Below are 144,179 nucleotides of genomic sequence, written 5' to 3' on the forward strand. Positions count from 1 at the left end.
TTTCCTTTTTTATTTTCATTTATTTACTTATTTATTTATTTTGTTGGTTTTCGTAGCATTATTATTGTCCAAATGATAGTCTTACAGAAACAGCCAATGTTGTGCAATTTTGTGTGCATGTAACAGTTTTCGGCCATGTTAATGCTATTAAATTCAAAATATCCCATCACATTTTTTTTCCTGGTCATTTTCTGTAAATTTTAAAGTGAAACGTTATTTTTTTAAGGTTGGATTATAAATGTATCCCCCTCAATTAACGATAATACAATATTTAGGTAAACAGTTTAGAAATGCCGCTTGTCATTGGAATTACCCAGTGTGATATTTATAGTGCCGATACACAAAGAGAGAGAGAGAGAGAGAGAGAGACACGCACCATCCACCCTACTTGTGAGAGGTTTATTAAAAAAAAATATGGTCGAAATACTGTTGATTAAAACTTTTATTTTGTTTAAATTTTATATATTTGTTTTTTAGGTCACCTGAGTTACCCAGGTTACCTATTGCTATTGGTCTGCGTCCATCGTCCGTTCACAATTGAACATTTTAAACTTCTTTCATAACTACCCTTCCAATTCTTTTCAAATTTGGTATGAAACATCTTTGGAACAAAGGGGACATGAATTATATTTTTCAGGGTTTTTGCAGCTACGGGACCCTAAGGGCTTGGCAAAAAAAAAATTGATCAGTTTTCTAAAACCTTTTTACGCGCGCATCAAATCAATTATTGCGCACAATAATCGATTTGATATGCGCATTAATTCAATTGAGGAGAGCAGTAATTGAATAGATTCGCGCATTGTTCTCATCAAGTCAATTGAGCACATCAATTTAGTGGAATTATTGCTCGCAACATTTAATTTGGAGCTCAGTGTAAATGATTCGAAGATATCTCTAAATTTTGTTTAAAGGGAAAGGCAACCCTGACCACATAGTTGCTTTTATGAATAAAGTATCACTTACTGATATCGTAATTGACAGTCTTTAACTACAAAAATCCTTGCTTAACAATTAAATCAATATTAATCTATCATGTATTTTAAATTACCCGCCGCTAAGAGAGTGGCCATTGGAGTTTAATTTATGACGTCACACCGTCTATTCCGGTTTATTTCATGAGCAGCACTGTGAACATGACAAGTCACGAACAGTTAAGTTTGGAGCCTTATAGATTTGAGCCCGTTCTTTCGCAAGAAGAAATTGAGAAAAGAAAACGTTCAGTCGAGTCGCAGACCAGGCAAACGGTACACGTTCTTCATACAAATGTCTCGAACTTCAACTTGTCATTACGCAAATGATGGATCCACAGTTTACGTAGTCTTTTCTTTTCAAACGACTTGGTTGAGTTGGGAATTTCAAAAAATAACCTTTTTTCACACTCCCCTCTGCATTAGTGTAATTAACTGCTTGCCAGGAAGGCATCAACCTATTTATTCGTAAGATCTACCACATGCACATCTTTGATCTCCCAGGTGCTTGGGTTCAGCCCCCCCCCCCCCCCTTCCGAAGAATTTAATTAATTTTTTGTTGAAAAATATTTCTAATGCATGTTAACAACGTCTTTCATACCCATAAAGTCCAAAATAATTCAAAATAAGCCCTTTAAAAAAAACCAACCCTAGCCACTGGTTATTATAAGTTCTGTTATAATAACCAGTGAGGGTATATATTTTTAAAGAGCTTATTTTGGACTTTATGGTAGTATGCAAGACGTTGTTGACATGCATTAGAAATATTTTCAAGAAAAAATAATTAAATCAACTCATGTAGCTAATTATTCGGGGGGGGGGGGGGGGGGGGGGGCTGAACCCAAGCAACTGTGGATGATCTTAGAATCTCATCAAAACCGGAACAGACGGTGTGACGTCAAAATTATTGATTTTTGTAGTCTTGAATACAAAAGTGTTACACATCATGGCATCCTCTATAAATCGCGGGAATTTCAATTTTTGATGTTTTCAAATTAGTACTGAAGCATATCTAAGCCATATATCAACAGAATTGTATGACAAATCTTTATCATATGATTAATCCTATCATTTATCATGTAAAAATCTTTTGGGTTGCCTATCCCTTTAAGGAATTGATGTGCGCATCAATTCTATTGAAGGGAGGAACAATTCAATTAAAGAGATCATTAATTCAATTATGGAGATATCTCCAATTACATATGGTTCTCTCTCTCAGAATTATTGCGCGCATCAATTGAATTAATGATATCATAAATCCAATTGAAGAGAACAATAATTCAATTATTGCGCACATTGATTGAATTGATGCGCACTACAGTTCATTGCAGAGATCAATAATTCAATTACTGCGTTCATTAATTGAATGGATGCGCGTATTGAATTATTGTTTTCTTCAATTGAATTGTAGCACGCATCAATTCAATTTTGATATCATCAATTCATTTGAAGAGAGCAACAATTCAATTCAGTTATAGCGCTCATCAATTCAGCAGAATAATTGATAATATCATCAATTCAATTTATGCGCACAATAATTCAGAATTAAAGATATCATTAATTATTTGAATTGTTGTGCGCATCAAATGAATTGATTATGTCTTCAAGTAAATAAATATATCTTCAATTATTTGAGTTTATATTATTTTGGCGATCCATATACTTGGAGCAGTCAAAATTAGTATAGAAAGAACAGCTTAATTATTGGTGTGAAACACATCAGAAAATATTCGATCAAATAAAAGATTGTATTTGAAAACAAACTTGGGGATATGCGAAATGCTGACTTTAAACGGAAATGTGGACACCTCTGTAACATCAACTTATTTGTTAGTAGCGTGCCGCAGTTTGGAGTTTTATCATACGCAGAACACGACATCGCGTATCGAATTAGCAGGGAGACATAAACACCAGATATACATGTATGCAGATAAGAATTAAATATTATTACATAAATATGGGAAGTTGACAATGGAGAAACTCCAATCCTGTTGTCATAAAACTGAGTTGTTAGTGTACCATTAACATCCAATAAAAAACTTTCACGTTCAGTAAAACTTCCAAATATGAATATGACATGGAAGACTGGTGTCTTTTATATTTCTTTCACTAGGATAAATCAAATCGACACATGCATGAAAATGAATATTGTTAATAGATAAAACGTCGATATATCTAAATATCAAGTTACACGATTTCTTCTCATTTAAAGGTCTTTGTATAAATTCTACCTCATAAGAATACAAAAACATAGCTGATAAACGAGCGCAATATGTACCAATCAGAATTCCAACACTGTTGGAAGACCTGGTCCCCAAAGACTGCATAGATATTGTCAATGAGGAACTCCAGCATCTTTCTAATATCAATTTCAAAGCACTTGTCCGAAGAATCAGAATGAAACATGTATTGCGTTCCTTTCGATAATTAGTCACTCATATAACGACACCATCAGCTGTATGTGACGCGACATATTTAAAAACCAAAACATGGTGCCCGAGGCCGTAGCAGTAAGAATTCTATATTGTACCAACGCCCACCATAACAAGGGACCTCCAGTTCTAGGGTCATATATGAATAACCAGTGACTTTCACTTCTATTGCCGGACGCTTTCCGGAAGAACAATCACTACATATGACAATATGCTTAAACATTTACCAATACAACCTGTCATGGGTAAAATGCTGTATGACATGGTTCACACCAATTGAACCTGTTCATTACATACTGATTTTGACCACGGTTCACTCCGTTTACCCGATCGAGTTATAGGGCTCACGGCGGGTCTAACAGGTTGACAAGGGATGCTTATTCCTCCTCGGCACCCTGATCCCAGCTATGGTATATCCAGGGATCCGTGTTTGCCCTACCGTTAAATTGTATTCTTAGATTGGTCAGTATTTGTTATCTTCACGTTTTCATATTAAACATCTCGAGTTTGATGCGGCCCTCGAAAATCGAACTTAGGACCTCCATATTGCAAAGCAAGCGTCCAAACCACTGGGCTACAGCGACCCGTGGCTATTGTTAAGACCGAAAAACATATCACTTTGAATCATAGTGAGAATGTATTTTACTCCTGGACATCCGTGAAACGAATTCAGTGAAGAGTTATACTGAGCACGAGTGCTGATGCGTTAAATATATCAGTGTAAGTAGTTCTCAGATGTAGCACCCCGTGAATACACCACCCCCAACTCCATTTCGAGAGAATAAGAAAGTTTGTAAAATAGCAGGTAACTTACATAACGATTCGCTTGCCATGATAAAATGTTTAGAGTTTATGCAACAGTGTGTAACCTACACGTATTCACAGGAACTGGTAACTTTGTTTGATAATAGTAGGGGTCTATACCATACCACCCTCTAATAAAAACACAAGGAATGAAACGAGTTTTTTTAAACTCAAAACTTCGATCCAAAATAGCTATAACAGTATGCTTTTATCGTCACCCACCTCAAAGTTCTTTCTGATCCAGTAATTTCAATATTTCTGCCATTTATCCACCATAAAAATAAATTTAAATAATTCTGAATGACGCATAAAACAGTTTGCGACTACGTTTTGTGTCATTCCTTGATTTATCCTGATGACCACGAACAACTTCGTACATTTATGTTTGATAAAACTGTATCACAATATTTAAAGAGATCTATTATTTTTCAATATTAAAGTATAACATCTGAAATTAAAGGGCAGATACATATTCTTTGTAGACTTTGAAAATGGTGACATATATCAAGCAGGACATTCTCGAAATCAAGAACAATGCTGTTCTTTGCTTGTATTTTTCCTGGCTGCTCCACCCTCTATAAATGAATACTACACGTATGAGCCTGCCAGTGAAGCATGCTCATATTCACATTATATTTTGTTTAGTTTCATATTCTACTGAAGGTAGCGAGATCTCAGTTTTCAGAAAGTACAATTCATGTACAATAGTTCTGAAGTTGCTCTAACAAACTTTCCTTTATTCAACCACAACATGCGGATACAGTTATAACATCAACAGAGAACTTTGCTGTCTCTGATCCCGCCAGCCAGATTAATAATCGGAAGTTCATAGCAGGTGTTTAAAATCATTAAATCCCGGACGCGTGAAAAGACTACCCTACCTTAATTTTTACGATACTAATTTTAAAAAAACCACCCAACTTCTGTCATGTAATATAGGGGTAATTACTGATTGCGAAACTACAATGTATATTTATGAAACTGCTAGTAAATATAAGGAAAAAAAACACATTTTTTAAAATTGTATTTCTTCAAACATTAACAAGTTCCCCGGCCTGCTACTACAACAGAGACTGCAATAGATGTTTCAGGTTTTTCACCATTTTGCGACGTTCCTGAAAAGAAAAAAAAAGTTAGTGTAAAATGTTGATTAAGTGCACAACTTCATCAGTTACAAGGTACTTAATTAAGGCGAGAAAAAACTGCAATGACAGCGCATTCATTCAGAACCACTGATATATATTTGATATGTCATTCACATTTTCATATCATTCATCTTATTTTTCACAGTCAATGACAAAGAGCAATGAACTTCGTTAATGAAATTTTCTGCTTCACTACTGTGAATATTTGATGCAACGAAATGATATGAGACTATCTGATCATACTTTAGATAACTGTACATTTTTGAAAGATGCACTCTACATACATGTATATATAGACTTCCGTGTGTAATCCAGAACAAAAACAATACAACACAAACCACAATACACACACCATATACATAAATAATGCACAAAATAAGATAAAATGCATATACACAAACATTTATAAATAATATAGTGATATTGAAACGGTATACATGTATCTATATAATTTGGATATAAGTGCAAGGGTTGTTATTAAGCGACTTGGACTGCCTTCAAGATCCTACGCTAGCTGCTACAAAATAGTAAGTCCTGCATAAAGATACATGTACATGTATTGAAAATATTGCTCACTCCACCGCTTGATGAAATTTCAAACCTAAGCATAAAAATAAAAACTAGTTAATAATAAAGACTATTTAGAAGCGGGAATGTATGAAGAAATCAATAGCAAATATCAAAGTGAAGCCACTATGGATTTGGTATAGTGTACCTATACCTACCATATCATTATTGACTACTCGCTCCTCCCACCCCCACCCCACTATCCACCAAGTCGACCAGGGCTATGTAGATTAGCGTTCAATTTCGTACAGCTAACCAGCCTTATTGGATCTTGATGGCAGTCCAGATTGAAAAGCGATATAGTTACATTATCATAGATCATTATTGGTATGACTGTCGTAGTTAAAAAAAGAAAAGATGATCATGTAAATCATCGATAAACAAAGAAAGCGGATTCCAAAACGCATCTTATTAATTCTTCGTTTATATATTGATTGAGTATTAAGTACAATGTACATGTATATCTATAGTGTAGAATTTTACACTTAGTGCTGATTGCAGTATGTACACTTCAAATTTACTGATCTCGACACGCCTTCTATGTATACATATAGTGTATATTGTATGGAATTTTACACTTCGTGCTGATTGCAGTACATGTATGTACACATCAAATTTACTCATCTCGACACGCCTTCTATGTATATATTGTATAGAATTTTACACTTAGTGCTGATTGCAGTATGTACACTTCAAATTTACTCATCTCGACACGCCTTCTATGTATATATTGTACATGTATAGAATTTTACACTTCGTGCTGATTGCAGCATGTACACATCAAATTTACTGACCTCGACACGCCTTCTATGTATATATTGTATAGAATTTTACACTTAGTGCTCATTGCAGTATGTACACATCAAATTTACTGACCTCGACACGCCTTCTATGTATATATTGTATAGAATTTTACACTTCGTGCTGATTGCAGTATGTACACATCAAATTTACTCATCTCGACACGCCTTCTATGTATATATTGTATAGAATTTTACACTTAGCGCTGATTGCAGTATGTACACATCAAATTTACTCATCTCGACACGCCTTCTATGTATATATTGTATAGAATTTTACACTTAGTGCTGATTACAGTATGTCCACATCAAATTTACTCATCTCGACACGCCTTCTATGCATGTGTGTAGTTTACAGTTGCTACATTGTACATAACAGCACAGTAATCTACACGCATGACATTTTAATGTGCTTCGTGAAACGTATGCTGATGTAACTTTAAATAGTGACCCGGTTGAAAAACGACCCCAGGGGTAATTTTTCAACGGATGTTTGATAAATTTTCAATGGTTGAAAATTGACCCAGACCGTTAATTAACGACCTTTCCAAGCTTGAAATTTTGATCCTTCTTAAAAATTACTCTTAGAGATCATTTCTGGTGGAGTCAACAGCATTGAAAAATAACCCTCAATTTTCAAAATGTTTCCTGTACAGTTCACATCTCGGACAAGTGGCAGGGTCATATATTAACATTGAAAAATGACCCCAAATATACACAATGTTTCTCTCAGTCATGTAGTAGGGGTGATATTTCAACATTAAAAGAATGGCATTTTTCAACAGGGTCATTATCTACTGTTACACCGGCGTGATGCATTGCAGTTTATGACCTCATGTATTTTCAAAACTTTTTTTTTTTGTATTTACAGTATACAATGTACTTTCTGTTGAAATTCCAAGTCAATCGACGTAGTATATCTATCTAGATTCATATACGCATTGATCACGAGGAAATTGATATCATTACAATTTGTAGGTATCTGAGGAAAACACATTGGAAATGCAAGTATATAAGAAATGCATTTCATTTTTGAAAATACAATAGGGTATGAACTACATGTACATGCTTCACGCCAGTATAAGTGTTGCAATTTATGCCAAAATGTTTTATAAAACTGAAATTTATTTCTTCTACATATGTACGATCTGGATTTTTGTATAATTGTATGCTATATCAAAAGTGTTTAAGGTCTAATCGGCATATATACTTTAGAAAAGTGTGTGTGTTTTCGTGCTGGGTGCTGCACCCCAAGCTACAACCCTGCCTTTGTTTTGGTAGCATACGTGCCAAGTGCTATAATCTTGATTTTTTAAGTGCCAAATACTAATTCTTTATTACAATACATGCTACGAGTGCTAAAATTACGATTTTTATATGTGCTAAGTGCTACAATTCTTATTTTCTTGCTGGTTCATACATACCATGTATTCTGAGACCTTAATATTCAAAATACAAATAACTACAATAACATCACTATAACAACATGTACAGCCGGGGCCGGTCTGGGGAAAGCAATTAAATACCTGATCATACGACTCCTTAAAAAGCATCGACAAAGAACGTATCACTGAAAATGTTACTTGTAATACACCATACACACACACATATATATATTGGTACTGCTTGTCTCCGAAACTACCTGATACCAGTCAAATGTCGACCACCAGTGCATGGTATCGGCAAGTTGAGACTTGGAATATAAATCTCCGTTATTTCACTATAATGGACCTCGGACAGAGCTAATTTTGTTTGTTTATGAATAAAAACAAGTAATGACAATAAGAATAGGCAGGATTCAAAAGGTTTCCGTGTGTGATATTCTTTGATTAGTATTGTAAACATCTAAACAAATCGCACATTACGCACAGTACTGTGAAATGAAACATATTTATGGGGTCAAACTATCAAAGTTTTTGTCAGACGGATAAGCCAACAAATTCAAATCCCAAACCAAAAGAGAGCGAATTGCCATGATTAAGAACAACAGTCATCATGGACGAAATCAAAAACAATTTTCTCTCTCAAAACAACAGAGATTTTACCCCATGGATTTTAAATTATAGGGTTCTTTGCAGAATTGATTTTGTAAATTTAATAACATTTGAACGGTTTGAATAAATTTGATATCTTACATCTCGCTCATCCTTAACCTTGTTGTACTCATTGTTGTATACTCTGTGACCTTTGCCCTGTGATACGTGATGTGGAATATCTTTCGATCCATGCAAAAGTAACCGAGCCGACTTTATTGTTCCTCTGTTACCGGATCCTTTCTGCAAAATAAAGATAGTGGATTAATCTATAGGACATTAATCTAAATGTTATGATGTTTGTGTGTTTTGTTTTTGGCTTTTTAAGTGATCCAGATAATTGTACTATATATGGGAAGATTTCGTCCTTCTTTTTACATGCCCATTTCGTTTTCTCAATCTGTATAGGCAAATTCAAAATTAGTCATTACTTTTAAGTGGCGAATTTAAAACGGTACCAAAATCGTTTTTAGTGTGTCTTGGCAAAAATGATGTGGGATAAACTTCCTCGATACACAGTCTCGAAGTTAAAGTATGTGATCGCGATCATGTCATGAAGGCAGAAAAAAATATTCTCCTATGTGTAATCCGCCTGATTATCGAGATACTGGTACATGTACATGTATATGGTTATATATAATCTAATTTACAAAATTATCTTTCATGAAAAATAACAGACTACCCTCTGCAGTTGCGGTAACCTAGTAGTTAGGGCGCTTGCTTCGAAACCTGCACGTCCCGGTTTCGATTCTCCTGCTCGGCGATAGCGTCAAATCTGAGGCATTTAACATAGGTACTGACTAATCCTTCCCCAGGCGTCCGTGATTGGTGGTGAAAGGCCTTAAAACGGAGGTCCCATGCCAACGTAGGCATTGGCGCAATAAAAAAAAATGTTTTATTTGTTAAACACTAATGCCCCCATATGGCAGCAAACTGATTCTGGTACCCCAAAAGGTCTTGTCAAAATGAATCACATATGAACTACATGCACGAAAGCCCTATCACTAATCATTCAATAGTTATGGCCTAGGTTAAAGTTTTGCAAAAGCGGGTCAAACTATAAGGTCAAGAGGTCTTATATTTTGATACCAAAAGAACGGTTTTGTGACATGGAAATCGTGTACATTTAATCCATTCAAAAGTTATGGCCAAGGTTAAAGTTTTTGCGGACAAACAGACAAATAGACAGATCAATATCTATATATCCCAAATCTCCGATTACGGGGGATAAAAACCTCCCTGCTGTATCCTTGAGCGAAATGTATATACTTGTATCTAAGTCAAAATCTATGGCACTTAGCTTACAGCTGGTGACACCCACTTTCAAATGCTACGAACACAACAAACAAGTCTCACCATGTCTCTAACTTTAACCTTCCAGGTCCCCGCTGGGTTCTCGCCCCAGGAGTGCACTGACATAAATTTCCACTTGTGGAACCCGTCGCTTGACGCATCCAATGGCCTTTCCTGAAGCATCATAGTTTCAATCCCTTTGAAATTTAAGAAATTGTATCTTTATTAATAAATGCATGATAAATTGTGAACTAGATTTGGTAATGATTTACATATTTGAACGTTGGTAATGAAAAATGTACAAGTAGAACACACCCTAAGCTCATAAAATAAACCAATGTGTGATATAGGTAAGCGTTATTTAGTTAATTACTGAATTCAAATTAAAAGTAAAAAATAAAGCAGAAAAACCATTTTCCAACAATTTTAACAATTCCGTAGGTCACGGAGTTCTTCACACGCGGACAGACGCGCTAAAAAACGAATCTAACTAGATGAAGCAAAATGTGTCTTCATATATAATGGCAAATGATAAGCAGTGTATTTCAATAGAAATTAAACAGAATTATTATAATATAAATATAGGTGTATACAGTCGGTCTACCTTATTCAGTAGCACGCCCTATTCCCTTGTTTGAAGCATTGTTATAATGCTTTCCCTCATTAAATATCGCTGAGTTTTAAGGATTAGAACTTTAACTAGATCATATTACTATTCCCTAAATATCAGTTAATTTCTTGAGTTGTTTTCCATTAACCGTACTCTGCTACATTTGTATGTTTAAAAATACGCATGTACTCACCCATCGCTGATGTAAGATTGATGGCTAAATCCCCACGTTTTGAGTACTCCATATCTAATTCAATTTGCACATGTTCTAGGAAGTTAACCTCATTGCTTTGACCTCTGCATCCCGTTGTTCGAAGTTCTATTTCTAATTCTTGTCCACTGTGGATTGATCTGTGAAACAAAATTTTAGCATGACCTTTTATTTATACATGTATAATAACAGAACGACGAAATGAAGGGACAAGATTTGAAGAACTCTTAATGTAGCTTGGGTTGAGGAAGTGGGAATGAGTTGCCCACAACGCTAACTTTTCTTGACTTCTGAGTCTAGTGTAATTTTCCCTCGCTTTAGCAAAACTGGGGAATAGATCATTTGGGTTTGTCTGATTGACAGCCTGTGTGTCTGTTAAACACCTTGATATCGAGGAATCTCGAGTACCATTTGAGTTTTTGCAATGAAACTTCATATAAAGAGTCTTATCATAAAAGGTTTTTGGGGGCCAAAAGTCATTTTCAGTAGCTGACATGGTAAGTAAAGCCTAATTGTTCCTGGATGACACATGTCTCTGAAAAAACTGTTGGCAGTGAAACGTCTCATGAAAAGTCTATCACAAAAGGATAACACAGTGGTAATTTTAAGGCCAAAAGGTCAAAGATCAGGGTCAAAAGCTCACATAAATAACACATTAATTTAAAATAATACCTCTTATATTGCTGTAAACCTTTACAAGACCTTTTATTCAATGCTCCCCAGCTTAAAAAACAGAACTCGAATATGTAATTTACATTTAGGCTAAATAGAGAGGATATAAATTTACTGATATTTACTTGTTTATTTCGTAATGGCCGTTTGAATATGTTACACAAATTAGAATAGATACTCCGGTAGACTTACTGTGGAAAGTTCTTTAAACTTGTCTGTGTTCCCACTTCACAGATGACTTTTTCAGGAACTGTAACCCAGCCTTGAGACACCTCAACCATGGCTTTGGCATTGAGAAGCCCAAATCCAAACGCATTGTTGACCCAGAAACCAGCACCGTTTTTCCTCCAGCCTGCATTATCCTTTAGAGCGGAATATTCCGCTGTCCATGTGATGAGATGTTGCATATCTCGCCATGTTAAATTAGGACTGAAACATACCGTAACTCTGATGTTACTAAGGCCATGCGTTTGTGAAACAAAAATACTTTCTTCGATTTCTTACAACTTGTACACATTTTAAAATGATTCTTTTTTTTTAGTTCACCAAAGAAAAAATAACATAAGTGCTTCTGCTTTTTAGTGTAATAACTTCAAATCACAGTTGCAATTAAATCACGTGACTTAAAATTGTGAGTTACAAGAAAATTTGCTTAAATAAATAAAGTAATGAAATCTTTGATTAAACTTTTGAAAAAAATATGTTTGCCTCTTAGGTAAATTCAATCTCACAATACACATAATTTGCATGTATCTATAATGATGTTAATTTTTGAGTCGCTTTGAACAAACAAAAAGTACATATCAAAGCCTTGAATCCCTTGTTTTGACCCCTTTACATACATGTAGTATACTACATATACTTGTACCTATGGGGAATTAACTTCTCGTATTTATAGGTCCATGTGATGGTTCTTTAATGTGCCAGTGCCAGCCGCGATATTGTACAGGACCCCGTTTATAAGATCATACTTGACAGACCCGTGATTCTCAATTCTAAATGCCGAGCGTTTGGCGAAGAACAATCACTATCTGTGATGACGTCTTAGGTTTGACAATGGCCACCAAAGCACGAGCGGGACTCGAACTCACGACCCCCGGTTACGAAGCGAACGCGCTACCAATGAGCTACCGCGACAGATGGATTGAAGAAGGTGGAATTCCAGGCATTGTTCTTAGGGAGACTTTACAAAAATCAAAAGTACTGAATAGCGATAAGCTATGAACTCTGGCATTTACATGACATATACATGTAGACGTTAACAAGGTGTAATACTGGTATTTTTACAAACAGCTCTAAATGTACAAATCATATATTACAAACGAAATGAATACTGTATATTGTAAGTTTCTGCTGATACAGTGGGGTTTTTTGGAGTCCGCTTTCTGTAAGGTTGTGTGTGGTCGGTTATACAGATTCATCAGCTACATTGTAGCAATATGGTTAACGGTATTAGCTTCAAGACTGATTGACATTAAGGTTGCTCATTACACCAAGACTTTTCATGACATTATGTCACAAGATGGTGGCTTAAATGTTTTGTGAAATTACATGTATTTGTATCAATCGACTTGTTTGTTTATCATTGTAGCACTCTGGTTAGTGACCCGCAGACATCTGGAGTTCAAATCCGCCAGAGTCTTTTGTTCATATATATATTGAAAAATAGGGTTGTTTTTTTGAAAATCATGTTTTTTATACAAAGATGCATATTTTCTGTCTTTTTCATATATGTATTTATTACATACATGTATCATTACATCGTTCATAATCAAATAATTTTCGTGTGCATTGATTTGAGAAACTCTTCCAAGTTGAAGTGAATCACCTTAATGTAAGACATCATGTTGGACTGCCTCACTGTCTGATATTTCATCGGGATATAGCAGACAGTTAGACTCGTTTTAAGTTCAGCTCGTAGGTGGCGGTTATCCGGAAAAGCGAAATTAATTGGCCAAGTGGTGTTGGAAAAGTTGAAAACAATTGAAAAAAAAAATCCCGCCAACGACATGCAGACAAACTATATAGTGGTTTAAATATTTTACGTACTTAGCTTCGAGAACTAGAGCAAATATTCCTGCAGCTAGGGGTGCAGCGGCAGACGTTCCCGTGTGCTGAGTTGTGCATCTTCCATGTAAATCTGCACTTGCCTGTCAATAAGAAATTTTCTTTTTTGGTTTCTTTACATGTAATTCTATCTTACAACTACACTCAGTTGATTAAGAAACAATGATCGCGTTTTTGTGTATGTTGTAGAATAACCTCCGAGGTCGAGAAATGTCGTTTGTCGAGGCTTTTATATTTCAAACAACATTTCGAGACCAAGGAGGTTATCTTGCAACATACACGAAAACAAGAACTTTATTTCTATTCTACTATGGCTCAGAAATATACAGCCGATCGTTTTCCTATATAGCTACGAATTAGGTTACTGTGACGTCATGGAAGTTTACGAAACGGCCTACATTGTGTTCTGCAGACGAAAAGGTGAGATGGTAGGGGTATTCTAAATCTATTTTGAAGACAGTTATTTCAAATATTTAGTTTAATGTTAACGGATTATATCAATTGCTTGGAATACAGTTGAAGAAAAAACTTGTCTGTGTATCGCCATGTTTACTTGTGTATCGCTCTCGGAATGCAGACGATTGGTTTATACTGAATGACAAATGTTCTTCAGTCATTTATGAAATTGTTTTACAACATACATGTATATTGATTGATTTTTATGATTATGAAATTGAATTATCAGTCATCGACTTCATTGTTGCATTAGCTAAACTCGAAGTGCAGGCGAGATGTGTTTAAATTTTCTCATTATCAGTTAATACGTATGAAGATATACCGTAGAATAATGACCGCGGCATTCCTTTGATCTTTGCGATAACCGTGGTATAATTATACTTCCTTCGCATTCAACAGACAGAATTCCAAAATCTAATAAACATTTGGTAAGATTTTTATTTGAAAAAAGATTATATATGATAATAATACTATGTATATAAACTAATAATTTGAATGCATGCAGATACATGTAGTTGTGGGGAATCAAATCATGAACTTTATAGAAACACAAAAGTGCATAACGCTCAGTTTGTGAAATCAAAAGACTATGAGTACTGGTGTAGCCCGGGTTTGCTGTCATATCAAATGAAAAGTTTGAAAAAAGAATTCCAATTTCAAATGAGTTCATTACGGACTGTTTGTGAAACACCAATCCGAACAAAGGCTCCAAGACTAGTATCAAATTTCTGACAAAGCGAGTGTAACCAGTGTCTTTTAGAAATATAAATATTGTTAACGTACACTGTGCATGTAGTTCTAAGTGAAGAGGTTGTTTGAAGGAACTTTGTTACAATGAAATAAAATGAAAGTATTTGCGTTTATAGTAGAAATTCACCCAAAAGGAGTACTAACTTGATATGCCCTAAGAGAAGGCAGCTTTTCAAAACAAAACTGTACATGTAAAATAGTATGGAATTCACTTATTTATTATCAATTTTTTTTATACAAGAAAAACTTTCAGCTTCGAAATTTTAATATTTAGAGATATCGGTATTTTATTATATGGCAAAGCTAAAACCAATTCTGTTTCAATGTCAGATTGTACGTGTGAAATACCACTAACAACTAGTGCAAAAAGCTGAATAATTCACAAGCGCGCCGTCTTCCTACTCCTCAATTCTTCTTTGAATTCTGATATTACTCTCATAAAATGACTCCTCTTATTGTATTGAAAAATATTTCTCGTTATTGTTAATTTCTAAGAATATTAAAATTGAAACACTCTTGGTGGTGTTAAACATGTATATTGCGTTTGTTTAAAACGCAGAAATGTATATTTAATCTTGTGTTGATCAATAATTTATCTGGTGTTAAAATAATTAATTTCAACAATCTACTTCTTAATTAAGGATTTAATGTGGTAAATAAACTGCATGTACAGACGAAACGAGGAGTAGAGGTAAATGAAAACCGATCTGGTGATTTAGTTTGTTTCTATTTTATGTATTCCAGTAACTGAGACGTACTATTCTCTGGTCGTTGTAAGCACCACTAGAGTATGCTGATGCAATTGTTGACGCACATTTCTCTGCATACCAGGGAGTGTGGAGGTGCTGTGACGCGCTGTTGATAGAGATCGTATAGATACTTCCTGTGTACCCATCACAGTCACAGTTGTCTCCCAGGCGACCTCCATTACCGGAGGCCCAGGCGTATATCACTCCCTTTCCTCCTCGCCCCTAATTAGAAAAAAAAACCAAACCAACACTATAGAATACATGTACTTTGATTAACAATTCAAAATAACACCCTGGCAGAAATGGAGATTCCACGATATTTGCAAGTTAGTTAACGGTTTTTTACCAACACGAGTTCCTTGGCTTTCTTTTTATGAATACAAAATACGGGATTTTTACCGAGTGTCGTTTACACCCCAAACGTTTTTTGTGAGGAAAGATACTGACAGAATGTACAGAAATATGAAAAAATAACTACAACTGGCTGAAACACACTAAAACGAATAGATCTGAAAATACAAGGTACCCAGGTTGCAATGCTGAACATCATCTCCAAACAAATTAGTAAAAACTAAATAAACAGCCTCCGAGAAAATATCTGGACAAAATGCATCTACGGACGAAGGTACAGACGGAATGAAACCAATATACCCCACCCGGTTTCGTTTGTAAAACAAGATAGGATATGGGTATCCCCATATCCATAACATATATACATTGTCAAAGGTAGAATGACCTCATAATAATGTTTAAACAAAGAAGGCCGCGAGCGTAGGGATATGAATTTTTATTTTTCTTGTCTAAGAAAAAGATCGGCTTTTCGATTCGTTTTACCTTTAATCTGATTATTTTCATGTAATACATATTCATCGATAATCCAAACATGTGTTATAACACCGCACCTGCTAATTATGAATGGGACTTTTTCCAGCGCAATATTTTGTACGACTCGGGCTTGAATAGATAGTGTGTACTGATTGAATATATCAAAAATTAAAATTAAAAACTACAGAATGGATTGCAGGTAAGTTTGACAACAGACAACAGCGATCTGAGGATGACAGGTGCTAAGAAAGAGGGCTTGGGAGTGATGGCGGAGGTCTGTAATCTCGGAACGCTCTTGCATCATTTGAATTCGTTATCTATGGACCATATATACAGCGCTTTGTCTGTTTTTGATTACAATGGGGACTTGTTTATCCCTTACCTCTTTGATTCCCTTTTCAAAAGCCTTCATGGCAAGCTGACCTGGACCTTCTACCGTTTTCCCATCATCGTTCGGCCCCCAGGAGGCGCTGTATACGTCAACGTAAGTATGGTTGAAAGCAATGGCGGATGCCTCCAAATGGTCTGTGACGCGACCATCCAACATTCGGACTCCTGTAATGGACGAAAAAAAAGTCCAAATAATTCATAAGTAAACTACGATCGGCAAACACCTTACTATTACGTTAATGTCTGTCAGCGAGAAATTGTATTGAATTACATCATTTCATCAAGTCCATATCTACCCTATACTTAGATTGTATTGATTGATCGTATCTTGCTTAACGTCTCGCTCGAGAAGACCGGTGAGGGGCTTCAAATTTAGGCCTATGCTCGGCGCTTATGGCCATTGAGGGTTTTTTTAGCGTGCCACACTACTGTGACACGGGTCATCTGTTTTTAAGGTCATCTCCGAGGACCTGTGACATTCACATCTGATGCCGAGCGTTTGGCGATGGAACTGTCATTACCTGTTTTAACGACTTCGGTCTGTCGCGGCCGGGATTCGAACCCCGGCCTTCCGCATGCTGGGCGAACGTTCTAACCTCTCGGCCACCGCGGCGGTCCCAATACTTAGAGATGCTTATTAGGTGTTTTTTTATGCAGCAGTAACAATGATTTCATAGCTACATGTGATGCTGAAACCCCTTAATAAATATCCAATTAATGATTACCTCCAATCCTTGAGTTGTATGCAACACCAACTCCACATTTGCTGTTATTTGCTACCATGGCAATTTCACCAGCACATCTAGTACCGTGTCTTCAAAATCAAAATGTGCAAAACATATTTTTAAAGAATTGTTGTACATGTATTCTGAAGTCATTTAAGGTAGTCAATGTATAATGACCATATTTCATATCTAGTAAATGGATGGTGTGATTTTTGTAATCGTGGTATCATTTTCATGGGTTCATCAAATAAAAATAATCCATCATAGAGATTTTCAAAATTTTGTTTACTGCTTGATTTATTTCACCTAGAATTTAGCATTGAAATCTATGAGAAGAGCATGTTTTATCAAAACATTTTTATAAGAAATGATATTTTCATACAAAGTTCCATACATCTTCTCTATATGAAATAAAATTAATCATTTACCACATACATTTTTAGAAAATTAGATATTTCTTATTTTTACAAAGGGCAAAAGTCTCAAGTGCAAAAAGGCCAGCTTCTAATCATTTACCAGCCATGTGAATTTCATCTACTTCATCATCATCATTATTTAACAATAAACATTTTTATTATATAGCTAATAAATAGTATATGATAAAATCTGCATAAAATCTAGAGAATGTTAGTGTTCAATATCCTGAGAATTTATTGAACACTAACTTTGCATTACGTAAATCGTGTGCGCCCGAAACATTCCGAGTATGAGCGTTCAATATTGACCTTACCGTAACGACGTAAACAAGCCAAATTGGCAGACGACGGTCCTCCGAATCTCTAACAGTATCACAGGGGTGGGGAATTCTTAGACTTAAAAGTGGGTTTACTGTGGGGTTTTTTGGTCCTCCCCCCATAAAAAGCCACTCAGCGGGCTGTTGTAGCTTTTGTTTTCACTTCAAAGCCAATCAACTCTGATAAAACAATATATATGGTAAAATAAAGTATTTTTACTCCAGCATCATATTTTATTCTAAAAGTATATTTGCGCATGCCGAAAAGAAACTTCATGATTATCATGTCAGATTTTATAAACAGAATATGAATAGTTGGGTAATTTCTTATAGTACATATACATATTCTGTGCATGACATAAGAGTATTACACCTGGAGCTGTGTATGATGAAATCAATAAGATATTACATGAATTTATGAAAGAAAGAAAATAAGACAGCCATGTATATTTAGCATAGTATTTTTTAGATGCGACTTTTACAAGCACATTAATGTGTTACATTATTGGTACTACAAGTCCACAACATTTACGAATTGATTATCAATTTTTCAAATTTATATTTTAAAAAAATTCAAAACAACGAGAGTTTGAGGAAAACCAGTTACCAACAATTCTCCAATCGGAACTCCTCGGACCTTTCCGGCAAGCAAGAAAAACACAGAAAAGGCCCGAGAAATTGAAATGATTTCAGACGACATTTATTGTCGGGTCAAAGGTCAGAGTGAAAAAAAATCACGAGTGTGACGACACGAGGAAGATATTGTCCGGACATGATATCAATCAGCAGTAAGCCACCCCTACGGTGAGGGCTGGCAAAGGAAACTGCGCATGTACTATTTTCTACCCGAGATCAACGTGTAAAAAATAAAGACGTGTTTGTCATCAAAGTACAACTAACCTGATGGTTTATTCTTTTACATTTTACAATGGTAAGCCGACAGCAAAGCACTAATTGTATGTCTAATGTAAATTTAACAGGCAGTGCATGATCGTCACTCATGTTTAATTATCCGATTTATGGTTACAATTTTTAGATTCCTTATTTCTTGCTGAAAACTGACGGTTAGATTACATTAATTTGTGTTTAAATCCTGAATTGCTTCCGTTTCTCTTGAAATGTCATGACTGAACTTTTTTGTGTTTTGTTAAACTGAATTCCCAATAACGACTTTTTAACATTTTAAAAGTATTTGCAAGATTTGGAAAAGAAGAAATAACCACATGATTTGATCCCCATTTCAAGATTTTAAAAACACTTTCTGGTAAGAAACTAAATCAAATATGATACCAGTCATAACTTAAACCAAATACTAATTACAGATGGGTCAGAAATAGTACAACTAGTTTACTGGTATTTTTCTTTCTTTTTTTACACAATCGATGCTGTAAATTGTTTTAGTTTCAATTTCTTTTACACTAACACGAATTAACAATTTGTGTTACTAAACAAGGAATTCATGGATACCTTAATTTATTTATTTTTTACGTGAAAACAAAGATAAAAGTGTTCATCTTACTAGCATTTGGTGCAACTAGTTAGTCTTTATTGTATTAGTATTGTGCTATACCATGTGAATAGATAAAAGGTACATGCATGAGGACCATGGACCTTAACAGTCAGGAGCGTGAACTTGTGCCCAATACTTTTTTCCCTTAAAAATATCTGACAATAAAATATTTTCAATTCAAAGGTGACCTGAGTATGCACATTATTTACTCTTTAGAAATCATTGTGTTAGCTGTGAGCGTTGTCTGCTTCTCTATTGTCATATACTGCTCAATAACAGAAACGCATGGTACAATTTCATATTCATTATAAGACCTGAGAAATACTTAATAATTGATTTATTGATAACTCAAAAATAATGTAAACGCTGGATTAATAATCAAAGTATCATAGCCACTAATGATAATTACAGTCATTCACAGTTCAAGGTCACCCAAGTTCAATATCTAGTGCCCCCTCCCCCCAATGACTGCCTGACAACGCCTTCCCATGGACGTAATTACGATCCTAAAAACTGTCAAGGGATATTGTTTCACTCTAGCTACAGAGCTTGGGCCAGTTGTTACATAGTCTGAGGTTGTCTTTGGCGGATGCGTCTACCCAGTTCATCCTATGCATGTCCGATTGAGTTGAAATCTGGAGATTTGGATGGCCAAGAAAGAAACTGGATATTGTGTCTGCAGAACATCAATTGTTAGATGAGCAGTATGTGGTCTGATGTTGTCATATTGGAAATACTGCTCCGAGATGCTGCATTATTGGAACCATGTGTAGCTGTATTACTTAATCAATATACCGTTGAGCCGTCAAAGTACCCTGTATGTGAATCAATGCTGTCCTGCCTGTATATGATATTGCTGCCCACATCATAATACTACCCCCCTCCAAACCGGACAGCCTCCTGGATGCAATTTTGCGCAAAACGTTCATTTTGGCACCTATACACTCCGAGTCTTCCATCAGGCCTCTGCAGGAAAGAAATTGAGATTCATCGCTGAACCAAACTGTCCACCAGCGTTGCCGCGACAATACTCTACGAGTCTGAGACCAATAAAACGGTTCCGGTAATGTTGCGGGGTCAGAACACTGCCTCAGACAAGTCTGTGCGCTCTAATCCCAGCATTCCGTAGTCGATTGCGAACAGACTAATCTGATATTCTGCGAATCCCAGGAATGGCAGATCTGTAGATGACGCTGTTGTGAATTGTTGAAGATGACGTAATCGGATGAAGCAATCCTATGCTGCTGATGGCACGCGTTGTCTACCTGCTCTATGATGACCGCTTGTCATGCTGCTGATATCTGCTACAAAGGCGAGATATGATGCTTTGTGCAACATTGAAATCTCTTGCAAAGGCTATTTGTGACATACCTGCTTCCAGTCGTTCAATTGTGTTGTTGCGTTGAGCATCATTTAGGCGCGGCATTTCTCAAAATGCGGTTGCTTTAATGACAACGCAAACATCTAGAACACGTGCATTCAGAGAGTTACAGAGACCGATTTTAGGATTTGATGAAAACATGTTTTATGGTCTTCCAATTCTATACAATACCTATCCAGGAAACAATAGCGTTAGATGTAACAAGGAATGATCAGGCGATTCATTCTAGACCCCAAAAATGAATGAAAATATTATTTGAAAAGATTCAGCAAAAAATAACTACCATGCGTTTCTTTATTTACTTTTATCAGTTTACTTTGTACTAGATGATAGATATATTGGTATATCTTTCATACACAATTCTTTTATAGGAGATTTAGTTTTATCGCAACTAAATGCGAGTTTCTATTTGAGTTCTGAAAGCCTTTTAGTAGAAAATCAAGTGCTCACAAAGATGCACATAGTTTGCGTACTTGATATACAGGAATAAAGAGGACATTTTGAAAAGATGTCAATGTATTAATATTATTATCCTAAACCAGAACTTACTCCTTAACCATGGTATATGAACTTCATATTTGTGGTAGACAGTCAGTTGCTCATTATGATAATGCGAAGATTTTCTGCTGAATGTCCAGAAATGCAGATGTAATGTATTTTCAATATATAATCGGCTTTTCCTCAACCTGTGCCTCAATCCAGATTCCATGAACTTCAGAAGTTTTATAACCGAAGAGGGCTCATTGCATCTCAATATTATAATGATATAGTTTGATAAAGACAATTTTTGATCAAAATGCAGCTTTCTTCATTGCGAAAGGCTAAGATAACGAACAGTGATCAATCTCTAACTCCTGTAAGGAATAAAAGATAGAAAGCTGGGCAAACACGGACCCCTGGATATACCAGAGGTGGGATCGGGTGCCTAGGAGGAGCAAGCATTCCCTGTCCATCGGTCACATCCGCCCTATATCTTGATCAGGTAAACGGAGTTATCCGTATTCAAAATCAGTGTGCCAAGAATGGCCTAACAATCAGTATGAAACACGTCATACTGCATTTAACCCAATGATAGGTTGTATTGGCAAACTAGATCGTTATAACGACCATAGACTTTGCGAAATGCTGGCTTTAAACGAGATTGTTGAAACCCCTGCACCATCAATTTGTTTTTCAGTAGTATATGATTAACCTAGTCTTACCTGGGGCTTGAACACAGGGCAAATGAATTTTTGCAAAATTCAAAGAGGGCTCATTATAATCATCCAAACAGTTTACTTGTTTGATGTCCAGGAGTAAATAAGATTTTCTAAAACGTACTGCATGTTCAACATATGATCAACTAAGCCCCTCATAAATTACACACTGCTCAGTATAATCATACAAACAGTTTATCTGCTTAATGTCCAGCAGTGAAGAAGATTGTTCCTTTGCAATATATGACCAATAAAAGGTGAAGATAACAAACAGTAATGAAACTCCTATAATCAATACAAAATAGATAGTTGGGTAAAGACGGACCCCTGGACACACCAGAGGTGGGGTGATGTGCCTAGGAGGAGTAAGCATCTCCTGTCGACCGGTCACACCCACCGTGAGCCCTATATATTTACCAGGCAAACGGAGTTATCCGTAGTCAAAACCAGTGTGCAAAGAACGGCCTAACAACCGGTATGACACGTCAAACAGAATTTTACCTAATGAAAGGTTGTATTGGCAAACTAAATCGTTATAATGACCATAGACTTTGTGAAATGTTGGCTTTAAACGAGACTGTTGTAATCTAGCTCCTCCTGGTACCTGAACCCTGGGGTCACCCGAACCCTGGGGTCATCTGAACCCTGGGGTCACCTGAACCCTGTGGTCATGAATTTCTCAGTTTTGATAGATGCCTCAACGTTCATTAAGGGGAAAATATTTTGCCTTCTTGAAGTCCAGAAGTAAAGAAAACTTTCTAAGATATAATGCATTTTCAATATAAGCCGAACTTAGCTCCACCCTGGGTCATCACATTTTCCTCCTTGATGCCCAAATATAAAGAACTATATATATATATATATATATATACACACACACACACAGAGAGATTTAGTAAAGAAACCATTGCTCATTATAATTATATCAATTTTTTGACTGCTTAATGTTCAGAATTAACGAAAAATACATTAATTTTAATGGTTTTGTCCACATCCATCAGGCTGCAGGGAGGCAAGACCATCAAGTTCACAATTTTTGTTCCCATTGACCTATATATGTTATATACCAAAATTGGTTTAGTCGTTCCAGTGAAGCTGAAAGTGTTCAAAAGTCTACGACCAACGGATGTCTATCGACACACGAAAACAGATCAACGGAGTGACCTAACAAAGTCATTTGCAATAACCCGATATAAAACATTCTTAGAAGATAAATTTCAATTAATCTAAAATTCCGTGTTTATCTGTTTTCATTTCTTTTTCCTTTCATTTATTTTTTCAGGGAGGTGCGTTTCCAATTTGTGGTAAAATCTAAGCTTGTGGGAATGTACTTACTTGTTTTCGTCGGAAGGATCATATCGAGGTTGTGGGTCGTGATCCTCATCGTTCAAATCGTAACTTGCGTATGGGTCCTGAAATGTGACGACTAACATTTACTAATGTAACATACATTATTTTTCTCTTGTTATTTTTTAAAATTTAAAACGATGATTATTTAAAAGAATATTATACAACATAAGTGGTTAAATAGTCAATATCATGAATGCTGGTTCAAGGTTGACACACCACTGTATTTCAAATTTTGCATACAGTACAAATTCACAAAATGACAAATTGTCATGTTTTAAAGAACATGAGAGTTTAAGGTAGCTCACTACACTAAAGCTTATACTCTGTATGACACCACGTCACAAGATGGCGATTTAAATGTTTTGTGAAATTATTTGTATCGATCAACCGCAGATCTCGAGTTCAGATCCCTCAGAGTCTTTTATTCTTATGTGTTGAAATAATTTTTTTGAAAATCATGTTTTTATCCAAATTTGTATATTTTTTTGCCTTTTTGGCATATTTACTTATTGTATATCATCATATCTTTTATAATTAAATCAATTCGTACTTATTTGAGAAACTATTTCTGGGTGTAGTGAGCAACCTTAAAATGATGGAACTTCTCGCCTAATTGTGGGTAATAGTATTTAGATAAGAACGACCACTGGTATACTTGAAAGCTTAGTGAAAACAATCGTACAGTCTACGTACACAATCACAAAGAACACGTAAACATTATGCAAATATTTGTCATAGGCAGCTGTCCAGAGTCAAACAGGTAAACAAGACCTGGCTTTGCTTTTGGTGCACGCTGTTTGTCTTTTCTTGGCATGCATAAATCGTTATTGTGGAGTCCACTTCTTAAGCTTACATTTTATAAAAAATATTCATATCAATGATTTTAAAATCCTTGCAAAATACCTGATATAAAAAAGATTTTAAAAAAGAGTAATGTGAATTGCTCAGCTCATTCCATTATGTAATGAATACAAGTGCTCTTACAAAAACAGATTTAATAATGATAATAAATTTAATTTGTAAAGCGTAAAATCCATATTGCTCTAAACGCTATTTGAATAACAATAAAATAAGTAAAAAGTGAAATAAGTTGTATAAGAACAAATGACTAGAAGGTGAAGATAAGGAGTCCGTTATGGTTGTACAACATAGTAATCTAGACTTAGAGTTCATCTGCACAGGCTAGTTGTAATGAATTGCAAACAGAGGAGTCTTTAGTTTGGATTTAAAGATACAGAGACTAACAGCAGTTCTGATATCATATGGTAGAGCATTCCACAGTTTAGGACCAGCCGCACTAAAAGCTCGAGTTTGAATCACAGATGAAGTGGTAAGTAGGCTCTGATCACTGGACCGCAGAGTTCTGGAGGGAACATAGGGTGTTATGAGTTCCCGCAGATAGGATGGAGCCATGTTGTTGACTATTTTGTACACTAACTCCAATGTCTTGAAGATAACTCTTTGCTGAACTGGCAGTCAATGGAGGGAGCGTAGTACTGTTGTAATGCTGTCATATCTGTTGGTGCCTGAGATGATTCTGGCTGCAGCGTTTTGGATGGATTGGAGCTGCTAGATCTGCTTTGATGGTAAGCCGTAGTAGAGAGAGTTACAGTAGTCCAGCTTTGTTGTTATGAAGGCATGGACAACACATTCCAGCGATTCGCTGTCCAGATAAGGTGGATGAAGGCACTTCTGCACACTGATGATATATGTGCCTCCATGGTCATGTGACAATCAATGGTTACACCAACGCCCTTAACCTTAGTAACAGGAGTGATAGAGTCGTCTCCTACTTGCAGTGATGGTATGTGCAGCTTAGAGGCCATTTGTTTAGAGGATATCACTAGCACCTCAGTCTTGTCTGTGTTGATCTTGAGGTGATGCTGAGGTTTGAACTGATCTCAAGCAAGACTCCATCTGACTGATTACAAGAGCGGTCTGTTGGACTTTAAAGCTGATATACAGTTCATTATCGTCAGCATACATGTGGTACAAGACATTGTTCTTTCCGAGAAGACTCCCCAGGAATGCTGTGTAGATGTTGAACAGAACGGGCCCGAGGACCGATCCCTGAGGGACACCGCAGACCAACTCAGTGGCACCAGACTTCGCTCTCTTCACTTTGACAATCTGGGTCCGATTGGTAAGATTGGACGCGAACCACATGAGCAGAGTGTCCTTAAATCCAAGCTCCTTGAGTATTTGCAGCAAGCGTGAATGATCTACAGTGTCAAAGGCAGCCGAGGGGCCTCCGTGGCCGAGTGGTTAGAGCATCCCGCTCAAAATCACACGGCCTCTCACCTCTGCCGGCGCGGGTTCGAATCCCTCTCGCGCCTGTAAGTGAGAAAGTTTCCCAGTTTACTTTCGGAAGGTCGGTGGTCTCTTCCCAGTTACATTGTATCTGGGTTCTCTCGTCCACCAATAAAAACTGGGCGCTACCAGATAACTGAAAAACTGTTGAGTGTGGCGAAAAACATCAATCAATCAATCAAAGGCAGCCGATAGGTCCAATTGCACTAGCAAGACAGCCTTCTGCTCTCCGATAGCACAAACCACATCGTTGGAAGTGCCGTTTCAGTGCTATGCCCTTGACGGTAAGCACTTTGGAATGGCCCCAATAGATTGTTCTCATTGAGGTAGGTACATGTCATGATGTGTATGTATCTGTGCTGCTACAACCTTCTCAATCAACTTAGATAGATATGCAAGGTTAGACTGGTCGGTAGTTCTTTGGTATGTCAGGGTACAGTGAAGCATTTTTCAGAAGTGGTGTCACAATAGCTCCTTTGAAAGATTTTGGGAAGGAACCACTCTCAAGTGACTTATTTATTATTATAATATAGGACGGCATACGTCCCTCGTTAATACATCCTATTCGTGACTGGTTTTCTTTTTACTCATATAGAGAAATATGAAGTGCATCAAATTTAGAGCTATGCATGGCGCTCAAGGTTGTACCAGTGACACAATGCCTCTCGTGACGCTTTAGTTAGTTTAGCTTAGAAATTGTGTTGTTTTTGTAGATTCCACATGTAATTAATTTCTTTGTCCGGAGGAAAACTTGTTATTTTTAGGGTTCATGTCTATGAGTAATTTTCGTGTTTTATAAAATTTCTCCTTTACCTTGTACATGTACCTACTTTAGAGGTCCGACACTTTTGGAGTGTTCTTATGTTTTATATTTTGCTCTCACTTTACACCTGCTTTAGCGATCCCTGCTTAAAGGCCGTTACAAGCGCCGAGCAAAGACCTAAAGTTCGCAGTCCTTCACCGGCAATGGTGACGTCTCCATATGAGCGAAAGATTCTCGAGCATACATACAACCCACCCACCAACTTGTTTTACCGCATTATTTCATACTCAATGGTTAGCCTTTGAACACAAGTTGAGTTACCCTGGACTACACCACATACAAAATGTACTTCATACAGATCTTAAACATGGGTAAAATGTTATACACCATGTGAATAACAATCTCATATTAAGACCCGTTGAAGTCGTAAAATGAATGAAATTGTCCTGTTTACCAATTTAAATGCATCTCATCTTCACCGTGCTGTACTTAATTGCATTTAAAAGGATTATGCCGCGGACTATGATATCAAATCAGTTAAAAATGTACGCGCCTGAAGTTTGTGCAATAACTTGCACAAGTTTTATAAATTTCGTTGTGTTTATTAGAACTTCGTTTTATCATCAAAGATAAATTCTATTCTCCTCACTGTATGATTTCCTATGGTGGCATATTTCTACCATCACTTGATTTGATCAGATTATGTCGACTTTTCAAATCTTTTTGTCGACTTGTCAGATGATAATGCTATTTGACAGATAATTATGTCTCCTACAATATCATTTTGGCCAGCAAGAATTCACACGAAAAGTTGTAAAACAAAATAATGTTGATTAATTGATTATTTATTTAACGTCCCGTGGAGAATTTTTCACTCATACTGAGACGTCACCGCTCTAGGTGAAATAACCTAAGCTTAGCATTCAGAGCCCTAGCACTGAGGTTTTATTTTTAAAACGTGCCAACGCTTGCCGCGACGCGGGACCTGATTTTAAGGTTACATCCAAAAGACCTGCGATTTTGACTTCTAAATGCCGAGTGTTTGGCAAAGGAGCAATTTACGTCTTAGGTTTGACGTGGCCAAGGCACGAACGGGGATGGAACTCACGACCTAACAGCTTTGAAGCAAATGCTTCATCACTGAGCTACCGCGACCTGTTAAAGCAATGCTAACAAAGAGACAATATGATTATACTTACATAGTTTGCAGCAATATCTGTGTGATTCTTTTCAAGACCTGTAGAGACAATATCACAGAAAAATATCAAATGCACAACAAAGTTTACTCTGGAGACACACGTAGTACATAAAAGTTTAAATTTTATTTGTTACGACGATTAACAAACAAGTTCTACAACTTATATTAATGCTTCTCGTCGGCTCAGAGTTTGGCGTGAAGATGTCATTGATGTGGGAGGAAACCCACGTGTGCCCGAGTGGGCGATCACACTACCCTCTCACATACAACCTCTGCCGATCCCGAGGATGGAGGTCGGGTCGCACCGGTGAGAAGCGAATGAGTTAACCACTACGCTACCCGGACACCCTAGACAGTCAGTATGAAAAGGGCTAGGGAATGATGACAAGACATTTTTATAGAAACTTGATAAGATCCCTTACAATCACGTAGCTTAATCTCACTGCCAGTCTGACTGAATTTTAGTGAAATCGTCTTTTACCGTTATCTGTCGATATATAATTACAGGAGATGACGAACACAGAGGTCATACCTTGGATGGATCCCTGTTTATGTACTTTGTTATATTTGGATTAAAACAAGAGGACCATGATTCACATCGCTCACCCGAATCACATTTGATCCCCTATTGTGGTCCCATCCTACCCCCGGGGGCCATGATTTTAACAAACTTGAATCTGCATTATGTCAGGAAGCGTTCGTGTAAATTTCAACTTTTCTGGCCAAGTGGTTTTTGAGTAGATTTTTATATGACCAACCCTTTTTTGCATTTTCGTGATTATTTCCCCTTTGATGGGGACATGGCTCTTCATTTGAACAAACTTGAATCCCCTTCATCCAAAGATGCTTTGTATGACGTTTGATTGAAATTGGTCCAGCGGTTATGGAGAAGATCGAAATGTGAAATGTTTACGGACGACGGAGAAAATGTGATCAGAAAAGCTCACTTGACCCTTCGGCTAAGGTGAGTTCAAAAGGATGTTGGAACTTGACAATTTTTGTATGTTCTAATGTCACAAATTGTACGTTTATGTTAATCCTTTAGAGAATTATTAAAATTTAAATATTTTTTTTCCTTCTAATTTCCTCCTTATGTAAACTTTGAACAAATTTCTACAATATACAATTAGTGTACAGTACGATCCTTGTATGTTAATTTGATGAATGCCTTTGTGATTCTTGAGAGAGAAAAACTTCCTTGATCTTCTAAGCTTATATGTGAACAAATAAAAAACTTATTTTAAGTGTCCCAAATGTGAAATAATTTGTATATTTTATAAGACAAATTAATTCGTAACCGGGAGGTCGTGAATCCCATTCCTGCCATGGCCGTGTCAAACCAGAGTAAACATAGATAGTGATTGCTCCTACCCCAAAATCTAGGCATCTAGAAGTAAGATCTAGAATCACAGATATGACCTTAAAAACGGAGGTCCCCTGTCGCGACAGGTGTTGGCACGTTAAAGAACCCACAGTGCTACGGCCCTGAACCCTAAGCATTGGTCTAAATTAGTGGTACTTCACCTATCAATATGAGTAAAATATTCTCAAAGAGACGTAAAACAATCAATTAACATAGCCTTTATTAGAGGATTTAATAGTTTAAGGTGGCTCACTATACATTGAAAAAGTTTATCAAATCAGCACGAAATGATTTAATCATGAAGGTCATCTGATGTTAGTTTTGAAACAAGATGAAAGTCTCCACGGCTTACAGATGACCCCATTTTCAGTCATAAAGTAAAATTGAACAATAAACAAGCAGCAAATAGTTTCTGAATTATATCTTTTACATACATGTACATGAACCTGTGGAAAAATTCGCAATACCAGCTTTTTTTTCTCTTGGCACAAGTGTGATTAATTTCCCATTATAAGACGAATAACAGTTTTCATGTTTGGCGTTATTTTTTCTAAACAGCATCACTTGATCTCCAAAAATGTAAAACCACCATCAGTAAATTTATTCATTGCCGTTCATTTTCAAAGATAAAACGTAGAACTTTGAGGAAAGTTTACTGTAAATAACAGTAATATTGCTACATAAATATGGGAAATTCACGATGGAGAAGCTGAAATCATCTGGTTTGTCATAAAGTTGAGTTGTTAGTTTGCCGTTAATATCTACTCTCAATAAAACATCTAAGTATGAAGCAGACGTGGACGACTCTGTGGTATCTTTTATTTCGAGTTCACGGGGATATATCGATTGGACATATGAATGAAATTTATTATTGTTAATAGATAAAACGTCATCAATATATCTAAATGTCGACTTGAAGGCCACAGCAAGAGATTTTTTTTTCTCACGTAGAAGTTTTTGAATAAAGTCTGCTTCATATGAATATAGAAACAGGTCAGCTAACAAAGGAGCACAATTCGTGCCCGTGGAAATTCCAACAGACTGTTGGAAGACCTGATCACCAAAAACCACAAAGATATTGTCGAAGAGTAACTCTAGCATATTTTTTTTTTATCTCAACTTGTGCGTGGAATCTGAGTGGTGTTTAACAAAATAATTTTTTGAATGACTGATCAGTAGATATGAATATATCCGTTTTCCATTTTTGTTGAGGAAGCAACTGTCTATGATGTCAAAAAGTCTAGTCTTTAATTTATCGTGAGGAATGGTAGTGTGAAGTGTTGAAAAGTCATACGTTTTGATGTTGTTTTGAGAAAAAGCGACTCTCGTCCAACCAATACACAAAGAGGATAGGATTGAACGTTGGCGAGCTTGACGCCATTACATACAAAGGTATAAACAATTGTGATACTGAATTCAAAATAATTTGCTCTCAAAATATTTAAAGGAGTAATTTTGGTATTGCAATACTTTTTTCCACATGTATAAATCATGTGATTAAGGAATAGAATCTTGCAAGAACAATTTTCTTACATTTTAAAAAGCACAGATTCAATTTAGATATCATATCATCCGTTGCAGACTTCTACACATGTAGGACATTTGTTTTCATGCAATTAAGACACAAACGAATAAGAAGATTTAGATCTATGGCAATAGTACTTACATTGTACCAATTAGGCTTTATCAGATCACACAATACATTGACATTCATGTTTACAATGATTTTACACTAACAAAATGAACATAACGTTCATTTCTTACCGTCATCCAAAACGCAGACGACAACACCCTTTCCCGTAATCCCTTTCGCCCAAACTGGAACCACATGCAAATCGAGTTTCGGAAGACTGAGATCGGTACGAGTGTCATGCTGTAATAATTTGGCAAAATTCCATTTAATAAGTCAATCCACGAAAGCCAGATATTTTTAAAAATAAAAATGTCAAAATATTTTTAAAAAACACCACTTGTCAAGTGTTCCAATACGGTTTTTCCCCACTGTATATTTAGTTTTGCCAGAATGGTAATATCAGATTTAACACAAGTTATGCGCATTTATATGGTAATTAGAAATAACGCGCTTCAGGAAGGGTGCACGTGTAAAGCATCGCAGTTCATATCCTCATGTATTTTTAAAATGAAATTGATTTCTTCTAATAAACTATTTACATTCTTCTTTCAATTCTGTTGGAATTCCCAGCTGTTAAATCAAGATTCATACGCGCATTATTCACAACTGAAATGAATAATTCATGAGGAAATGACTATCATTACAATTTGTAAAGATATCATAGGTAAAAATATTGGAAATATATATCATTGGAATTCAGACAACCAATTCGATTCGATTGAGTTTATTTCGCTCAAACCATGAAATAGTATATGATGTTCACAATATAAACAAATAATCCATATAAAAAGTGCACCAAATGCTGTACGGCTACCAGCAACAAACGGCGGAATATTTAAAATTTGTCCCATGTAACACAGATGCCCATTTGTTACATAGGTATACATCAAAAGTCTTAACAATTGAAGAAAGTTTATAATCGGTTTCTACCTCAAGGCTAAGTTTCTGTGAATGAAATTTAATTAACTTACCAAATACCACTCCTTGTTCCATAAAGGATCGCTGAAATCTAAACTCTTATATGCCCTCGCTTCCACGTCAGAGGTGACGATACCTCTTTTATTTCGAATTCTTTCCACTTGTTGATCCGACCATTTCACCTAAAACAATTAATATATATTCAGATTATGAACTTCTAACAGCAAATAATGACTCAATTCTAAAGTGACAATTTATATACATGTCTTTGAAAAACTTTTGAAAAAAATTAAGATAATGAAAATAACTTGATAATGTTTTCTACTGTCAAACAAAGCAAGTTTTGTTAGAAAACAACCGAAACGGGCTAGAGGATTAAAACTGACGAGGAACTTCGATACAGTTATGTGTCACATCCAAGCGAAGAATTTCCCAATGGTTTATGAGAAGTACGACGAAACAAAATAATTCATTACTGTACAAATCATCGGTAAATGTAAATACTACGAAAATATTAAAACGGTCAACATACATGTATAATATAAAGACGTTAATTTTAGAGAATGTCATTAACAAAAATATAACATTCAATAACGTTGTTATGTTCAGTTTATGACGTTTGACGACTCAATTAGTTTTCTCGTTAACTACCAAACTAACGGTCTTTCAAGGCACAGATATATGACTATGTCATGTTCCGAAATACACGGGTGTCTTTCATATTATACAATAAATATATTATGCAAGTTGAACACTACTTATGTGTCATAAAGTGTTCTCGAGCTCATTGTGACATCAAGACTTCAAAATTCTACATGCATATATTGGCGAATAAATAGTTACTATGACTTATGTTAGAAGTCTAAGGTTTGACGCGGGATCTCGAATCGTATCCGGGTTCTCCTGGTTGCGAAGCGATTGACCTAACCTCTAGGATGCCGTGACTGGTACCTTTCAATATCAAAATACACGTTTATCTCTAATCTTATCCATTACATACACTATAAAGATGGAAATATCGCGTCCAAAATTTGTTCACATACAAATGGAAAAGTACAATGATTATGATCAACTTTTTCATTATCAATCACAGCTGAAATCACATTTAATCGTTAATCAACATATTTTTGTTCGCCGTTTATATTATCTACTCGCTTCAAAAGTGCGAGCGACACACTTGTTTGCGTGGTCGGCATTGTTTACAGATTTTATATTGCATTTTATAAAACTTGTTGAATTGTAACAGATGTTTTTGGGAGGAGGTGGGGAATGGATTGACCAGAAAGCTACAGATCTACCTGTTATTTAAAAATAAAAGATAAACTATATGATTACAGCTCTCACTGCGCACTATTCGGATGTTAAATCATGAATGGGAAAAAAAAACCCGTATTTACTGTCAAATTATGATATTTCTTCAATAAAATCAAAATGTTACTGCATATAACAAGAGTACAGCCAACGATACATAATACGCCCGTGAAAAGCTAATATAGAGTGTTTTTCTTACACCATGATTTGTAGAACTTGGCTTCAAGTAGTATCAGCAATCATTAGGGTGTGACATTCTTAGTTTGCATCATAAAAACAGACAATACATATACTCTTTATATAATATTTTTACTTAGCGTACGATATATGTGTATCACGTTTAATGGTCCTAGTCCCAGCGGTTTGGTCTGTATCCTGTTACTACGACCTTGACCTTTGATCTTGAGAAACAATAGTGATCCTCCACTTGGCATAAAGTGTATGTGTACCAAGTTTGACGGTCCTAGACCCAACAGTTCGGTCTGTATACTGCCTACAAGCTAAGGTTTCCCTACTAAATGATACTGCGGCCTTGTCCTTAAAGAATTACAGACATCTTCCTCTCATCATGGTGATCAAATGTACCAAGTTGTAATATCCTGGAGATTAAGGTTCGGTTTGTATCCTGCCTACAAGGTTTTCCTATTAAGTGATACTACGACCTTGACCTTTGACCTCTAACCTTGAAAAACACTAAGCATCTTCTTTTTATCATGGTGATCAAATGTACCAAGATGCAATATCCTGGAGCTTACGGTTCAGCTTATATTCTGCCTAAAAGGTTTTCCTACTAAGTAATACTACGACAATAGGCATCTTCCTCTCATCATGGTGATCAAATATACCAAGTTGGAACATCCTGGAGCTTACAGTTCAGTTTGTATCCTGCCCACAAGGTTTTTTTACTATGTGATACTACGACCTTGACCTTTGATCTTGATAAAACAATAAGCATCTTCCTCTCATCATAGTGATCAAATGTACCAAGTTGTAAAACCCTACAGCTTACGGTTCGGTCAGTATCCTGTCCACAAGGTACAGACAGACGGACGACGCCATACCATAATACTTTTCGAATAAGAATACGTCTTATGATACATGTACGTGTTATGAGATTGATCATTGTTCGTTATCTTCACCTTTTATGTTGCCCATTGGTGTTGAATGAAAATGTTTCCAGCATTTTAAAAAATAAACTTAAGCATTTAGAAAAAACTGCACTGTTTCTTGAGAACCCTGGCGTTGTTCTCTTTCATTTTGAGCCATTTATATGCTAAAGTTACATTTTTAGGGACATGATAAATATTTTGATATATGATATATTATAGTAATAGCATATTGACCAAGTTTGTTGCGATGAAAATATCTATGGTATTGTTCTGAATAATCAAATACTGAGGACATATTCTAACCCGGATCCTCACGGGACTAACTCCTGGATATAAAGCAACTGAACTATGTACATAGTTAAAAACAAGAAATGTTTGTAAAAATATACCCCCCCCCAAATGGTGCAAAATTGAAAAGGGTTATACACATACATCATTTAATTGATAGTAGTGCCAAACCAGTTCAAAATATTGAGCAAAAAATATTTTCCTATGGTCAGAGTGGATTGACCATGTGACCTAAAACTTAATAGGGATAATATTCTCCTTATGCTGTATCAGTGTACCAAATTTGGTATAAAATGAAGCAAATGATTCTTGAAATATAGGAGACAATATATTACTATGTCCAGTTTATAACCTTGACCTTTGACCTCAAAATCGATAGGGGTCATCTACTTTTTAAGATGTACCAGTGTACCAAGTTTGATGTCTGTCAAGCAAAGGGTTCTCAAGATATTAAGCTGACAATATATTCCTATGTCCAGTTTGACCCTTGACCATGTGACCTCAAAGTCAAGAGGGGTCATCTTCTCCTGAAGCTGTACCAGTGTACCATGTTTGATGCCTGTCAAGCATAGGGTTCTCATGACATTGACCGGACAGTATATCCCTATGTCCAGTCTGGCCTTTGACCATGTGAACTGAAAATCAGTAGGGGTCACCTTCTCCTGAAGAAGTACCAGTGAACCAAGTTTGATATCTGTCAAGCAAAGGGTTCTCTAGACATTGAGTGGTCAGTATATTCCTATGTCTAGTTTTACCTTTGATCATGTGACCTCAAAATCAATAGGGGTCATCTACTCTTAACAATGTATTGGTGTTTGTCAAGGAAAGGTTTCTCACTTTTGACCGGAAAATCAATAGGGTTCCTCTTCTACTCATAACCAACCCACATATGAAATATCATTACGATCAAGTGAATGTTTCTCAAGATATTGCGCGGACATGTGGTCTACCAACCAACAGATACAAAGCAATATGCCCTTCTTCTTTGAAGGGGGGTATGATAAGGAGTGAAACCATCCAGGGCCCCTGGGTCAATGACGGTGATGTTTAGCGGGAATCTATGATTTGTATCTTGAAAATGCACTATAAATCAAAATCCGTCGTCTAATGTTCTGGCCTGGAATTTTCTGGACATCTAGCACAACGACTGGATGCATAATTAACATCCAAAAGTTTACTATCGTTAATTATAGTGCCAACGTATTCTATAGTAAATCAAAGATTGATCCCCACAACAAACCAAAGTACATGTATCATACTGTTTACTATAAAGTTAACCAGTCTTAAAGCGTTCACTGGAGTGAATCACAGAATAAAGATTTTAATGCAGAAAATCAAAGTTTTTCATTAATGTTAAAGTATTTACTCTGCTATGATATATTCATCAAAATGTCATTTCATGAAACTTATTCAAAAATTTTCACTAATGGAAGTCAACGTATCAATGTTTCTTTCCGCAGTTAATTAGAGTACATTGTATGTCTAAATTCACAGAATATTTTCTCTTACATTTCTTTTGAAATTGACACTGCTTTCATCATACATTGAATACATGTTTACTGCAAACTAGTTCGATCCGGTTTTCTAGTACCACCTGTCTGCAAAATCATTACCAAATATGGATGTCATCAAGGTCAAAGGGTGCCTTCGCTGTTCCGTTTAACGCCAATGGGTCAACCACATGATATTTTAGTGCTTAATTCTAGTTTATATTTTTATTTTGAAATACATATAAATATAAACAATAAAATGTCTTTCTTTGTTGTTTCATTGGGTGATGAAAGTAGCAATCATTGCATAAAAAAATTGCATAACCCGCGTAAGTGGGTTATGCATTTTTTCTGCAATGCTAACTAACCTCATCACCCGATGAAACAATAAAGAAAGCATTTTATTATTTAAATATTTTTTTTTACTCCGACAGGGGATGCTTACTTCTCCTAGGTACCTGATCCCACCTCTGGTATGTCCAGGGACCCGCATTTGCCCTACTATGAATTTTGTATTCTTTTTGGGAGTTATGAGGTTGCTCATTGTTCGGTATCTTCACCTTTTCACTATAATAACTTTAGTATAGAAAGTTTTGATAAAGTAGATCAAAATATCAAAGTTTTTGCTTTCGCAAGCTACAGTTAACAATGAAAAATTATAGTAGTTAAGCGTTGGTTGTTTGTTTACAAAATTTTTGAATTAAATGAATGGCGTGTAATTCTGCTAAAATAGAGGTAAAGTTATATTTTGTGGGTTTATTATCAATAAAGTTCTGAGTGAAGGTACGGTTTCTTTTGCTCCAAAGTAACAATGTTAAAAACTCGAATATAGTCTTTACAATATGACTTTACATTTTGTGTTAAGAATCTTTGTTGCAATGATAAAAATAAGATCTTGCGGATTTTTAAAAAAAAAAAATCGATGCTCATTTTCCACGGCACTAAAATAGAAAATTGTGAAAGTTTGATTAAGCACGTCTGACCGAGTATCATTGTGTTAGAAACTTAAAGTACATTCTAGTGTAAGTACTAAGTCAAGGCAATTAACGACTGTCAAAAGAATACGGGTGAAAACACTGTTGCTCATAGCAGTAAATTTATACGGAATCTATGGAGCGTGTAATTGAACAATTTGTTTTGTATTCAGCATCCGTTTGATTACTCCAGTGCATCATGTGCAATGAATCTCGACATCACGAACACACGTGGCTCGTAATATTAATCTTCCTCTTTCTCTTTGATTTCGCCCACCTCTGCATATGTTGTTCGGTGAGTTTTGAGGGGTTTACATACGAGTACTAGAGAAAGACATTGTGTGGACACTTTTTGGGAATGACAAAATTTACAATCACTGTAGCTAGCTTTCGCCTACTTGGGAGATTAGCGCTACACAATAGCTCAATACAAAATCCCACGTGTCAAAATGTGATTGGTTGATGCTTTCTGCGGGACAGTTAGAAGTAATGAAATATCCGGTATCATCGAAGACCGCGACATTTTGTGACAGAAATCAATTACAAGTTGTATTTGTATTCAAAAGCAACAAGAAAATATCCGGTGTATGGGCCCAAATCAATTGATTTAAATACCAGAGATGAGAAATATTAAGTCAGTGGACACTACTACCGAAGTCAATAATACAAAATGACTCTGTATGATGTCTTTATGTGAAATGGTATTCTCTTTGTGTTGCAAGAGTTCAATTGATAACCTTTATTACTATTCTATTGCGACATTAGGTCATTAGACATCAGTTATTGTGTACGTACTGCGTAGTTGCCTGTTCATTAAAACATATATACTCACAGTGACACATATAACCGAGAAAGTATCCGTCTCTTGCTGTGACCTTGACATAGTGAAATGTTTTCGAAGGGATGTTTAACAAATAAACAAAACAACAATGAGGCTTTAACAACCATAATAGAGCGGATCGTTTGATTCCCCATAGAGTTTTCCCTGTGTGTTCGCCATGCACAACTGACGGCGCATGCAGTGGTAGATATAATGAAAGACCCGACTTTCACTAATTTACAGTAACAACTGGTATGGTACGTTAAACAGAGGGATATAAAATAATTCTCCTCAGCTTCCAATCATCAGGAGCGGGGGGTTAACAATTACCCATAAACTTTATCAATTCAAGAGAGAGTTAATGGTTCATTAATGTGAAATGAGTTTTGAACTGGGAATTATTTGTGTCTCAGTGTAAAATTCATTATCTCGTGTTCTTGGCACAATTCACATATTTGAGGCAATGAATATACCCCGATCTTTGCAAAATGCTCTTTTATTTGACATATTAAAACCCAGAAGCTGGTCCCACTCTGGATCCGTCGCTGTGGACTAATCCGAGAAGTGAGAATCCCTAACATGCAAGTGTACCCTCTGTAAATAGTAGTCTAGTTAAAGAAAACAGGTGGCATATCCTAAAAAAGTCTAGTAAGAACATGTTTTTATACTAAAGTATTTTATAGTACACTAGATGTATATCATAAAATGTGTATAACGCATCCTCATAAAAAATATTTGGTTATGACGAGTGTGGCCATATAAAAAAGATGACCAATTATTAAGTTTTTCTACCTTTATGCTTTATTAACAAATGCTATCTAACTCACTAAATTTGTTATACAATTAATTCATTTTCCCCCATATGGTAGGGTTACCCCACCATGCAAAGCATGAGTCGACTGTAAATACATTTATTAAGCTAGGTTAAATGTTTGTATAAAAGTTTACAACACGTTTTACAATTTTGTACTTTTGGCAATGGCAGAGGTGTTAGTGAGCAGCGACACCGATGGGTAGGGAATGGGAAGAACACGCTAGCCTATGTCTATACCCCCCCCCCCCCTCCCGCTCTCTTGTAGTAAAACGTCTTTAACGCATATGCAGGGGTGTGGCTAGGACTGTTTCAATGTGTAGGCACGTGTGATGAAACTGAAGGTTTCACCGATGTGCGAAGCGCTGAGGGAGTAGGTACAGGAGGGGGTAGCCCCCTCTCGCTGGGGGTGGGGGTCGCGGGTTACCCCCGATTGATTAAATATTGTCCCTCTCGAGAATATTTCACTCATATGGAGGCGTCACCACTGCCGGTGAAGGGCTGCAAAATTTAGGCCTATGCTCGGGGCTTATGGCCATTGAGCAGGGAGGGATCTTTATCGTGCCACACCTACTGTGACACGGTACCTATAGTTTTTGCAGTCTCATCCGAAGGTTCAAACCCCATTAGTCGCCTCTTACGACAAGCAAGGGGTATTGAGGACCTATTCTAACCCGGATCCCCACAGGATACCCCAAGAAAAGTTTGAAATATTAGGACTCGTTTGCACTACTCTGAGCATCAAAATGATTGCAGTAGACATTAAATATTGCACAACTTTTGGAAAATTTAAACTGTTAAGTGCAAGAGCGAGTCATTGTGATCACCAAAGTTTAGAAAAAAATATATAAACATGTAGAATACATTATAAAAAGAAAAGGCCCGGCAGAATAATTTTATATCCGATTTCAAATACTAGAAATATATATGTTTACTTTGCAAACATTTATGGACAAAAATGTGTTTTGAAAATAAAGGAAAAAAATGTGTAGGCACGTGCCTACTTGAGCCTAACGAAGCTACGCCCCTGATATGTACACCAATCGTATATAAGCGAGATCTTCTGGCACTAATGCTATACATGTATATCTAATCTATATAACTATTGGTACATGTATCTTATTTAGATTGACAATGAGATGACCTTTCAATTCCATTCAAATACAGATTCTCTGATAGCCTTTTATCATTTCATATATTACGAAATAAAGCCTCTTACTGGGGTCATATTTTCATTGGTTCTGTTTCAATCGCCCCCCCCCCCCCCCCCCCCCCCCCCCGTATCTCTTCGGGCTCAACACTAATCGGCGAGATACAGTATGTACGAACGTTCATTTTACATCAGTCGATCCCAAATGAGGCAAGTCTTTTATACACACCGGGCTCGTTCGCTTTAAATGGTGTGATACATAAATGTACATGTATATTATAGCAGTTGTAGAAATATAATCAAGTTCAAGTTCAATTACCTTATGAATATCTAATTCGATTGAAAGCAACTTCGATTTTTAAAGAAAGGCTATTTTTGGCGAAAATTCTTGAGAAAATTATTTTATCTTTTTTCAATGTTATTTTCGGGTGGGGGTGAAAACCTCTTATTCATTGGATAGGCTCATAAAATTGTTTCTTAAGGTGACAGCCCATCTTCACAAGTCAAGGGTTATTGAATAACCCTTGACTTGTGAAGATGGTGACAGCCAGAATAAAGTAATATTATTTGAAAGGAATGAAATCACAATTCAAGTCTTTTTCAGCACATATATGATGTTTTGTGTGAACAACATACTGTCACAATCGGAAGGGGGGGGGGGGGGGGGCTGTGTCAGAAAATGACAAAGCCGGGAATGTATTTTTCATGAAAAGTTATAATCAATTTGAAATACATAATTATGCATTAGTATGACGTATTTGAAATGGTGGATTCTGAGGATGACTTCCCGTTTTCTCTGTAACTTCTGCTTCCCTTATTCATAACGAACCTTTTGATTTTACAAAATGCTGACCTCATACATGTAACATCTATACGATATTTTCCGTTCCGCGTTTTAGCAATACCCATCACAATAAGTATTACATGCATCCTTTGATTTAGGAAATATCTGTAACACCCCTCCACCTCGACGACATTTTTACTTTTAAAAAAAGTTCTGTTCACAGTTTTTGAGACACTTGAGTATTTGGAAACAAGATTACGTAGCCTTCTTATCAGTTTAATTTGTTTGTTAGTTATTTTACGTTCAATTGGAGAGTAAAAAAATATATAGAGTGCTGTAGGCGAAGTGCCACATATTTTGACCTATGCATAACGCTCAAGACTACAACAATGAGGATTCTTTATCATGTTAACGCGTACCGTTTATAAGGTCATATCAGAAAGACCCGTGACTTCACTTCATGACGAAAGATCAGCCTGTATTGATAATAAACGTCTTGAGTTTGACGAGCGCCGTGATGAAGAATCGACCTCGGGAACTCCCGGTTTCGAAGCGAGAGCCTTAACCGTTAGGCTGCCGCGACCTTTTCAACAATAAATCACCATCGACATAATTCTTACAAATATTGTCAACAAGATTTCTACGTAGATGCACTACAATGACCCATTGGATGGGGACGTTATATGTAAATGTAGGTCCTGTGTCAAGAGTGCAACCCCTTGGCACGCATAACGTCGCTATGGCGTTCGATAAATGGGCAGGTTCATTAGGGGTCGCCACAGAGACTCCATTAATGGTCCGTTCAATTTCTTTACCGTTACCCTCGAAATAGAGTGGAAATATTGCTGGCTTGTCGTTAAACAACATGATGTTGTACTACAGTGACTGCAGACTGCTACTTCCATCATCTCCTTTGGCAGACAGGTACCCCAGTGAGTTTACTTTCTATTACACTCGCTCGTTCAACTTACAAAATGTATTTGGTGATTTCGACTCAGACTAACAGCCAACTTTTAAATAGGTAGATGTTACTGTTATATACTTATAACAATTTTCATTAACAATTCTTAATTAAGGAGAAACAGTATACTCGTCCAACAGACAATTAACACTGGTCCCTTAGTATTTATCCGTTTAATTATCCTATACTACCCCCTCATCCAGTTGATGCCTTGAGGACAGTAGCTGTAGCATTAGTGCAGAAAAAGGAATACTCACGCGACCATCCTTTTCTAGACGTCTGGTGTGGTGGTGAGCCCCACGCTTGGATCTAATCGGCACATCGCGATGACGTAACAAGTAGTGGTCCTCAAATGGCTTTATCTGGAAAAGCAAGGACTTGTGATATTAAAGTCTCGAAATACGAGAAAAGTTGTTAGTTCACTACGCGATATTTTGTGATTACTAATATTTTTCTATATACATGTATATCAGGTAACGCATACATTCTTCGTTGGCAGTATAACCTTACCATGCATAGGTGGTTCTTTCCGATAACAGGAATAAATAAATGCATAAATATCTGTTGTTTTTCAAATCATTTATATGGAATAACGTTAACCAATTGCTGGCTACACAGGATAAAGCATTTCACAGCATACTGCAAGTAGGACAGTTTACTGGATCGTTCCCAAGACTATATAATGATTGAAAGGACGATGGATAAACAGGTCCAATCTGGCTGCTTTAATTGGAAGGATTTAAAAAAAAATACAATAGATAATAATCAAATATCTACTATATTGACGCTGTTTCAAAACAAGTATATTGGTTTTGAGTGAAGACATGTATACCGGTTTCAGAAATATACATGTATACATATGCCATTTCATTGTTTATACAGATTTGATCGTTTGTTCAAATCTATTGATTTTTAGCTTCAAAAACGTATTGTTCGCATGTTCTATATATTCTTATTTACATTTCCAATGTTTTCGCCTTTGATATATTTACAAACTGCAGTTGTAAACAATGCGCAAATGAATCTTGATAAATAATTTTAATATGGTACATGTAAGTCTGTTTTAACGATTTCGACAAAAAATGAATGAGTTTTTTAAAGCACTAACATGCTTCATGAAGTATGCTGGCTTGAAGCGTTATAGTTCATTCCTTAATGAAATTTATTTCTTATGTATCTTACGTTTGACTTTTTTCTCCCAAAGAACGCATTATTTAAACATTAATGTAAATTCGGAAAGTCGGATAATCCTTGAAATCCATCATCTTGTGACGTACTTATGCCATTAATTAAGATGGACTAGTCTAGTTTAGAGGCAAGTGCACAATGTGATTTCAGATTTTGATTATCCAAGGGATCCCTTTCCTTGCCTCCATATTCCTTTCATGGACTCTTCAAAGATTAAGTTGTTATATATCTTTGTTATGATCCTATTTGATGTACAATTTAGAACTTTCCGGTAAGTTCAATTGTTCTCAAAGGCCTATGTGGGTTTTGTGTTTTATTACATTGTTTCAGTTTTAAAATGTCCCCAAAAATCAAAGGAATGTTTCCAAATTGTGTTCAAGAAACAAGAATCATTGAGGAATATTAGAATAGTTCTTGGTCGGTTAAAAAGATCATTTGTTCCACGAAGGGAATTCTAAAACACTGATGCTAAAAGGAGTAACAATTTGATAGCCTCTGAAGCAAAAGAAGATATTTATAAATATATGTAGCAGTCTAGTTATTCTGGGTTTAATGTTATCCTAAAAGACCATTTTTTTGTTTATGTCGGTCCAAAGCTCTACAGACTATAAAGTTCTGATCTTATTCCATGATAGCACCAATGTTGAATTTCAACGAAAGATGTTGTATTCTAAGGGTTGTCCTTTTTATGCTTTTCCAAAAGACGACGGTGTCCGGTTAGAAAGAAAAAGAGATGTGTATTGTTAACAAACAAAAGATATTGGGCAGGATTGTTTTTGGAAATGAAGAGGATGAAGAAACATGCCGAGTTTGATAAATGTAAGAGATAAAGAATGGTAGTAAGGCTACCCATTTATCACATCAATTACATTATCACATCAGATTGGCACAAAAATTAAATCTTGTCATGCTTTGTTCGTTCAATGCTGACTATGCCTCGTTGCTTTGATCTTCTACATTAGAAGAAAAAATTTCTGCTGTGACCTTCAACTCGACCTATAGATATATCAAAGATGCTTTATCTATTAGGAATTAACAATAATCTTCATTCATATGTCGATTCGATATATTCCAATGAACTCGAAATAACAATCTTCCACATCTGCTTCATACTTAGATATTTTATTGAACACAGATGTTAACAGCAAACAAACAGTTCAGCTTTATGACGACTGGATGCCTTCAACTTCTCCATCGTCAACTTTCCATATTCATGAAGCAATATTCCATTATCACCTGCATATGGTGTTTATGTCTCTCAACTGACTCGATACGCAAGAGCTTGTTTTGCGTATGATCAGTTTTTAAATCTAATCAAGGCAGGATACTGACAAATAAGTTATTTTAAAGGGGGTTTCAACTGTCTTGTTTAAAGTCAGCATTTCGCAAATTTTATGGTCGTTATAACTATCTAATTTACCAATACAACCTGTCATTAGGTCAAATGCTGTCTGACATTTTTCATACCAATTGTTAGACCATACTTTACACACTTACTTTAACTACAGAATATACGACTCACGGCATGTGTGACCGGTCAACAGGGGATGCTTACTACCATGTACCTGACCCCGTCGTTGGTATGTCCAAGGGTCCGTATTTTGCCCTAGTCTTAACTTAATATTCTTTGAGATTAACCTTTTCATGAGTTGATACTCCTTTGTCCAGAGATGATGTCAACCTTTTCCTGGCTTTTAAGCTCCAAAAGGTAAGCTCAACATGTATCTTTTCTATAGAATCATGAAAAAAACAACCCACCAACAATACAATCCATGAAGAGCACATACATGCAAAGTGAAGATAACGAACAGTGATCAATCTCATAACTCCTACAAGCAATACAAAATAGATAGTTGGGCAAACACGGACCCCTGGACACACCAGAGGTGGGATCAGGTGCCTAGGAGGAGTAAGCATCCCCTGTTGACCGGTCACACCCGCCGTGAGCCCCATATCCTGATCAGGTAAACGGAGTTATCCGCAGTCAAATCAGTGTGCCAAGAACGGCTTAACAATCGGTATGAAACACGTCAGACAGCATTTGACCCAATGTGTATAACTCAATCATTTATTTCCTTTTTAATTCTGGTATTGAGTTTTGACGTCATCTTACTATTTACGCAAATGACTTAATTACGATTTATATATTTAAAAGTAAAAAGAATTTAAAATCTCAATGTAATTTAACCTGTCCAACCCATTTAATTCTTCATTATGATTAAAAAAACAACAACAAATATTTGGTGTCCGAAACAAAAAGTCCTCTTGTTAACGATTTGATGATAGAATGCTGGTGACTTTCAACCTATTTTTCTCCCATAAAGTACGGTGGGTATACTTCCACCATGTTGCATCGATATCCCTGTATATTTCAAAACATAATCAATGAACAAAACATCATGTATATATATATGTTTGATATATGTCATATCTAATAACAATTAATATTCCTCAAATTGATAAAGTTAAGAACTGAAATAAGACAAACTAGAGTACCATGACTCTGGGCAGTCGTTTCAAATTCTTTCAAAAAGCGTTGGTGTTTGGAGATAAGAGTATCACTTTATAGCTATGAATAGTCAACATATCGTATAATTTACAATCAGTACAGAAACGTAAAGGAAATTGGATTCAAATCAAATTCAAAGAAACGAGGACCAAGATTAGAAACCGAGATGACAAAATGAAATTCCATATCAAGTATGCAGCTAGATCTGAGAAAGGATGACAAATGGTTGAAAAGTAACCGACGCTTTAAATTTATAGCTATAAATCGCGACAAGATAAAAAGAACTTACACACAACACGTTTGCAGGGCGGGGAATCGTGTTTCATTAGAAATTCGCCACAAAAGTCAGCGTGGCCTTTCCTATTCGACATGCAATTAATGTTACCCTTTATATTGTATTTGACCAAACACATGTAAAGTTTTGCTTTATACATGTAAAAAAAAAAAAAAAAAAAATCTGAACATTCAAAAGTTAAACCTACAAAATACCGATTTTATTTTCAATGTTTCGAAATGAATAGATATAGGTGAATTTTAAATAAAAATTCTGTACTGCAGCAAAACTAATCTAGAGAGGCTAAATTTTGAAATTATTTAGAAAACCAAACCATGATTAATGATTTCTGCGACGATGTAACTTTATCTTGTCATCAATGATTTTTTTGCGTCTCCTTTAGAATAAATCGTGATATGAAGTCTGTTCTGTTGTCGGAAATTAAATTCCAGGGTACACAAAAGGTACTGTTTCGATAGATACTTAGTATCAATATTTTTCGTAATTCTACACAAACAACCCCCCCCCCCCCCCCCCATTAAAATCAACTTGAAAGCACACTGCGAACAACTAATTGCAAGACCGACTTAATATAAAAAGAGCTCATTAAAGCCCTTTAGATCTATATGATGGGTCATCATTGTTTTCACCAATGCATTCTGTCGCGTAGAATTTTTTCCAGATCTTGCCACCTTTGTCGAATAGACATGAAATTCTTGTTATATGCCCATGGTAACATGAATTATTTGATTTTATATACATGTAGATAAAGTTCCATAAATTCATGGGAAGACATTATTTCGTCTTCAGGCTATCTAACTCGAAGATTGGGGAGAGAAAGAGCACATTATTAAAAAAATCCAACATTTCCATGAAGTAAACAAACAGGCCTACAGAAAGGCATACATTTTGGTTACAATGAAGTTGAACTCCTATAAAATTTTGATTAATGATATAGTTCTTTGTGAATGAGAATCATCAGAAAATATTCGCTCTTTGTACAAGATCACCTGGCATTTAGTATATTTTCATGCTTAAATTATTGAAATCCTAAATCATATTTGAAAAACAATGAACTGCGGACTTTACTTGGATCTATTAAAGGTTCAGATTATATATGACTTTTCGACTTTCGTATTTCTCAGTTTATGAAGATATTGAAATATTGTAATTAGTTTTAGCTGTTGACAAGAAGCAGGGTGTTCAGAGATTTTGGTGTAAGAATGACATTATAAGTCTTTTAAGTTACACGTAGCACAACCTCTATCAATGAGTAGCGCTCTATAAAGCTACATATTGTACGTTCCGGAACACTCCTTTTCTACTATTTTTTCCCATTCTATATATGTACTTTAGTAGGTATGCAGGTTTACGCAAACTGTCCACTGGTAGTAAATGCATGCATGTACATTGATCCCGTATTTGGTGATTTAAAAAGAACCCCGCAATAGTTTGTACTTCAGCGGCCCTATTTCATTCTAAGAGTAACAGGTAAAATGACGCAATTTCATATCTTGCTATTTTCAGCGAAAATATTATTCAATTTTGCTTGAGAAACATGGAGAATGGGTTTACATACATCGTTCACTGACATAACGTGTAAAATGATGATGTAAAGGGATGGTATCTGATCACACCTGCGCTCTATTATTGTAAAACAAAATGAGAGTGCTATTTTGAAAGTTTGAAAAATTTTGCGAAATAATTCACTTTCTGACGTCATAGAAATGAAGCCACAATCCACAAATGCTATCGCCACCTGTACATTTTTTACATAAATCGATTGACATATATTACTGCAAATCTTTAAACATTTGAATCATTTAAACTTCTAATGTTTTACAAGGGCATATAGAATAGTAATGTATGGGAATCATTTCAGAGATTTACACGCGAGATTAGGCTTCAAAGAGGTGAAGGGGAGGTGGAATAAAACTTTGAGTACTGACAATTGATTACCTATAATTAGCACTAAAGCTGGTCATTTAGGTTTTGCTCGAACATGAGTATGATGTCAGCTCAAGTGCGTTAAATTTTTCTCTGTTATGACGAGATGCGATTTAGAGACATTACTGGAATAGTAGAATAAATGCAAGCTTACGTGCTATTTTCGTTGGTGTAAACTTGATCAAACTACGACTAAACAATAAATGGATACTGCAGCGTTTATAATTGTTCCGGCTAATGTGGATATTTAATATCAAGTCCAACAATTCAGAGAACATCTGCTGTATAATATTTCGTTTCACTGCACCATGTTTACTTTTTCATTGTAAACACAGGGGCGCCCATTAAAAGAAAGTAACTAGTACACACTTTCACTATCCACCAACAAGTAATCAACGATTTATTTTTTGTATAAAAGTAACACGATAAATAAATATAATTTACGTCCTCTCGTTGAAATATATGCATTGCAGACAGTATTTTCTCGACAGGTGTTTCTAAAATGAACCTTTGTACATTTAAACATATTTGTCCATATGACAATCGATATACATTTGTATAAAACTTAAAAGCACCTGCATTGTACAGGCAGTGCTGTCACAATGTGAAAAAAAATCACAAAATTACATGTAATCAACGTGTAAAATCAAATCAGATATAAATCACTATTTTTGCTGAATACTACAACAAAATTCATACATACGTGTTTAACCCTACATATATGCATGTACTCTGCCGGTTCGCATTTTCGTTTTAAAAAAACATTTTTATTCAGAAGAAGCATTTCTCGATAGATCCTTCTCTTTAATAATCTGAGTTACTACATGTACAAATTAAAGTAACACCTTAAAACATGTGAAGATTAATTACTAAAAAGGAATTTCTTGATATATTTACTTTAAACTGAACTTCATTAGTTTAGAAAATTGAAAGCTTCCACCTCGTTTCCCCAATGACAGGAAAAATACATTAAAAGCAGCTCTCTTTGTCAAAACACAATTCTGTATGCTCCTGTGATCAGACTTTGATATTCCTTTAAAATCTTTGTTCCTAATTAGAAAGATGTTGCTAAAAGACCAAATAAATCAATCAGAACGTTATCAGGATTAGTGCGGTCCAAATACTTCACGGTAATTCTAATCTACTTCCACGTCACGTAATTTCATTTTGTTAACTCTTCATCCTTTGATAGTTGTACGAGTTTTAGTTAAGTAAACAGAAGTACTCGCAGGGACTGGCTAACGTTTGGAAAACATTCCATACAGAGATAAAGCAATGAAATTGTCACTTAGCATGTTTTTAATCATATTCCAAAGGTCCCGAGAATCATTAAGCTTAAAATAACACGTGTATACATTTCATCAGTCTAACAGGATGGAAGTTTGGGGACAACACCCAACAAATGAATTAGAGAGTTTCACTCCGGGGGGGAGGGGGGTTAAAAAAAGGTATCAATTGTCAAGAAAAACACTGTATCTATGATGGTATATTACGAATTGGGGCGGAAACCATTACATAGGAACAGAATACAGAATGCTGAACTACTGGTTAAAATTAAAACAAAGTGATAATTGTATATAAGTAAAGTATATCAAGAAATGTTGGGTGTACGCGAGTTGAATACTTTTCCTTGTTGGTTGTCATATATAAGAGTTGATCAATACCTTAGGTTTTGGATACATATGGGATTGTAAAGAACATTTTAATGAAACCCAGTTTCTATTGGAGGGGAAACAAAGATTAAATATGTTCATATATGAAGCTCATTGATATTTTGAAACTTCATCCAAACGTAATCTGGACAAGTCTTTGAATGATAGTTTCAAACTACAACTTTATCTAACAATATCAATATCAGAAATATATGTACACTATATCCGTAAATATCGTTTATTTTCTCATCAGCTAGAAACTGAGCGTGGAAGATTTTATAACATTCCAAGAAATGAAAGACTTTGTAAATTATGTTCTTTATCACAGCTTGAAGATGAGTTTCATTTTATTCTGATCTGCCCATTTTATGATGAAATACGGAAAATGTACATAAAAGAAATATCACAATAAAAACCCCTCTGCCTTCAGACTTGTTCAGCTGTTGTCAACGGAAAATGTTGAATGAGTTATGTAAATTTGGAAAATAATTTTTAGAAATGTTCAAAATTAGGAGATCTCCTCACTATTATTATTGTACATCATTTATCATGTACTAGAGCTTATATAACATGTATTATTGACGCTTTCATATAATAGAAAATTGTAATAATATTACTGGTCCGCATAGTCTTCTTTATCATGTGACAGTCATGCTTTATATGATAAACATATTATTGTACAAATTATTTTAAGTACATGTATACTTTAAACCTACGAACTGTATGGGTTTTGGTAATAAACGATACAATAATTTACATGAGGTGGTATCAGGGTTAACAAGATTTGGAAGCCCCAATAGCTTTCAATGACCATCAATCTGAACATGATCGTCATGACCTTTAAGATAACGACGTTGTCTCAAAGCCACACCGAACTGTCTTATCAAAGGAAAGTCTATTGTACAAATACATGTCAGGATATTATACTAGTAAATCTGCGTTACTCTTCTTCGTTTAAAAGGGGTAGATTTCTGGTATTTTATAAAATCTATCAAGACTAATAATGGGGTACATAGTCTGTCCAGAATGTTCCTAACAAAAGAGGAGGGTTTGAACTATACATTCAAAAAGGCATTCGGAAATTTATTCTTATTTCTGAAATAAGCACAACTCGCATTACTCTACCAGTGTTTCATTTCCTCATTATCTCTCTCAGTTTTGAACAGCAACCCCCTTTAGTTTAGATTCGTATTTTATTTCGTTCGAAGATGGTTCTGGTATTAATTAGCAGTCGTTATATTGTACTTCATTAGTTGAAATAAACATGTAAAAGCTTTGGACCGCAAGCAGCAATAATGATTTTCTGAAAAATGGCTGGTAAACACTGTTAGGGTATAGTTATCAATAATGAGAGCGATTTACGAAATTACTGCCCAATGCAAAATCTGTGTTCATTTTTCACTGAAAGACGTCATTATTGCAGAGAGCAGGGATCGTAACAAATTACTACAATTTTTCACCCATATCCAGTCATAATATTGAGTTGTGCATCAAGCTTTATGTAGGTAAAATATAAATTGTATATTTCCCTGAAAAGTCCGATAATTACGATTTTTGTTGATGGCTTTTTTTTTTTTTACTTTTATTCTTTTTGTGACTTTGGGGAGGGGATATGTTATTACCAGCCATTTGGTAGGTGTTTGTGGGCTTTGATATGAATGTCTAAAATTGGGCATTGTTAAACGTTTCATCTTAACGAGCAGCGATGTTAATCGTAGTATTCATATATTTTGAATTAATTCGTATATATGTAACAACAGGAATATTGATCATCCACTGCGAGTTTCAACATTTATGGTCAATCATTTTACGTAAGTACAAAACGACAGAACAGTGAACCTGTTACTCTTACGAATGCAGATTTTAATTTTGTTAGGTTTTTCCACCCAGACTATTAATTATTAGTTCCTCATCTAAAGAATATGACAGATGTATCATATTCGTTATGGTTTTCTCTTGTATATTGTAGTATTATGCCCATAAGCAACCTAACGGGGTGTGTTTGAAACTGGCAAATTGTAAGCCATTCGTATACCATCACACACATTTCAATATGATTGAGAATATAAACATGAGACTCAGCACTTTTATTACCTGTCAGTAAATCTACTTTGTGCTTCAGCAGTGTAAGTATCCTTGCTATCGTATATTCAGCTGTTCACTAAGTAAATACCAACTCAACTGCAACACATTGGTACGTTACGTTTCTGCATATGATTCACTCGAAGTGAACGAATATGTGTATAAAGTTTACAAAAAAAGTTACTGATATTTAACTTTATTCTAATCTAACGTAGCTTTTTGTTATACATGTAACTAACATCTTGCGGATACCTATTTCAGTTACATACCTTTCTATCTCATATGATTTATTGCTACAATGAATATGAATTTGGTTTCAAAGTCGAAGAAATAAAATTGTTTAATCATTAGACGAAAATGTATTGTAAGAAAAGTTGTATTTACGTGGATAAGCCAGACGAAGTTTGTGCGTGAATGACATGCATAAAACTACTATATTTCCTGTTATATGAATTGCGACTTCTTTATTGAACATAATTCTTAAAATGTCGACTATCCACTTACTTCCTTAACGATTTCATATCCATGAGATTTAGCAACATCCCGAGCTTGTCGTATTCCACCAGGAATTTCCACGGCCCATTCATTTACAAAATGATTCCCTTCTATTGAAATTACATGGCAAATCAGCAGGAAGAATGAAGAAATTAGAATCCAAAGGTTCATAATATATGAAACTTTCTATTTTTTAGTCGAAAAAGTTCTAAGAACACGAAGTATATCGTGTTGAGGTCCTTTGCGATAAAGCCAGAAAAGGTCGAAACCACTCCAGTTCGAGGCATTAGAATATTTTCAGCATTTCGTACAAGTCATGACGGAATTGAAAGATAAAAACTGTTCCGTTTCGTTGTGAATAGATATCTACAGTGCCAGCTGGTGTACTATAACTATACGGTGACACTGACTACACTTGTTGCAGCTATCATTGATATTATCAAAATCCACTTGTATCCTATTAAACTTCAGTTGCTTTATCGACAAAAACATATAAAATAGAATTTGAAAGACCAAGGACGTCCCCCGTATATAGACGAGTTATAATATAAATATGAAATCAACAGAGGCGCATGACATCATAAATGAATATTATTGGTCCATTAGACAGATGCAGTAGACCACTTTTATTGCAACATGATAAAAAGGACAAGGGTGGGGAATCTGATGAACTTTGAACTCAGTTGTCATATGACTGACAGGCCAATTAACACACGACACAAAGGCCAAAATGTCCATCTGCATAATATGGTTTTATCTAAAACCGATTTACATGAGCGATAGATAGTGCAAGGAAATGTTTTATGCTATGCTAAACCAATCAATAAATTCCTTTGATAAAAAGAAATGATACGGAAATAATGGACTACAACATATGTATATTTGTTAAAAACTGATAAAAATCACCTGATTAAATTAACCGTGTATGGTAGGTTTACGTCACCCCCTTTTTATCATAATTTACAAGAAATCTTCTGCTGTAGTATCTCAAACCACCAATTCTAAAACTTTGTGATTTTATACGTAAGAACAAGAGGATCATGGACCGTAACATTCGCCTGAATATCGTACAAACAAAAAACAAACAAACAAAAAACCAAAAAAACCAAGTGTTTATTTTGATTGTACAATACATGCATCTTTCAAACCAGAAGAACCATTCAACCCTGGTTGGTCATGATTTCAAACATGGCCAAGTCAGGATTGATAATCTGGTCATTTAATCTTGATCGATCATGATTTTCAATCCTGGCCAAGTCAGGATTGCATTGCGCCAGGATGTGTGACTTCCAAACGCAGTCAAGATCTATTCAAGCGTCAATCCTGACTGGCCAGGATTATAGGAATGAGAGTACCAAACCCCCGTATGCGTCACCCGGACGCAGTTTACCCAAGATTGAGCGGAGGTATAAATGTCTAGGTGTTGCGTGATTGGCTAATATCAAGAGTGAAATTATTTGGAATTGAAAGAAATATTATAGAGGTTCAAATTAATTGTCAGGATGAAAAATTATCGCAGAAAATCGAGAAATGACTGAGGAAATTACCATGGTAGGGGTGTGCTTAAAATGAAGTGTGTAATTTACTGCAGATTGCTATATGTTGTGTAAAAAAAAAAAAAAAAAAAAAAAAGAAAAGTACAAATATGGCCTATAAAAGGCACGGGACCCTATATATTTTTTGTCATTTTTTATCAACACTTGGAATGAACTTTGAAATGTTTGCGGTCATTTGTTTAAAATCGATATAGTTAATTAGTGAGAGGGCCAAAGGTTAGCATTGAGGTCTATGGGAAATGAATTGGTACTCTTTTCCCTATATTGCGCCATGATATATTACTTCCAAACGCAGTCAAGATTCTCTTTAGTATGATGATATGTAGATAATATGTAAGCGATTCACTCACACCGAAAACCCGCTAAATCCAGCTGCTGACCGTTTGCCTCAGCTGACACGTACAGTAAGTACAGGTGTTTTCCCAATTAGAACTTTATGAGTATCTCAGTTTGCTGTTCTACATATGCATATTGCTTCATATTTCGTTAGAATAAATTGTACGAACAGCATTTCCGACAATCAAAGGCATTCTGAAGTTTTCATCGAGGAAATTCAAATTTATCCATTCAGACACGTACTTAGTAGACATTAAAAAATATTGGCTATTTAATTTTCTTTCCAATTGTGAACATGACAGAATATGGTATGTCATGGGTCACTTGGAATCAAGTTGTTTTACACTAGATTCAAACAAATTCGATTACTTTCTATCAAGAGGGAGGGGTCTTCATCTTGGTTTATTTACTACATCTACATTATATTTTGCAGTAAACATGTATAGGTATCACACATATTTATTTTCTTTTTAGTACCAAGCACCTAAGTAACAGCAATCTACAGATACAGAGACTAGTTTTAGACCTGTTGGTAGGTTCAGTTTTCTTGTTACAATTTTCGACAATTTTATCAAATCGAAATGGTACTTTTTCTGAAAAACCCAGCGGGGGTATTTGGACAGTTCAAGTTTAATATGTAGCCTGTTGATGACATTGAATACTTTGTTCATCTTGAAGGTACATGTATTTGTAATTGTAAAGTGATACAACCTTTAACCAAAAATAAATTTTCTTTGTTTATAGTTTTGAGATCTTGTGAATTATGTATAATATCCTGTATACGAATTACACAATACATTGTATCTTATTTCAAATATGTAAGAAGGACTTTGAATTAAAAAAAAGAAAGAAAGAAGTTATACGATCTAGAAAAATATGTTGAATCCTAAATATTTTTACAAAATTTCATTGCATAAATAGATTATTGATTCCAATTAAGTATTATTTCTTCATCGATTGTAAAAGTAAAGTTGAACAGTAGGCTAATATGAATTCATTATTGCATTGCAATAATCCATGTCCGTTGCAATCCAACTTATCTGTGCTTCATAACTTAAGGTCTTTATTAAGGAACATTCAAAGATATTTATAACGTCTATCAGGATTTTGTTTGGAGGGGATGGGTGGATGAGTTGGGAACTTCATGCATTACTGAAGTGCTTGTACTATAGTGCTTTCAGTCTAACTGATGATAATTTTGTCTCACATCGTTGAGAATGATACTACAGCTGGAAACAAGGTAAGAAATAATGCATTGCAGTTACATGTATATGTAATAGGTTATCAATGTCAGTTGTCGTTCCCGTGTCACAGCAGGTGTGGCACGGTAAACATCCCTCCCTGCTCAAAGGCCATAAACGCCGAGCATAGGCCGACATTTTGCAGCCCTTCACCGGCAGTGGTGACATCTCCATATGAGTGAAATCTTCTCAAGAGGGACGTTAAACAACATTCAATCAATAAATCAGTTGTCGTATTACTGTATATAGCAAGATGAAATTCCCTATTCTCCAATTCCCCCAAAGTTCTTGATAAAGGGTATTCAAATTGTTTTGAAACAAAATAGATTATCTTTTTTTAATACCTAAAAACAAGAAGCTGTTCACAACTACCTGTATACGAGGGCTGTTCGATACGTAATGTGCATTGTACCACAGCGCGATAACGCTTTGCACGATTCCGTGATTGATAATACTTTCCAACGGTATAAACACGAGCCTTCAGCTCCACATAGTTTTAAACTTATAGTCAGTTCGATAGAGCCAGTCGTTAACAACTGTTGTAAAAATGATTGGGAAACGGGTTGAGAATATTGAAGAAATTAGAGCTTATATAAAAGTTCGCACAAAACTCGGTCATTCGGTAATGTAGATTTTTACTGAATTGGGGGACGTTTATGGGTCTGATAAGGTATCTTATAAGACAGTTCGTAGGTGGAGAATGAAATTTCTGACTGGCACAGAGTCCGTCAAAGATGCAGCAAAATATGGCCGACCTGTGACTGTAACAGGCCAGGCAAATGTCTCAAAAGTCAGGGAAATAATTGAAAGTTATGGCAGATACACGATTCATGATGTTGCCAAAGCTGTTGATATATCGCTATCGCGGGTACATTTCATTTTGAAGCGTATTTTGAAAGTACGAAGATTTCTGCCAGATGGATACCGCATATATTGACAGATGACCAAAACGGGTATGAGTACAAACCGCTAAGCAATTGCTCAAAATGTTTCCCAAATTCAATCAAAGACAATTTGCAAACATTGTTACTGGTGACGAAACATGGGTTTACTATTTCGAACCAGTAAGAAAAATTGGAAACAAAATACGGCTAACTAAACACGGTAGAAGGCCCGTAGTTGCCAAAAGAACCATAAGCACAAAGAAGGTTCTTTATTGCATATTCTTCTCATGTGATGGTATAGCTGTACAAATTCCAGTGTCGAAGGGCAAAAGTGTTACAGGTTGGTATTACCGAGATGTTATACTAAAAAACCTCAAGAAATATCATAAACGACACCCTGTGTCAGGATTTAGGCATGCTCGTCTACTTCATGATAATGCTTCATCACATACATTTGAGCTTGTGAAGCAAATTTTGAAGTCGGGGAAGGTTACCGTCTTGCCACTCCCACCATACTCTCCAGATCTAGCCCCATGCGACTTTTTCCTTTTTTCCAAAACTTAAAAAGTTCTTATCTGGTCGTCGTTACAAGTCCCAACAAGCCCTTGGCTCAGCACACAGTCAGTGCTTCAGAGGTCTACCTTAATCAGCGTACCGTGACGCATTTCAGAAATGGATTCAAACATTGAAAATATGTATTTCAAACCGCAGAGAATACTTGGAAGGGATGTAATGTTCATTTCACTATTTCAGTCGAATGCTTTTGAGATATCGTACAATACACACTACATATCGAAGAATGCTGGACAACTCGCCCCCTCTTAGGACAACTCGCCCTCTCTCAGGACAAGTCGCCCCCTTCTCTTGAGACAACTCGCCCCCAATATTATATATAAATATATTATCACATTTTATCTTTATTTTGTATGTGTATGTGTTATTTACACTTTTAACCCAATATTGATACGTTTTTTTTATTTCATACTTTAACACGAATGGTAAATTCTAATAGAATTATACACATATTTAATTATTGCATTTCAGAAAAAGTTATATTTTTTCATAAATCAATTGGCAAGGAAAATTATATTTACTGATCTCCAGGTAATTGATTAAATGTCTCCAATACTGAGAAAATGTCGGGGGTTTGGGTGGGGGTGGGGGGTTATCGATATAGTATACATAAATGTAAAGGTGAAGCATCAATATTCTGATACATGTAAATATCTTTTAATGCGTTTCTCAACTAATTCCCGTTGAAAAATAATAAAATTCCCATTTTAGAAATTTTATAACGACTAAATTTGCTTTACTGATTCTTTTTACGCGGCGATTTCAAAGTGTAAAGAACTCTGATGATGAGTAACTCATAACGTTTGAAGTAAATTTATAACAGCTTGGGGGAAATCAAACAATTAGATTTAACAACAGACGCAGATTATTGATAATTATACTACGTCAGCTGTAGACCAAGCTAATGCTCTCCCTATACCAAACGCTAACTTGTTTCCGCTGAATTTATATATTTTACATGTACAAGTGATGGTGAATTTACTGAACCCAAACACTGGATTTTCACTAAAACATTTCGTCTTGCATAAAAAGACACGAAGTTCGGTGTTTATGTGAACACGTCTTATTGTCTGTGATGTATATACTATCTATAAGAAATTCATTAATTTTTGCTAATACACCTCTTGGATTTAGATCAAAAATAATAATTGTAAACTGTATATGAAGGAGCGAGTTATCTCAAGAGAGGGGGCGAGTTGTCCCGAAGAGGGGGCGAGTTGTCCCGATGAGGGGGCGAGTTGTCTTGAGGGCGAGTTGTCTTGGGGGCGAGTTGTCCTGATACCATTGTGGATATTGGATGCACGAAACTGTCTCTGAGGATTTGAGATATTGAAGGTAAAATATTTAAAGAATAAGTGATTAGGACTTGTATATCATTTCGACATATCCATGGTATTCGATATGTCAATGTTTGAGATATCAAAGTTCAACTGTATGTGTATTAAAAATTCCTGGTCAAAAAGGAACATGCTCTCTACAAAGTACTAGCCCAAAATAGTAGCTCTCTGGTTTGTAATGGTGTCAACTGAGAGAGAAAAAACTCATTTGCATCTTTCATTTTGAGTATGCAAGAATGGGCTACCCATACATTGAAAAACAAATCGAAACAGAATACCCTGGTAGATGTATTTGAGCACACACAAAAGTTTAGTAATGCAAAGAAGAGAATCATTGTTTGTTTCCTTTGACCTTCCAGTTGATCCTGGAAAAGGAAACACCTTTGCACAGAGCTTCACAGTTCAACAATATATTGTATATTATAATAATTTGTTTTTGAAGAATCATGTATTGCATAGAATGTGGGGAGAAACTGGGGCCAACAAATAAATTTTGTTGGAATTGCGGTGTGGCAGTAAAGAGAGAAGAAGGTATTTATGTTATCATGCTAGATCTTTTATGATCATGCCAGTCACTGAAAATAATCTTGTGATCCAGAGGAATAATATTTGTCTTTGTAGCAGAATTCACAAAAAGAGGAAATTTAAGAAAATTATTAATCGTATATGTAGTATAATTAGATAATTTGATTATATACTACTAAAGTAAGACAACTGCATGTTCTTGCATTAATCCAATGGAGGCTACAGAATCTATTGCGAAGAATGTTCACGTAGACTTTTTTAAAATAAAAGATTTTAATGAGATAAAGAAGACAGAGATGATTAGTACTTTTTGTAGAATTTTGTATTTTTACTATCTACAGTGTAATTCATTATTTACAAATGCTGAAGACAAATTGGAAAGTCAAGTCCTTCATCAAAATAACCAATATATGTCATGGCCAAATCTCCGAGGTTAAAAATGGAATTGAATGCATATTAAGGTTTATGGAGGTAGTTAATCCATCTGTGAGTGTCTGATTGTAAGTATATGTATCTTTACTTCTTAACCTTGTTCTCCTACATAAACTGCATGATTTCTACGCTGTTGTGTTCATTTTAGGTCAACTGAGCCACTCAGGTGACCTATTGCTATCTGGTTTTGTCCGTCGTCGTGTGTCATCCGTCGGCCGTAAACTTTTGAGCATTTTCAGCTTCTTCTATTGAACCACTAAACAAATTTCAACCAATTTTGGCATACAGCTTTAATGGGTGAAGGGGAGCACAAATTGTTAATGTCACCCCCCTCCCCTGGGCTTGAGGAGTGGGGCTAACACCATCAAAATTATTGCAATCTTTAAAATTCTTCTTTACTCCTGGACACCAAGCAGTCAAACTGTTGTCATGATTGTAATAAGCATTGAAACCTTTACCAAAATTGTGAAATTCATGACCCCAGGGTCAGGGGTTTTGGAGTTAGGGTGGGGCTCTATTGATCATATAGTGAAAGTGCAGAAATCTTCTCTACCCCTGGGTATTAAGTAACCAAACTAATAGCATGGTTATGATTAGCAAGGATGCCTCTTCCAAATTGTGAGATTCATAGCCCCTGGGTCAGGTGTTAGGGCGTGACTCTATTGATCATATAGTGAAAATGCATTGTTTCTTTGAGAATCTTCTTGCCCTGTGTATTTAGTAGACAAACTAATGGCATAATGATGAGCAAGGATGCCACTTCCAAAATTGTGAAATTCATAGCCCCTGGGTCAGGTGTTATGGTGGGGCTCTATTGATTATATAGTGAAATGCAGAAATTCTTTCAAAGTATTCTTCTCTGCTCTTGGGTAATAAGCAAACAAACTAAATGTATACTTATGATGAGAAAGGATGCCTCTTCAAAATTCTTCCTTTTCTCTGCCCCTGCGTTTTATTTCATACTTCTATGGTTCCTTTACGATGTATTATTCTCGGGTGACCATTACGGCCCTTGGGCCTCTTGTTAAGTAAATACTGTGCCTTTTTATCTGAGAATTACCCTTCAAAGTTGACAATGTATTACTTTAGTACCTTAGTATGTATGTTTAACTTACCTGATGTGTGTGTAGTGGAGCATACATTTTGAACATTATAAATTGTAGATTTCATTAATTAAAGAATCCGCCAGATAGATAATACCAAAAAAAAAAAAAAAAAACTGGCTGTAATAACAGTCCATGACTCATTGCAGTGAATAACAGACACAAGCAATGTTTACCAATTTATTCATATAACAGCAATGACACATTCGGGATATACTGAAATGACAATATCGGCCGTGCATACAAATTATAATAAGTGAAAATTTTGTGGGGTAACTGGGGAGTCGCCCAGTGAGCCAGTTTAACTTAACTTGTATGGGGTACACTGGGGGGCCCCGAGTAAAACATTCAGTGCCCAGACCTGAACGGACGCCAGCGTTCTAAGGAGGTAAGCGAGACCCGCCCTTCTCACCCTGTCTCCTGCAGTGCTACCTGGTTTGTACATTATCATGTTGGACATAAGCCCCAAACATGCATCAGACTGTAGCATCCCCTCACGGAAGTGAGGTGGATGTGGGCCCAACCGTCCCCGGTGGTGGCCCCACTATTAGTTTACTTGTTTTAACTTGTACGGCTTTTAGTACTGTAAATTGCCCCCTGCTTTAGAAGTAGGTGGGGGAAACAACCAGGTTTTGGAGCAGAAACAATCATCACATACCATTACCGACTCCCCAGTTCGGCCACAAACATTGGAACAATGTCCCCCACAAAAAACTTGTAGGATTAAAAACTGAGTGAAACTCAAAATACAATAAAGAATTACATGGATAAGAATAAGTCATTTGACCAAACCACAGTACTTGAAACTGGAGTTGCACAAAAATTACAGTAAACGCACAATTGGCAAACAGCAACAAGCACGAAATGATAAATTACTCGTGCGGCGGGTAAGAAAAACCTTGACATTTGAAGAAAAAGAGAAAAAAAAAGAAAAATTCCAAGGCCGCTTGATATTGTTGAGAAATAATTGATTTCCCAGGACCGACATACAGATGAGTGCCATCTGTTTGGAACAACTCAATCTCAGTAGCCTTGATGACATGGTTGTGTCCAATGTACAAACCTCTAACCTGGTTAGCCATGAATTTTTATCATGCAATTATGGGCAACATGCCAATATCTTCTAGGTACTGAAAACGTGTCGTAGGAGTGCAATCCGCATGAAAAGAGCAATATATAAGTAATGGGGGGGGGGGCTATAAATATGCCTTAATTGGTAGTGTTGGGCAGATAATTTGACAAACTAGGGGTTTGCCGGTTTGGTTGGTCTTGGACCTATGTGAAAATACCAACACTTGACCTACCTGGTTTTGAGAAACTTGTGGAATCGACGATGACAAATATTACTGACTGCACAAACCGTAAAAATGCCAATGAAAAGGCTGCTGAAAAAATATGACATGATTAAAAAAAGGCGAGCGACATACTGATGTTAAAGCACGAAAGATTTTAACAAATAATTGGTAAGATATAGGAAGTCTTGATATATTGAGACACCTATAAACCGCTTGACACCTTCTAGGGATGAGAGAAAGATTGGTTGTTTATGTACATCAACCAGAATTCGCTGTGAATTTTGCCCCAAGACATAGTAGGGTTGGAGGCCTTACGGAGTCGGAATTGGTCGTCATACTTTTGCCAATTATGTGAACGATTAGCTGCAAGCCTTATATCTCGCATGTACTTAAGCATTTCTTGGGCCCTTTGACTATGTTGAAGTACAATGCTCATGTAAATCATGAAGGCTGATGTCCACTTTTCTATGCTAAAAGAGTTAAGTTGGCGCTTGACTACACATAGCTTGCCATTGACAAGTTGTAAATCCCCGTGGGACTCAAATTGCTCAAATTCCGTAGCAGATTTGAGTAGGACAGACAGATCAATAAATCCCCCCTTCCATATTTTTTGCTTGAGTTTAAGCGGGACATGACTGCCGATATCATCGCATGTAGATGTAATTTGACAAGGTAAAGCCAAGGGTAAATATGCCGCTTGGTCCAACAAAAAATTGCAAGACTCACCCGGGTTATCCGGTGTATTATCGATTGGGAATCGAGGGATCTCCTCAGGGGGCTGTGGCTGCCCCTCTGCAGGGGCTAGTCGATCCGTCCAAGGTGTGGCCGTGTGATTTGGACTTCGTTCCCGGAGTTGAGCTGTTGTCCGACGATTACGTTTCATCCCGACCCCCCTGGACGGGGATCTCTGGGTCGCTGCTCGTTTTTTAGGTGGCATTCCTAATGCAGGAAAACATTGTCAAAAAGCTATGTGTAGGGAATAAATCCAAAAAGGGGAGAAAAAACTTCGGCCACGTGCTTGGTTTCCGCCTCAAATACAAGAACCACGTTGCTGCTTCGGTTGGAAAAAGTGTAATGAATGGGTTCGATCACAGGGAGTACCGAGTGTGACGTAGTGCATACAAATTAACTTGTACCATCTAGCCGCTAAAGTCACGTAGACCCGACTTACAGGGTGTATCAAAATTAATACGGACTATTTGATATAAACTCAAATAATCTCGATTATTGTGTAATGATTGAATATTGTTTAACGTCCCTCTCGAGAATATTTCACTCATATGAAGACTGCCGGTGAAGGGCTGCAAAATTTGGGCCTATGCTCGACGCTTATGGCCATTGAGCAGGGAGGGATCTTTATCGTGTCACACCTGATATGACACGGGACCTCGGGTTTTTGCGGTCTCACCCGAAAGACTGCCCCATTTAGTCGCCTCTTACGACAAGCAAGTGGTATTGAGGACCTCTTCTAACCCGGATCCCCACGGGAGTATTGTGTAATGAACTGTATATGTAACTTGTGTTGATGATTTCTTTCAAATCTTTGTTCTGTAAATCATAGACAGACTCATCCTATTGTTTCATTGTCTTGGATTCTTAAACCAAACATATTATTGAGAAATAAAGTAAATAAATAATCAGTATCATATACAATTTAATTTATTGTTTAGGTCATTGTTTCCATAAAAACGTTTGACTACAGATTGACAGATATTACTCTATTATGATTGATTGTATCTTGCTTAATGTCTCACTCGAGAATTTTTCACTCTTATGGAGACGTCACCAAGACCGGTGAAGGGCTTCAAATTTAGGCCTATGCTCGGCGCTTACGGCCATGGAGCAGTGAGGGTTCTTTAGCGTGCCACAACTACTGTGACACGGGTCATCCGTTTTTAAGGGCATCTCCGAGGACCCGTGACATTCACACCTGATGCCGAGCGTTTGGCGATGGAACTTACGGAGAGCCAAAGAGTTCAATATTCTATCTTTGTAATTATGTATTTTGTTGTTACTAAATGCGCCATTGGTTCAATGTAAAATAGAAAAATATTAACCGTTATCTAGACATTTGTAGTACATAACGGTATATTCGTTATTTGAATGGCGTAAGATGTAAATGAATGTAATGCCTGTGTAGATGCGTAACAAGTGAATGCATTATTTATTCAATGTAAATTTGAAATTAGATCTTCGTCATCCGTATTTGTGCATTTGCACATTGCAGTTGCGAGTTACAGTAAATTTTTTGGTAATCCGTCCGATGATAGTTCGACATTCGAATTTGCTCATTCGTTTACTGCATTTCAACATGTTCCGTCACCGGAATTATTTATCCGGATTTTGATTTTTAGTTCTTTCCGATCTGATGTTTTGAGAACGTAGTACAAACGTTATATGCAGCATGTGCTCCTTAATCCGAGATTCCTCTGACTCTTAACCCCGCTTTTATTTTGTGACTTCTGCGGGGGAGAGTCAGAGCGGACTCCATATTGAAAAGTGGGAATTCAGCGACACCAGCTGGTGTCGCTGCTTTACCTACCTCTTACAACTTTATTTCGCGGACCCATCTTCCAAGACGCGAGGATTCAGTTATCGGAAGATTATTCTACAAATACATCATGATTAATACGATGCTATCGCCGTTTAAACGGCCCTAACACCGACAAATGGAGCATCACTTGAATTAGGTCGCCGCCTCGCCATTTGATTTCTTTGCGCATGACGTCAGCACATGTAAACACAAAATTCCATCGTTTAAACGGCGATAGAATCGTAATAATCATGATGTGTTTGTAGAATAATCTTCCGATAACTGAATCCTCGCGTCTTGGAAGATGGGTCCGCGAAATAAAGTTGTAAGAGGTAGGTAAAGCAGCGACACCAGCTGGTGTCGCTGAATTCCCACTTTTCAATATGGAGTCCGCTCTGACTCTCCCCCGCACGTCAAATATAAAAGCGGGGGTAAGAGTCAGAGGAATCTCGGATTAGTGCTCCTGAGCACTCGCGTATCTGTTTACCTGTATAAAATGTAGATCTTCAGTGTCTTGTTCACTTGAAACTGTTCCTGCACAGCGTAAGTGTTTATCTAGATGTTTTTTTATTTAGATTGCAAAGTTATGGAAACTTGTTTACCTATTCAGTTTTGCATATGTATACTAGGTTGTGGATCAGAGAAATTTCGGGATAAATATGAAAGGAACTGTTATTGTGAAATTATCTGGATTTTTTGTAATGCTATCATACTAGCATTTCTTGAAGTATTTAAACAAGCCTTAAATATGAATATTTCCTGATACATACACAATTTAGGGATTTTTATGCCATTTACATGTGTGTATGGATGATGTTTATGATGGGGTTTTTTGTATCGATGGTATATACATAGTTGTTTAATACATGAATTTATGGATATCAGAGATAAAGTGTATGCACTTATATTTTCTATTATCATATTTCAATTGTTTGTTTGCTTTAACACAATTTTAAAGCGAATTGCTGTCTGAATTTAAAAAGTATGGTCACCAGTTATTGTCATAATCTTACATTGATTTGTGTATGTTTGGTTAATCTCATTTTTTGTACATGATTGAATTGTAATAGTGTGTTCTTTGTTACTTTTCAGTTTTCTTACCATTTCATCTTTACTCAATAAAGTTTTGGAGTATTTTTGACTGGTTTTACTGCAGTATTGTCTTGGACTCTCCAGACTACAGACTGTACACAACATTTGTTCGTTGTTTTACCATTATGACGACAGAGGGCGCGCGCTACATCGAATTTTTTGGGAAACAGCCTATAGAATCATATTGGAGGACTAGTTTATGTGACATTCCCTCGGAGCTATTATTTTCCCGGCCTTTCGAAGTCCGAGGTAAATTATTTTATTTTGTGCAATGAAGATAAAAAGAAGGGGGTGATCAGATACGAAAAAAGTGCTTGTGGAAATATTGTAAAATTCAAATCTAGGCCATGGCTCAGGCTACTGGTTTTATGGCCTGGCCTAGTAAAAATTATGGAAAAATAGCCCGACTGGTCTATTACATAAAAACTTTAAATATGTTACATGCAAGGTTGGCTGTCATTTAATGAAAACAACTGGTAAATGATAACTGATTCACTCTGTTTACAAATATAAAACCCATAGGCGTCGGAACCGGGGGGGGGGGGGGGGGGCTAGGGAGGGGCTTACCCCCCTCCCCTTTTTTGCAAAGATAGACATAATAACCCCAACCCCAACCCCAAAAAACGACGTAGAATATTTTTTGTTGGTTTATCCCCCCCCCCCCCCACTTTCCGACGCCTATGAAACCAGAATAGTTTTTGCGTGATTTAGAATTCTTACCCAATGTACAGATTAACTATTTTTAAAATATTGTGAATTACGTATTTCAGTGCCAGCAATGCAAAAATGGTGGGAAAGGGGCGCGAAAACGAAAATCAATCCCAATCAAAGCAAATATGTACAAGAGTTTTTGGTCTCGCACAAATAAATGTAACCTCCCCGGTGGTATGTGGTTACTAAATGTCATACACTGTTTGTTTAAAGTAAACTCATGGAAAAGATCAGTCCAGTCATCTAATAGTATATTGATACTTACAACAATGTTCTACATCAAGTCTCTGATCAAACTACTTCAGCAGCACATTTTCAACGACTTTTAGCGCCAACCGGTTAATGTTGAGTGTGCTAGACACCCAAGTAGTCCCAAGTGTTAACTGGTCCTCCTATATGATTCTATAGTCTGTTTCCCAAAAGATACGATGTAGCGTATGCCCTCTGTCGTCATAATGGTAGAACAATTTACAAATGTTGAATCGAGCAAATGCGAATGTCGAACCACAATGTGCAAATGCTCAACTACGGATGACGAAGATCCAATTTCAAATTTACATTAAATAAATAATGCATTCGCTTGTTGCGCATCTACACAAACATATATTCCATTTACATCTTACGCAATTCAAATGACGAATATACCGTTATGTACTACAAATGTCAAGATAATGATAAACACTTTTCTATTTACATTGAACCGATGGCGCATTTAGGAACAAATACATAATTACAAAGATAGAATATTGAACCCCTTGGCTTTCCATAGGAACTGTCACTAGCTGTTTTAACGACTTAGGTCTGTCGCGGGCGGGATTCGAACCCAGGCCTTCTGCATGCGGGGCAAACGCTCTAACCTCTCGGCCACCTAAGTGTAATACAGAGAAACCATGCTTATTCTGTATGACACCTGATCCCACCTCTGCCCTGTTCATAATTTGTATCTGTTATAGGATTTATGAGATTTTTACGGGTAATTACCATTGTTTGTTATCTTCATTTTTTTTTATAATAGCCAAAGGAGATACTTTCGAAAGACCGGGCTCTTCTTCAAAAAGTAGGTGTGATATTTAATTAAAGTAATAAAATCTATCTAAATGCATGTCACGGCCATGTATTCAATGTTCTAAAGGTTATTTTCTTATAATCTCCAAGTTGAGTATATGCACCAACAATCAGATATTTTAAACTTTTTCAGCAAACCTTGTACCTGCTTCAAAACCTCTGCTACTGGGTGACCCAGAGGGTAATAAGTGAAAAATTATCTTATTGAATGTTATTGTTTATTGAAAGGAAAATGTTTTGATAAAAAGAAATTAAAGTTAAAAACATCACCGAGTACTTTAAAGCATGGAATAATTTTTACGTAAGGGTTAATGTACGAGTATCGCTCCATTGCTTTTAAGGAATGGAGTGATGCGAGTACATTGACCCACTTAAAATCCATCTTTGCTAAACTAAACTTTGTGCATTTTAATCATGTCTTACGTTTTTCATTCTTTTGTTGCATGCATTTATATTTACTTGTATAAAGGTTGACCTACTTTCCGAACACTCCATTCCTGAAAAATAACGGAGTGTTTAAACAAAAGAATGACGTCATAGGTGGATTTTTAATAGTGATTTAATCTGAAAAAAATATTTTCAGTAGTAATTTTTTTAAAACATAATTTACTTATGGTGTTTTTGATATGATATATTGTTTATATAAATATATTCATTGACTACAGTGTGCATGTATATAATGTAATGAAGGTACAGTGCCATTTCTACCAAATAAGTGCACTTTAAGGCCAGTAATGGCAGATAACAATAATGTAAGAAGTTATCCCCCCCCCCCCCTCCCCAGAAAATTCACCTTTGCAGACAAAGAAATAGGGTAAATATAAATGATGTGACATAGTGTGTTGTTTTATGTAAAGATATTTTTTAACTTTATGGAACATGACTTTTGGTGAATGTGAAAAAAAGAAGAAATTATCCTTTGAGACCAAGGCCACAAGTTTAATAGTAATATGAATACTACATTTTGTGAGCTAATATCACTATGTAGGAGAAATAAAACTAACTAAAGACATCTACTAAGTCAAAAGGTATGTTTTTAGCTATACTGTCAATCAAACTAAAAAGCAAAGAGACATCCCATTATAATTGCATATATATATATATATATATATATATATATATATATATATATATATATATAAGAATACTACATATTCATAAGCTATCAAAGAACAAAGCTAATATTAGTAAATAGGACAATTAAACAGCAACTAAGATATCTAAGTGAAAAAGTTTGGTGTTTGCTTAACATCCAATTTTCAGAAATGTCATCATAGACAGGGCCGTGAATTAACCTTCAATTTGGAGGAGGCTGGAAATTAGGCGGGGGTCTGGGGGCCGCCCAGGCCCCCAGACGCTGAGCACATTTTGTGCACACTGAACACGTTTCGTGCAAAATCCTTGATTCTAGGGCCTTCTAAGATGTTACTTGACTAACTCATTCTAAAAGAAAGATTTGGAATGCTTTTTAAGGGAGGTATCATGTTCTTAGTTATTGGAAACAACATAAATTCCAATGAACTTTAAATTTTAATTTTTTTTGGCTCAAAAGTTGGAGGCAGCTGCCTCCTCCGCCTCCATGTAATTTACGGCCCTGATAGAAATGTTTGGTTTTTTCATCACAACAAACTGTCAAGCATTAATCAATTTGCGACATTAATTTTGGACTTTTTGGCTCATCTTGACTTTGTGACATTAATTCTGGATTTTTTGGCACATCTTGACTTGTCTGTGGTTGAGATGATTCTGGTGTTTCGAGCTCATCTTCTTGGAGAGAACTTGTAAGAAGGACATCAAATTCCTTTAACTCTTTAATTTCAGCTGACAGTGCAGAATTTTTCTTCCATAACTCCTTGATTTGCTCTCTTAGATTTGCCTCCACTTTATCTCGGGATTTCCGTTCATTTTCTTCTACTTTTTTGAAATCTTTGAGGGCTATCTCAGTTTTCTTTTCTAATACCATCAATTTTCGTCTGACTCTTTCGATGATAATAGTAGCATTTTCCTTGTTTCCTTTGCTCACATCATAACAAGCTGCCTTCAATTCGATGTCGACCTCTGTCAGGGATTCTTTCAGAAAACAAGGCAGCTTTGCTTTACATGTACTTATTCCTGAAGATGCCATACTTTCCTATAACAAATTTCATTTTGAAAAATGGAAGTAATAATGAAAGAAGTCCCCAAAAATGTGACTCAAGTGTAAAAGTGTAATGATAATCATGTAACCGTTTGTTGGTTAAACCTGATTGCCACTACAAGTAAAGCTTGTGCCAGAAATGTATAGTTTCCATTCCAAAATGTTTATTGTGCAAACAAAAGTTTTGGAATTGAATTTTACTGGTATCACTATCACAAGAAATTCAAATAAATGCAGTAAAATTCATACAATACCAATTTAATGCACAGATGCATATTTTGACAATTTATGTCTCTTCAGTGATGCTCCGGCCGAAAAATTTGGAAATCCGAAATGTTATATCTATGAATAATGCAATATGATTTTTGTAAACAATAAATTTCTGCCACCATCAGAGGGAGGAAGCTGATCTCTTTTTTGTCTCTATAAGCTGAAACCAAGTTACAGGAATTCAAAAACCAAATAAACTGCAGCTGGATCATACAAAAGACACAAACACAAGCTATATGAATATTGACAACATTCACATGGAAGAAAAAGTTGTATTATTTGTCTATGCATATAAACTGCACACTGTAAAAGTGGTAATTTACACAAATTATTCATTAAGTGTCCCCCCCCCCCCCCCCACCCTTCACAAACATTACATAGAAATACAGTGAAATGAGTGGCTAGCATAAATAACCACTTGTACAGAAATATGATATCAAATGGAAATTCAAATTGATAAGACGCATGATCTTTCAGCCGGACTGTCCCATTGCAGTGAATACCTAATATAAAATGAAGTTGTTAAAAAGCATGATCTTATTCATTGTAGTGAATATATAATCAAAAATGAACCCAAAAAATTAATCCTGTAGCTGAAGCTCATTTTAAAAAAATTATACAGATGGCTACAACTGCAATGTCTGTTACCAGTGCCACCACGAGGAGGATCTACATTGAGTACGAGTAGCCATCTAGTACAAAATGCAGACAGATCATGCATATTTCACATCTTACATCAAGAAAGGAAATGAATGTGGGTGCAAATCACATAGATTTGTTGATGAAAGAGCTTAGGCTAGCTAGCTTAAAGCATAATGAGTAGAATATGAACATGAGAATGAGTAAAATGTGAACATGATAAAGCAAACAGGTGTAATATGTGAGTTTAATGAGTTACAACAGAAGCAAAGTAAATAGTGCACACACATATTTGCTTGGCACCAAGCCCATATGCAAAATATTTGAGAAAAATATAGCTTTGAATTTAAGAATTCTAGGGTACCTTTTCATGAGAAGAAATGTAGTTGAACTTCATTGTTGAACGTCTTTCCACTTCTTCAATTCCTGATTGACTTATGAGCGTAAAACGGTATTAGAAATAAACTCTGGACAAATTGTGTCTATTACTACAAGTACAACCAAACCAGAAAATGTCCGTAACTTCCATACTGTTAAAATATTTCAATGAAAATAGAAGATGCACAACTACATTATATATATAAGATGAGAATAAAGTTTGAATCATATCTGTTCACCGGTATTAGAATTAAACTCTGGACAAAGTGCGCAATCCCCAAAATGAAAAGAAAATGTGCGTAACTTCTATAACTGTTAAAATATTTCAAATGAAAATAGGAGATGCACAACTACATAATATATAGAAGATGTGCATAAAGTTTGAATGAAATATGTCCAGCGGTATTAGAAATAAACTTCGGACAAATTGCGTCTACGGACGGACGGACAGACGGACAAAGTGATTCCAGTATACCCCCCTGCGGGGGGTATAATAAGTTTCCAAGGATCCCCTTATTAAACTTTTTTTCAAAACCATGGGGGCTCCTTGTTGTTGAACACATCTTTGTGTAGAATTGTACTGGTATCAGCCAATAGGTCAAAATTAACATCTAAGTCTTCATAATCGGTAAATTAAAACTATTGAAAATATTGACTTTGATTTATTAACAACAAGAGGTACTGTGAGCAATGCTCACTAAGAATACCCCCCGCTTACCCCAATCTCCCAAAGGGTGTTGGTAATAGGTATAAACTACCTCTTTTCTGAGTGTAAAAAACAAATGGCATGACAAACCGAAACATATTGCTACTTCGATGTCCAGTGCGCATGACCTTTGACCTTTTGACCCCAAAATCGATAGGGAACATCTTCATCCCATGGGTAGTCCATATGTATGATATGGTGACTGTAGGTGGAAAGGATAACGCTTTAGAGCCCGGAAACCATATTGCTACTTCGATGTCCAGTGTGCTTGACCTTTGACCTTTTGACCCAAAAATCGATAGGGAACATCTTCATCCCATGGATAGTCCATATGTATGATATGGTGACTGTAGGTGGAAAGGATAACGCTTTAGAGCCCGGAAACCATATTGCTACTTCGATGTCCAGTGCGCTTGACCTTTGACCTTTTGACCCCAAAATCGATAGGGAACATCTTCATCCCATGGGTAGTCCATATATATGATATGGTGACGGTAGGTGGAAAGGATAATGCTTTAGAGCCCGGAAACCATTGCGTCTACAGACGGACGGACGGACAGACAGACGGACAACCCGATTCCAGTATACCCCCCCCCCCCCCACAACTTGTTGCGGGGGTATAATAAGGGGCATTCTATGCATGTTCCTGTAGTGTCAAAAGTCTTCTCTCTTTTTTTTTCAGAAAGAGAATGATCATTCTAGGAAGCAGTGTGACCTGTGTGTCATTTGTCTTTTAACCTGTGAATAAAAACAGATCGAATATTTAATTTGAACAAGATTGCTACACGTAGCCATGTCCTCCACCGACGCAAAAAAAGTTTTAGATTATGCAATTATAGAAGAAGGTATAATATCTAGCACCTCAGACCACTTACCTATAATAGTTAAGATTGAAGTTTTGGAAAACCCACACACATTATTACCAAACACATCAAAATGGCCTGCGTGGCACAGAATATGTACAGATACAAGGATCAAGTACTGTAACCAGCTGAAAAAAGACTTAAACCATATACTGCTCGATGAAAACAACATGTTGTCTGTATTATAAATGATATAAATACATATTCAACAGAAATTGTTAACGCTGTGATAAAAAGTGCCAAACTAACTATTCCCATGTGTTCATATAATCCTCATACCAAACCTTATTGGAATTCCTCAGTAAATGAAGCTCATAAGAACGAAATGAAACTTAGAGTCAAATGGGTAAAAGAAGGAAGACCTCGGGGTATGCAGCACATATCGTATGCTGAGTATAAACGTGCAAAACGCCATTTCCGACGATGTCAAGAAAGCGCCTCCCAGGACTTTATTCGAAAAAAGTACGAAGATATCGACAACGCTGCAGGAATCGACATTCGATTGTTTTGGAAATTAATTCGTCGACAAAAACCACGCCAAACAAAGTTATATCCATAAATACAGTTTGCCGAAAGAGTAGGAAATACACCTGAAAGTGTCGCTTCAGTTTTTGCTGAATACTTCTCAACTGTGTACGAGCACGGACAAAATGAAATATATGACAATCAATTTTACAACAATACCATTCGACAAAACAATCGTATCAAAATACAAGAAACTCAAAATTCTGCCGATCTTCCAGGTGGATATATTACAGAAAAGGAAGTAGTTGATTCTATAACACTATTAAAATCAAAAAAGCCCCTGGGCCCGACAAAATTCAATCGGAACATTTGATTCATGGAAAAAGTGTATTATCAAAATATTTATGTGTATTATTCAACAACATAATAAAACTAGGTAAAATCCCCTCTGGATGGAAACAAGGTTTTATAGTACCAATTTTCAAGGGTGGAAACAAACAAAAAACTTCTCCTGACAGCTACCGACCCATTTCATTATTGTCTACTATATTCAAAGTTTTTGAAAAAATCATCTACACAAGGATTATGAACGTAACATTCAAAGAGAAATACCCGAGTCCTCAACAACAAGGTTTTCATAAAGGTTTAAGTTCGATCACAGCTGCATTTAACCTTCAAGAAACAATCTTACATCACATTGAAAACGGATCACGTGTATATGCCTGCTTTCTAGACAGCCGAAAAGCCTTTGATACAGTATGGAGAAAAGGATTGCTTTGTAAAGTTAACGACATAGGTATCAAGGGAAAATTATGGACATTGATAGACGACTGCCACATCGATACCAAAAGTGCTGTAATTGTAAATTACCAACAATCAGACTGGTTTCCGGTTAAACAAGGAATACGGCAAGGCGGTGTCTTATCTGGATTTTTATACACAGTTTATATCAATGACTTACTTAACGAACTTGGTCACATCAATAAAAACTTCGGAATTCATAATATAGTCATCGACTCCTACTCTCGCAGATGATATTGCCTGTTTATCGTCAACTCCGCACTCACTACAGAATATGTTGGATGTAGCATACAATTATTCTTGTAGATGGAGATTCTCTTTCAACGCTAAAAAATCATGTATTATAGTATTCGGTAAATCACACAATGTCGTCTCAAATCAATGGTTAGTGGGCGATGAAATCATTCCTGTAAAGAGTGACTACAATCACCTTGGGATCATTCAAAACTCTCATTTCAAATCTCTAACCAGGACAAAGGAGGCATGTGACAAAGGCAGACGATCTTATTACTCCATAAAACACTTATCTTCATATGGTGACTAACAATCCTACAAAATATGAACGAAATCCGTTGAGGAGTTGCGTCCACAAAGTGAAGTGGGACGGACACCGGTATTTCTATATCCCCTTCCACGTTGCGGTGGGGGACAATTAAACAAATAAGTATTGTTGTTTAAACACTGTATGTCATTTCTTTTATATCTGTCAACATTAAAACTAATCAAACTCGGTTAAGAATGGATTATTTTTTTCATATAGAAGTCCAGTCAAAACTTGAATATCTTAAAAGTAAATTTTTAGATAGGAAAGTGAAAATGGCCAGAAAAAGGGAGGCTATCTATAAAACATCACAGACAGGACTGGAGATAGGAATTATTTTACAATGTGGAAAGCATATTCAGGACCCAGCTTAATTGTAAATGCCTTTTTGTAAGCACTCTATCACTGTCTTGATGTGATACAGAAGGTCAGATAATTTTTAAACCTTTTAAATTAGCCAAAAAAGTTTCAAAAATGGATAATATGCATGATACATTAGCCATTGGGACATAATCTCACTGTTAAAGAAATTTATATTAATGATCTAGTTGACTAGTGCTGATTCACTTTAAAGATTGCTGGTCTTTTGCACATCTATATTAAAGAAAGAAAGAATTCAAAGGGCGTTCGCTGGTAATTCCTCACTTTACATTGAGGTAGAAGAGATCAGCAACGCTGCTGACTGGATGGTGATGGTCAGGACCAACTTCAATGGAAGCTGTCCAGTTTCGAGACAAAGATTATTTTCCTTTGAAACCCCCATTTTCTCTGGAGGAATTAAAGAAGGGGTCCAAAGGGAAAAGAAAGAACGTTGGGTTCTACATCAGGGTACATGTTTGTAAGTAAATTTAATTGATATATTAAATGATATGTTTGTGAAGTTTTGACCCTTCAAATGAAGGTATCAGCAAGCATAATTTAGATTTGAGAAAACAAATATTGTTATCTGTTTTACCTTTAAAATGTTTCCTATTTAAATGTATACTAGGTAAAGATTAACATATGTAATATTTTACTGAGCTGTCCAAAATAGATTTGATGTGGGACTGGTCAAGGAATATGGTGGAATGCTATGATGGTTTTTTGTCACACTTTCTTCCTCAGCATAGACTGAATCAGTATGTAATTTGCATTTGTTCGTGACAGTTACAGACAAGACAAGTTAATCTCCAGTGTGCATATACCAAATTTGCATCAAATTTTGTTGCAAACACTGAAGCACAATATGAAAGGTGAGGATAACGAGCAGTGATCAATCCCATAACTCCTACAAGCAATACAAAATAGATAATTGGGCAAACACGGACCCCTGGACACACCAGAGGTGGGATCAGGTGCCTAGGAGGAATAAGCATCCCCTGTCGACCGGTGATAATATAAAAGTAAAATATATAGCAAAACATTTATTGACCGAGTTCTGAGGCAAAATGCATTTTGTCGAAACAGAATTAAAATTGTTAACTTTGGTCCAACAGCCTCATACAAACACTTTGTATCTGGAAATTTGCTATATGATTATGAATATTAGAAGGAGAAAATTCTTTAAAATACAATGGTTTTTATACCCCCCCCCCCCCCCCCCCGCAACAAGTTGTGGGGGGGGGGGGTATATTGGAATCGGGTTGTCCGTCTGTAGACGCAATGGTTTCCGGGCTCTAAAGCATTATCCTTTCCACCTACCGTCACCATATCATATATATGGACTACCCATGGGATGAAGATGTTCCCTATCGATTTTGGGGTCAACGGTCAAGCGCACTGGACATTGAAGTAGCAATATGGTTTCCGGGCTCTAAAGCGTTATCCTTTCCACCTACAGTCACCATATCATACATGTGGACTACCCATGGGATGAAGATGTTCTTTATCGATTTTGGGGTCAAAAGGTCAAACGCACTGGACATCGAAGTAGCAATATGGTTCGGTTTGTCATGCCATTTGTTTTTTGCACTCAGAAAAGAGGTAGTTTATACCTATTACCAACACCCTTTGGGAGATTGGGGTAAGCGGGGGGGGGGGGGGTATTCTTAGTGAGCATTGCTCACAGTACCTCTTGTTTTTAAATAGATGCTCCACCTAGCCTCATCCAGGGACCCGTATTTTTGACACTGGACCATAAATTTCAGTTTCCTTGGATACCTCTAACTCATTAATAACTCTTCTTGTTTGATGTCTTAAGACTTAAAAGAACATGTTTAAAGAAATATTGCATATTAATTATATTAATCAAAGAGCCCCATTCTACCATCAAAGTACCTGACCACGGGGATATGAATGATGGACACTTCTTTCTTCATTATTACTATGTCCAAAGTCAAGACGACGATTTTAAAACAATGCATTCTTACTTAAAGGCACATGGACACGATTTGAACTGGAAATTTTCAAATTTTATTTTTCCATTTTTATTGTTTACAATGCTTAACTAAAATATTTCTAATAATCAAACAAAATTTGAATTTCAGTTGTTGAGTTATAAGTGAGATATAGCACTCGCAATTCTTTGTCATGTAAACAAGGCTCGTGTCATGTTTTTGTTTACATTAGATTGCTTAAAGGGAAAGGCAACCCCAAAAAAATTTACATGATAAATGATAGGATTAATTATATGATAAAGATTTGTCATACTATTCTTTTGATATACGGCCTAGATAAGCTTCATTACTAATTTTAAAACGTTAAAAATTGAAATTTCCGCCATCTATAGAGGCTGCCACGATGCGGAACTCTTTTGTATTCAAGACCACAAAAATCAATAATTTTGACGTCACACCGTCTATTCCGGTTTTGATGGGATTCTAAGATCATCAAAGATGTGCATGTGGTAGATTTTACGAATACATTGTAAATATGTGGATGCCTTCCTGTCAAGCAGTTAATTACACTAATGCAAAGGGGAGATGTGAAAAGTTTTTTCCCGAAATTCTTGACCCAACAAAGTTATTTGAAAAGAAAATACTATGTAGACTGTGGATCCATCATTTGCGTAATGACAAGTTGAAATTTGAGACATTTACATGTATGAAGAAACGAATACCACCTGCCTGGTCTGCGACTAGACTGAACGTCTTCTTTTCTTAAATTCTTCTTGCGAAAGAACGGGCTCAAATCTATACGGCTCCAAACTTAACTGTTTATGACTTCTCATGTTTACAGTACTGCTGATGAAATAAACCGGAACCGACGGTGTGACGTAATAAATTAAACTTCAATGGCCGCTCTATTAGCGGCGGGTAATTTGAAATATAAGATAGATTAATATTGATTTAATTGTTAAGCAAGTATTTTTGTTGTTAAAGACTGTGATTTACGATATCAGTAAGTGATACTTTATTCATAAAGGCAGCAATATGGTTAGGGTTGCCTTTCCCTTTCATTGAAAATAACATGTTTAAAACAAAATGAGATGTGCCAAACACTAGAAAATGTTTAACTGTGTTAAGAATTAACATGTAAATAGAAAAAAAATCTGCTTTAAACGAAACTTTTATTAGTATATTTAATATATGTAAACAAAAACATGGCACGAGCCTTGTTTACATAACAAAGAATTGTGAGTTCTGTATCTCCCATGCACCTCGACAACTGACATTCAAATGTTGCTGATCAATAGAAATACCTTAGTTAAGCATTCTAAAGATTGCCCCGTCTACCACGATAATCCTGAACCTAAGAGGCCACGGATTTTCACAGTTTATATAGAGACTCTCTCCTTATTATAACTATATATTTAATTTGGTTGGATGATGTCCAGGAGTAAAAACACACGAGTGTTAAGAAATAAACCGCATTTTCATTATATGAGCGATAGATACCCGCCCCAGAATCACAACCCCTGACCCTGGGGACATGTATTTCCCAATTTTGGTTGAAGTTCCTCTCATCATGATCACTATGTACTTTGGTTGTTTGATGTCCAGGAGTTAATATTTTAAAAGAAAATGCATTTTCGTTATATGAACTACAAAGCCCCGTTCAAGCATAATCCCTGACCATGAAATTTCACAATTTGGATAGAAGATGCATCCCTGCTCATCGCGAGAATACACAGAGTTTGTCTCTTAAAAGTCCCTGAGAAAAGATTGTATATGTTTAAAAGGGATTCATTCCTACTCTCATGAGTTACCTTTTATTAGCTGCAATAATGTAGCCCTCTCTGATTTTTTTTTTTTTTTTTTTTTTTTTTTAGGGAGAGGGCTACAACTCCTTAGGATCTCCGTAATGGTGCAAATGCGGGAGTGATTCACTCCCGCAACATTTGCGCTCATTCTAAACATTTCCTGACTTTCTTTACGTAAATAAAATGATATTCTATGTTTCTTAGTCAATATATAAATTTACAACCTGCAACTTAAGATTTGTGAGGCTCTATTCTACCGTTTTCAACAATTTCGATCAATTCCAATTTCTCGATTCATATTTGTGCGCCATGTTTGATGTACTGAAGTTTCAACTTCCGATTGTCAAGTCATTTGCATATGCCATATAAGGTAGTATTTACATCAATGGACAAGTATGGAGGCGAAAGCTATTTCGTCGGTATTGAAAAGGTTTGAATTTAATATCAAGTTAAAAACCAAACAGCAGAGTGTAAATTCTTTCTGCAACATTATGATTTTCGTTTCTTTGTCGAAGTGGCTCGAGTAACTACATTTTCGCGCTGATTGTCAATGTTTAGGTTTTTCATTAGATCCGCCTACGAGATCTCGCGATAACAAACATGGCGGAGCAGACGAAGAATTTTGCATGCTGTACATTATATCTAATGAAAAACACCTTTATCAGACATGCCCGAGCACAAAGTTGGTACTCCTTTTGGTGTAAACAACATTTGGGACTAATACACAGAGTTTAATATTGGTTATTCATAAAATTATTTTGCACCATTACGGAGATCCTATGGAATTGTAGCCCTATCCCGAAAACGTCAGAATAAAAAAAAAAATGGATAGGGCTACATTATTGCAGCTACCTTTTATGGTTACATAATATTTGTCAAATTCAGAAATGATGCAGAAAATGACATGATAACAATTTATGTTGGCGGTAATCACTTGGTGAAAGAAAGAGTTCGAAAAGTACATATGCTTTATTCGATGTATTTTTGGTTTAATGATATCAAATGTCGCAGCATCATGGTGTTAAGAGTTATGAAATTACAGTATACCAACTGAAGAATCCTCTGAATCGCAGGAATGGTCTAATTCAACTATCACGCCATCAGTGATTTCATTGCTTTAGTTTCAGAATGCAATGTGATAGCTGCCTGTATGGAATACCATAGAAACGGCCAACATTTAATGTAGAGAGCCGGTTTTGATCAGGCTACCCAACCAGCTGTATAACGTCAGTTAGTCGGTGAAATCGTTGATGCGTGAATGTCATCATCATAGGTGTACTGTGTAGCCTGCCTTAGACATGGATGATACTACCACTTTACAGGTACATACACTACCATACTTCTGCAACAAACCGAAAACCTTCCTCATAAAATCGTAGTCACCGTTTCTGTGGAGATAGCAATATACCGAGGGTGTAATAGTGTTTTAACTTTGGCAGTTTGCCGTGTTACTTTACCATCATCGACATAAACTGAAGTATAAACTTCAGCAAAATGTTTATTTACTACACAAGATACCACAGTGAAATTATGATTATAATTGATTTGGATATATTACAGAGACCTATCAATCGGAACTCCTCGAATGTCTCGCGCACTCGGCATAGATCTCGAATGTAATACGATGACACCCATGAGTGAATTTGATGCATTGAGGTCCACGCAGAAAATGTATTTAAGTGAGGTTAAACAGGATGTTATGGGGGAAAAGTCAGCTTGCGCATGCACAAGTGTACTATTAGAAGCTACATAAGTATGATGAAACATTTAGTTGATGACACGAGTACATGTTTATCGGGATCGGCAATGTTTCAAGAGATTTAAACAAGAGGCCGACAGGCATTATCGGTCACCCGAGTACCAGTGAAAAATTAAGCATCACAACCCCTAAAGGCTATGAAATCTAGAAAAAAAATTCCTGTTCTGAATATCTAAGCTAAATTCTAATGTTCAGCAACAGTATAAAACAAGATGTGTTCTTATGACTTCAATGCCCTCAAAAGTGCATACATTGATGAAAGCTTTACATAATATAATAGGTGTATTAACATTTAACATTTTAAAAAAAGATGCGATTAATTTGGACCCATATATGCATCCTAGAGTCAAAACCCTGCGTTGTGAAATTCACCATTTTTTGTACATATTCTGCTATTCCTAAGTATGCATTTGGGTTTTATACAATATCAGCAAACTTTCACATAAATACTATATACTAAGTTTGGCCCTACCCTGGGGTCAGAACCCTTACTCTGGGGATATTTTGGTAAAAGACTACCTGCTCTATCCATTTAGTTTCAATTTAGTATAAATAGCACTAAATAAGATGTTATTCAAGTATTTTACACAAACACCATAAAACAAGTTTGGCCCCGCCCTGGGGTGAGAACCCCTACCCCGGGGATCATCAATTTTATAATTTTGGGGTAAAGGACTACCTGTTCTTTCTAAATATCTATTTACTTTCAATTTAGTATCAATAGCACTAAAGAAGATGTTATTTAAGTGTTTTTCACATAAACACTATATACCAAGTTTGGCCCCACCCTGGGGTCATAACCCCTACCCCGGGGATCATGAAATTTACAAGTTTGGTAGAAACTTTCCTGCTCTACATCACTATGCATTTAGTTTTTCTTACACGTGTGTGGTTTGTGAGAAGAAGATTTTTCAAAATTGGTCTATTTTTGCCCAGCCCCTAAGGCTTCAGGGATGCAGGAGTCCTGAAATTTACAATTTATGTTCCCCTTGTTCCAAACATATTTCATACCAAATTTGAAATGAATTGGAATAATAGTTATCAAGAAGAAGTTAAAAATGTCTATTGTTCACACATTTGATAACTGACCATTTTGGCCCCACCCTGATACCAAAATGCCTACCCCTGGGATCATCAAATTTATAATTTTGGTATAGGACTACCTTTTCTTTCGAAATGTCTATTTACTTTCAATTTAGAATCAACAGCACTAAAGAAGATGTTATTTAAGTGTTTTTCACATAAACACTATATACCTAGTTTGGCCCCGCCCTGTGGACAGAATCCCTACCCCGGAGATCATGAAATTTACACTTTTGGTAGAGGCCTTCCTACTCTACATCTCTATGCATTTAGTTTTTCTTTCACCTGTGTGGTTCTTGAGAAGAAGATTTTTGAAAATTGGTCAATTTTGGGACGTTTTTACGCCGCCCCTAGGGCCCCAGGGGTGGTGGAGTCCTGAAATTTACAATTTATGTCACCTTGTCCCAATGATGCTTCATACCAAATTTGAAGAGAATTGGAATGGTAGTTATGAAGAAGTTAAAAATGTTCAATTGTTAACGCACGACAGACGACAACCAATTGCAATAGGTCACCTGAGTTTACTCAGGTGAACCAAAAATATAATAGGTATCATAAATATAATGTGTCCCTTAATTTTTTGAAATTGTTAGTTTTTTTCTCTTTCAAATACAAACTCTCCCTCAGATATACTCTACAATAAAAGAAAGTTTTAGTAATTTCATTTCAAATCAATTTTTTAGGGAAAAACAGCCATGCTCGTGCCATCGAGGCAACTACCATTTCCTAGTCTATGGTTAAGAATTGCAATTTCAAAGAACTAATTGGCTACCAAATCAACTTATCCCCAAACTTCATGAGCTGTGCATTAATCAGGTGAAAATCTTGATTCTATTTTAAGTAAACTTTAATTTAAAGTAGAAAAATCTCTACTAAAAAGTTAATTTTTTTTTTTTTTATATTTCTTTGAGATTCAAGGGAAATTTAATAATAATTCTTTAATTTTTTTCAAGGGGCCTCTAAGCTTCGTAACTTGGCAGTGGATAATAGGACCACCTACTTTCATAATCAGTCAATACAGGAGTTTCAGCATTCTTTAGCTATTGTAATGGAGGAGAAGTTATTAAGTAAGGTTAGGGAGTCAGAACTTTTTAGCATCATGATAGATGAGTCTTCAGACGTCTCAGTTCATCAGAATCTGGTAGTTTATATTAGGTTTTTAGAGGAGAATTTGGGTAGGCTAGAGGCCAAGACTTCATTTTGGGGGGTAGCAGTTAACTATAGCAAATTCTGATAGTTTTAGGGAGCAAATTGCTAAGATTATCCCAGATAAGGGGTTAGAAATTTCAAATCTTGTAAGTATAGCTACAAATGGGGCTAGTGTAATGCTAGGATGTGTGGTTAAACAACTGAAGGGTCTTCCTCCCTCTCTTCTATCTACGTATTGCATTGCATAAGTTTGAAGCTGTTCAGTCCGTCTTGAACTGCAGTTTTCTCAAGATGAAGGAGGTTTTTCATACTAGGTGGTTAAGGCTTGAAGGTGCTGTTGTAAACACCGATACCTCCATTATCTCTGGGGGTTTTATTTAGAGGAGAAGTCTTCACAAACCAATGTCATGTTATACATGTAGGTTTCTCTACTGTGCTCATTTCCTGTCTGATATGCTGAAGCAGCTGTGCTTCCTCTGTAAGTAGTTGCAGCGATGTGACATTGACTTCTCTTCCGTCAATCCCCTCCTTCACTCCAGTGTCAGTTCTTGAGAGGCTGAGATATTCAAAAGATGGTGCTGTTCTGTCTTCCTTAAGCAGGTTCCCTCTTCTCCTTGTGTTGACTCTACTGGGCTTTATACATTTGAGTTTCAAGGTCATACTATTAGGGATAGTGTTAAGCAGAGAGCTGAGTCTGCTTGTGACAAGTTTGTGTCAGGTGTTTTAGACAACTTAATAGATATATTTGTTAGTGAGGGAGATAGTATGATTATGTCAGCTTTGTGTGCAGTCTTTGAACCTTCGATCATAGCTTCTTCATCTTCCCTCTCCCAGGAAACTCTTGCCACCCTTTGTGAATTTCTGAATATGTGTTCCTTGTCTTATTCAGCTGACCTAGGCTCGGGAATTTACGGGTTTCATGAGTTTGTGAGACATATGGGCAGCAACGTTTCTTTGTCAACAGTTAAGGATATTGCTCAGGTTAGTGTTAGAAATAAGTCTATTCATCCAGTTGTAGGGTACTTAGCTAAGAGAATCTGTTGATTTTTCCTGTTTCCACTGTTGACTGTTGTGAGAGGGGCTTCTCCAGATAAAACTGACTTGAGGAACTCCTTGAAACTTGAATCCCTCTCCAACCTTATGACAATTTCTATTGAAGGAACACCTAGCGACTGCTTTAAATTTGGCAATGCATTTGAAGCGTGGACCAAAAATGAAAAGCAGAAGGATTTTGCAGTGAAACTGATATTGTGGAACTGTGAAGTTATACTAGCTAGATATATGAGTGAAACTGTGACAATACCACAAAACAAGGGGAACTGAGGACCTATTCTAAACCGGATGCCTTGTTAAAGATAGCAACACACTGACAGACTCGTTGCAGTTTAACAGACCACCCCCATATGTTTCAAGCAATAGATGTTGGCAGGAAAACTCATGACAAGCAACCAGTGTTTTTGCATCAAGGTGTCAACATTTGTTGTGAAGATACAGCAAGGGTGTGCAATTACTTACACCCGGGGCTATCGATTATAAAGGGAGGGCGAGGAAAATCAATGCTGTGTTAGCATGTCGTGCTAGTAAATCTAAAGCGAAAGTAAAAGCATTACTTGGTAGTTGGTATAGATATTGACTTCCTTTAAAAATTTTATATACACATTTCAAATAATAAGGCAGCAAAACAGATCAATATTCTGGGAAAAAAAATAGGTAAAAAAATTAATGCTTTACATTTGTATGCCGTATTCTTTTTGGCTATCACCGTAGGAATAAAAAGCATTTATTTCATATCAAGCTTTTCAAGTTATACACGTTCTGCAAATTATTCAATTTAACTCAATCGGATTAAAAAGTAATCAAGCTAATTTCCTATTTAATTATGTATTATCTGAGTCAGATAGTGAACGCGTCATTTCAAAAGATTTATGATCACGTGACGTTGCACGCGGTATATATACAACTGCATGGCACCGTGAAAGCGTTGACGGGAGACATTTAGCGATAGTCAGTCAGACGGAATTAAACGGGGTAGAACAATCGATTGATTAAATATTGTTAAATGTCCCTCTCAAGAATATTTCATTCATATGGAGACGTCACCCTAGCCGGTGAAGGGCTGCAAAATATGAGCCTATGCTCGGTGCTTATGGCCATTGAGCAGGGAGGGGTCTTTAGAAGACCTATTCCAAACCGGGATCCCAACAGGATTCAGCAATAGAAAGGAAGTTAATGATTGATTTGATTCATATTTTCCGCCACACTCAACATTTTTTTCAGTTATCTAGTGGCGCCCAGTTTCTATTGGTGGAAGAGAAAACCCAGATACATTGTACCTGGGAAGAGACCACTGACCTTCCGAAAGTAAACTGGGAAATTTTCTCACTTACTGGCGTGAGCGGGATTTGAACCCGCGCCGACCAGAGGTGAGAGGCCGTGTGATTTTGAGCGCGATGTTCTAACCACTCAGAAAGGGAGTTCATTTTTTTTTAAAAATATTTTTTTATTAACCTTCATATTCACAATATTTTTACAAAAGCAAACAATAACATATACATACATGTACATGTATACTCATACATATCGTATTATTTTTCATAGTTTATCATCTTACTGACAAAACTGGTCTAGTTTTTAACAGCAATCAAAATAATGTTTAATACGGCATACATACCAGACCCCTCGCCGTACAATGGGCGTACACATTAATTAACTCAGGCTACGCCACTGGCATATATCTGTTTTTCCATTCGTTTGTACTGTCAAACTAATTTTTGTCCACTGTCATGGCATTTTTGTTACAAGCGGATTGAGATTTGTGTATGAAGATTGTATTTGTACATGTACTTATGAAGAACTTTTAAAAAAAAAACCCAAACTATTGTCATCACACGTAAGAAGAATCCGCTAGAAGGATTTAGAATTATTAAAGGCATTGTACCACCATGCTTACATAATTTCATTAAGATCAAAGACAATAGATATACTTTTCTTTACACTTATAGTTTTCAGATTTTATCAATTAGAACCCAGCAGTACGGTAAGAACTCGTACTGATATGCTGCAGCAGTCCTGTTGAATAGCTTCCCATATTTTATAGGGACATATGTAATTTTAACCATTCAAATCCTTAATATCCCAATGGAACGGCGAGGGCCGCAAATGCAGTTTCTGTAGATAAAACAGTTCTATCCTTACTGCTGCAGGAAAACCTAGTAACAAGGGTCAACCACTCTGGATATAGGGAGATATTGTCCGCTCAATATCTTGAATTGTTTGGCACTGCTATCAATCAAATGATGCATGTGTATAACCCTTTTCAATTTTGCACCACAAGGGACATATATGTTTTACCAACATTTGTTATTACATCTTTTGCTTTAAGCCTTCATTGTCGTTGTGTGATGTCTGCTATTGATGTTTCGAGTGCTGCAATATAATTTTGTCTGTTTTATTTTGCTTTTTGTTTGACGCTGCAGAATTGTAATACAACCCATCATTGAGTCATCCCGTGGGAATCCGGGTTAGAATAAGTCCTCAACACCCCTTGCTTGTCGTAAGATGCGACTAAATGGGGAGGTCCTTCGGATGAGACCGCAAAAACCGAGGTCCCGTGTCTCTGCAGGTGTGGCACGATAAAGATCCCTCCCTGCTCAATGGTCATTAGCGCCGAACATAGGCCTAAATTGTGCAGCCCTTCAGCGGCAGTGGCGACGCCTCTATATGAGTGAAATGTTCTCGAGGGGGATGTTGAACAATATACAATCAATCAATATCATTGCGTTAAATGCTCTCTTCATACTTATTGTTAGGCCGTTCTTGGCACACTGATTTTGGCTACGGATTACTCCGTTTACCTGATCGAGATACAGGGTTCACGGCGGGTGTGACCGGTCGATAGGGGATACTCACAGGGCTCACGGCGGGTGTGACCAGTCGATAGGGGATACTTACTTCTCCAGGGCACCTGATCCCACCTCTGGTATATCCAGGATTGCGTGTTTGCCGAACTATCTATTTTGCATTGCTTTTAGGAGTTGTGAGATGGATCACTGTTCGTTATCTTCACCTTCCATCGATTTTCATGTTTTCATCTTTACAAAGGTCAGCAAATCTAGCAATTATGTTAAATTTGGAAATAATTCAACGTTCTATTTCAATTTTGACCAAATTTGATTCCTTTTAATAAGCAAATACTTCTTGCCGAATAAAGAATTTAAAATTACTACGTACATGCATACTCATTTTGATCCGTGGGAATGTGGGTTAGAATAGGTCCTCAGTACCCTCTTGCTTGTCCAAAGAGGCAACTAAATGGGGCGGTCCTTCGGATGAGACCTCAAAAACCAAGGTCCCGTGTCACAGCAATTGTGGCACAATAAAGATGCCTCCCTGTTCAAAGGCCATATGGGCCGATCATTGGTTTAAATTTTGCAGCCCTTCACCGGCTATGGTGAGGTCTCCATATGAGTGAAAAATTCTCGAAAGGAACGTTTACAGACAAAACGTCGATCACCACCTGTCTCTGAGATAATGTCCTAGTTATCCCTGTCTGATCTTGAAAAAGGTCTTCAGATCAAGGATCTTCATGGCTTGAATAATTTTAAGAGAGAAAGTAACATTCTTGGTCTTGGGATGACATAAAAAGACAGATACAGTAGACGTTTACTTAATGTCACTGTCGGATTAGGGGGTACAAATTATGTTGATAAACAATTAATCCATTTTACCAAAAGTAATTATATGAAAAATATTTATTTTCAAGTAATGCAAAGTGTGAATAATATCTAGTATAAACCAATTGATTTTATTTGTATGCACATGCACATTTTACCTCACATAATTTATTTACATTGATTTTACTTGTTAAGAATAAGGAGACAAATCTAAGTAAGGTTCCTATCAGCGAATTCCTCTTAGAAGTAAATAAGATCAGGAAGTTACCTGATGGCAGATACAGTGGAGAGGTTTACTGATATGCTTCTACTGTGATAAGAAACAATACACCGGAAGTGGGAACTGTTGCAAGGTAAAAATCATTTAATATTGGATCATGAAAATGTGAATCAAATGCATATAATGATATATTTGCTGTTGTTTGAATGACAGTGTTGAATATTACATATATTTCATATAGAGCGCAAATATGTTCTGGAGGCGTGATCGATGAATCCATGTCGGTCTGTTCAGCCTGTAATATTTTACGTGAGCGAGCTAATGGTGGACAGTCATCTACCATGCAGAAAAAGAGGGGGCATATTGTTTTGCAACTGTCGGTCGGTCGGTAGACTATGTGTTGTCCGCTCAATATCTTTCGACCCCTTTGGTTGATAACAACCAAACTTGGTACAGGGGTTGTCCCTGGAGAGTAGATGATCCTTATTTATTTTCAGGTCACATGGTCAAAGGTCAAGGTTCAAACTGGACATAGTAATATACTGTCCACTCAATATCTTGAGAACCCTTTGCTTGACAGACATCAAACTTGGTACATTGGTAGGTTTTCAGGAGAAGATGACCCCTATTGATTTTGAGGTCTCATGGTCAAAGGTCAGGGGTCACACTGGACATAGGAATATACTGTCTGTTCAATATCTTGAGAACCCTTTGCTTGACAGACATCAAACTTAGTACACTGGTACATCTTCAGGAGAAGATGGCCTATATTGATTTTGAGGTCAAAAGTCAATAGCTGAACTGGATATAGTAATATATTGTCTCCTATATTTTAAGAATTATTTGCTTGATTGACACCAAACTTGGTACATTGGTACAGCATAAGGAGTAGATGACCCCTATTGATTTTTAGTTCACATGGTCAATTCACTCTTGACATAGGAAGATATTGTCTGCTCAGTATTTTGAATTGATGATACTACTATCAATTAAATGATGTGTGTGTATAACCCTTTTCAATTTTGCACCATGGGGGCATATGTGTTTTACAAACATTTCTTGTTTTCAATTTTAAATTGAAGTTTTGTATTATTTATTCACGAATAAACTTTAACATCTAGTGACCCGAAGCGTTCTCGATACCTGTCCCACCTTATCGAAATGTCCCACCTTATCGAAAGCAACAAACGACGCGACGCCTACCGGAAACTCCATATAACCACTGAAGTGTTCTGAATGCATACGGTAAATCCAGAGAAATCTAAGTTGAAATAAGCGCCGAATTTAGACTGACGTTTTCTACTGAAGAATGAAGACAACAGACAATGTTGTAGCATGGTAATCTGTAAATACTAAATAATGCAATTGATAGGAAATATTTTATCTACCAATAACGGAATGATTCTTATCAAATTAAGTTACGCACAAAACATGAAAACCTCAGGGGCTCATGATCAAAATAGCTCCTCTCCTGTTTATCCACACATTGCTATATACATATGTATATATATATATATATATGAATCTAATTCAGATCCGCTCATCTACTATATCGCTACACATGGTTAGCGATAGTAGATGAGCGGATCATAGAATCTAATTGTAATTAGATTGATATATATCAAATAAGGGGCCGGCATTTTAATAGTATATCGTAAAGATGGAGATAACGAACAGTGATCAATTTCATAACTCCTATAAGCAATACAAAATAGAGAGATGGGCAAACACGGGCCCCTGGATACACCAGAGGTGGGATCAGGTGCCTAAGAAATGTAAGCATCCCCTGTCTATTAGAATGTAGTGATTTTACCTCCTAGAGAATATACTTTTTAATAATGTGTAATCAATGAAAGAACTTTTTACAAATACCGACAATCATTATATTATACAATATTTACAAGAATGCAATTTTTACAGAATTTTAAAAATGAAAACTTTTATAATACAACTTTTAGTGTACACGAAAAGATTATTTTTTAAACCTGATTATGTATTTTTAACTTTGATGTCCGTCGGATGGGATCAAGAAGGGTGTCCCGTGTCAAGGATCACAACCCCCTTGGCTCGTCAAAGATCGTTTCCCTGATGTTCGAAAAAGAGTAGACTCTGGGGGCGTCAGATGTATCACCTGTTGCCAGAACTTTTAAAGGGAAAGGAAAACGAGAATGATTGTTTATATCATGTGATTATATTGTCACGTGATTCCAAGCGTTGACAGGTGTATGTGAAGCTTGCGTAACGCGTCATGTGATGGTACATGTATCTTACTTAACGCTCGAAAAATTTTTTTTATTCATATGGAGACGTCACCAAGATCGGTGAAGGGCTTCAAATTTAGACCTATGCTCGGCGCTTACGGCCATTGAGCAGTGTCGGTTCTTTAGAGTGCCACATCCGTTTTTAAGGTAATCTCCGAGGAACCGTGACATTCACACTTGATGCCGAGCGTTTGGCGATGGAACTGTCACTCTCTGTTTTAACGACTTAGGTCTGTAGCTGCCGGGATACGAACCCCGGGCCTTCCGCATGCGGGGCGAACGCTCAACCTCTCCGTCACCGCGGCGGTTAAAATACTACATTTAACCAGTGGTTAGTATCCCATAATTCAACAATGGTAGTCTGAACATGGAAACAATAATGGCTGCTGCAAATGTTAATGAATCGGACAAAGAACTGTTCACCTAATGATACACTATTCTTACAGTACAAGTTATATTCTGGAGTTAACCGAGGCTGTTAACTCGAAAAGGGGGAGGTGGGGTGTTAAACAGTTGAGAATGTGAAAGAGATGTACAGGAAGAAGAAGCAAAATGAGAAGAAACTGTATGCAGAAAACTCACTGAATATAAACTGGAGGAGGTCCACCTCCTTTGTCACTCAACCCTGTCTCATAGAAAATTATTTAGATCCACCGGGAATCAGTGACTTTAATTCATCGGGATTTCAGGAGGAGTTGAGAATGGATGCCTCGATATTCACGGTAGGCCTATTTTATTATATTATTTAAACTAAAGTAAACTGCAATTTTCCTAATACAAATACTAAGAATTGATACTGTATGCAGAAAACTCACTGAATATAAACTGGAGGGGGTCCACCTCCTTTGTCACTCAACCCTGTCTCATAGAAAATTATTTAGATCCACCGGGAATCAGTGACTTTAATTCATCGGGATTTCAGGAGGAGTTGAGAATGGATGCCTCGATATTCACGGTAGGCCTATTTTATTATATTATTTAAACTAAAGTAAACTGCAATTTTCCTAATACAAATACTAAGAATTGATATACGTTTTAATCAAAGGAAATTCACAAGTTGAGTAGTTCGTCTGCAAACTGGTTTCTAATTTTTTCCCTCTGGTACACCTAACATGAAGTTGTAACTTTTAATCCAACGATATGATTTTTCAGTGAAGGCATTACATAAAGTAAGCATAATTAAAATAATCTGCACACGTACATGGTAATGTTGGAATATAGCTAAAAACAAGTCGAACTATTCTCAGACCTACTCACAATATGAAGGTCACTGTAATCTATGAATTAGCTCGTGTAGGGTCCTCTTACAATTGATTCAATCTCGATTAATTGATTGTATCTTGTTTAACATCTCTCTCGAGAATTTTTCACTCATATGGAGATGTCACCAAGACCGGTATAGAGCTTCAAATTTAGACCTTTACTCGGCGCTTACGGCCTACTGAGCAGTGAGGGTTCTTTAGCGTGCCACACCTACTGTGACACGGGTCATCCGTTTTTGAGGTCATCTCCGAGGACCCGTGACATTCACACCTGATGCCGAGCGTTTGGCGATGGAACTGGCACTACCTGTTTTAACGACTTAGGTCTCTTGAGGCCGGAATTCCAACCCCGGCCTCCCGCATGCGGGGCGAATGCTCTAACCTATAGACCACCGCGGCGGTGATTCGATGTCGACAGTAGAAAAGTAATTTGCATAAATGTGAATAGACTGAATTCAATGTTTTTAAACTTCAATTCCATATAATTATTTCAACTTGACATAACATAGATGCAATAAATATTCTTCAGAGAAACTATTGCCCCCACCACTTTTGACCCCATAGATAATTTTATCCCCATAAACGATCAATTAAAAATACTATTGTACTGTAACCTTACCTGTTTGATCATCATTTAAAGAAATAACTACATGCACAGGTATTTATCTAAAATCTGTATTATATTATAACAAGTAGTTGGTTTTTATTTGTTTTTTCGGGGGTGGGGGTGTTGTTTTTTGGGGGGGTGGGTGGGGGTGTTATTTCACATAAGTAAAACTTATCCCAGAGGATTGTGGCCATCTTCACAAGTCAAGGGTTATTGATTCGTTACCTCGCACTAACCCTTGACATCAGTCGCTATTTAAAAGTTGGGCTCGAGAAGAAGGATGACGCAGTACGCTAAAATTAATCAGCCAATGGGATTTCTTGTTTCAGATGAAAGTTTGGTAAGGGAATAAACAGGAAGTAAAAAATGGCGTCCGTTGACGACAAGATATATGAAAAACATCAAATCGATCATTTGACTGAAAACCAAAAGCTTTCGATATCATGTATCAGAGAAGGAAAAGATGTTTTTATTGGGACTAAAACCGGCAGTGGTAAATCGCTATTTTTGGACAATTTGTTTAATTTGTTAAAACATAGTCGACAAACGTACTTCGACAATCCATCATTTTCATTCGGCTCATACCCCAAAACGGTAAACCTCGTCTAATTGTTTCTTCAAGCAAAACGAACTCCCGAAAATCAATCGACGGTATCTGTCTTGTACTAATTGGCCATAAATTCTACACCACAATGCCGTCGCCATGCGTGTTTACTGTTTAGTTTTGTTTTCGACCGATTATAAAAACCGTTGTCTGATTGGTTTGCAGCTTCAGGCTGCAAACCAATCATATGCTTCTTCTCGAGCCCAACTTTTAAATAGCGACTGATGTCAAGGGTTAGTGCGAGGTAACGAATCAATAACCCTTGACTTGTGAAGATGGATTGTGGCATGATTGATAATTATTACATTCTTTCTCGTATTATTTCTTTAAGGTTTACTTTAACTTAGAGAACGATGTGAAATTCTCAATTCCACGTGTCAACAGTGTGTTGGTGGGTTTTTTTTTGTGTTTTTTTTTACACCCAATAAAGTGATCATAAGACTAGTGTATAACCTGTTTTTAATCTTAGCTACTAAGACTACTTGTTTGCTTTCAGTTAATTTAAACGCTTAAATGCAAGGTGAAGATAACGAACAGGGATCAATCTCATAACTCCTATAAGCAATACAAAATAGATGGTTGGGCAAACACGGACCCCTGGACACACCAGAGGTGGGATCAGGTGCCTAGGAGGAGTAAACATCCCCAGTTGACCGGTCACACCCGCCGTGAGCCTTATATCCTGATCAGGTAAACGGAGTTATCCGCAGTCAAAATCAATGTGCCAAGAACGGCTTAACAATCGGTGTAAACACGTCAGACAGCATTTGACCCAATGCAAGGTTGTATTGACGAACTAGATCGTTATAACGACCATAGAATTTGCGAAATGCTGACTTCAATCGAGACTGTTGAAACCCCTGTACCATCAACTTGTTTGTCAGTAGCTTACCTCGATTTAAAAACTGACTATACGCAGATCAAGCTCTTGCATATCGAATCAGTTGAGATATATAAACACAATATGCAGGTGATAATGGAATATTGCTACATAAATATGGGAAGTTGACGATGGAGAAGCCGAAATCATCCCGTTTGTCGTACAGTTGAGTTGTGAATTTGACGTTAATGTCTACTTTCAATAAAATATCTAAGTATGCAGCAGAAGTGGACGACTCTGGTGTCCTTTATTTCAAGCTCACAGGGATATATCAAATCGACATATGAATGAAAGCTATTATTGTTAATAGACAAAACGTCATCGATATATCTAAATTTCGAATTGAAGGCTACAGCGAGAGACATTTTCTTCTCGCGTAGAAGTTTTTGAATAAATTTTGCTTCATATGAATATAGAAACAGGTCAGCTAACAAAGGAGCACAATTCGTACCCATGGCATGGGAATTCCAACAGACTGTTGGAAGACCTGATCACCAAAGACAACGAAGATATTGTCAATGAGGAACTCTAGCATATTTTTTATTTCAACTTCAGAGTACTTGTGCGTGGAATCAGAGTGGTGTTTAACAAAGTAAGTTTTTGATTGACTGATCACTAGATATGAATATTTCCGTTTTTGTTGAAGAAGCAATCCGAACGTCAATATTTACATTTTTTTTTAAATGGAATAGATAAAATACATAAATATTTATGTGCAATACAAAATGTATGTGTACATGATTAATAACTCCATTTACCTTAAACTAATTTAATTATCAATTTATCAAAAATTGTGTAGTTTTTAAAGTTATATGTTGTTTTTTTTTTAAAATAAACAAATAATGATTTGAATAGTTTAATAAGATGAATAAAATGGGTATAGAAATTTACAGTTAACTTTAGTGTCACTGTGTGTATGTGCGTGGGGGGAGGGGGGTTACAAACATAAAGGCATGGTTAGGGATTGGTGCACTGCGGTAGTAAACTTAGGGATAAAGGGGTTCAATTTACTCCCCGTGACTCCCCTCCCCCGGTGACTTCACCTATGTATCCTGTTTATGAATTTATTAAATCTTTAAATTTGATTCATGTTTAAGAGAGAGATGCATTGAATTACATGATAATTATAACTTCTTAATGTTGTAGGATACCAAACAATATCTTGCAATGATAACATGGTGAGACAGCACAGCTGGGGCTCTACGAGATCTATGATGTACCTGACTGATTCTTTAGAAAATTTTCTACTTTTTTTTTTACTCTTGTCAGTGAAATCATGATTAAAATGTCTCCAAACTCCGTTTCTTGTGTTGTTTGCCCCTGTTTACATAAAAAAAAAAGCAAGCAAGCGGTCATGTTTAACCACTGGTTAAATGACTTAACCCACCTCTGCAAATAGGTTACCTTTGGTCAATATTTAACCACTGGTTAACTTTTGAGCAACAGAATTTAACCATTAGCTAAAAGTTAACTGGTGGACAAGGGATTTAACCACTGGTTAAGCTTTTCCAAGGTTTTGAGCGACCCAATCCAGGATTAGAATAGGTCCTCAGTATACCCCTTGCTTGTCGTAAGAGGCGACTGAATGGGACGGTCTTTCGGTTGAGACCGATGTCTGTCGGGTAGGACGTCAAAGGGTGTTTACAATCCTCTTGGCACGCAACAAATCGTTTCCCTGATTTTCGAAAAAGAGTAGGCTCACTGGGGACCGTCAGGGAAACTCCAACACTCGCAACCAAACATAATTGGTATTAAGCATCTTTGGGACAAGGATGACAACTTGTAAACTTCAGGCCTCCTGCACCGCAAAAATCGAGGTCGAGGTGTGGCACGATAAAGATCCCTCCCTGCTCAATGACCATAAGCGCCGAGCATAGGCTTAAATTTTGCAACCCTTCACCGGCAGTGGTGACGTCTCCATTTGAGTGAAATATTCTCGAGAGGGACGTTAGACAATATTCAATCAATCAATAGTCTATAGGACTATATAAAAATATCGCTGGATCCAGTAGTGCTGAAGTATTATATGTAAGAACAATGCGGGTAAACGTTACGTTGATATTTGTATTCAAATGACTTCATAGAACACTTACAATATCTTAATAATAGTCCTGCACATGCACCATAGACCTACCCTAGTCTTGATCAACCAGACGGCTCTCACACTACACATGCGCACAACACACTCGGTACCAGGTGAATTCGCACCCATGCACATCCATACTCTACTACAGTGCTCTATCAAGCCCCTATCTTTGCTCCTCACGAAAATATTAACAGCTGTGAAGGAGAGACATCAAACTTACTGTGGGACTACATCTGCCAGAAGTGTTGTAAATCAAATGTGGATTCTAAGGAACTTTCAGCAACTTGAAATCGCAAAACTTTGCTCAGATCAACATCAAAACCTATAACTTCAACACTTTACACGACCATTCCTCACGATAAATGAAAGACTTATAATTAGACTTTTTGACATCATAGATAGTTGCTTCTTCAACAAAAATGGAAAACGGAAATATTCATATCTAGTCATCCTAAAAATTACTTTGATAAACACCACTCTGATTCCACGGACAAATATTCTGAACTTGAAATAAAAACAATTGCTAGAGTTCCTCGTTGACAATATCTTCGTGGTCTTTGGTGATCAGGTCTTCCAACAGTCTGTCGGAATTCCCATAATAAAACGATCGTGACACGATATCGACAGGATTGATTGATTGTATCTTGATAAACGTCTCGCTCGAGAATTTTCACTCATATGGAGACGTCACCAAGACCGAAGAAGGGCTTCAAATTGAGACCTATGCTCAGCGCTTATGGCCATTGAGCAGTGAGGGTTCTTTAGCGTGCCACACCTACTGTGACACGGGTCATCCGTTTCTAAGGTAATCTCCGAGTACCCGACACTTTCACACCTGATGCCGAGCGTTTGGCGATGGAACTGTCACTACCTGTTTTAACGACTTCGGTCTGTCGCGGGCGGGATTCGAACCCCAGCCTTCCACATGCGAGGCGAACGCTCTAACCTCTCGGCCACCGCGGGGAATGAAACCTATTTTAGCCCTCATAGAACCAATCGATAAACGATCGATATCATGATTCGATATCGACACGATATGGACAAAAAAAATGGGAAATAATTTCTAATTCAGTTTTAACACAATGTTTTTAAAACGATCGTGATTTAATATCGACAGGAAGAGAAATCAATCCTAGTTTAGTCTTCATACAACCATTACAAAAACGATTATGATTCGATATCGTCAGTAAAGGTATGTGATTATTAGAGTGGTACATATCACTACAGTAACTTGATCCGAAGAGTCGGATCAGGTCGAGTTGACAGGCGCGGATCATCAGATCACACGAGACGCAAAGCGTCGAGTTTGATTTGATGATCCGCGCCTGTCAACGAGACGTTATCCCAGTGGGTTTTTTTTTTCACCAATTTGGGACTGGGGGCTGGGACCCTTTCAATTGGGAAAAAATAGCGAGAAAATTGGGAAAATTCATCTTTATTGAAATTTCATGATGGTATTATTTAATTATACATTTCCGGAAGAAGGGTGATATCTTTTTGTTGGAATCTTTCGTTTTTTAGTAAGCTTCTTTACATAATACTCACTTTTATGTGACATGACTACTGAATCTACCAGTTAGAACACGATGCATTCTTTACCGGAAGAGCTACCATGAATTACATGATAGATAAGGCGTATGTAATATTTAGATAACTCGTACGAAGATTTTTTGATTTTTTTTTTAAAATCACGATTGGGAATTTTTTGGCCCAAAATTGGGAATATAATATGGGAATTTCCGATTGGACTGGGGCCGAATTTCGGCCCCAAATCAGGCCCCCCCAAAACACTGTATCCAACTACTGTAGTAATGATAAATTTATTATGTACCCTCTTATGCATTTTAAATCCACATTTATAAGATACCATTTTAAATCCACATTTATAAGATACGAAATGTAGTCCAAATTATCAAAATACAGACATACAGTGAAATTTAATTTTGTGTACGCAGTTTTTGTTTGTGACACGGCAATATTTTCCACCAAAAAAAAAAACCGTTGCGGAAACTTCCTGTCGAGGCCCCATTACGTCATCTACGTATAGTGGTTTGTTAGTCTAGGTCACCTACACGTTGGTCAATGCAGTGTTCTACGAGGAAAATAATCTTGGAAAGTATCATCCATGTTAGAGTCAACACAGCTTTCAACATGCAGAAACTTTAATTTACACAGGGCCTGGTTTTGAAGTTTTGCCTTTGAGGTGTAGCTGGGTGTCCCTTTAATTCTATGCAAAAAAAAATTTACTAAAAGACGCAGTCTAATAAGTTAAAATTTAAACATTTCTAACTTTGATATTTCACATGAGTATTCCTTGTGACAAGACCTTTCCGTTGGTATTGAACCTTTTGACCTTGACATTTGACCTTTTAATTATTTTTTTTACATTGGTCATAACTTCTAAATGGTAAATATTAGAGCTTTCATATTGTACACGAGCCATTCTTTTGACAAGATCTTTCTACTGGTACCAAGATATTTTCCCTTGTGACCTTGGCCATCTTCGGAATTGGTCATTATCGGGGGCATTTGTGTTTCACAAACACATCTTGTTCTTTGATATATCATCTGCATTGTACATGTATATGTTCAAAGGGTAGTATTTCTTTTTTATATCTTTAAACATGAAGCAGAAATAAAACCATTATGTAATAAATAACACATACCCCCATAACAACCAATTTTGATTTAATTAAGAATTCTAATATGTAATCTCTGCAACAAATTGTACATTATTATTATAAAGTATATAATTATAAAGTGCTTCAATGGGATATATTTTAGCTACATTTGATAATGGGAATGTGTTTAGCACCATTCGGTGCACGCATGATATATGACATGTAAATAATAAACAGTGTTAAAATGCAATACCTGGAGAATATGTCAAACTGACCCTTTTTATTTCTGTTGTTCTGAGATACCCGAACGCTCATTTTTTGTGATTTGAGGTTGACCTTCTGGACGAACTTTTGTGTCTGCTCCTCCATGTCCAGAATACGCTGCAGCAACCGTTTGCATCCAATGTACAAGAAACTGCCATTATTTCCATCAGAATTAAATGAAACATGGTAAAAAATTTCAACTAGTTCACAGCTCAGACCACCCCAACCATTTTTACCTTTTATATAGTAATGCTGTTTGCTTTCTTGAGAACAAACGATACATCAACTGACATTTGGAACAACAGCTGTGGTGTTTGTTTTCTTCGGTGTCGCCATTTAAAATTGTGTTTCCGTTCTTCAATAGTGCTCCCTCGCGGTGTAATATTTTTAAATAAAACGCTCCAAGGCGTTTGAGTGTGAAGTCAAACGTGTTGCGTGACCTAGGCTAAGTGGTTTGTGAACAAACGAACTCTGGCGGAAGTTTGAAACGTTGCGTTGATGCATTGTGACGTTATCAGTTTCAGAGGATACTGATACTGAATCAGAAAACCAGTGTGGTAATCCAGAAAACCGGATCACACTCTGTGAATTCCACAGTATCCAAAAACGAAACATTGATGGGTATATAATAAATATATATTATTACTACAGTAACCTGGTCCGAAGAGTCGGATCACGTCGAGTTGACAGGCGCAGATCACACGAGGCGCGAATCGTCAAGTTTGATCTGATGATCCGCTCCTGTCAACGAGACGTGAACCAACTTTTAGGAGCAAGGTACTGTAGTAATGATAAATTTATAATATACCCCCTTATGCATTTTTAAATCCACATTTATAAGATCATAAATGTAATCCAAATTATCAAAAACACAGAGATACCATGAAATTATGTTTTGTGTACGCAGTTTCGTTTGTGACGCGGTCAATATTTTCCACAAATAACGTTGCGTTGATGCATTGTGACGACATCAGTTTCAGAGGATACTGAACCGGATGACACGCAGTGAAATCCACAGTATCAAAGAACGATACATTGATGGGTATATAATAAATATCTATATCGGTACGATATCCTGTTTGGTTTATCGATATCGTATCTACATCATGTCTTGGACATACCGATTGTTAGCCCGTTCTTTTCACACTGAATTTGACTATGGATAACTCCGTTTACCTGATCAGGATATAGGCTCTTGGCGGGTGTGACCGGTCGACAGGGGATGCTTACTTCTCCTAAGCACCTGATCCCACCTCTAGTGTGTCCAGGGATCCGTGTTTGCCTAACTATCTATTTTGTATTGCTTATAGGAGTTATGAGATTGATCACTGTTCGTTATCTTCACCTTACATAACTCTTCCCATGGGCACGAATTGTGCTTCTTTGTTAGCGGACCTATTTTTATATTCATATGAAGCAGAATTTATTCAGAAACTTCTATGCGTGAAGAAAAAATCTATTGCTGTGGCCTTGTTAAAATAAAGGCAGACCACTGACAAAGAAGTTGATGGTGCAGGGGTTTCGACAGTCTCGTTTAAATCAGCATTTCGCTAATTCAATGGTCGTTACAATAATCTAGTTTGCCAATACAACTTATCATTGGGTTAAATGCTGTCTGACGTGTTTCATACCGATTATTAGGCCTTACTTGGCACACTAATTTTGACTACGGATACCTCCGTTTACCTGGTCAAGATAGAGGTCTAGCGGCAGATGTGACCGGTCGGCAGGGGATGCTTACTTCTCCTGGACACTTGATCCTACCTCTGGTGTGTCCAGGGGTCCGTGTTTGCCCGACTCTCTCTCTCTCTCTCTCTCTCTCTCTCTCTCTCTCTCTCTCTCTCTCTCTCTCGTAATGCTGATAGGAGTTATGAGATTGATCACTGTTCGTTATCTTCACCTTTCATCAGCTAAAGACTAAATTGTATGTATGAATGAATCCTGCATTAAGATGTTGATGATGTCATTTGATAAGTGACACCTCCAATCGCTCTTGATACGTTTCATGTTAGAAAGGCCCCTTTTGCATGTCGCATTTGAAAGGGGGATGAGGGAAGAAATGCTGAAGTATCATGATGTTCTTGTAGTGTTGGCATTGGTCATCCTCATTTCTCATTTGCTGATACACAGCAATTGGTTGACAGGCTCTAAAGTGATTATTTCTAGCAATGTAGGCTTTCAGAGCAGTCCTCTCTTGAAGGGCTGCATTGAGTTTGAACCCAGGAAGTAGAGTCTGGAAGTGGTGTACAATCTGCTTTCTGCTACTCCGTACTGGAGTACGGCTAGGCATTAAAAATGGAAAATATATATTAGATATTGTTCATATTTGTTGTAATAATGTAATTAATTTATTACTCACCAGTGCCTGTGTTCAGATCAGTGCAGTTTTTATAGCCAAATGAAAAGGTGAAGATAATAAACAGTGACAAATCTCTTAAACTCCTATAAAGAATACAGAATTAAGAGTTTGGCAAACATGAACCTCTAGATATACCAGAAGTGGAATCAGGTGCATAGGGGAGTAAGCTATCAATGTCGACCGGTCACACACACCGTCAGCCCTATGTCTTAATCAGGTAAACGGAGTAATCCTTAGTCAAGTGTTTAAAGAATGGCCTAACAATACGTTCATGTATGAAACACGTCAGCGAGCATTTGACCCAAATGACAGGTTGTATTGGCAAACTAGATCGTTGAAGCATGAAAGAGTGGACCCTCCAGTATATTGCTGAATCGGTGCTCTCAGCATTCATTCCTGTTAATATCTGTCGCCTTTCGATATCGTAGATGTCGATATTGACTAAATTATACAGAGGTTCTGGTTTTTGAACACCCCATTCACAACATCATTCAGAAAGTTGCACTCCTGGGTTTTGGATCATGCTATTCAAAGTAGCAGAGGCAGTCTGGACACATTAACATTATCTCTCTGAAAGACGAAACTGACTCTGCTAATCTCTGTTAACACATCTTTCACGAAATACAGAAAATATACGAATTTGAACTGGAAAGGTTTTCTAATGATGCACCTGGTTTTGGCTCTAGCATTACTTTCGAAAGGTCGGTGGTGTCTTCCCAGGTACATTGTATCTCGGTTCTCTCTTCCACCAATAAAAACTGGGCGCCACCAGACAACTGAAAAATTGTTGAGTGTGGCGGAAAACATCAATCTGCTTTGTTTGTTTCATCTTCTGCATTATGGAAATGACGACATGATCAGCATTTTGATGATAGCTAAAAGTTTCTGTTCAATCCAAGAAGTTATGATTATAATTAACCAAACGAAGTACTGGATGTTTAAAAGTGGGCTTCTAAATACTACTATTTTCCTCCACATTAATAATTCGCTTGCACAAGAACAATGCCAATTTTAATTTATTTAAACAAGCATTCTTAGAGTATTGCATGGTAAAACATAGTCCCCTACCAGTAGCTACAGAGTACCGCTAACAGTACATAATATGCCCGTGAAAAGCTAATATAGGGTGCTTTTCTTCCACCATGATTTGTATAACTTGTCTTCACCATCAGGGTGTGACATACTTTCTTTGCATAAAAAAACCAAAACAAGACCAATCATGTATTATACATAATCATGTATTATACATAACATACTTTTGTGCGTTTACAGATAAAGGACACCATCATCACTTTGTCTGTTTACATTTTCTACAGGAATGGGATATCCAGTTGTCGCATGTGGTCCGTTTACCTTCGCTTCCAAGAAAAGTTATGCTCGACATTAGGTGTCCAGACAGAAACCCAGCAACACCACTTTTTTCTTGTCAGTACCTGGTTCTCGCACCACCTGTAAGCGAAGAACTGATATGCGTTACCATCTGCGTACGATTCATCATCTCCAAAACAGTCATTCAGAAAGTCAACTTCAACAGTGCACTCATCAGATTCAACCCAACAAGAAGATCATTGACCCAGACAGTTTAAAATTTGTTTCAAATCTTCCAAGTACCAGCAAGACCGATTTCATGTCCCATATTTCCGGTACCGTACCAGCACCATATCATCCATCAGCTTCATCCTGGATTCATTTAATTCTTTTACTGATCCGTGCACTCTTTCATCTGTTTTGGATGTGCCAGCCGTGATTTTCTTCAGTTCCAAATCCATCACCACATCTACATGTAATTCAGCCACTCATATATCCTTTCCGATATTTCCTTCACCGATTCCATGGTTCAGACAGAGACTTTGCCGTCATTTTTCCCTTTCATCATGTCCTCGAGAGCAAGGAAGAACTTGATTTGTATTTAATTAACATTAATGAAAGGTGAAGATAACGAAAGTGATCAATCTCATAACTCCTATAAACAATACAAAATAGAGAGTTGGGCAAACACGGACCCCTGGATATACCAAAGGTGGGATCAGGTGCCTAGGAGGAGTAAGCATCCCCTGTCGACCCGTCACACTGTCACATTAAAATCTATTTGTATATTCATTTTTAGTTCAGTTTTGTTTTGTCAAATCAAACGTAGCTTTATCCTGCTTGGGACCTCTTTTAGTTGTAAATACCCCTTTATTAAACCTCAATCTATTGGAGCATAAAATCGCCAGTCCGTGCTCTCAGCAGGAACCGAGCTGACGCATTCATCTGAGCACGCTTTAACCAGAATGGTGTGACAGCAATTATAGAATAACTTTATTCTATACACTTTGGCTTTGTTGTGAGTGTTGCCCGTGTTCAGCTTGTTCTGAGGTGAGTTTTATGTAACGATATCTATATAGTATTTCCTTTGTTAAAAAGGTCCTAAAGCTTCCAAGTATCTTTATTCATACTTTGTGTTTTGTGCTTGTTTCAATACCGGTGTCCTTTTTCATAAACGTGTTCGCTATATACATAATATAGTCCTGTTTGTAAAGTTACGGTTTGTAGTACTGGCCATAATTGTTTCGCTGTAAGAAACGTATTGAGTAAGCCATGCATAGAATTGCTAGAGTTTTGTGTATCTTATTATAATATGAAGTAACTCGTATGTATAACAGTGTATGATGTATATATCCATGGATAATGTAAAGTAAGGTTTCAACCTGAAAACCTGTGTGTATGAGTAAGTTTATATATACTGGTGGAAAAAAGAAACTGCATTGTTTAATATATGAAAAAAATAATTTAAAAAATAACAATGAAAATATTTTATTTTTTGTAATACTGTTAGCAAATGTATTCGTTACAACATTTCATAATCCATTGATGTTAACGTCGAATAACGTCAATTTCTGCACACTCGAAAGACACTGGTATTCGAACTTGAATGAACAAAGTTAATAACACGTGTGACCACCATTTGCATTCACGCATGCTTGACAACGGCGCCTCATTGATGCCACTAAAGTGTTCAGAAATGCTTGAGGGATGTTGTTCCAGATGTTGGTTAAAGCCTGTCCTAAATCAGCCAATGTCACTGGCTGATTTGGTAGACGTCGTTCCATTTCATCCCAGACGTGCTCGATCGGCGATAAATCGGGGGGAAACAGCTGACCAAGGCAAGACATCGACATTCTGTTGAACAAAAAAGTCCCTGACTACACGTGCAACATGTGGCCTTGCGTTGCCTTGCTGTAGAGTGATGTGATTTTGCTGTCCCTGTATGAAGAGTATCACATGGCGCTGAATAATTTCGTCTTGATAGCGTACGCCGGTGAGATTTCCATTGACAATTTGTAGAGGGGTCCTTCCACGTGCTGTTATTCCACCCCACACCATAACGCTACCTCCACCGAATTGTCGACGTTGCACAACACAAGCGTCCTGGTACCGCTCCCCAACGCGACGATACACTCTACAACAGCCGTCACTGCTATCCAAACGAAATCTGGATTCATCAGAGAACAGAATATTGGCCCAGTCCTGTATTCTGAATCGCAGATGTCGTCTGCACCACGTTAGTCTAGCGATACGATGACGTTGAAGCAGTATTGGGCGCACCGCTGGACGTCTTGGTCTGATGTGTGCTCGCGCAGACGATTACGCACAGTTCTTGGACTGATTGGTCGAAGTCTAGGAATGCTACGAGCAGTCAAACTTGCTGTCTGGAGACAATTTCTCAGGTGTACATGTCTAATGTGGTTGTCCTGTCGACGCGACGTCACACGAGGACGCCCAGAACGTGATGGATCCCGAGTTTTACCAGATTGTTGGCAACGTCTCCATAATGACTGAATGGTGTTCCGATGAACTCTAACGTGTCTTGCTACGATATTTTGTGCCATTCCAGCTTGAAGCATCCCAACAGCACGATTACGTTGGTTTTCACTGAGTCGTGACATGACAGAAGGGTAAATTTTGTCAAAACTAAAGTGCTTTCCTTAACGAATGGTGTCCAAACAAACCTTTTACACTTCTTACTTCAAAAACAGTATTGGCCAGTAAAACTCGTGCGTACGAACACTTCAATAAACAACATGTGTTCACTAACCATGAAAAAGTCCGTGCAACTGAGTCGGGTACTATCCGATATTGTTCAAAAACATTACCTTTATCGATTGTTAAGATATTATAAATATAAACAATCAATATAGAAAAATTATACTAAATTTTATAATGCAGTTTCTTTTTTCCACTAGTATAGTATGACATTATTGTCGTAGGTGCTATGGGGCCTCCGTGGCCGAGTGGTTAGAGCATCGCGCTCAAAATCACACGGCCTCCCGTCGCGGGTTCGAATCCCGCTCGCGCTGGTAAGTGAGAAAATCCCAGATTACTTTCGGAAGGTCGGTGGTCTCTTCCCAGGTACATTGTGTCTGGGAAGACATTCCACCAATAAAAACTAGGTGCCACCAGATAACTGAAAAATTGTTGAGTGTGTCGGAAAACATCAATCAATCAATCGTAGGTGCTACCTTGTAGTGTGTACCAAGTACAACAGTATAGAAACCAAACACGTTGGGGGCCATTGACATGTGTGTTGCGTCCACGTATAACAGCAGTCATCAGCGTAGTGGATCTGTGTACAAGTTTAGCTTTTGAAAAAAGCTTAGAGAGTCAGCCACTAGATTTTTATCCCTGTTGGAATGTATTTCAGCATAAGGTAAGAACTGCGAACCAGTTAAAATATGACCAGTTTACTTAAGAACCTACAACACTGCCAGTTTACGTTGAAGGTTTCTATGCAATTACCTTTCCATTTAGTAAAATGTTCTTATTTCTACTGATATAACAGATATGATTATGGTGTAAAGAATAAATTTTAATCGTAAAATCAATAAAACGGAATTCTTTAATTCGTAACGAAGTTCTTAGGAATGACGTACTTAAAGATTACCTTCAAAGTGGGAACCAGTTTAATTTAAACCAGTTTTGTTTTTTATTGAGCGAGGAAAATAATGTGTCCGTTTTGTAAGACTTTCTTATTTTAACTGAAAATACAGATATCTGTTGTAGAAAACACATTTTATATTTGCAAATCAATGCACACAGATCACATAATTCTTTTTTACTGTTACGAAGTGATCAATAATGACCTACTTCAAGATCGCCTTACTGTTACGAAGTGATCAAGAATGACGTACTTCAAGATCACCTCAATGCCCACAATTCCAAAGAGCGCAAGCGCATTTGAAGTTCTTCGTATGATAACTAGTCAGCCCGAGGGCTGACTAATAAGCTAGACGCCATTTGAGGAACTTTTACGCTCAACGCCATAAACCGGGACCAGAAACTGTTGAATTTTAGTTGTATACCAAATAAATATGTAAATTGTTTCTATGACTTTTATCATTTATCACATTCTAGCACAGTTATCCGTGACACACACCCGCCGTGTATTATATTAGTAAGAAAACTTGGTGGTCTGTTGTATCGAAGTGTATGCTACCTAATACATTACGCATTATATTTGACATGGATATCTTTATATTTAATCACCCAACCATTGTTATACCTTCAAGACTTATGTCTTCGATACAAGGTCTTAAGGAGAGGTAATGTAGTGGAGAAGCGTATTTTTTTTAAAGAGTTGCCCTTGGTTGGATCTCGGATGGGGTGCGCGGTTGTCATTGACATAAAAAGCGACTAAATGGAAAAACCGAGGCCCCGTGTCACATCAGGTATTGTGACCTTGATTTTGGATTCCAAAATTAATAGGGGTTTCTCTCTCAGGATACCAAAGCAACATATGAAGTATAAAATGGAATGTCTACAAGCCCAGTGTCACACACACACGCACACACACATGCGCGCGCGCGCGAAAGAACAATGAATTGCAAGGGGATAATTAACGATCATGTTAGAACCAAACCAGAATCACGCCAAGTTGTCACCCGCTTTGGAAACCACGACACTACTCGGACATTACTTCTCAGAACTCTAAAAGACATGTTATTTAAAGATAGGATTTTGAGAGAAATACAATCAAATGACACTGGGATTAGGAAAGTCATAGAGTGTATAAACATCAAGAATAAACCTTTATGGGGAAATTTATTAAACATTAATAGAGGCTTGCAAATATTATTGGGTTAAATTCCCCACATATTGGAAAGATGGCATCTTCTATCATACATGGGTTGTATATTGCTTAACGTCCCTCTCGAGAATATTTCACTCATATAGAGACGTCACCATTGCAAGTGAAGGGCTGCAAAATTTAGGTCTATGGTCAACGCTTATGGCCTTTGAGCAGGGAAGGATCTTTCACCTGCTGTGACACGGGACCTTGGTTTTTGCGGTCTCATCCGAAGGACCGTCCCATTCGGTCGCCTCGTACGACCAACAAGGGATACTGATGACCCTTTCTAATCTGGATCCCCACGGGTTAAAGGAACGTCAAAAAACGCGCGTAATTGTGACATGGCAGTACCAATGATGCTTCAGTTTCTAACTTGACGAGAAAATGAATAAATTATCAACATAAAACAGTAATAAAGTTAAGCTGTATAATAAAGGAGTGATTGAACTTAGATTGTTAAATATTGGCACCGTTGGATGTGAAAATTCGTTCAAAATTTCGCAAATATTTCAAACCCCAACTTGGTGCAAACATATTACACATCTATTAATGAATCCTATCCACTTGAAAATTTTTGTGTCAATTCAAATTTTGAAAGGGTTTGGCAGGGACTACATTTTGTGGCGGAAGGATTGATTAATCCAAAAGTCCTAAATCTGCATGTTATTATAGTTTCTGTTTCATTCAATATATCTTCTAATTTTATACTCCTATACACGTATTTCAGTTTTATAATATAATACAAGTAGTGGATACTTGTAATTTATTAATTTAGTTCATATATTTTTTTATATAGGGCTCACGGCGGGTATGACAGGTCAACAGGGGATGCTTACTCCTCCTAAACACCTGATCCCACCTCTGGTGTGTCCAGGGGTCCGTGTTTGCCCAACTATCTATTTTGTATTGCTTGTAGGAGTTATGAGATTGATCACCTTGCACCAAATAAAACACCGATCCTTTAAAAAGTATAAATTAATTTACTCGAAATTTTGTATGAAAAATTCAGTATTTGCGCCAATAGTTAATTTTTTATTTTTTTTTTATCTCTAACCCCCATTTTGTTTTAGTTACATTTTAAATTTCAAGACAAGACCTTAAAAATTATGTGAAATTTTTAGAAATCTACATTACTTCTAATATGTCTTTGTAAACTCTCAAGTTTGATATGAATTTTTGCCGTATATCAAGAGCAAAAATGTCAATATTTATTTCCATGATTAATATTAAACTTTTTTATCTTTAGTGTTAGAGAACATGATTATGTAATGATTGATTTGTGTTGCTTGTATTGTGTTGTCACCAATAGACAAATCAAGTTTAAGCGCAAAAACAAAAAGGTCATGTTTAGAACACTAGCTCAATAACAAGCATTGCTACCCCAATTTATCTTTTTAATTTCCTAATTCTCCTTCAATGTAGAAATTAAAACTACACTTCCCAAACAATTGACGTTACTCCAAATCTCAGGTGCGAATGAAAGAATCACTAAACAACAATAGCTATCATGAACGTGCATTGTTTGTGAAATTAGAGGCAATTCAAACCATGGATCCCAAGGCCAGGATGGAGTCACAAGAGAGATTCAAAGTTGTACATAAAATGTATGGAGAAATTTCACAAGGACAACAATGGTACAATATGTCAAATTTATACGTAAGCATTGCTATGTGATGTAAAATTAAGTTTCTTCACACCATTAACCCCGGGGATATGGTGGAGCTATAATTGGGATTCAAGGAATTACAGACACATAGGGAGTAATCTTCTCATTAAGAACTACAAGATTACAATGCGTCGTATCAATATGCAGTCATGTTCATTTAGTGTAGGTTCAAATTCCGTCACACTGTAACTCCATGCAGTAAACATATTCAAACTTTTAGATAGGAATCTAAAAAAAATTCTCAAAATCCATGAGGGTGCAATAAGTTCAAATTCATATATGTTCGCATCCTTATGGAATGTACATTCGAGTTTGTTCATTCCATGAACTCCGAGGCTAATGTGGGAGCACAAGCGGGAACCAAGACTTACATAGGCCAAGTTTGTTTGAATTGGACAATAACCGGTGCAATGCCATCAGCCATTCAATCTTTCAAGGAAATACTAAACTTAAGTCCATCACAGAAGAGCTGATATGTAAGAAATACGTATCGAGATTTATTTTACACGAGGAAAGGCAGTAACGCAGGTGAGCGATGTGGCCTATGGGCCACGTTTGATAACTTACGTCACTTAGATTTGACATATATTGATTGATTGATTATGCTAATGTTGTGTAAAAAAAAAAGTCAGGAAAATGATTTCGACCAGTCTGCTATAACATCAACGATGGAAATTTAAACTGTTTATTTTTGAGATACAGTACAGGCTAGATATTTTAATGCGTAGTATTAATTTCGAATGAGTATCGGGATGTCAACATTAAATATCTGCGATGGCAGTTGTCATTTTCGCAGATGTTCCTTGAAGGAAACTTTGTATTCAATTTAGATCCGAAATTGTTTGTCTTCGTTTTGATAAAAGAAAAAAATACAGCTTTCAATCCTTGCCGTGTAACAGTATGTGTTTGTAGATCAAAATATGACTGACAATAGACAAATTTAACACGTAACAAAGAAAATGAAACCATTTTACAGTATGTATAAACGTAGATTTAATGCTGGGTTAACAACTTCTACATTTCATGTAGTAGAATATCCCCCGTTTCGTGATGAAGCAAAATATAGAAAACAAATTCTTTAGCACTTAGTGTTGAATGAGGGCGACTCGGAGATGACTAACTTATCTTCTTCATACAAGTGTTATGCAGATATATAATTATATTTGGCACCGAATCAGATACGAATTCCCTATCACCGCGTAGTTAATCTGTAAGCCTCGTTATCAGATTCTCAATCTCACTATCAGTCAATTGTCACTGCACTCTTACATCATACGCAGATTAACTACAAACAATGCCAAAATAATACTTTTGTAAAGCATTGTTTAAGCGATTTCTTTGCAGCGACAACCCGCACCATGTGTTTTGTCGGCAATTGGAAAACATTAGTCAATTGAGGTGTGTAGATTTCTTCCGAAAATCAAAACCATATTGTCATGAATGAACGTACGTCATTTTCTGATGAATCGATGTATTTTTTGAGATTCTATTGCTGATGTGATTCTGCCCTAAACATTAGTCATATCCCCTTTCTAGACAACGCTGGAGAAGATTAGACTGTGCCAAATCGGAATCATCATTACACTGCATTTCCACATGAATTCCAGGAAGTCTTCCTTTTAGTGCGCGCACACTACTGCTATACAACATCCGCTGTTTCACCTGTATAGTATCCGGGATCCTAAGTGCAATAAAATAGTGATAAATTGTTCATTCATAAACATGTAATACTAACGATAAACGTTTTTACAATCAGCAGAGTGTTTACTTACCATAAAAAGAAAACTATTTTGTTCACCATCCTTTCTTTTACAGTGTAGCTAAAATCAAATACACCATATCGTCCCTCTCCCTTTATTCCCGCGTTCTGAAGTTCCGTTACAAAATTGTCGTATGAGCATCCTTTAGAATAATAACAAAAAATCAATCAGAACAACCATACCAATATTATCCAAATATTCAACAAAGCAGGAAGAAGGTTTATTTAGTTAACTGTAAAATATACACATTTTACACGTATCAATATTTCATGTAACTAACCTACTGGTCCTATTTTGTCTACGATGATGCGCTTTTTGTCATCAGAGAGGCGGTAAATAATGAACTGGGCGGAATGATGAAGTTGTAGGTTAATATAGGACTGGATACAATTGTCGTCTACCTCTACACCGGATGTCTGTTTAATCAGGAAAAAAAACGGGTTTATTAAGATAAATAGAAAAATATTAATTAGATGTTAAAATGTTGACATAAAAAAGAAATATTAATTAGACATCAAATAATACATCAAGCGACACTATAATCGTTTCTCTGCAAGTGCAAGGAAGCATCGCTAGTTGCGAAACTCACAAAGTACAAAGGTAGCCAATAACAGATTCCTCAAAATTATATCAACGGAGGTTAAACGAAAGTTTGAGATCTGGTAAATATTTCATATGGGAGTGAGAAAATTATAGTATGTGATCCGTTAAGAGCCTTATAAAACCCAGATTTGTTATCTTAATGAAACAAGACTTGTTCAAGGAACACTCAATTGAAATTAACAATTATCCGAAGCACAGACAACCAATGTCACTTGAAGCTCTTCGGAAACAATATTGGGCGACGGCCAATCCTGGCAGTGCATTCCTCGAATAGCTTTGTTTATGTATATCCAGTGCAAGTCTCGCATTCCATGAAGGAAAACAACACTGCCATATTGAAAACGCGTTAAATAAATAAGAAGAAAGTATAGGTATGAAGGAAATCAAACAGCTGAGGTGGTATACACTGTACAAGAGAAATCAATTTTAAGAAAAGAAATACGTTTCTTGTCTTAATTTTAAAAAGAAAAACTCATAAATCCAGAAAGTCGTCAATTCTCTATATGACTTCATAGTATTTACTGAAAACTGAATGTTAACTATTCAAGGCCCCTTATATTTCATCAAAATCGACACTTCCCTTTAGTAGAAAATTGATATACACAAAAGTTAACAGGGAATAATATTCAGTTTTATAATAGTAAACATATTTTATTAGAAAGTTCCTCAAAACTAAAATAAAGTTTATACGTACCGGGCCCGTACAGAACCTTTTGGCCATACTGTATATCTTTGAAAATGGAAAACAATTCTATCTTCACATGGGCAGTGCGTAGCGTAAAATAATGTGTTTAGCGCAAAAATTAGTAACAGATTCTTATCCCAGCACATACATAGATATATGAGTAATATTCTCCGAAGATCGAGCGCGCCTGCACTGTTCAATATAGGCTTGTCTTGTCTTGCTCAATACCGCTGTGATGATGATGCACACAGACGTCTCAAGCAGTGATTGGTTCCACGAAGAATCTCGTGCTCAGCGAACAGAATCGACGTCATTTTCGATACGCATGGCACATTTCAACATCTATTGTACTTGGATGTGGCCATAACGAACATGAAAGTGAAAACACAATTTAAAAAATTAATATAACATTTTCATTTTTGAAAAGTAGTGAAACTTACAGTGTAGTATTCGTTTAATTTTGAGTGCACTTTTGTCAAAATTGTAGTTAGGGTTTTGATACGAGACGAAGACGAGTGTACTATGTGTCAAAACCCCGATTACTATTTTTGTACAAAGTGCAAAATATAACATCATGATAGATAATATGCTGTCAATGTTATTTTTCAAAATATTAAGGTAGGTTCGCATTCGGTACGGAGCAAAAGGCAATCACTCTGAATTATCTCCATCGTTGATTGATGTAGTTATTCTAAACACGATATCAATTAGTTTGTAATTTATCAATAACGGTTATAACTCATCAGTTCTTGTGTTAATTTAATATTGGACAATTTTTAAAATAAATATAATAATATTATATTGGTTACTTGAAAGCTTTATTGTATATATATTTTATTTATCCACAAGTAGTGTAGCGCGTCCGTGGCTAATGGATATCGTTTTGCGTGGTGTGTGCGTGGTCTCGGTATCGAGCTCGCTTTATGGCAACTATTTCTCTGAATTTATGGGGTTGTTTCACCTTACTCCATCTGTAAAAAATGAATATTGCCAAAAAGTAAAGACACAAAGTGATAACCATGTACTATGCGAATATAGTAGTGTGTTAGATATATATAAAGAAGCTATCGGGAAGTATATGCTCATTGAATAGCTACATTTAGTATTGCTTGAACCATTTATTTTACAATACATAGATAAATTTAAAGCTAATACTGGCAATCCTCCATTTGACTGCGTCTTCCATCCGCAGTTTACAATGACAAAAACAAGATATGTACATGTATAAAACCAACTGGTCTACGAGTTAAAAGTATTGTGATGGAAAAGTCCTCTCCCCACAGTAGCGCTGTCACCAGCTGGATATCCCTCACCAGCAAGGGAAAACAAATACTAAACAACTATCTGCCCTACTCAACCCCAACCTATACTTAAACCTGGACCATGACTAAGCGACACGCCTAAACAGTCTGAACAAGTCAGAAATAATACTCAAATTCAAAAGTCAATTATTCATTCATTTCAAAGATAAGCAACATGAAATTAACGCACCAGAGGACTTCACTCTTTCGCGTTGAAGCTAAACAATCAGTGAAATATTCACAATAGCTAGTTAAAAGAAAAGCGGATGACAAACGAGTCAAGAAACGAGATGACGAGATCGACTTGTGCACAAAAATCCTACTTAAAACAATTCTATAATTCATCTTTCGAAAACACACTCAAGGGGAATAACTCGGGGCAAAATCAGATATGAATAATGAACGAAATACTCATATCAAGGGTATTCACTCTCGTGAATTACTCAAAATGAAAACAATAGCTTACTCATAAGTAAAAATGTGCTATAACTAGGATCTTAAATCTGTAGATTTCTCGGAGGACGATCACTCTTGAGAAATACCCTACCATAAGCCTTAACTAAATATCAACCTTCAATCTCAAATAAGAAAACAACTCTATGCTGCATTCAATACTAAATTGAACCTAAATCACAAGTTAAAGTGTGAGATCTGTCACAGATTGCATAACTATACTCTATATAAGCAATAAATCAATGATTAATTCCCAAAGAAGAATTTCTCCAAAACATTCCCCAAGATAAATCTATTACACTTATGAGAATCAATTTAATAACTAACTTACTCTAAAACACAAATAATAATAATCCAAATGATTTCTAAAGTTACCCAAAACAATAGAAAAATAAAGCAGACTCAAAAATAATTAAATTAAAATATAACTTCTTTCAGAAATAAAACCTATTCTTGCCCAAATAATAATAATAAAACAAACAGACGATTTACGTCGCTTCCAAATAGAGAGAGAACCGAAAGAGAGCGAGTCTGCGCAAGTACAGCCTTTTATACTAAAAAATACAGAATTCTATATTCTGCACGAGCAAATCATAGAAAAATACAGAAAAACACCGAAATATGTACATGACACGCGTTTGACACAGAAACTCTCAACACAGAATTCTATACTCAAATAACGTCGAATCTCGTCCTTACATAATGAAACAATAAAGTGTTAGAATTCAACATTAAAACATTTGCAATAAAAAAATAATCATCGATACACATCGTATGTACAATGGTAAACCTTTCATATTTCCCGCATTTAAACAGATCGATAATTCTGACATACGGAACTCCTCAGTATGCTTCATACAATCAAAGGTAAACACCATATCGACAGGTAATTGACATTTCAAAGTGAAAGTAGCTGTAATGTTTAAACACGTGTGAAAATTCATCTGTAGAGTAATATACAAGTAAGATACTCAATAATAGATAGCAACAAGTCAATTCCTTAATCATAAGAGAACTATTGATAACGTATGTACAACAATAATACAAAAATAAAAAAAACGATCGATACGGGGTGAAATCCTTACACTACCCCCTCCTGAAATTGTTCAATGTCCTCATGAACAAACTGCACATACACAAGAAAATTCGTACATCAGCAACACACAATGATCGTTTATCGACGGTATCTCTTTGCATCATATCCGTAGTCGTGCCTGTGGTGAACGGGCGACCTTGCCCTAGTGGCTCACCAGTTTGTGGAGTTCCTCTGTTTGCTTCTCCACGGCTCGGGTCAAATTATTAATGGCAGTGGTGACTTGCGAGCAAAATTTTTCTGTTGTTTTGATGATCTCTGCTGGGTCTAGCGATGAGAAAGACGAGGTAGATGACGTAACCGGAGACAAAGGTTTCGGTGTGCTAGCTGGACTCTCTACCAGTTTCTCCTGCTCCGTCTTAGAGGACTCCGGGAGGGTAGGCTCCTCTGAGGTGTTAGGTAGGTCCGGAAATGTTTCGATCTCCTCCCCCAGGATCTCATCCAGGATGTTGCGAACGGGAGGTCCCAATTTCCGAGGGCTGGCCAATTCGATGGTACTGATGGGATCCAAGGAAGCGGCCACTGGTGTTGCCTCCTCTTTCTTCGGAACCTTTGCCATATCTTTCTTCCTTCAATATTCCTCGGAATCCTCCCGTGTCCACCGAATCATGTCTCTACCTTCTTCGATGACGTATGGTTTGGCGGCCACAACCATGTACTTACTTTGGTCGAAAGTGTCCCCACTTTGCTTCCGCTTCTGGGTGTGCTCTTTGAAATGATTCATGTGCCACGTAAACTTCCTTAGCTTCGTACACTTAAACCCACAGAGCTGGCATGAATAAGGTACATTAAAGGACGGCACATGCATTCTCAAAACATGACTCGATGTTAGCCATCTCCCCAGCAGTGACCTTGAAAGGCTTGCACAAAACATATTGGTGTACTCGTCCTCGATCCATCTAAAATAAATTTAAGACATATATGCATTAAGATTAAGAAAATTTGGACTAGTTACTCTGGTGATCTGAGGTTATCACTCTTTCACCAAGGTACAAAAAAATGAAAGGAATGGGTAGTGGTAAGCATGTCGACCTCTCGTCACCATACACGATCTACGGTTCGAATAGTACTTCTACGAACGCGTGCTCTTTCGTTTACACCAGCCGGGAATATTACCAATACTACCGTAAAATTTCTTCAATTTGTTGTGTTGCACCACTTTCGAGCTTCCATCTTCTCTATATTGAATTCTGAAATTAAAGTCACTAAATTTTTGTGTGATAACACAGGGACCCCAGTAAGTATCCTGTAATTTAGGTGAAATTCCTTCCTCATGTCTACTAAACATCTAGCCATGTGCAAGGGGTACTCTGCTAAAAATCTTTGAGTAGGACTAACAAGAATATTCTCTTCTAAACTTTCTTCATCTGGGAACCTTTGAATGTAGACATCTATAAGTTTTTCTGAGTAAGGGGGTACAACTTCATGATCAGTATCAGTGACTCGCCTTATGGAGCGGTTCCGACTAACAGTCTCACAGGGAATCTTTTATCCTTGTATCAAGATTACACCTTCACTGAGCAATAAATCTGCTGGTTTTTCCTTTTCCATTAGTATATCCATTCCCAATAATCCTTCGTCCGCAATTTCCGCAACTACCAACTCTTTTCTAATGGTGGCTAATTATACCCCCCGCAAACGAAGTTTGGGGGGTATACTGGAATCACTTTGTCCGTCTGTCTGTCCGTCCGTTTGTCCGTAGACGCAATTTGTCCGAAGTTTATTTCTAATACCGCTGGACATATTTCATTCAAACTTTATGCACATCTTCTATATATTATGTAGTTGTCCATCTCCTATTTTCATTGAAATATTTTAACAGTTATAGAAGTTACGCACATTTTCTTTTCATTTTGGGGGTTGCGCACTTTGTCCAGAGTTTAATTCTAATACCGTTGAACAGATTTGATTCAAACTTTATTCTCATCTTATATATATAATGTAGTTGTGCATCTTCTATTTTCATTGAAATATTTGAACAGTTATGGAAGTTTCGGACATTTTCTGGTTTGGTTGTACTTGTAGTAATAGACACAATTTGTCCAGAGTTTATTTCTAATGACAAAGTAAAGTTGGCATAACATAATGATCTTTAACAAAGTGAATATAAACTAAAGACTAGAAGAGTTGACCAGGGATTTGCAATCATACAGCCTAAAATGTGCCAAAATAGTATTCATTGTTTATATTAAGCATATTTTAATATTTCATGTACTGCTGTACTGTAGAATATACACTTCTGCATTCACATTGATTGCCCTGTAGATAATGTGAAAATATCCAATGTGCTTGCATTAAATATTTCCCATCATTTTATATGCCCCGCGGGGGGTATTAGTCCCATTAGGACAGTTCTAGTTCTATCTCCAGCTGAAAGTAGGCCTTTCCTATTTCTCGTAAGGGATCGCCGCTGCAATTACACAGTTCCGTTGATTTTTCTAAAAATGGTCGTCTGTTCTTTGGTATTCTCATGAATGTTACCTCAGAGATAACCGTCCTGGTTGCTCCAGTGTCAACTGTAAATGTGGCATTAATTCCATTTAATCTCAAATCAAGGTAAAGCCCTTCATTTGTCTGTACATGTTCCTTACTCGAATTCTTTCTATCTCTCCATAAATTTTCATCCATGATCTGGTCTAACAAATCTCTCTCAGGCGTCAGCTCTCGACCAGCAGAGTGGACCCGACCTAGTTTAACGAAAGGGTGGTTGAGGTGTTAGCGGCCCTTTCAAAGTTGTCATTCGTGCTCATCAGCTGACCGTTCCTTAGTAATGTAGACCACTTTGGCATATTCTTTTCTGTACGAGTACTGCTATTATTTTGTGGACAAAACTTAGCATAGTGCCCCCAGTTTCCGCAGTTAAAACAAGTCCGGTCGTGTGCCTTTTGATCTCTACTCTGGGTTACCTACCTATCTATCCTCTTCGTGCCCAGTGGCACATAAGGCTGATACCAGATCCCTCCATTTGTTTCTATCCATAGCCATCTTTTCTATTTCCTTCCAGGTTTTTCCCATCTTCTTTATATCACTTTCTATAGTCCTTCTCCATGTCTCTCTAGGTCTTCCTCTGCTTCTCTTTCCTTCTGCTGGAGTCCATTTTAGTGCTGTTTTTGTGATGGATTCGTTTCCTTTTCTGATGACATGACCAAGCCATCTAAACTGTCTTTGTTTAATCATTGTGATTAGATCTTTCTACCCTGTTCTTTTATATAGATCTTTGTTTGATATTTTCCTGGGCCAGTAGATCTTGCATATTTTTCTACTCTGGGTTGAACGTGTTTTATTCGAGTCACTACTCATCAAACTCTTCATCAAGTCATGCAGGTCTTCTCTTCTCTCTTCATGCATATCATTTCCTCACTTTCCTTTCCAGAAAACTGGTCTCTCTTAGTTACATCTGCTTTTATTCCAGAACTTTTCGGTTCTAGTTCTTCATTCTGCTTCGGGGCAATCTTCTTATTGCCATTCTCTTTCACTTGCCTTGCCACCTTCTTAACTCTTATATCAGGTTCACCACTCTTGAGTTGATTTTCTGGCCTCTGTAAAGTTAATTACATGGTGGATCGCTTCATCTATATCACATGGGTCCTTGACAAATTCGATTTGAAATCTAGTCCGTCTAAGAATCGTCGCAGTAGATCCTCTTGTCTAGTTGTTGGGTTCCTATTTGGGTGTGCCTTGTCATATAATCTCCTCAAATCGGCCCCGTATTGGGATGATGATTCACCAGGTCCCTGGTCTCGTCTATTGAACTGTAGTTTGAAACTGCGAGATGTTTCGATTTTCCTAAATCTACTATCCAGTTCACCGGTGAGTTATACATAATCATTCAACTTTCTCCTGCGACAACTGACCGAACACAAAATCCCCTGCTTTACCAAGTAGTCGTGGTAACAGTTGATCCAACTTCTGTTCTCTGGTCCAGTGCCTTCTTTTCGCTACAACCTGAAATCTATTGAACCATACCTTCCAATCCTCTTCGCCTGTGAAGGGAAGTAACTTTAAGCTATGCTGGGAGTTTCGGCGAGGGAGACCTAAGTCGATTTCGTCCGTGTAAACTTCTGATCGTCGCTCCTCGTCACTCTTTGAAGATGAATCATTTGTTTCTCTTCTTCTTGGAGTTGACGTCCTTGATTTTCGTGTTGACTTTGTTTTGGTTCGACGTTCTGTTGAGATGCGGCTGCTGACTTTCCCGACATCGTCTTGTGTGTTATCGTCGTTCCTTTTGTCTATATGGTCCTTTTGCAAAGGCCTTGGTGATGGTAGCCACTATAGTCTGGCTCATGTCCTGTAGAGCTCCCTTAACTGCATCATACACTGTCTTTGTCATGGCTTCTCCATTTTCTTGTCGATCTCTTTCAAGTGAACGACGGTAGGAACTTGGTGACACCAATCTTCGTCTTGCTTGTAGAGGTGAATGATTGGGGCTAACATGGTGATGTATCCTACTATTTGCCTGAAGAGGTTCTGTGTCTGTCTCGTCTCTGTCTACGCATGCATGGAATTCCATTTCATCCTCTTTTTCTGTGTCAATCTCAACATCTGTATCTGCTGCTGCTCTGGTTGAGGTCCGAATCATTGTGGTATCTTGAGTATCCAGATGGGAATCACCAATGTGAACTACGTTTCCTCTGTGAAACTCTGTATCAGTATCTGTATGTTGTTCACTGTCTCTCCTCTGCTGACTCCTTAAACCAAGGTTTCTTCTCCTGCTAGCCATTTTCTTTGTATTTCTGAGTCTCCATTAAGTGATGCGATGCACTGAATCGCTCGCTAAGTCTCTTTATCTTAGTAAAGTAAAGGTTGCATCAGTTGGGTTGGCATAAATAAATAAACAAATCTTAGTTACTACTGCTGACACACTGCTACTTTGAAAATTCACTCATACGGAATATCAAAGTCCTAAGTTCTCTCTCACCGAATCCTAGCTACAGCCTACAAACTCGGATTCATACTCACAGAATCCAATAAACTACAAAAAAAACACTACTAGATCAGACTACAGCCACAAACACAATATTTCCATAATTTTTTTAAAAAAAATCAATATATGCACCCAAGGGTGCATAAGTCGAATTGCATGGGATACATTGTAAAGTCAGGAATGATGTGGCATACTTATAATTGTGAAGAACTAATTTCAGTTTCAAACTTTTCAAGATACTCTCCAGAAACCATATTTGTCTGAGGTTTTCAATCTATTTTCGGTCACCTTGACCTTTGACCTTTTTCTCAAAAATCAATAGGGGCCTTGCTTTGCTGGTATCCAACAATATATCCAAGCTTCATTTGATTCAAATTAAAAAAAATTAGAGTTATCCTCCGGAAACCAAATTTTTTTTAGAATTTTAAATCTCTTTTTGGTCACTGTGACCTTGACCTTTGACTCATTTTCTCCAAAAATTTATAGGGATCTTCCTTACCTGGTACATAACATTATCTTTAAGTATCATTTGATTCGGATTTAAACTTTCTGAGTTATCAGATACCCGGAAACCAAATATTTCTGAAATTTTCATTCTATATTCGGTCACTGTGACCTTGACCTTTGTTCTCCAAAATCAACAAGAGGTACTGTGAGAAATGCTCACTAAGAATACCCCCCGCTTACCCCAATCTCCCAAAGGGTGTTGGTAATAGGTATAAACTACCTCTTTTCTGAGTGTAAAAAACAAATGGCATGACAAACCGAACCATATTGCTACTTCAATGTCCATTGCGCTTGACCTTTGACCTTTTGACCCCAAAATCAATAGGGAACATCTTCATCTCATGGGTAGTCCATATGTATGATATGGTGACTGTAGGTGGAAAGGATAACGCTTTAGAGCCCGGAAACCATATTGCTACTTCGATGTCCAGTGCGCTTGACCTTTGGACCCCAAAATCGATAGGGAACATCTTCATCCCATGGGTAGTCCATATGTATGATATGGTGACTGTAGGTGGAAAGGATAATGCTTTAGAGTCCGGAAACCATTGCGTCTACAGACGGACGGACGGACAGACAGACGGACAACCCGATTCCAGTGTACCCCCCCACAACTTGTTGCGGGGGGTATAATAAGGGTCTTCCTTACCTGGTACATAACAATATCTTTATGTATCATTTGATTCTGATGTAAACTTTCTGAGTTATCATCCGGAAACCAAATTTTTCTGAAATTTTCATTCTATTTTCGGTCACTGTGACCTTGACCTTTGACCATTTTTCTCCAAAAGCAATAGGGGTCTTTCTTACCTGGTACCCAACAATATATCAAAGTTTCATTTGATTAGATTGTAAACTTTTCGAGTTATCATCCGAAAACCAATTGTTGACGCCCAACCGCCCGCCCGCCCTCATCATCAAACCAATAGCCGAGTTCAACTTCGTTACAACTCGGCTAAAAATAACTTTTTAGGCTCCGATCTAGCCATACTCTACAGCAAATCTTAGGTCTTGCTTCCAAGGCTCTCGGCACGTTGAAGACTAAAGCCTGTACGTCGTCCGTCAACTTCTGACTGTACCCGTCCTCTTCAAGGGTGGGCACGGATCTCTGGATGTAGACACACGTCTGAGAAGGCACATCCCACCGCTGCCACCACGAAATGTGTGATGGGAAAGTCCTCTCCCCACAGTAGCGCTGCCACCAGCTGGATGTCCCCCACCAGCAAGGGAAAATAAATACTAAACAACTATCTGCCCTACTCAACCCCAACCTATACTTAAACCTGGACCATGACTAAGCGACACGCCTAAACAGTGTCTTAACAAGTCAGAAATAATACTCGAATTCAAAAGTCAATTATTCATTCATTTCAAAGATAAGCAACATGAAATTAACGCACCAGAGGACTTCACTCTTTCGCGTTGAAGCTAAACAATCAGTGCAATATTCACAATAGCTAGTTAAAAGAAAAGCGGATGACAAACGAGTCAAGAAACGAGATCGACATGTGCACGAAAATCCTACTTAAAACAATTCTATAATTCATCCTCCGAAAACACATTCAAGGGGAATAACTCGGGGCAAAATCAGATATGAATAATGAACGAAATACTCATATCAAGGGTATTCACTCTCGTGAATTACTCAAAATGAAAACAATAGCTTACTCATAAGTAAAAATGTGCTATAACTAGAATCTTAAATCTGTAGATTTCTCAGAGGACGATCACTCTTGAAAAATACCCTACCATAAGCCTTAACTAAATATCAACCTATGTCCTATGCTGCATTCAATACTAAATTGAACCTAAATCACAAGTTAAAGTGTTAGATCTGTCACAGATTGCATTACTATACTCTAGATAAGCAATAAATCAATGATTAATTCCCAAAGAAGAATTCCCCCAAAACATTCCCTAAGATAAATCTATTACACTTATGAGAATCAATTTAATAACTAACTTACTCTAAAACACAAATAATAATAATCCAAATGATTTCTAAAGTTACCCAAAACAATAGAAAAATAAAGCAGACTCAAAAATAATTAAATTAAAATATAACTTCTTTCAGAAATAAATCCTATTCTTGCCCAAATAATAATAATAAAACAAACAGACGACTTACGTCGCTTCCAAATAGAGAGAGAACCGAAAGAGAGCGAGTCTGGCAAGTACAGCCTTTTATACTAAAAAATACAGAATTCTATATTCCACACGAGCAAATCATAGAAAAATACAGAAAAACACCGAAATCTGTACATGACACTCGTTTGACACAGAAACATAGAATTCTATACTCAAATAACGTCGAATCTCGTCCTTACATAATGAAACAATAAAGTGTTAGAATTGAACATTAAAACATTTGCAATAAAAAAAATAATCATCGATACACATCGTATGTACAATGGTAAACCTTTGATATTTTCCGCATTCAAACAGACCGATAATTCTGACATATGGAACTCCTCAGTATGCTTCATACAATCAAAGGTAAACACCAAATCGACAGGAAATTGACATTTCATTGAAGTGAAAGTAGCTGTAATGTTTATACACGTGGGAAAATTCATCTGTAGAGTAATATACAAGTAAGATACTCAATAATAGATAGCAACAAGTCAATTCCTTAATCGTAAGAGAACTATTGATAACGTATGTACAACAATAATACAAAAATAAAAAAACGATCGATACGGGGTGAAATCCTTACAGTATATACATGGAACACGTTCTGAAATACCACAATGAAAATTGCTAAAACCCGAAGTAGACACATAACTTTCTGAATAAAAAAAATCCCGTTGTTTTCAATCAAACCAGAGGCCCATAGGACTTATCGGTCACCTGAGTATTAGTGAAAAAGTATCATTACTAGCACGGGCTATGAAATCTAAAAAAAAAAATAATAATAAAATTGAAAAAAAACAAAAAAAAAAACTCCTGTTCTGAATACCTAAGCTAAATTCTAATGTTCAGCAACAGTTTAAAACAAGATGTGTTCTTACAACTTCAATGTCCTCAAAAGTGCTTACACTGATGAAATAATATAATAGGTGTATAAACATTAAAAGATATGACTTATTTGGAACCACCCTAGAATCAAAACCCTGGGTTGTGAAATTCACCATTTTTCGTACATCCTTTTCTGCTATTCCTAAGTATGAAAGATGAAAATAACGAACAGTGATCAATCTCATAACTCCTATAAGCAATACAAAATAGAGAATTGGGCAAACACGCACCCTAGACCAGAGTGCCTAGGAGGAGTAAACATCCCCTGTCAACCGGTCACACGAGCCGTGAGCCCTATATCTTAATCAGATAAACGGAGCTATCTGTAGTCAAAACCAGTGTGCCACGAACTGTCTATTGATTGATTTATGTTTTCCGCCACACTCAACAATTTTTCACTTTAAAACAATCAGTATGAAACTTGTCGGACAGCATTTGACCCAATGATAGGTTGTATTCACGAACTAGATCGTTATAACGTCCATAGAATTTGCGAAATGCTGACTTCAATCGAGACTGTTGAAACCCCTGTACCAACAAATCGTTTGTCAGCAGCTTGTCTCGATTTAACAAGAGTACCGCAAACGGTACATAATACGCCCGTGAAATGCTTACATAGGGTGTTTTTCTTGTGCTATAATTTGCTTCAGGTATTATCAGCCATCATGAGGCTGTGACAAACTTTCATATGAACAAAGGGTCTTGGCTTAAAAATCTAGATTTCCTCAAAATGGACCAAGTTCAACAACCTGTAATTTTTTTCAAAAATGGAAGAAAATCAAAATCCTTCCCCAGATGCACATCTTCAATACCTATACAAACACTCCACAAAATAAGATGGTCCTCACTTGAAAACTGTGGGAGGAGTTGGGCGGACAAATTATATACCCTCCATAGAATATTAATTTCCAAATAGACTAAGTTCAACAACCTGTAATTTTCTCAAAAATTGTAGAAAATTAAAATCCATCCCACATGCACATCTTCAATACCCATACAAACACTCCACAAAACAAGAGATGTTTGTAAAACACATATGCCCCCCATGGTGTAAAATTGAAAAGGGTTATAAACACACATCATTTAATTGATAGTAGTATCATCAATTCAAAATATTGAGCAGACAATATCTTCCTATGTCAAGAGTGAATTGACCATGTGACCTCAAAATCAATATGGGTCATCTTCTCCTGAAGATGTACCAGTGTACTAACTTTGATGTCTGTCAAGCAAAAGGGTTATCAAGATATTGAGTGGACAGTATATTATTATGTCCAATTTGACCTTTGACCATGCGACCTCAAAATCAATAGGCGTCATCTCCTTCTGAATATACACCACTGTACTAAGTTTGATGTCTGTCAAGCAAAGAGTTCTCAAGATATTGAGCGGACAGTATATTCTAATGTCCAGGTTGACCCTTGACCTTTAAACATGTGACCTCAAAATCAATAGTATACAGTATTTATCTGTAAGTTTGCTGATACTGTATAAAATCTAAATGCATACTTAGGAATAGCAGAAGAGGATGTACAAAAAATGGTAATTTTACAACCCAAGGTTTTGACTTTAGGATGGTTCCAAATTAGTCATATCTTTTAATGTTAATACACATAATATATCATGTGAAGCCTTTCATCAGTGTATGCATTGCACTTTGAGGGCATTGAAGTTTTAAGAACACATCTTGTTGTATACTGTTGATGAACATTAGAATTTAGCTTAAATATTCAGAATAGGATTTTTTTTCTAGATCTCCCTTGGGAGTTGTGATACTTTTGCACCAGTACTCGGGTGACCGATAAGGCCTGTGGGCCTCTTGTTATTTTTTATTTATTTGCACTTTATAGTTCAGCCATCTCATGCTTAAAGGAAATAGGTTTTAATGACTGTTCATACAAAAATAATGAGCCTTCATGAGATGGTTGATCGATCGAATCCCGTTTAACGACCTTTTCGAGAATAGTTTTCACTCACATGGAGACGTCACCAAAACCGGTGAAGGGCTTCAAATTTGGGCCTATGCTCGGCGCTGGCGGCCATTGAGCAGTGAGGGTTCTTTAGCGTGCCACACCTACTGTGACACGGGCCATTCGATTTTAAGGTCATATCCGAGGACCCGTGACATTCACACCTGATGCCGAACGTTTGGCGATGGAACTGTCACTACCTGTTTTAACAACTTGGGTTTGTCGTGGCCGGGATTCGAACTTAAAACTTCCCGTGCATGGGGATCCAGGTTAGAATAGGTCCTTGTCGTACGAGGCGACTAAGTGGGGCGGTCCTTCGCATGAGACCGCAAAAACAGCAGATGTGGCACGTTAGAGATCCCTCCCTGCTCGAAGGCCGTTAGCGCCGAGCATAGACTTAAATTTTGCAGCCCTTCACCGGCAATGGTGACGTCTCTATATGAGTAAAAATTCTCGAGTGGGACGTTAATCAATTATAAAATCAATATATCGAACTCGACCTTTCACATGGGGGGTGATAGCTGCAGAACTGTAGCTTTCTGTAAAAATACTGGGTCAGATCAGAGAGCTACAGATCCACCCCTTATAAAAAAAAATCTACGATTTACGGCGCACGAAAAACTGTGCATGATTGAGGCCTCATATCGTTGCATTCTTGTATTGCTGTCTCATAAATTTGGTATAAAAAATTTCGTAACATATTTTCCTATCATACTTGTGTCTAAACATACCTTCAAATATTCATTAAGGTAACTCCATACTCGCAATTTTATCTGATGCAAGTTTAAAAAGTGTTTTTATTTCCATTTATTGGAGTTAAAAGCAAGGTGTTAAAACTGATAAATTATCAAATAAAATGCCCTTGGATTCAATATTTTGAAACATATACATCCAATTGATTATTCATCTATAACTTCAAGATTTTTTAAATAGTTTGCCTGCCCATTCTGTATGCTAACAAACGAATGGCTGATATTTAAGGAACCACCGATGGCATCCTTCAGACGACCCTAGAAACCTGAAGGACATGATAGTAAGGACTAAACTGGATAACCCTTTACCCAATGGAGGTTTGAAAACATGCTCAGATCTCAATTACGCAAATCTAGCTCAGACACTGAGGGTTTTAGCATGTCGCAGTTATAAAATATTAGGAAACTTTTCCTGCAAAACTAATAACTGCATCTATCTCATCAGTTACTATGTCTGTCAGAAGCAGTACGTAGGAGAAACCACAGACCTTCACAGACGGGTCAATAACCACCGGTCCTTTGTCAGAACCAATAAAGGTTTACCAGTAGTTACACATTTCAATGGCAATAGACATGACAGTAGCGGTTATTAGTCCCCTACCAACGAAGTCGAAGGAGACTTTAGGTTTGCAATCCGTCCTTCTGTCTGTCTGTCGATCAGTCCTGGAAATCAGTATCCCGAACTTTTTTCCCCATGTGCTTGCAGATATTCATTTGATATTTCGTACATTGCTTTTCCATAACAATTTACAGATCAAGTTCGAATTTCGTCTCTGTCCGTTGATTTTTCACTTGGTTATTGCCCTTGGACTTAGAAAAATAGCATGAATTATCAGTTTTCCGTCCTATTTATTTTTATGTGCTTGTAGATATTCATTAGATAGCTTAAATTTCGTCTTGGTCCATTGATTTTTCACTTTTCATTTGCCATTTTTCTATCTTTTTTTTTTTTCCTTCTTTGTTGTGCTTGCAAATATTGATCGAATATTGTTTAACGTCCTGCTCCGAGAATATTTCACTCATGATGAGACGTCACCACTGCAGGTGAAGGGTTGCACAATTTAAGACTATGCTCGGCGCTTATGGTCATTGAGCAGGGCGGGATCTTTATAGTGCCACACCTTCCGAAGGACTGCCCCATTTAGTCGCCTCTTACAACAAGCAAGGGGGTACTGAGGACTTATTCTAACCCGGATCCCCACAGGATCTTACAGATGTTCATTGATATTCAGTACATCATGATGATTGCTTTACCATAGAAAGTTACAGATCGATTTTGAAGTTTTCTTGGTCTAGTCTTTGTACCAGAATAGTAGTTAATTTCCAACCATTTCTATCCTGGTTTCCCAGTCTGCCTATTTACCATAAACTTAGTCTCATAATGAACTTTAAATATTATTGCGGTCCAATAATTTTGCCTCTGGTAGGGGACGATGTATTGCTATGCAATACTCTTAGAATGCTTGTTGACCATGACCCAAGTTGGTCAGATACCGAAAGAAAGCAGAAGGAAAAATTCTGGATGCACAGGGTGAAGTCATTCGAACCGCATCGTATCAACTGACCTACTGACTTCACCAGGATGAATACGGGCTAAAACCCTACTAGATTTTGAGTTTCATCTAGGCCTGGTCGTCTGATCATGTCCCTAACAGTAGTACTATGACCATTTTAAAACATTTTTTCAATTCTCTGTTTACAGAATCACCCTCCTTTTTTGCTATGACCTTCTTAACCAATTGCTTATGTGTAAAACCCATTTATTAGTTTCCGTGATTCTGTTTTTTAGTCCCCTACCCTACCGACGAAGTCAAAGGGGACTTTAGGTTTGCGGTCTGTCTGTCCGTCAGTCCTACAAATCAGTTTTCCGGACTTTTTTATGTGCTTGCAGATATTCATTTGATATTTCGTACATTGCTTTTCCATAACAAGTTCCAGATCAAGTACGAATTTCGTCTCATTCCGTTGATTTTTCACTAAGTTATGGCCTTTGGACTTAGAAAAATAGCAGGAATTGTTAGTTTTTCGGACTTTTTTTTTTTTTTTTTTTTTGGTTGTACTTGCAAAAATATTCATTTGATATTTGGTACACCGCTTTGCCATAATAAGTTACAGATCAAGTTCGAATTTCGTCTCGGTCCGTTGATTTTTCACTCAGTTATGGCCCTTGGACTTAGCATGAATTATCAGTTTTCCGGACTTTTCTTATGTGCTTGCCGATATTCATTTTATATTTGGTGCATTGCTTTACCCTAACAATTAGTTTTCTGGACTTTTAAGGTTGTGCTTGCAGATATTCATTTGATATTCAGTATATCATGATGATTGCTTTGCCATAACAAGTTACAGATCGATTTTGAAGTTTTCCTGATCTAGTCTTTCTGCCTGAATAGTAGTCGATTCCCAACCATTCCTATCATTGTTTCCCAATCTTCCCTTTCACCATACCTAACCTTGAGCTCATAATGAACTTCGAATATTGTTGCGGTCCAATATTTTTTGCCTCCGGTAGGTATGCTTGTTTTTTTTTTTGGTTTTTTTTATACACATCTACCCAAGACATAATCAGTACGGGAATGTCTGATGTTGATTCGATTTCCTAGGCTGCTTATTCTTTGGGGTGGGTTTTTTTTCTGCCTGTGTCCACATTGTTTATTTATTACTAAATTTATTTGTACTATAAAAAACATGATGATATTACACCTGTACTGTATAACCTGCACTGGCTCCCGGTTCAGTACCGCATAAAATACAAAGTGCTTGTACACACATACAAAGCAGTCCACAAAACCGGACCATCCTACCTTAGTGAGATTATTACCCCACATTGCCCTCCAAGAAATCTACATTCGGGAAATGGGATGCTGCATCAAAACAGGTACCGTATAAGTTTTACATTATGACCCCTGGGTCGAGGCCTCTGCTGGTGGACTATTAGTCCTCGAGGGTCTCTACAGCCCAGTAGCTAAGTACTTTGTTACTAGCTTGAAAATACGGATGTATATTTAATTGCTGTGATAAAATTTAGAAATTCATTTCAAAATTAAGGATTATCTCTCTCATGCATGACTCTTATCCTTAGACAAATTTGACTCCACTTTTTGACACTCTTGTTTTCCCCTAAAATAGCTCTTACAAGTTTATTGTTATTTCGGATTTCAGTTGAGCATCACTGAAGAGACATTATTTGTCGAAATGCGCATCTGGTGCATCATAATTGGTACCGTATAAGTTTTACATTCTAAATGTTCCACAAATAAGACTCCGCGCCAAAACTGTGGAACGCCTTACCACTCGGATTACGCCAAGCTAAATCTCTGGACATTTTTTAAGCGACATCTAAAGACTCATTTTTAAATATTGCTTTTAATATCTAGCTTAAAGAGTACAATTCTATTTTATTTACAAACTGTTTTAAAGTGTATTACAATCACATGCTTGTACCATCATATTCATATAGGACATTGTTGTTTTTACTTTGAATTGTGTGCTTTTTATGTAAAGGGCTTTAGAGATTTTTAATTGATTAGGGCGCTATATAAGTCTTAATATTGTATTGTATTATACCGCCGTAACAATGTTGTCCGTCTGTAGACGCAATGGTTTCCGGGCTCTGAAGCATTACCCTTTCCACCTACAATCACCACATCATACATATTGACTACCCATGGGACGAAGATGTTCCCTATCGATTTTGGGGCCAAAGATCAAGCGCACTGGACATCGAAGTAGCATTATGGTTTCCGGGCTCTAAAGTGTTATCTTTTCCACCTACAGTCACCATATTATACATATGGACTACCCATGGATGATCTTCATGATGTTCCCTATTGATTTTGGGGGCGGAAAGGTCAAAGCTCAAGCGCACTCCTAGAGCATAGACTACCCAAGATTTTGTCCTGCCCTTTCTTTTTTACACTCAGGAAAGAGGTAATTTATTATGTAGGCCCTACCTATTAACAACACCCTTTGGGAGATTTGGGTAAGCAGGGGGTATTCTTAGTGAACATTGCTCACAATACCTCTTGTTTATACTTGTTCTTTTAAAATGTTTGTTTATTTCTTATTATATACTTTATTTTTATAGTGTTCATTTATATACATATATTGTTTTTTATTATTACACCCCCCGAACGAAGTTCCGGGGGGGGGGGTGTATATATAGGAATCACTCTGTCTGTCCGTCCGTCCGTCCGTCTGTCTGTCTGTGCAGATTCGTGTCCGGGCCATAACTTCTTTGTTCTTTGACTTAGGCATACATATTTGACACACAGGTGGATCACCATGAGTCAATGTGTCGAGTACCTTCATGACCTCTATATGACCTTGACCTCAAGGTCAAAATTAAAGGTTTTTACAATGGATTCGTGTCAGGGCCATGACTTCTTTGTTCTTTGACATAGGCATACCATATTTGACACATGAGTGTATCACCTTGAGACGATGTGTCGAGTACCTTCATGGCCTCTATATGACCTTAAAATTTGACCTCAAGGTCAAAATTGATTATAGGGTTTTGACATAGTCATACCATAAGACATGGGTGCATCACCATGAGACTATGTATCATGTACATTTATGACCTTGACCTTTGATCTCAAGGTCAAAATTATAGGTTTATGCCATGGATTTGTGTTTGGACTATATCTTCCATTTTCTTCTACAAAGGCATACCATATTTTTACACTCAGGAAAGAGGTAATTTATACCTATTAACAACACCCTTTGGGAGATTGGGGTAAGCGGGGGTATTCTTAGTGAGCATTGCTCACAGTACCTCTTGTTAGTTTTACTATTTATAAATTATTTATTCTTAATGCATAGTTAAAATATAATCTCTCCGGGTACGAGTAACTTAATTATTTATCAACGTAATATAATTAACTCGTTCCCCCTGAGATTAATTTAAGTCTATTATACTACTTCGCATATTGTGGATCAGCAGTGAGCTCTTTGGACGAATAGGACATGACCTAATTCGCTCCGCAATTCAAGCCTAAAAACCAAAAACACGTAGTCTGCGTTGTAAAATCGTTTGTAGATTTAGTGTAGTTGTAGTGCTGGGTGTGTTTATATGTAGTTTTTGTTATTATTTTCTGTTAATATTGGCCACATTACGTAATTCTTTTCGTTTGTCCTGATGAAAGAACAGGTCGTCCCAAAAAACTGCCAATCTAATTGTTCGTGTCTTTGGTCATTTTGGTGCTTTATGTTTTTATATATATATAGATAGATAGATAGATATATTTACATGAACTTCTTTTAAACTACCAACCGTTAATAATATATTGTCTTTGATTTAACGTGACGTATACTTTACAATACGTCACCCTAGCCAATGGCGTCTGGATTGTTAAGATTTCTCGATTAATCGACTGTAAGACGTTAAAGGTACGAATTTACTTTACAATTTTTTGAATATAACTATTTATGAACCCATCTAATAGGAATCCGTGGGTATTGTGCCGCAATGTTGGAGGGGGGTTGTGGTAATTACTGGGTTATTGCGGGAATTCCTAGCACCGTAAATTAGTCCCTAAAGGCCGAATTTTAAAAATATTTACAATAATTTCACAATCAGTTGATCGCTATACCACATGACTACATAACTAATTAACGAGACTTTTTGTTCAAGGGGCTTAGATTTAAATCCATATTGTGGTTAATGATCGCGATATTAACTATTAGAATTAAACAAAATGCAAATAAATAATTTTGTATACTTTGAATACATGCGATATGTCCTTGCCATATTCCTTGACAATAGTAAGGGTTTCGACAAATACGAAATATAATCAAATTCTGTTTGCATACTGAAACTTTAGAAAACAGGCTTATCAACATTTTATTTTGATGATATAAATTATTATGGATTCCATCAGGTGATCCAATAAATGTTGTTTCAGGAATTTTTACACACGTGCATTAAATTCCGGTGTAACTAATTTTTTTTAAAAATGGGATGAAAAGAAAAATACAGGTACTAAGTGATTTGGAGTAAACCGAAGTTTTTACGTTGATGAATTAAAGTATCAAAGCTTTGGCCATAATTAAGTACGGTATCAAAAATATTTCCTTAAGTACGTAAATCAAGATTGTTGAAGTTAACTTGAACGCTCAAAATATGTGTCAAACTTACTCCAATGAGAAAGGTACCTCAAGTGAGCACTGTAGCACAGAATTGCGTTGTTATGTTTTATTTTTATTCCCCTTAAAAGAAAACCTTGCTAAATGTCATTTAAAGTTGCGTCCTGTAACCCAAATGTATTTGAACTTCATATATATCTACAAATACGAGTGCAAGGTTATTTGTGATTTCACCGGTTCCACGATTTTCATCCAGATGGATAAATTAAGTAATAACACTGTTTTAGAAATAAAAGTATCCTTTTAATGATTGTTTAAAAAAAATGATCAAAACAAACAAAAGCTTGGGTGTAAGTTGAACCTGTGAAACTAGGGAACGTCAAAATAGAAAGTAATTCGGGCGTGTATTAGATGGTTTTGGTAACGACAATTTCGGTTGTTCCATTTCTTCTCGAAGCTTCTGTAAAAACAAAAAGAAAGTTAAACATTCCTGACTGGAAGGTATTATATTATTACAAAATTAAATATTGACAGATTGTAACAAATCTCTACATCCACTGTATTGATATTATAATATCTAATTATTTACTTACATATGTTCCATGATTTAATGGTTAATCGATTTTGGCTGTGTCCCTGCAAGCAAAAAAATTAGAAGTGCACTTTGTGTAATTACCTGATACAATGCCTGGCAATTGCAGCGGTTGACAATATATCACGGGCAAATGTGCCTATCGTAAATTTCACTTAAGGCACATTTGCCCGTGTATATTCTTTGAATTTACTGTGAAAGCAGACGTTATGGTTTAAGAACCATATTTGATACAGGTTTGCCCCCCCCCCAAAAAAAAACTTCTAAAAGTTTAGTGCTTTTAAAGAAAGATTGCATCTTTTTATGTTCTTTCATGAAAGAAATCATGCTGAGTATAGTTCCACATACGTATAATGTATCTGATAATTAACGACCATTAAAGTACATAACATTGAAAATAACGCAATTTCTGACTATGCAAAATCATCATGACTTACCTTTACCACACAGAGTAGCCATCTTGTTTGTGAAACCGGTAGTGAAATAAGCTATTCCGATCTTGGACATTGGATCTTTACAGGCTGGTCTCTTGGAAACTTCTGCGGTCATGCCATCCACGCACGACACAATCTTCGCTTTGTTGCTTAAAAAAATAATCTCTTAGGGTAGAAAATACATTGTACATGTACATATACATACTGGCATATATTTGCCTTTTACATGAATGTATATATCCTCAGACAGAGCTTGAAAAGAAAATGATGGAAGCAAACAGAGGGTAGCAAAATGAAGTACACTGATTTTGATAGTGTGCAGTCATTATTAAAGTACATGTGATAAATTTCCAATCTATTTTTGGAATTTCAAAAAAAAATTCATAGTAACTTTGATGCAGTTTAATTTTTTCCTCTGACACATAAAATACTATAAATCAATTTCGAGGTTATATCACATGCTTTAACATGTTTGTTTATCAGTTTATATAAGATATTTCCATGTATATTTTCATTTATGAACAACAGATAATAGCCATTGATGACAGACGTATATCGGAGTTAATTACAGGTTGTTAAATAATCTTTTGTGTGACAGAGAAGTGCTGAAGAAGTGGAAAATTATAGACAATTGTTTATTACAAAAATATACACGAGAAACTTGAGAAAATAATTCTATCTCGTATCTCAAACTCAACTCTTGTTTCAAAACATTTCCCAAATGCTCAACAACAAGGTTTTCAAAAATATCTAGGTTGTTTAACCGCGTCGTTTAATTTACAAGAGACAATTTTTCATAATATAGAACAAGGCAACAATGTCTATGTTAGCTTTTTGGATAGCAGTAAGGCTTTTGATACTGTTTGGAGGGATGGCCTCATGTTAAAGCTTTACAAACTTGGAATAAAAGGTAAAACCTGGTCACTGATTAATAACTGTCATAAAGGAACATCTAGCTCTATTGTTGTAAATCAAACTCAATCTAGATGGTTCTCTGTTGATCAAGGTGTAAGACAAGGTGGTGTTTTGTCTACATTTTTATATCTTGTTTATATTAACGATCTTGTTGATGAATTAGAGCTAAGTAGTCCTAATACAGGTATCCTTAATGTTATGAGCAGCTGTCCCTCATTGGCAGATGATATATCCTGCATTGGATTATCCCCAATGGCCCTCCAAAACTTGTTAGATATTGCATACGCATATTCGAATAAATGGCGATTTTCCTTCAATGCGTCAAAATCGTGCGTGGTGAAATTCCGTGGTAAGAGGAGTAAAATGGATAACAACTTTCCTTGGCATCTGGGACAATCATCGATTCCATGTGAAGAATCCTATAACCACCTAGGTATCGTGATTCATCACAAATTCCAACTTTCTGAAAGAATAGGAAGAGCCTGCGAAAAGGGCAGAAAATCCTTTTTTGCACTATCTGACATAGGATCCCATTTTCTCAACCCAATGACTGTATCTCATTTATATAAAACAATCGTTATGCCTACAGTACTTTATGGATGCGAACTCTGGAATAATATGACCTGTTCAGACCGCCAAAACCTTTGTATTTTTCAACATTTTGTGTGCAAAAAATCTCTAAATTTACCAAAATTATGCAGATCCGATATATGTGAGTCACTTTTTGATGTATTGCCCATCAGCGCAGAAATAGATACAAGAAAACTACTGTTCTTAGGAAGGCTCTGTCGAATGGACATAAACACTCTACCAAAGAAAATATTCTTGACTCGATTATTTTCTTACTGGCAAAACCTTTCAGAAGTCCAATATGGTTTTATTCCAGATATCATTCAAACCTTGCAAACATACAATCTTACCAATTATATAAGTACATGGCTTGACAACGGATTCTTCCCAGATAAGTTATCCTGGAAAAGGATATCCAGAAATACCGTATCATTGTATCACCAAGACCAGCGGCAATTGAGGATGAACAGTCCGGATTTCCATTTATTCAGACAAATATTTTCAGATATAAAACCTGCCACAATTTGGAAATTAGGTAACATTGAACTTTGCAAATTCATATGCAAAATATATACTGGTATGCATGTAAATGGCCTTGTTCATTTCTGTCATTTATGTGGTAATTCGTTCGTGGATGTTTTCTGTCACTCGTCTTGTTTGTGTCTAAGTACCGCCAGCATACGAGAACAGTGGTGGAACGCCATCGCTAATAACTTCAGTGTCGAACTGTGTGCAGAACTCTGTGGGCTCTCGGAATTTGAATGGTACCTTGTTCTTCTTGGTGGCCAAATATCTACACCTTTAAATAAGATGGACGCCACATCATTCCGTCTGCTGAACTTTAAATTGGTGCGCAGCACTTCAGCCCTATACTACAGATGCGCACTGCAGTAAATATATCTATATTAAATATGCTTTGGCTTTAAAAGGGACAGCTGCTACCATATGTACTCATATGTTGAGGTGTACAACTAAGAATATACTATTCTTTTCTATTTTTGTTTATATTGTGTACATAATGTGTTTTTCTCTTTTCTTTCTTTCTTTGTATGTACATGTATTTGTAATTATATTGATGTAAATGTATTTTCTTCATAATCTCCTAAAGGAGGAAATAAAGTATGAATGAATGAATGAACAGATAATAGCCATTGATGACAGACGTATATCGGAGTTAATTACAGGTTGTTAAATAATCTTTTGTGTGACAGAGAAGTGCTGAAGAAGTGGAAAATTATAGACAATTGTTTATTACAAAAATATACACGGAAATAATGAACACTTAATCATGGAAATGTAAACATATTGCTCATATATGGGATATTATCAAAAAAAGTTGTGAATTTCGATATATCGTGGAAAACAATTGTGATTATTATACTTTCATGTAAAATACTCGAACCTGATTGGTCGAGAAGCATTTGAAAAAACATATTGTTACCCTCTGAGAACAAAAAACACGCGCCCCAGGGTGATAGTATCTAGCAACGGGTAACAGTACTTGACAACGGGTGATATTATAAAAAATTATCACATGCGTCAAATTTATGCGCGTACGGTTCGCCGTAGATTGCTAGACGACGTCGTTTGAGCGTTTGTAATAAACGCGAGTACCCGCATCGAAATACGAAATATCGCATGACAGTGATTGATCAAATGTCAACAGACGTAAGTTTTTCTGCTTTCCAGTTTACATAACATTCAGTATAATAAAACAAATATTGCATGTAGTTGAGGGTAACATTGAAATTTTCACCCCTCGAGAAACCATTGTCAACCTCGGCTACGCCTCGGTTGACAATGGTTTTCTCGGGGTGAAAATTTTCAATGTTACCCTCAACTACATGCAATATTTATGTTCCCCAAACAAAGTTTGGGAACATATTGTTTTTACTCTGTTTCTTATTATTAAGGCCTTCCGTTACCAACGGAAGACCTTATAGTGATTCTACTGTTTATTATTATTTTTTTTTCCCTTTCGTCTCCGAGACCGTTGGATGGATTTTCCTGAAACTTTCACAGGTTATAGAGAACGATGGTACCTCGAGGCCTTTTTTTTCATTTTTTCAAAATTCACTTCCGGTCGCAAGATATGTCCAATTTTCGTCTTTTTACAGATATTTTGTCCAGCGTTTTTCTCAGAAACGGTAAAAGATAGAGTCACCAAATTTTCAGAGTTAATAGATCTCACTTTGTAGGCGTGCAGTAGGGGGTTAAGAATGTCGGCCGTCACTTCCGGTCGTCACCGGAAGTGATTAAAGGAAACATGAATTTCAAACTTTTTTCTTTCAAATTGAAACCTAATTCGGTTTACTATATCTCGTTCTAATTCTCAAAAAATGTTGACCCCACCGGAAGTTGAATCTTCAACTTCCGGTTTTATCAAAGAAAGCCTATTCATTCTCTCATTTTTCAGTGCCATAAATCTCGGTCATAAAACTAGTTAATGACTTGAGTTTTAAATATATAATAGTCACTATAAATGTCTAGAGTAACGTCAAATATTTTTGTAAAATTTAATTCCGGTCGGCAAATACGGCTTATGAGCTGTTTTCGTTGTCCAGCGTTTTTCTCAGAAACGGTAAAAGATAGAGTCACCAAATTTTCAGAGTTAATATATCTCACTTTGTAGGCGTGCAGTAGGGGGTTAAATATGTCGGCCGTCGCTTCCGGTCGTCACCGGAAGTGATTAAATGAATCATATATTTCAAACTTTTTTTTTTCAAACTGAAACCTATATCGGTTTACTAGGTCTGGTTCTAATTCTCAAAAAAATGTTGACCCCACCGGAAGTTGAAACTCCAACTTCCGGTTATATCAAAGAAAGCCTATTCATTCTCTCATTTTTAAGTGCCATAAATCTCGGTCATAAAACAAGTTAATGATTTGAATTTTACATATGTTATAGACACTATAAATGTCTAGAGTAAATTTAAATATTTTTGAAAAAATTCACTTCCGGTCGTGAGATATAGGGTGGACATATTCAAACCTTGTTTTTTCAGTTTCTCAATAATGAATATAGATAGACGCTTGAAACTTGTAGAGTTGATCAACTAACATTAGTCCATTGTACACATACATTCAATTTTTTTGTCCGTCACTTCCGGTCTATACCGGAAGTATTTGAATAATTGTCGATTTTCCGATTTCTTCGAGTGATTTCTCAGAGATGGCTGACATTTTCAGGAATAATGTCTTATGAAATGACCTTGCTATAATTCTTTTTGTTTTTACAAAATTCACTTCCGGTCGGAAAATATGGCCGATTTTTTGTTTCTCAAAAGGAATTTTGTCCAGCATTTTTCTTGGAAAAAGTAAAATATAGGTTCATCAAACATTCAGGGATGATCAATCTCCGTTTGTAGGCGTGCAGTAGTGGGTTGAACATGTCGACCGTCACTTCCTGTCGTCACCGGAAGTGATGGAAAGAATCGCAAATTTCAAACTTTTTCCTTTAAATTGAAACCTATACTAGTTTATTAAGTCTCTTTCAAAGTGTCAAAAGAATATTGACTCTGTCGGTAGTCTAAACGACTACTTCCGGTTTCTTGATAAAATACCTTTTTAATTTTCGTCTCTTTGTCCCCATAAATCTCGCTTATATTTGAAGTCTTTCATATGATTTTCACATGTCTTAATAAAAGTATAAACTTCCAAAGTTTTGATAATTTTGTTTTTCAAAATTGACTTCCGGTCGGTAGTAACCTACTACTTTTTCTTTCTTAGGTTTACTTCTTTTTTTGAGAACTCTTTCAGATAGAGACGTGAAATTTTCAGGGAATATAGACAGTAAAGAGTCGCTGTCATTTATAGGAAAACGCATCTGAATAGTACTTCCGGTCGTCACCGGAAGTTACGAGAAAGGAGTAAAAAATTCGATAATACATTTCTCATTCATTGTTAAGACACATTTTCTGATATATTTAAATGGTTTTTGTAGGAACAGAAAGTTCTTTACCGGAAGTGGTCTAACGGAAGACCTACTCATTACTAGTAATGAGTGTCTAGTTATTATTATGTTCCCCAAACAAAGTTTGGGAACATATTGTTTTTACTCTGTTTCTTATTAAGGTCTTCCGTTTCCAACGGAAGACCTTCTAGTGATTCTACTGTTTATTAAGGTCTTCCGTCTCCTGCGGAAGACCTTACTATTATTGTTCGCGTTCTTCTTCTTCATTATTAAGGTCTTCCGTCTCCTGCGGAAGACCTTACTATTATTGTTCGCGTTCTTCTTCTTCATTATTATTATTAAGGTCTTCCGTCTCCTGCGGAAGACCTTACTATTATTGTTCGCGTTCTTCTTCTTCATTATTATTATTATTTTTTATTATTATTATTATTATTTTCCTTGGTAGTACACGCGTTTTTCTCAGCCATTTCTCGATCGATTTTCACGAAATTTTCAGGAAAGATGTCTTTTGGTGACGAGACTTTGCTTGCAAAATTTTGTGCTTGACGTCACTTCCGGTCAGAAGTTATCTCTCTTTTAGTGACTTTTTGAAGGGCCTTGTTGTCCACACATCTCCTCCGTTAGTTTTGAAGCTAGAGTCTTGAAATTTCTACACAAGATAGAGTAAACATTTTAGAAGATTTGTGGGGGATTCGATTTTACCGGAGGCGATTTGCCTAAACGCTCGCCTGGACCTGAAAAAATGGATGCCAAAAATTTTCGGCGATTTTTGACCTTTGATCTCCAATATCTTTTTTCTTGCAAATATTTTGTTAAGACATGTAGAACAAAAGTTGTGCACATTTACGAGATCTTTTCGAAAATATCAAGATTTAGGGGCTAGTCCCTTAAATTAGGGATCTAGAAGGGCTCAAAGTCTAGATCAAATATCTCAAAAATCGTTAATATTTTGGTATAAGTCAAAGAACAAAAAATGTTCATCTCAACAATCCAAATCTATTCATATAAAAATTTAGGTCATATGTTACGTAATAAGGGATTTTAAGGGCCAAAACCATAAATTTTTTACCCCTTGTATCTCGAAAACGACAAATATTTTGAAAAGCAATAAAGAACAAAAGTTGTTCAGAATGATGATCTGAACAATATGCATATTTCGTTTTTACCCTATGTGGCCCCGTTAGGGAGCTACAGTTTGGCCCCTAAAAATTACTTCTAGAAATAACTCGAGAACGGTAAAGAATTTCTAAATACTTGTTGAACAAAAAATGTTTGAAATGTCATGACCTTTCTTACGATATCAAGTAAAAGGGGCTGACCCTTTAAATTAGAGGCCCAGAAGGGTCCAAAGGTTTATGAGAATATCTCAGAAACTATTAATATTTTATAATAAGTCATTGAAGCGGAAATGTTCATCTAAACGAGCTTGTTCTTATCAAATCAAAAAGTAGGTCATATGTTACGTAATAAGGGATTTTAAGGGCCAAAATCATAAATAACTGACGCCTCATATCTTGAAAACGACAAATATTTTGAAAAGCATTATTGAACAAAAGTTGTTCAGAATGATAATCTAAACAATATGTACATTTCGTTTTTTCCCTATGTGGCCCCGTTAGGGAGCTACAGTTTGGCCCCTAAATATTTCTTGTAGAGATAACTCGAGAACGGTAAAGAATTTCTAAATACTTGTTGAGCAAAAAATGTTTCAAATGACAAGGCCTTTCTTACGATATCAAGCAAAACGGGCTGGCCCTTTAAATTAGGGGTTCAGAAGGGTCCAAATGTTTTTGAGAATATCTCAGAAACTATTAATATTTTATAATAAGTTGTAGAAGCGGAAATGTTCATCTCAACGAGCTTGATGTTATCAAATCAAAAAGTAGGTCATATGTTACGTAATTAGAGATTTTAAGGGCCAAAATCGTAAATATTTGACGCCTCATATCTTTAAAACGACCTATTTTTTGAAAAGCATTATTGAACAAAAGTTGTTCAATGTGTCATAACCTATCGATCAATATCAAAAAATGGGTCTGTGGGCCTCATGGCTCGCCTGTAGAGTCGATTTTTGTCGATATCAGTCGATTTCAAAAACTTGTAACTGGTAAATATTTTGTAAGGACATATTGAACAAAAGTTGTTCAGTTTATCGAGATCTATCGATTGATATCAAGAAATAGGCCTATGGTCCTAATGGCTCGCCTGTAGAGTCGATTTTTTGTCGATATCGGTCGATCTCAATAACTTTTTACAAGTAAATATTTTGTAAAGACATATAAAACTAAAGTTGTTGAGTCTATAGAGGGCTAACAAATGACATCAAGAAATAGGCCCGCGGGCCTAATGGCTCGCCTGGAGAGTCGAATTTCAAACGAATTTCACCGCAACTTTGCTTCAGAAGCTTATGATATGAAAAATTGATTATATCTAAAGTGTCTTAAAGTCGGAAACTAAATTGGGACTCATTTGTCTTTCTTTTTCTTTTTTTAACTCCGAGTGCATCAACAAATCGGACGGAAGACCTACTCGTTGCTCGCAACGAGATCGTGTCTAGTTATTATTATTATTATTATTTTCCTTGGTAGTACACGCGTTTTTCTCAGCCATTTCTCGATCGATTTTCACGAAATTTTCAGGAAAGATGTCTTTTGGTGACGAGACTTTGCTTGCAAAATTTCGTGCTTGACGTCACTTCCGATCAGGAGTTATCTCTCTTTTAGTGACTTTTTGAAGGGCCTTGTTGTCCACGCATCTCCTCCGTTAGTTTTGAAGCTAGAGTCTTGAAATTTCTACACAAGATAGAGTAAACATTTTAGAAGATTTGTGGGGGATTCGATTTTACCGGAGGCGATTTGCCTAAACGCTCGCCTGGACCTGAAAAAATGGATGCCAAAATTTTTCGGCGATTTTTGACCTTTGATCTCCAATATCTTTTTTCTTGCAAATATTTTGTTAAGACATGTAGAACAAACGTTGTGCACATTTACGAGATCTTTTCGAAAATATCAAGATTTAGGGGCTAGCCCCTTAAATTAGGGATCTAGAAGGGCTCAAAGTCTAGATCAAATATCTCAAAAATCGTTAATATTTTGGTAGAAGTCGAAGAACAAAAAATGTTCATCTCAGCAATCCAAATCTATTCATATAAAAATTTAGGTCATATGTTACGTAATAAGGGATTTTAAGGGCCAAAACCATAAATTTTTTACCCCTTGTATCTCGAAAACGACAAATATTTTGAAAAGCAATAAAGAACAAAAGTTGTTCAGAATGATGATCTGAACATAATGCATATTTCGTTTTTACCCTATGTGGCCCCGTTAGGGAGCTACAGTTTGGCCCCTAAAAATTACTTCTAGAAATAACTCGAGAACGGTAAAGAATTTCTAAATACTTGTTGAACAAAAAATGTTTGAAATGTCATGACCTTTCTTACGATATCAAGCAAAAGGGGCTGACCCTTTAAATTAGGGGCCCAGAAGGGTCCAAAGGTTTATGAGAATATCTCAGAAACTGTTAATATTTTGTAATAAGTCATTGAAGCGGAAATGTTCATCTAAACGAGCTTGTTCTTATCAAATCAAAAAGTAGGTCATATGTTACGTAATAAGGGATTTTAAGGGCCAAAATCATAAATAATTGACGCCTCATATCTTGAAAACGACAAATATTTTGAAAAGCATTATTGAACAAAAGTTGTTCAGAATGATAATCTAAACAATATGTACGTTTCGTTTTTTCCCTATGTGGCCCCGTTAGGGAGCTACAGTTTGGCCCCTAAATATTTCTTGTAGAGATAACTCGAGAACGGTAAAGAATTTCTAAATACTTGTTGAACAAAAAATGTTTGAAATGTCATGACCTTTCTTACGATATCAAGCAAAACGGGCTGGCCCTTTAAATTAGGGGTTCAGAAGGGTCCAAATGTTTTTGAGAATATCTCAGAAACTATTAATATTTTATAATAAGTTGTAGAAGCGGAAATGTTCATCTCAACGAGCTTGATGTTATCAAATCAAAAAGTAGGTCATATGTTACGTAATTAGAGATTTTAAGGGCCAAAATCGTAAATATTTGACGCCTCATATCTTTAAAACGACCTATTTTTTGAAAAGCATTATTGAACAAAAGTTGTTCAATGTGTCATAACCTATCGATCAATATCAAAAAATGGGTCTGTGGGCCTCATGGCTCGCCTGTAGAGTCGATATCAGTCGATTTCAAAAACTTGTAACTGGTAAATATTTTGTAAGGACATATTGAACAAAAGTTGTTCAGTTTATCGAGATCTATCGATTGATATCAAGAAATAGGCCTATGGTCCTAATGGCTCGCCTGTAGAGTCAATTTTTTTGTCGATATCGGTCGATCTCAATAACTTTTTACAGGTAAATATTTTGTAAAGACATATAGAACTAAAGTTGTTGAGTCTATAGAGGGCTAACAAATGACATCAAGAAATAGGCCCGCGGGCCTTATGGCTCGCCCGGAGAGTCGAATTTCAAACGAATTTCACCGCAACTTTGCTTCAGAAGCTTATGATATGAAAAATTGATTATATCTAAAGTGTCTTAAAGTCGGAAACTAAATTGGGACTCATTTGTCTTTTTTTTTTTTTTAACTCCGAGTGCATCAACAAATCGGACGGAAGACCTACTCGTTGCTCGCAACGAGATCGTGTCTAGTTATTATTATTATTCTTTTTCTCCGGTACTTTTTTGTCCGGTAGTGTTCTCAGAAACTACAAAAGGGATCGATATGAAACTTTCCAGGATGATAGTATAGCATTTGTAGATGTGCATAGTGATAGTCATTTTGTTTGCACGTGCATGCACGCGCGCGCACGTGCATTGCAATTTTGGTACAAAAAATGGAAAATCAGAATATTGAAGGAAGCGATATAAAACCTAAATAGGATGATAGTATATCATTTGTACATATGAAAAATAATAGTTATTTTGCCAGCACGCACACGCATGCGCGTGCACGCGCATTACAAAATTTGTACGCTAACTTTGGAATCAGTCTAACTTTTTTGTTGTTCATTGAAATGGCTTGAAATTCATATCATAGGTAGATATTGAGACCCTTAACTGATTTACATAGTCAAAATTACCAATTTGCACGCGCATGCACGTGCACTTCATTTTGATTGGATAATGCTAAAACGTTTGTAACTATCTTATTTATGAAGCGAATGAGATGATATTCACAGCATATGTAGACAATATGTGTATCTATATGTTGGTGTAACAAAAAATGCCAACGCTCACGCGCATGCGCGTGCAACGGTTTTTAAATGTTCAATTTTTAAAGGACGATAACGTTTTTGTTTTTCATCAAATTTTATTCATATTAGGGGTTTAGATGTATCTTGGTACTCCTTACAAATTGCTGTGGTTAGAATTACTGCTCAGCACGTGCATGCACGTGTGCTGATTTCTGATTGGACGATTTTAAAATCGCTATAACTTCCTTATATTTGGTGGAAACGTTATGAAATTCATACGGGGGTATATGATACAAATGCCTGTTGAACGACATCAACAAAAATTCGGAATCATACACGCGTGCGCGTGTATGCACGTGCAACGCTTTCTTTCATTTCTTGGTACTGAAATGACCATATTGAACGTACTACATGTAATTAAAGGCTAAAATAAAATGATTTTTTCCTATAGATTCACAAGGACATCACTTTTTAATTGGGGGAGGTTTGGGGAACATCTGTAACGGTCCCCGTTACAATTAGAACTAGTTATATATTGGTTTTTATCACGAAAAGAATGATAAAACCTTATTTTGAATCAATTGATATCTATTATTGCTTGTAAAATATACAAAGTCAGAAGAAATACATTATCACATAAAGAGTGTGTTATTTTTCTTTTCGAATGTATATTTTAAAAAAAGTACAGCAACAAAAGTTTGTAAATGTTTCGAAAAATATAAAAACAAAAATTGTAACTTTAGTCATGGGCTCATTTTAGGATAAGAACAAGTATCCAGAAAATAATTAATCTGGGAGACAATAATAGACTGTGCTGGTGATGTGATCTCGCAGATAATTCAGAGTCCAAGTATCTTTCACATGTTTTTTCTACCCACTAGTACTGATACCGGTGTTGTAGCATAGACTTTCTCCTCGGAAAAACGGGCCCGGGATAGATTTCCCCCCACAGGGGGAAAAAGCGCCCCAGCGTATAATTTCCCCTATTTACAAAGTCAGTATAGAGTTTCCCCCTCGGCGGAAAACCTGCCCTGGTATAGAATCCCCCCCCCCTCCTGTTTCCGGATTTCATCGACCGGAATCTTTTGTCGAATAGACATATGAATGAAAATGATCACTGTAGATAGATAAAACGTCGTCGATATATGTAAATGTCGAGTTGAAGGCCATAGCAAGGGATTTTTTCTTCTCATGTAGAAGCTTTTGAATAAATATAAAAAGAAGCAAACCCATGCAATTGTAGATAATAATCAATGAAATTTGTTATTATTGCTATAAAGAGGTACATGCTGGGTTTTTTTTTTAAGTTACAAAAAAAGAAACATATGTGCTGTTAAATTGTTATAGCTTAATGGAATAGATATGCGCTCATTAATATTACGATATTAATAAAATAAACGAATTCTTTTTAGATGTTGAAGTTGGGTTTACACGCTGAAAACTTTGAATTGCATATGTAGTAAAAACAATATGCTTCCCAAAAGACTTTAACGATGGTCAATATCATTAAGATTTTTTTTGGTGAAAAGTCGACTAAAAGATATACAATTAAAATATCTGAAAAGTAAAATAGATGCACTGTATAAATAAAAGTAATTTAATTTTCCCTTCTCGTAGTTAATAACCGCAAAGATGATGATTGTGATACACAATACCCTGCTCAAAATAAAAAGGTGTATAACAAAACAGATATAGACTGCGTCCTTGGACAACAGCTGTTTTGTTTGACCCTCGAACGGATTTGTTGCCTTCAGCTTACGGCTTCGGGCAACAGATCCCTTCTCGGGTGAAACAAAACAGCTGTTGTCCTCGGATCCAGTCAGTAATTGTTGATTGTGAACATGTTACTCTATATATATCATTCTGTTATTCTACAGCTATTTCATGATAAAGTATTGGTCGTAAACCAACCTTAGCGCGATGCATTAGACTTAATTTACAGCTAGTCCTCCATCACTTTCAGAATAATAATCAGTTTTCAATCTTTAATCACAGAGGTGTTAACACTATCAAAAATTACTAGTAATGCATTTTACAGTTGTTCCAACGATTAAGTATTCACTTATGGTTATTTGCTGAAACCTTTTGAATATTTGTTTAGCCTGAAATTTTCGTAGAAACTTTTGGTCAGATGTAAAACAAAATCGTTCAACTTTGCCATCTACAAGTGTACAAGTTGTGAGTATATCTTAATTCAAAATACAAATCCTCAAAACTAGACACCCTCTCCGCCTTTAAGCGTTGTTTAAAAATGGTCAAAGTATTTTATCCAGTTACAATAGTTTACCTGCAAATTGTATCTTCGATCTCCGGGTTTTGACGGTCTTCTATCAGAACAGCAATTACATTATCCGACGGCTTCTGGAAAATATCGCTGAAGCATTTTGACATTCCTTCCTGGTACACCGTCTGACAAGAAGGATTCGCCGCCTGGCATCCTGCAGAATTCATTATCGGACAGATCTT

The 144,179-nt window shown here is 36.5% G+C and overlaps 3 protein-coding genes and 1 long non-coding RNA gene across 6 annotated transcripts in view; all 4 read right to left on the reverse strand.

Moving 5' to 3' along the window:
* Positions 1–5,213: 5,213 nt before the first annotated feature.
* LOC125649115 (neuroendocrine convertase 1-like) lies at positions 5,214–52,343 on the reverse strand. Of its 3 annotated transcripts, XM_048876349.2 has the most exons (16): positions 51,707–52,247; positions 41,808–41,912; positions 31,906–32,034; positions 31,066–31,174; positions 27,940–27,977; positions 23,653–23,729; positions 17,498–17,586; positions 16,765–16,937; positions 15,567–15,779; positions 13,585–13,685; positions 11,728–11,964; positions 10,846–11,003; positions 10,106–10,239; positions 8,852–8,992; positions 8,141–8,155; positions 5,214–5,319 (listed from the first exon to the last, which is right to left on the reverse strand). In XM_048876349.2, exons 1-16 carry the CDS (start codon positions 51,866–51,868, stop codon positions 5,266–5,268), a joined length of 1,935 nt encoding a protein of 644 aa, XP_048732306.1. In that variant the 5' UTR covers positions 51,869–52,247; the 3' UTR covers positions 5,214–5,265. The 3 variants fall into 3 exon arrangements, with proteins under 3 accessions (XP_048732306.1, XP_048732307.1, XP_056020693.1); XM_048876350.2 differs by lacking the exon at positions 8,141–8,155 and having other exon boundaries at positions 51,707–52,288; XM_056164718.1 differs by having other exon boundaries at positions 5,214–8,992; positions 51,707–52,343.
* Positions 52,344–69,197: 16,854 nt separating this feature from the next.
* Positions 69,198–73,205, reverse strand: LOC130054560 (uncharacterized). The gene is made up of 3 exons (XR_008802852.1): positions 72,800–73,205; positions 71,386–71,501; positions 69,198–71,248 (listed from the first exon to the last, which is right to left on the reverse strand). It is a non-coding gene; the product is annotated as an uncharacterized LOC130054560 (long non-coding RNA).
* A 34,666-nt stretch (positions 73,206–107,871) lies between these two features.
* On the reverse strand, positions 107,872–110,231 carry LOC125651587 (cofilin-1A-like). Its single transcript, XM_048880245.2, has 4 exons — positions 109,961–110,231; positions 108,944–109,079; positions 108,676–108,805; positions 107,872–108,584 (listed from the first exon to the last, which is right to left on the reverse strand). Exons 1-4 carry the CDS (start codon positions 109,985–109,987, stop codon positions 108,419–108,421), a joined length of 459 nt encoding a protein of 152 aa, XP_048736202.1. The 5' UTR covers positions 109,988–110,231; the 3' UTR covers positions 107,872–108,418.
* Positions 110,232–130,337: 20,106 nt separating this feature from the next.
* Positions 130,338–144,179, reverse strand: part of LOC125652040 (uncharacterized) — a 14,373-nt gene continuing 531 nt past the window's right edge. The window contains exons 2-5 of the mRNA XM_048880934.2: positions 144,001–144,151; positions 131,086–131,231; positions 130,650–130,692; positions 130,338–130,516 (exon numbers count right to left, since the gene is read on the reverse strand). Of these exons, the coding sequence (XP_048736891.1) occupies positions 130,664–130,692; positions 131,086–131,231; positions 144,001–144,151 (326 nt within the window). The 3' untranslated portion in view covers positions 130,338–130,516; positions 130,650–130,663. The remainder of the gene's footprint in view (positions 130,517–130,649; positions 130,693–131,085; positions 131,232–144,000; positions 144,152–144,179) is intronic.

The sequence above is a fragment of the Ostrea edulis genome, chromosome 5, assembly GCF_947568905.1.
Source record: "Ostrea edulis chromosome 5, xbOstEdul1.1, whole genome shotgun sequence".
NCBI lineage: Eukaryota > Metazoa > Mollusca > Bivalvia > Ostreida > Ostreidae > Ostrea > Ostrea edulis.

Excerpts from the sequence above, each read along its gene's own strand:
- LOC125649115 (XM_056164718.1), bottom strand. The coding sequence starts at position 51,868 with ATGAACCTTTGGATTCTAATTTCTTCATTCTTCCTGCTGATTTGCCAT. Across the intron at positions 27,978-31,065 it reads CGTCTGCGTTTTGGATGACG|GTCTTGAAAAGAATCACACA; the intron begins GTAAGAAATGAA and ends TTGTCTCTACAG. Across the intron at positions 23,730-27,939 it reads CAGATATTGCTGCAAACTAT|GACCCATACGCAAGTTACGA; the intron begins GTAAGTATAATC and ends GTCACATTTCAG.
- LOC125651587 (XM_048880245.2), bottom strand. The coding sequence starts at position 109,987 with ATGGCCAAAAGGTTCTGTACGGGCCCG. Across the intron at positions 109,080-109,960 it reads AAAGGTTCTGTACGGGCCCG|ACATCCGGTGTAGAGGTAGA; the intron begins GTACGTATAAAC and ends CTGATTAAACAG. Across the intron at positions 108,806-108,943 it reads AGACAAAATAGGACCAGTAG|GATGCTCATACGACAATTTT; the intron begins GTTAGTTACATG and ends ATTATTCTAAAG.